The sequence below is a fragment of the Urocitellus parryii genome, chromosome 16, assembly GCF_045843805.1.
Source record: "Urocitellus parryii isolate mUroPar1 chromosome 16, mUroPar1.hap1, whole genome shotgun sequence".
In the NCBI taxonomy this organism is placed as follows: Eukaryota; Metazoa; Chordata; class Mammalia; order Rodentia; family Sciuridae; genus Urocitellus; species Urocitellus parryii.
The window spans coordinates 7,268,834-7,413,012 of record NC_135546.1 but is presented as its reverse complement, the minus strand read 5'-3'; positions in this window follow the sequence as shown (position 1 = coordinate 7,413,012).

Here is a 144,179-nt window from a genome sequence, read left to right as displayed (position 1 = left end):
GGAAGTTTCTGCATCTCACTGGCTGTGGCTTCTGAGCATGTTTTTTTTAAATGTCAAGGACCGACTTGTACCAATTTTTTTTTTTTTTTTCTTCTCAAGATGGAAAGTGAAATCAGGGCAGGCAAGATGTGTGTACTGTCCTAGAGAAAACACGTGTCTTTCTCAGTAGGTGGCAGTCTTTCCTTCTAGCTACAAATCTTACAGCAAAGCCCCTGACATCGGGTTGGGGAAGCTGTTCTTGGTACCATTTTCCCAGGGAAAATGTGAATGAGGCATGAGGGCTCCTGTTCAGGATTCGGAGTTCCCCCTTCCCTTTTCCCTGAAGAAGTGGCATGGTTAAAAATCTAAAAATGTACCCAATGGCCTCAGAAATATAGCCAAATGAACCTGCCTCCTCTCTAGTTTATGCCCTCAAAGAAAAGGCTTGACATATTCAAAGACCAAACAGCGATTGCAGTTAGCAAAGATGTCATTGCATATATGGGAAGCATATTGGGAGCATCCATGCCTCAAATGAGATCTGGACTATTTTCTCTCTGCTCTCTGCTAGGTTACGAATCCCTGAAAGGTCTACTCTTACTTTTGAGTTCCAGGGTTACTCAGGAATACTTTGGAAGAAGGCGATTATTACCAGTGAATACACGTGCTGTTCTGAACGGTCCAGACAGATGTTTCCTATGGAACATCTGTGTTGCATGAGAGCTTGCATGTCAGGGGACTTCCAAGGGCACACAGGTGTGGTCCTTTGACCAGCCTCAGTAGCTGTATCTACAAGCTCCTTAGAAGGGGAAAATTCGGGAATGCACTCCAGACTTGAATTTTGGTGGGAAGCTTAGAAATTTGGTAGGGAGCTTAGAAATCTCTCTTCACAAGCTTTCCAGCTAATTTGAAAGCACCAGAGGTGGAAAAACTCTGCAACTGGAGGATTTTCGTGAAGCCAATTAGCATTAATTGGTAAAACACACCAGGGTGGAAATGTACTTCTCTGTGGGAGGCTTTACCTTGACTTTCTCTGTTTTTCATTTGAAGGTGGAGACTACCTTGCAATGCTTACAGTACTGCAAAATTTACAATACTTGCTTACTTACTGCAATGCTTACAATACTGCTGCTACCCAGTTTGTTGGTAAATGAACACGTGAATTGCTTCCCTTTGACCACAACTCCTTAGTCAATCTGTGACCCTGAAATGCATGAAACAATAGATGTTAGCGTGCTGTGATTATCAGGAGTTTTCTTTTTTTGGTAATATTCCACCTTAAATCCCTTAAGATGTCCATATAGGATAAATTCAGAATACATCAACCATCCCCCAAAAGTAAACAAAGATGATCTAAACAGCTCTCCCTTCTCATTTCTGAGGGTAAAATTAATGGGTCCTATTCAACCTGACTAAGCAAGCCCATCGAAATCTAGTTTTACGGTGTGCGTTTGCTAACCGGAACAGCTTATGGTTGATTCTCAGTCTAATATAAAATTAATTTTGTAATAATCATCATCATAACAACAACAACAATGATAATAATATGTGGATAAATGTTCCTGTGCTTGGAATTCAATTGAGCCACCAGCTCTAGTTTATCGCTCACCTAATATGTCGACAGTACATTTTTTAGGTATTAAGGAGAGAGCCACTGGAGTTTAGTTCCCGTCCTGAAAGAGAGTTTCTTCCTTGTAACAGATTAGATAAGACTCTCAAATGTTTTGGTCCTTTCTACTTTGGAACAAATGATTGTGGAAGCTTCCCAGTGAGAGAAATAGGCTCATGGATAGGCAAAAACAGCACAAGGGATTGTTTGAGTGGTCACTGGAGGCTGGTGCGGTGTGGCTGGAGGAGGTGGGCATTGGGGGTGTGGCTTTGGGGTGAATATTTGTATCTGGCCAGTGGAGACCTCTCTTTGTCTCTGTCTCTGTCTCTCTCTCTCTCTGCTTCCGGACCACCATGTGAGCTGCTTCCCTCTGCCACCCTCTCCCACCATGATGTTCAGCCTCACCTCCAGTCCCAAGGAATGGAGCCGACCTTCTATGGACTAACACCTCTGAAACTATGAGCCCCCCGCCCCCAATAAACGTTTCCTCCTTTAAAATTATTCTGGTTAGATCTTTTAGCCACAGCAGTGAAATCGCTGACTAAGACAGTTTTAAAAATAAGTTTCCCCTTAAACTTGAGGGAATTATAAAAACCGACATGCATGAGTAGCCTGCATATCTTTTTTTTTTTTTTTTTTTTTTTTTGCTGCGACGGTTACTGACATTTTTACTTCAATTATTGTTCAGCATCTTTCATGTTACTCAGGTTTTTAATGCTGCCCGTCTCCCCACGTGTGATTCTGCTGTTGAGAGTCTCTGCTGATTGCTTTGGTTTGGTTGGTATTTTTTTTTTTTTAATCATCATTTTCTTTCTCTCCTTTTATTTCATTCTGCAATCTCATACTCAGTGGAACGTTGTACGGGGGACCTGTTTGAGGTCTGGATTTTTTAAAGGACCTTGCTTCCTCGTGTGAGTTTTCTCTAGTGACTAGCAACCCATAACCACATTATCTCAGTTCTCTGTTGAGGGTTTCCGGGTCACAGGAGGTGACGTGGATTTTAATGCCAAAAACTCATCTGGGTTTTCTTTTATTGTGAGACTTTAGGGAAAGACTCCCTCCTCCTCCTCCTCCTCTCAGACCAGGTTTCATGAGCAACTCAGTAGAAATGGGGCCATCTTCCTTTATCCCAGGGAATCTGGCCTTTGAGGATTTTCAGGTTTCTAATGGAATCCCTGACCCTCCTTTGTACTCTGTCTGGACTCAGGCTCCGGTCTCTAGTTCCCACGTTGGTGGCATTTAAGGAGTCATTTCAAAAGAGCGCCCTGGGGACCTCAGTGCCTGTCAACTCCCCTGGGCATCTCATTAAAACGCTGGATCTGATTCTGTGGGTGTCTAGAAGGTTCTGAGATTCTTTGATGCCTAACAAGGGGCCAGTTGATGCCATGCTGTTTGACTGCAGACCACACCTTGAGCAGCAGAGCCCTGGAGCACTGGGGATTGTCACATGTCACTAGCACAGTTGTGGGACAACTGAATGCTGGCCAGCCACTGCAGACCTGTGGCTCTGTGTTTTCAGATACTGAGTGTTTCTCTGTATTCTGACCAGCTCAGCTCATGCATGCACTTAAAAGATGGTTCAAAAATCTTCTAAAATCAAGCAGGTTTAAGTGTTTTGAAGTAAGAAGGTCTTTTTTTAAAAATTTATAATTGAACCCTAATAGTTAACGTGTTTTAATGCATTCATTACAAAACAAATTCGATGATCACATTTGATACAGAATAGGATAGAAAGTTAAGTTCTTCTAGAATAGTCTCTAAAGTCAAGTCCTTCTAGACTCTCAGGTTGTATTCAGTATCTATTTGCAGCTTGAAGTCCTCACTAGGGCATTTGTTAAGATACCTAACCAAGTATTCTGGAATGCAACTTTTTAAAAAAATGATTTTTTTTTCTTTTTAGTTATATGGAACCAAACAGTGCATTTTGACACATTATACAGACATGGAGTGTAACTTATTCTAATTAGGATCCCATTCTTGTGGTTGTGCATGCTGTACTGGTCATGTATTCATGTATGACGTAGGAAAGTTCTGTCCCATTCATTCCACTGTCTTTCCTATTCCCATTCCTCCTCTCTTCCCTGCATTCCCCTTTGTCTAATCCAATGGACTTCTATTCTCCATCTCCCCCCAATCCCTGGATTTATTGTGTGTCAGCAGCCATGTATCAGAGAGAACAATCGGCCTTTGGATTTTTTGAGACTAGCAACTACTATGAAAAGGAGTATGGACATTCCTCAGAAAACTGGGAATGGAATCATCATTTCACTCAGCTATTCCACTCCTTGGTTTATACCCAAAGGACTTAAAATCAGCGTACTCCAAGGACACAGCCACATTAGTGTTTATAGCAGTTCAATTTGCAATAGCAAAGCTATGGAACCAACCTAGGTGCCCTTCAACAGATGAATCGGTAAAGAAAATGTGGTATATCTACACAACGGAATATTACTCAGCCACAAAGAAGAATGAAATTATGGCATTTGTTGGTAAATGGATGGAACTGGATATTATTTCCTGCTAAGTGGAATTCATCTTCTTGACTGTTGTCTACTTGCTTGAGATACAGGTACTATTTAAATCAAAGGTGTTTATTCCCCTGAGATTTGTAAAGAATGAAATTCCAAGACATGTTTCATTTTTGGACTTAAGTGTATGAGGCTACCTGCTGTGTCTGTGCCTACACCTTTTGATGCATTTACTATAAGGGAGCCAAAGCTAGTGTTTATATGTTCCCTCACCATAGTGTCAGGGGAAGCTGATTTTAATTTATTTCTATTTCATTGATAGTCTAAAAAGAAAAGTCTGGGACATCAGAGGTAGTAAAATTGTTAGATTGGTGAAGATCTTACCGTGTAGAATGAGAAGCATATGGAGTCCAAAAAGGGTTCTCCTACGTTGCATGATTTTTTGGAAAACCACTTTCTCAAGCCAATATTTCCTTCGCTGTGCTAATGTTTATTAGACCCAAACTTACGAAAGGCCATTGAGTTAGACTAGACGGGGACAGTGCACTCTAACAGATGGAACTAAAAACCAAGATGGAGTCACTCATGCTAAAGTTCCACGTTTTTGCAGATGGAAACTCAGTTATATCTGTCCTTCCAAGAGACCAGAGGAGAGAAAGAGGAACCAAGTTTCCCAGACGGACTTCCAGTGGCTTGATACTGAAATTCCTTCTGCCTTACCCCTTGGGCAGAAATGACAGCCATCAATCAAGTATTTACCTAAGGTTCTGTCTCTCTCTCCCTACCTTCAAGGAAAGTCACTTTGATATGACCTCTTCTGCTTTTTGTTTCTGCTTTTTTAAAGTCTTTCTTCACAACACCCATCTCCTCTCCTCAGCTCATCAACACACTTACCCTATTTTATAGAATGAAGTGTGGCCCAATTCTAGAATCAATACGAAAGGCAACTTAGATATTGAAGTTGTTGAAGTTTGACCTTTTGACAAAGTGAAAGGACTACGTACTTTAGAGAGTTACTGTGAGAATTTAAGGACATAATCAAGATCTGATATTATAAATATAGGTGCTTTCACCCATTTTTTTTTCCAGGGGAGGGTACCAGGGATTGAACTCAGAAGCGCTGAACCCCTGAGCCCCATCCCCAGCCCTATTTTGTATTTTATTTAGAGACAGGGTCTCACTGAGCTGCTTAGGACCTTGCTTTTGCTGAGGCTGGCTTTGAACTTGTGATCCTCCTGCCTCAGCCTCCTTGTGCCAACACATATGGTGCTTCTATCCTTTTTAAAAGAAACACAGTAGCACTTAGAATCAAGGGAGTACTGCACTTATATGAAGGGTTATCGAGAGAATGCCCCTTCATAAAGAAAAACAGACTCCTGGAATCTATAATTTAGATGATGGTTTCAGATTTGCCCATTTTTAGGTCCACAATCTAAATCCGTGTTGCTCGATTCCCCGGCCAGTTGCATCATGAGACCATCTAAATTTAAACAGAATAAAAGCAAGGAAAATCAATAATTTATTTCCTCATGCACATGGGGGCCACATCTCAAGCCACATTTGCCCAGGGATGACTTCACTGAACTGTGAAAAATATAGAAACTTTCCATCAAAAAACCCCTCGACAGACAGAGAGCCATGCGTGGCCCCCTCTCTGGAACCCCTCGGGGCCTGGGGAAGCTTTCCTTACTTGTCTCTAATAAATGTGCTACTCACTTCTCACCCTCTATCATCGGGGAACTTCTTTCTCTGGGCGCACACAGGCCTCTATGTTAAAAGCGTTATAATATCCTGCACTATCATCTAGTTTCACTTTTCATCTAATTTCCTTTTTCTGAGTTGAAATCAGAGGCTTCAGGGGTGCCAGGGGTTTGCATCACTTAGCTATGGAACCGAGAAGCAAAGAGCGTATTTAGAACACAGCGCCAACAGGCTTGGAGGACCGTCCATACAGGCCCAACAGGAGAGTGATCGTACAGCCCACTGGGAACACCAGGGACCCCCAGACTGTGGGGGAAGAATTTCCCCGGGTATGCCATTCAGCATGAAGTTTCACGGACTCCAAGGAGGTGGGTTCTTAGACTGAGTTTTAGCAGAATACGTAATACATCCAGGGAGTCACCTTGTTAGCGATTCAGCCTCTCCTGAGCAAGCACGGGATGGGTCATGATTGGAATTCCTGAAGGAAAAGAGAGGGAAATGGGGGAGAAAAAAGCAATCAGCTTTGGAAATATCAAGGCAGTGAGGATTTCAGAGATTCAGATCCTTGAGGAGAAAGAACCAAGAATGGATCTTCTTCTCCCAGGAAAACAGCACACTTCATGATGATTTTTTTAAATCTATATTTTTAGTTGTGGATAGACCCTTTATGTTACTTATTTATTTATAATGTGGTGCTGAGAATCGAACCCAGTGCCTCATACACATGCTAAGCAAGTGCTCCACCACCATGGATCCGCCACAATCCCAGCCCATGGTGATGATTTGATTAAGGAGTTAAAATGGAATGAGGCTCCATGAGTCAAAGAGATCCTTCGTGGATCCTACCCACATTGGGACACAACATAACTTTGGGAAAACAGGAGAAAGACCCATTGCAGGATGTTAAGGGGGAAACACTGGAGAGTACCTAGATTTGGACATGGGGAAGTTCACCAGATCTCAGCATTGGGAGGGTTCAGCTGCCCGGTGGTCATCATCATCACCCCCAATTGATAGGAAAGAAACAATATCAATAATTTATTCAAATACTCCTCAGCCTCCTGCAGCAAACAGCTGCATTACTCGGCTTAATCTAATTCACACTCCTTCCCCCAAAAAAGTGGCTTTATCAAATGATAGGGCTTGCAATACCACAAGTATTAGGATGTATGATCCCAACAATCTCCCCCTCGATTCCAGTGGTCACTGACGTGAAGACAAGGAAGCTCTAGCCACCACCGCGGGATGTCCTCTTCCAGCTGCTGTATCGTTCATCTCAAGCAGTTCATTAGTGGTACAGAGATTCCAGGTGGCCAGGGACTTAATTGAAAAAAAGGGAAAAACCCGTGAATGTGGAACACAGTAGGTGCTCAATAACGGTGCGCTGAGCCAATCATCACCGCTGCTGTATCAACACCTCCGCTCCATATGTCATGGGGAAAACTGATGAGGCGAGAGGGAAGTGTGCAGATGTATGTCTTTGACAACGTCGTCTTCCTTCCAAGAAAGTGAGCTAAGGAGCCTCAGAGCTGGTGGGGTGCTCGGGGCCGATGGCTGAGCATTACCTGGCGCAGGACGGAAACCCAATTTGCATTTTGAAATTCTGTTTGATTAGGAGAAACTGACTTGGAAAACATCGCTCATCCTTCTTAGAACCGGCTCCTTTTGAAAAACCTTCTTTGTGCCAAAACCCCCTGTGCTAGGTCTTAATGCATTATTGGAGTTTTTCCTTCTTTCTGGCCCTACTTCTTATAGGATGCGACACAGAGGAAGTGATTTTTAATCATACGTGCTTGCTTCATTGAGAAGGTCACAATGCAGAAATACCCCCCCTAACAAAGTGACTCTGGACCAAGTCTGCCCTTTGAATCCGCTAATCCATTTGAAGTAGGGAAATCCATTGTGAAAAAAAAAAAAAGTCTCTGTGTGTCTTTGTAAAGGGGAAAGTATCTCGGTACTTAAATACAACGATGCACCAACGTCCCTTGACAAAATTATCTTTTCGTGATTAAATTCAATCAGAAGACCTTGCATGAAAGGGACACGGTGGAACAGAGGCCCCCGGTCAAAGTCTGACGTGTTTATTTTGTACGGTATGTACTTTTTGTCTGGGTGGATGGGAGAGCTGCGATGGAAATTTGAAAGCTTCTTTGACCGTTTTAATGAGCAGATACCTGAAGTGAATATTCTCATTTGAGAAAAGCCCTGAGTTTGGAAGACATTGCCTGATGCCTCAGCCTGTGGCCAAATGAAGATAGGCTGCTGATTTCACTGTTGCTTCAAGAGAAATTTCTTGTAACATTAGACAATCTGTTTTATGATCGGCTACAAATATTTATTGCTCCTCTAAATAGCACAGTCAAATCAAGGAAAGGTAATGGGGTTCATTTTCTGAGTCGCTTTTTTTTTTTTTTTCATTAACGGTGACATTATCTTGTATAAATGCAAAGATGAAGTGCTTGAAGATCCTACTTTACATTAAGAGCAATAATATTATCGTGGCGATGGAGACGTTTTCGTCAATGAAGAGGAAATTTGAATGCTTAATATACTGATTTTTAAAAAAAAAACACAAATGAAATATCCCATTAATATTCTGTCAAGTCTCAGAAAGAAATAGTCATAAATATTTGGCTGTCATTTTCTTGCAAGGGGTCGTTTTCTATGATAATATTACAGAGATCTCTTTTCTTCGGGTCTTAGACCATCAATTTTTCTAAGGGCCTTTCAATAATTGATTCCACTTGTCATTTTTTACTTTTCCTCTACCAAGATAACAAGAATATAGAAAAAGGGGATGGGGACTTTAAACCGCTTGAAAAATTACTGCGGAGTTTTCTGTGGGGAAAGTATTAGTTCTAGGAAGGTCTGAAGTGTCATGGGAAGGCGTTGGTATGCTAATGACCTGAGCTCTCAGTGGAATTCACATGGAATATTCCAGGTGTTCCCAATGGGGCACGGCTGTGGTCCACCCACCGTTGGTGATCAGGGGCCTTAGCGTCTACATTTCACGTTATTAACAAAGTGAATAAGTGATACATCTTCTGATGCTCCGTGCCCATCTACAATGTGTGGTTGGCAACTGATCAAATTGTTAGGGCCCATAAAGCGAATAAAAAAAAATGGCGAGCAGGTACTGCATGGTTGAGAACACATTAGTGGGAAATAATTGACCTGTGTTCTGGGAACAGCAGAGGAGGAATTAAATAATGTTTTCAACTTTTGTGTTCCTTTAATAGGCATGGAATGAATGAGCATTTCACTATCGTGAACGGCCAATTTTCCCACATTTTCAAGTCTCTGTGAAATGTGTCTCTTCCGTCTTACCAATTTTCCATATACCAGTGAGAACCTGGTAGGTACCACCTAATCTTTCATTCTATGGATCTTTGTTCTAAGATCTAATTTCTCCCTTTTATTAAAACCAAATTTCAACTTCGAAGCCCAGTTTTCCGCTTCTGTTACACTGACTAGCTTTCAAAGCAAGCTTTCCTACTAACAAGGGAGGGAAATGGAAAACTTGACACCGATTGACCAAATATTTCCATATTCAGAACATTTACACACACACACACACACACACACACACACACACACATGCTTGAAAATAAAATAGCAAAGATATCTCCTATTGTGATATATATTTTGTGTGTGTGGTACCAGGACCAGGGGTACTTATCCAATGAGCTACATCCCCAGCCTTTTTTTTTTATATATATATATCATATTTAGAGACAGGGTCTCACTGAGTTGCTTAGGTCCTTGCTAAGTTGCTGAGGCTGGCTTTGAACTTGGTGATTCCCCTGCCTCAGCCTCCTGAGCCACCTGGATTGCAGAGATGTACCATGGCCCCTGACGGTGCTCTATATTTTTAAATGGCTAGAAGAAGGATTTCTAATGCTTTCGCCACAAAGAAATGGCAAAAAATGTTTGAGGGTAAACGTCTTGATGAGAACATGACCCAATGGATACATGTATCAGAACACTGCATGGCCCACCCTAAATAAGCATTTTCGATGCATAATTTAAAAAAAAATGACACCATAAAAATTAACATAGAAACCAACAGCTTCCTTATGTAAAAATAATAACAACCAGTTTTAAGACCACGGACTAGGAAAAAATCCAATTTCTCTTCTATTCAAGTCTCTTCTATTCCAAAATAAATTGACTAGGGCTTGGGGTGTCCCTGAATGGTCCGCCCTATGATTCTCTCAATGCCAAAATAAAAAGGGGGGCAAAATGAAGACATTGGCATCCACAGCTTTGATTCCTACACTGACGGGAAGGTGTGTCGGTGCATGGCATGGCCCTCAACGTGGTCTGCGGGGATGCATGGATTTTCATTTTCTTCCTCTACTTGGTATGGGGCTACTTTTTTCCTGCATCTCTAAGTGCCCTTCTAACCCATGGTGAGGACCTGCAGGAGCCTTCTAGAAGCTGTGCTCCAAGGCTTGCCCATGAGTCTCCACAGACCCAGGATGGAGGGGAAATGCGGTTCTCTTGGCCAAGGTGGGGAGCATGGAGGGGAGTCTCTGGACATATTTCTCGTACTCTGTGATGAGCACTCAGCTCTGATTTCTGTCTTTGCTTCTTGTTCCAATTGTCCCTCAAGTGCGATATGTCTCCTGTCTGCTCATTTTGTTTTGTTTTGTTTTTGCTTTGCTTTTATCTTTGCTATTTTATTTTCAAGTACCACGGAGTCAAAAAATGCCTCCTCATTTTTAAAAAAATAGTTTAACAACACGTCAATAATAGATAAAGCTAATATACCAACCAAAGTCCCTTTACCAATGTCTCACTGATCTTTTGCTCCCCAGAGTCTGCATCCATTTCTACTCATGTATCTGAACATATTTTTGCAAAAATACTTTTTATTCTAAACATAAAATGAATGCTACGGTTTGGATAAATGTCCCAGAAGGGCCCATGTATGAAGGGCTGTGTTACCAGCCTATGATACTACTGGGAAGGAGGTGGAGCCTCACGGGAGGAAGTTAGGTAATTGGAGGCATGTCCTTGAACAGAATATTGGAAGCTTAGGCTCCTCTCTGTCTCTTTGCTTCTCAGCCACCAAGAGAGGAGCAGCTTCCTGTGCCCTGCCTTTCCTGTATGATCTCCCACAGGACTAAAGGCAATAGAGCCAAAAACTATGGACTGAAACTCTGAGATCATGAGCCAATATAAACCTTTCCTCTTTATAAATCAATTTCCTTGGGTATTGTGTGTCACGATAACAAATGTAAGATACTGGATGGTAACACAATCCATGAGAGCAGGGATTTTTGTTGATCCTCTAAAATATTCAGAAGAGAGAGCACTACTGGTTATATACTGTGCACTCCTTAAACATTCACTGGGCGAGCCAGGTGTGGTGGCACAACTTCGTAATTCCAACTACTCAGGGGGTTGAGGCAGGAGAATTGCAAGTTCAAAGCCAAACTCAGCAATTTAGTGAGGCCCTAACAATCTAGGGAGATTCTATCTCCAAATAAAAAATTAAAAGGGGCTGGGAATGTGGCTCAGTGGTTACCTACTCCTGAGTTCAATTCCTGGCACTACCAAAAAGAGAAAGCCAAGAAAGAGAAGAAAAACATCCACTGTGTGACTAGAACTTGCCTTTTTTAGCTTTATATGTTTTCATGACCATCCCAGGTCAGGTACCCCAGTTTTGGACCACCTCATTTTTTTTTCACAGATGTTCATAAGATTCTGGGATGTAGATTTAAGATGAAGTACGTCACCTCTCTAACCTCGTAGTAGTTTATAGTAAGGAGTTCAAGGCTCCACGTTAAATGAATCCTTGCCTGTGCTCAGCGACTTGGAGCTGAGGGGGGTGGTCCCTTTACCTTTCCTTCAGACTTTGACCTCCGTGTGCCCCACTCGGACACAGCTCCTCATACTGTGGACAGGAGCCACTGTGCAGAGAATATGGAAAAGATGAGAAACTATGACTCAATTAAATAAAAAATCAGAGGGCTTGTTAAAATTACTAAGTGAACTGCACTCATTAAACGTGTAGGGCACGGGGATGGAAAATGAGGATCGCCTCTTCAAATATTAATTAACACTCTCCAGGTTCCACCGGCTCATGGAAGAGACCTGTCAGGAAGATGCGAACTTCTTCATATGCTAACAGTGGGCCTGGAGTCTGTAACTTGCTTACTGGACATTTTTTTTAAGACACCCCCGAATGACGCTCAACCCTGTTAAAATATGCAGAAATCAGCATTTTCGTCTCAAGGTTTTCATCCAAATTAAACAGAGAGTAGGATGGAGACACTTGGAGAAAAGTGTGAACCTTCCCTTCAATGAACACAATAAGTGTTAAGCTAAGCAACTATTTCTTTTCTTTTCTTTTTTTTTTTTTTTAATTCCCAGATGAGCTTAAATAATGATCTGGCCACACACACAAAAAAAAAAAAAAAAAAAAAAAAAACCCACAATATTTTTATCCCCAGGTAAGAGATTGCTTCTGTCTAATAATCTCAAAATATTGCCTTGGTTGTAATTGTTTTTGTGACATAAAAATGATTGAGAACCAGCCCAATAAAATTTGTTGCTGAAAAAGGAAAAACATTGAATGAGGCCCCAACTTTCGGTAAAATAGAACCAGATGGTCCATTTAATTATAAGTTGAGGGGATATTTGAAGTTTTAATTTAAGTGTTTTCACTTATAACGTTAGTTTAAACTCTTCTGCCCAGATGTCGAACAGCAAGCCACAGAGGAAAATAATGCTAAGGATGAGATACAAAAACCAATGAGTCGTGCACATTGGTTTTGCTGTGTCCTAGGCCAAAAATAAATAGATAAATAATAAATGAATGAATGAATTAAAAAATATAAAAAAAGACCTCAAACTCAAAAAAGTTCATCAAACGGAGTTATCACTCCTGAAATCTGTACCCATGACATAGGTTAATGGTTTCCCTTTCTTCTTACATTTGGTTGACTTTGTTAGTCATAAAAGATGATGTGGTCCTATTGTGAGCTCAGAGCCCTGGGCATAAATGCTGGCTTTGCCACTCTATTCATCTATGTCTTTGCTAATTCATGAATCATTCCAAAAAATGTTAAATGCCTATTGTGTGCCAGGCACCGGGCTATACAGAATGGTGAGCCAACTTGGCGAAATATTTGTTGTCTTCTTTGGAGCTTAATGTTCAATAGCAAGGAACCATTTAGCCTTTGGCAAATTATTGATTATCTCTGACCCTCAGTTGATCTCTAAAATAGAAAACGTGGTATCTGCTTCAAAGATGAACTCCAGAATGATAAAGGTAAAGATATGGCTTTGTGCCTTTCACAAAGTACAACCGGCCCTGCCTGGGTGTCTGTGGGTTTGACACCTGCAAATTCAACCAACTGTGGGTGGATATTTTTTTGGAGAAAAATAGTATCGACAGTGAACATGCACAGACTTGCTCTCCTTTCCATGAGCTCCTAAACAGTACAGTTTCAAACAATACAATGTGCATTCTACTACGTAGTATAAGCCATCTAGAGAATATTTAAAGCATATAAGAGGAGTTGTACGCAAGTTACACGCAGATACTTCACCATGCCATATGAGAAACTGGAGCAACTGTGGATTTGAGTACCCCGGGGGGTTCCTGCAACCCATCCCTTAGATATTTAGGGATGATTGATTATAGATAATAAAAAGCACGCACCAACTGGCTGGTGGTGCACACCTGTAATCCCAGTGGCTTGGGAGGCGGAGGCAGGAGGATTGTGAGTTCAGAGCCAGCCTCAGCCATTGAGGGAAGCCCTAAGCAACTTAGCAAAAACCCTATCTCTAAATGAAATATTTTAAAAAGGGCTGGGGATGTGGCTTGGTGGTTAATCACTCCTGGTTGCAATCCCAGGTACCAAAAATAAAAATAAAAAAATAAATAAATAAATAAAAAGAAAGAAAGAAAGAAAGAAAGAAAAGCACCCACCACTCTCAGCTCATTCCTTGAAGGGGCAAAGAGTTCTCTCATCAATCACAGTGAGCTTGCCGGCTGGGGACGCACTAAGGTACTGTTCAGCTTGAGGGTGGCATGTGCTGTGGCAGGTGCCACCGTCTCACCTGCGCCATGGAGATTGATGAGTGGAGGAGGGGAGGCCCCACCCTGGGCCCCCTCATCCATCTGATGGATCCCATGATCCGTGCACCTCTCTTTCTATTGTCTCGGTTTCAGGCAAGATGCGTGCAGCCAGGAACAGCTGAGCAAACAAAGTCATCCGGATCCCACCGGCGGCGGTAAGGGTGACACCGTCTGGGACATCGCATCCATCATTTGGAGCAATGACTGTCTTCTCGGGGCTGCGTTCACCTGAACTGCAGGACGGACGGGGAGAGAAAAATCAGTCTCCCTTCCAGTCCTCTGAGTCAAAGCCCGGTGGCAGAGATGGCTTCATTGTTCTATGATTACTCACTCTATTTTGTCCCCAAGACTCACTCTTCTTGTTCCACCCTGACTTCCTGCATCGTAAACCTGACAGAGCGCCCCGGGGACACCTATTCATTGTGTGGCTGGTCCAGTGAATCACATTGACTCCAAATTCTGAAAGGGGCTTGGAAACCAACCCGAGAGGAGGCCGCCGTGGTCCCCCTTAGATGAGCCATCTGTGGGCACGGTGGGTATTATGGGACCAAAGCTCACCTGAGCAACCTGGGGAGCAACTCACCTCCAAATAATTCAACGACGATTTTATTTTCCTGCTTTCTTACTTCTAATGGCCAGTGGAGAAGGTTTGCCTTCTCTTCCTCCTCGCTGGCTGGCAGATATTCTGCTCATCTGGAACTGCTACCGCCCACCGACAGCTTTTTGCCTTGGTTTAACAACACTGGTAGCTTATTATCCACAGCATCGTCAATTAATTAATAAGACATTTGGTGGTGATATTAAGGAAGCTGGAACCATTTCAGTGTCGATCGACACTGCTGAAGACATTGGCACCATTGATGTTTGCTCAGAAATGGTAGGAGTATGGCAGGAGATCTGGAGAGAATAATAGAGGGGTAATTTGAACCTGACTAATTAGAATATCATCCTAATTTGGATGGGGAACAAGCTAGTGTTTACCTTTTTAATTTTTTATTTTTTAACAAGCATTTTAAAAAATGATTTCTGAAGCTGCACCACCAAGCAGCGATTCTCAGTGGGCAACAGAGAGGCTTCGGCAGAATCTGTCAGAAACCTGCCAGGTTGGAAGACCTCTCTCTCTGCCCTCTTACCTATGCCTTGTAGAAGCCCGAAAGTAAAGCCGGGCAAAACTTTTGTGACTAGCGGCGAGGGAATATATAGAATGCAGAGTGAGAAACCAATGTAGGAGGCGTGCAGCGTGGGAACAAGAAAAGAAAAAAAAAAGTCAGGAAATACTTTGAAAGTTGAAATTAAATACGTGCAAGAGTAGCTAAGTTATGCATGAGAACAGACTATTTTCAAGAACTCCGGCAGCATATATATTGCAGACTTTTTTAAAAAAAAGTCCTGGTGAGCATGGATTTTAATAGCCCTGTAGATCTCCTTTCCTACTCTGTAGGACTTTGAAGCCTAATTGGACAAGGCATGGCAGTGGAGCCGACGAAGCCATCCTGAGACGGCCAAACCGGCCTCGCTTCTTTACTGCGATAAAGTTTGCCATCATTTTGGGGAGCCTAAGAATTGGTGCCGTAGAAGCTCTGAGAGTTCACCCCTTCCTTGCACCTGTTTCGGGATGACTGTAAAGTCTCAGTCACTACTGCCTCTCCCAGGACACCCAGTCAGTGGCATGGAACACTTGTGGTGACATGCTCAGGGACGTCACAGGTCACTGGTCCAGGCAGAGCACACTACAGCAGGATGTTGCAAAGGCTGGTGGTTCAACTCACCGAGGATGGGACTCACCCAGAGGCCTCTTCCCCGACCTGTCTGGTTGCTGATTGATGATGCTGGCTCTCTGCTCGGCTCTTGGCTAGAATGCTCACAGGGGGACCCTCTCCACGGGCTAGTTTTGATTCCTTCCAAGAATAGTAGCTGGTTTCAGGAAGGAGTAACTCAAGAGCGTTGGGTGGAAACCAGTCAGGAAAAAAAAAAAAGTTTGTCAGACTTTTGGCACAGTCACCAATCCCCTGAGATTCACACGGAGGGAAGGAGACCCCATCTCCCTGTGGAGGGATGTCCAAGTCATCATACCGTAGCAGCAGTTTGGGACATGGGAGATGTTTTTTTTTTTTTTTTGTGAGCATCTTTGGTACATATAGCCCACCACGCCAAATTCCATTTTATAAAAGATTGCTGGTGACTTCCTGGAGAAAAAATTCGGCTTTTAAAAATACGAGAAGGAGAAGAATTGATGGTTTTCCAAAAAATGCAACATCGTGTAAAATGTTCTATTTTCTTCAGGAGCTACTTATTTTGATTCTCTCCTTCGCCCACAGTCAGAAAGTAACTGGCTTTGTTTGTTGAATAATTGGAGCATCTTGGGTCAGTGGCGTACAAGGTTGAAAGTTCAAATGGAATAACAAGGCTTCCCTTGGTAATTCCCTATCTTAGGAAGAAAGCAGACCGGGATGTGGATCCGGACTCTGGCACATCTTCCTGAAATGACCTTGGACAACTTTATCAGGTTTTCATGGCCTCAATTTCTCTGTCTATAAATCAGGAAATAGCAACTACCTGGTGGCATTGTTTCGAAACTCAAAAGCATAAGTGCGTGAAAGGGATTTGCACAGGAGCTGGAATGGATTAACCACTAAATAAATGATAACGCTTATTTAAGGAGGGTGGCTTATACTAACTGCACCTGTTTCTTTCACTGAGTTGTTAATAGGTGCTATTATTCAGGGGGAAAGAAAAGGACGTTTAGAGAAGCAATATGTTGTCGGAGGTAAAACGTAGAGGGCAGAGGAATACTTTGGAGGCAAAATGTTTGAGAGAATACTGTGATTCAGTACTGCCATACGGTGTTGGGACAGAGCTAATGTCCTCCCCCATCCACAGGTAGAATCTTCCTGTAGAATTTCTGCTTCCCATTCCCGTGCTTCACGGGTTGCATTTATCTTGGATCCAAAATAGAGGTGCTGCTTCGTGCTTTGAAGGGACAGAGAATGAGTCACAGGTCACGGCCAGAGATCTGTCTCATTTATATTCTGCTTAATTCCCTACAGTCCTTTCAGGGGCTAGAGAAGGTGAAAGAACAAGTGGCCCGGGATCTCTTACCTGTCTCAATCAAACCTACTGTGAGTTATTTTTTTTTTCTCACTCTTCATTCGTAGGCAGTGCAAGGAGTCCTTTGGTCGATTAGGATGAATATTTAAAAACTATTGAATTTCACTCCAAACTATTAGATTGCACCCGTTCTGGGAGTCTTGAAGAATCTCCCCGCGTACGCTCTGGAATATCGTGCCATTATCCTAGACAGCAGTCTTCTACAATTTGCCATTTTCAATTCCAACCCCCTTCTTTCTTGGAAGTGTACGGAGCTCGGAGGGAATCTGGCAGAAAACTCAAATTGTAGATTATTAACAGCACACGTCCTTCGTTATCCAAACAAAAGTTCACATCGACGTGGGAATTGCTCTCAGTAAAATGAGAGGAGAGAGGAAAGAAGATGGGAGGAACAGATCTTTTTTTAGGAAAACCAGATCCCCCCAAATACACACACTCACACACAACCGTGGCCACACAAAGGCTTAGCGGTATGGGTGCAAGTGATTTCCATGCTAGTTTCTTGTTGTTAGCTTTGATACATGGCTTTGGTTCTGCGTGAACTTCGCTAAACTAGACAGATATTCTGCAAACCCTTTTCCTTGTGTGGTTCCAGGTGGGAACAGAAAGCATTCCTGAGAGATCTGGGAATCCCAGGTGGAGCAGCAGCTGTTTTTACACCCAGAAGGCTGGTGGAGTGGGTCCCAGGGGCTGGTGACAGCTGCCTCCTCACCCTATTGTGTGGGGTGCACCCAGACCTGGGGCTTCCCAGCTCTTGCCTGGCTCCTCTGAATTCTATGCTCTGTGGCGATGATTCATGCAGCTGATGGGTCACCCACGTCAGCACAGGTAGAGGCCACGTGACACCAAGAGACTCCTAGCTGTCCCTCCTATCCCTACCTCAAACTCAACACCAGGCGCCAAGGTGGACGCCTCGTGTAGATTTCTTCACCATCTCCCGCGATTCCAAAAGGTCTGATCTGTTCTGTTACCCTCTCGTTTCATATCCTGATGGTGCCTCTTTGCTCCAACGGATGCACCCACCAGGTACATCTCACGTCATATTTCTTAGCTTTGGAAAACCCCACACCCATACCATCTTGTCTTGCTTGATCCTTTACATATGGTCAAGAGCTAAGAAGATCTGATGTAGCTAATGTCCGTCACAGGGTTTAAAATCAAGAAGCAGTAAGGGATCTGGTTTCTGCCCACCTTTCCATTTGACCTTCGATGGTCCTTCTACTCCCAAGCCACACTCCAAATGCCCTGACCTGGCTCCTCATGGACCCACAGAGCTCTCTGCTACTTCATCATGATCTTGGAAAATGGCAGTGACATTTCATCCTGTGATTCACATGGCTGGCTTCTTGCCCTGCAACTATTGAATTAAATAGCACCAAGCGTGAGCTCTTACCTTATTCTCCTTTCTATCACCGAACCGCCTCTGTGATATTCACCCCTTATGCGTGTTCGCATATGTGTATGTATGTATATGTATGTATGCAAATACGCATCTCTTTGTTCAATTTATTATTGCCCATCTCTGATCATGGCAAAGACTCAAGTTGTTTTTATTCTTAGTTGTGTTCACATTTCCCAACGCAGTATGTGAAAGACGGCAGGCTTCACTTGGTGCATAAATGAATTTACTAGCTGCACTGACACATACCAGTCGAGTGTGTATACTTAGAACCATTGGACTCCCTCACAGGACAACAAAGGAGCTCTTTAAGGTCACTGTGTGCCTCTGTGAGCTTGAACTTGACCTCTCCACCTATTAGAAGCTCTCAGGCACACATGCACCTTCTAAAGCACGCTAGAACTTTGCCTTTGGAAGTTTCATTCAGTCAAAAAGGACATATATTTCTCTTTTTCTCAAAACCTGTTTAGAAATAGGTTTCTTTGAATGGGGGTGGTAGTTAAAAATAAGAAGTCTCACTGATGGGAACAGTTATCAGAAACACTTAGAGATCTTAGATGTGATGGATGACCTATTATTCTAAAACAACCCGATGTCCTGGCACCAGAGTCATAATGCACAGGAAAAAAAATTGCTAACAAGCTTTTATTTCTTCCTGCATATTATTTATAGACATATACTTTTAAATAAGTACTGTGTCTAGTTGGAAAAGTTTTTTATACACACACACACATATATATCTATATATCTATATGTCTCTCTCTATATATATCTATATGTCTATATATATATATATATATATCACTTGATCACTTGTTTCTCTGGGTTCATGTAGAAACAGAAAAAGGGGCTTTCACATCAACTATGCTATTTATGATGTGCTCTAGAGTCATAGATCTTGAGTCAAAAGAGAAAAGGAAAAAAAAATCACACCTACACCTACTTGGATACATACTCATTCTCATTTTTTAAAAAGTTTTCATACCTATTTCTATTGTGGATCTGCAAAGAAGCGCATTGCTCTGGGGTTCTTGTTTCAGAACAGAGATGAGCAGGCTTTGCGGCCATTGCTGTGGGGGACATCACAGTGACACACCAACTATTTTAGCTGTGGAAATTCTCCTTGCATATTAAGGGACATGTCCCGGAGAGAATCAAAGGACAACGTGTCAGTCCAACGTCTACTTTTGTAAATTACCTTTTTCAAATAAATAAATAAAGATAAAAATAAAATTAAAAAATCTACTCATTTATTTGGGAAAAAAAAGGAAGTATCAATCAAAAGTAAAATATGTAGCCGCTGCCGTGGAGAAGCTAATCTAACCCCTACACTGAGTCACTTCTCTCCTATAAAGCACCTCAACATTGTATCTTGAAATTCTCTTTAGTATAGCTTGCCACATGATTATCAAAAGATACATAAAGCTAAAGCATGTCTTCCTTTGGTACTAGACTAGAAATTCCAGTGGGAATTCTAGTAAGAAAAGACTGATGTTTTTCTCCTTTGCTTCTGTGAAACCATAGCATGCATGCGCTCAGGAGATACTGAATGGATGAATTAATTTACATCTTTAACAAAATAATGCTGACAAAGTTCAAGTTCACCCATGTTTCTCTTTCTTCCACTTTCTGTTAATGAGAACGGAGAGATGTTAAGTCAGATGCTTGCAAGTTCTTGAGAGCCTTCTCAAAGATGTCACAAGAATCTGTATGAAGACATAATCTGCCAACCAGGTACCCCCATACTACACAGATGGGGGTACCGGGTTGGCAGTATTGTGTCTCCAAACCCAAGAAAACTATGTCTGCTAAATGCTTTATGATATCCAGAGCCCAAATCGGATGCATGTTCATTTTCCTTTTTGAAGGCTCAAATAATCAAAGACGTCAACTTCCTATCACCCTACCTCCTCCGCTGAAAGTAGAAACAAGAGCACACAAGACTTTCTCAGTCAAACGATTTTCCTTGAACGTTTCATGTCACTGAAATGATCTTGAACGTTTTCTCTGACCTCTTTCCAAACTTTCCCAGTCTTGAAAAGAAGCAGGATGCCTGCTAGACCGACTCAGAAAGGCGAGGTGAAGAAATAGGCCAAGTCAGGATACGGTCATTAATCATAGCCGTAATTAATCATACCACCTAGGGCACTGCTTCCAAATTTGGCTGAAGATAAGAATCGCTGGCACATTTGATAGAGCAAAGAAAGAAAAAGAAAGAAAGAAAGATTAGTGGCTCCGACGGAGACCTATTGAATAGAAAATGCCGGAGGGGTAATCTGGATACTTAATATGTACCCCCTAAGAATTCTCAGCACTGACACAGCTTCAGAAAGATGGCTCCAGTGGTTCAGACTTGGGGGCGAAAACCAGGAGCTGGTAATAGAAAGTTTAGAGATCTCCAAGGGCACAGCTTGCAGAGGAACACCAGGAGGGCAGATCCCTGCCACTGCAAGAAGCCAAGACAAGGCAGAACAGATGTGCAGGCGGTCCCTAGGACACAGCAGTTAGGAGGTACCGTATACTAGACAGTATGGGACCTGGTAGTCCAAGGTAGAGCCTTTCTAAAAATAATTGAGGTTTAACTTGCATCCAGCAAAGAGTAGAAGAAGCCTGAATTCCAGGACGTGAGAAATTTGACTTTGACTTTGACACACACACACACACACACACACACACACACACCCACAAGATTCCTACATCTCACCCAGGTGTAACGTGTGCTCTCTGCTCAAGAGAATGGCAATGGAGAATCTTTTTCAAAGAATGATCTTTGGCTTCGTTGCTTTTATTCACTACATGTATATACTTTTTTTTTTCTATTCCATGAGTCTATGCTCTTATATATGTTTAATTTTCCTTTTTTTTCTACTTTCTTTGGGTTTAGTACACACTTCTGGTTTTATGAGTTGGAATCAAAGATCCCTGAATTCGAATCCTTTTTCATTTTGCATATAAGTCTTCAGGGCTATGAATTCCCCCCCCCGTGTATTATTTTATATGCATACAACACAATTTGATAAATCATATTTTTCATGACCTTGTCAAAAAATTTATCAAGTTTTTATTGGACTTTTTTTTCCCCATGAGTCCTGGGTTATTTAGAAATGAGTTTCTTGGGCTGGGGATGTGGCTCAAGTGGTAGCGCGCTCGCCTGGCATGCGTGCGGCCCGGGTTCGATCCTCAGCACCACATACCAACAAAGATGTTGTGTCTGCCGAGAACTAAAAAAAATAAATAAATAAATATTAAAAAAAAAAGAAATGAGTTTCTTGATTTTCAAACATTACAAAGTTTTCACATGTCTTTGTCTTTCTGTTACTACCTTTAACATCAAGACACATTATTTTTAGACACACTATATGATTTATATATGTTTTCTATATTTTGAGTGTTCTTGAGCATTACCATATTTATAAGAATATGATTTATTTTGCTAAATGGCCTACGTGCTCTGGAAAATAATATGTATTCCACAGTTGCTGGATGCAGGGTTTCTATATAATTTAAACCTACATGGTTGGTGTTCTTTATCAGTCCATTTTGTATCCAAGGGTTTGGTCAACTATGGAAGGAAAATACTAGGAAAAATAAAATGTCATCTATATGGAATGTGTGCACATTATTCTGATATTATTCCCTAAACAATATGATATAATCCTTCACAGAGCATCAACATTGTTTTAGGTATTATCAATAATCTAGAGATGATTTAAACCACATGAGAAGATGTGCAAAGGTTCTATGCAAATCCTATATCATTTTTTATAAAACATTTGAGAGAATGTGCAGAATCTAGTAGTCCTGGAACCAAACCCCTATGCCCTAGATACTAAGGGGAAAACTGTACTAGGTCAGTTTTGTTAACCATGACGTCTCAGTCTTACCCATTTCTTTTATGTAATTGTTTGTATCAGTTGTTAAGAGAGGACATTTAAAGCTTTTAATATTATGGATTATTCTCTGTCTTTTCAGTTCTGCGAATTTGGCTTTGTATCTTTTTAAAAATTTTTCCTGCATGCATATCAGTTTTCAGATGACACAAATACACAATGACTTCATTGCTACTATCAGGTCCGTTCACATTAAGAATTGTGTCATCATCCTCTAAAATTGACCATTTTTCAAATAGGAAATAGTCCTCTTTATTTCTCAAAATCTTTTTTTTAAACATGTATTTATTTTAATGGACAGATAAAAATTTGTGTATATCTGTTTCTGTCATGTACATACTCTTCTGTAGTATTACGTAATGTAGATTAGAGACATGGAGCTAATTAACGTATACATCATCTCATATACTTAACATCTTTTTGTGGTAAGGAAATTTAAAATCTACTTTCTTAGAAATTTTCAAGAATATGCTACATTTTCATTAATAAATAGTTATTATGATGTGTGGCAGACATCTTGATAACTCTCATCTTTATATCATTACATCTGCAAATACAGATTATGTTCATGATTTTTCTTTTCTAATTCTTATGCTTTTCCTGGGTACTATTGCTACAGAAATGTTACAAAGAAGTGGACAGAATGGTCAGCTTTCTTAGTCCCTGGTCTTGGCGGAAAAGACTTTAGTGTTTTCTTATTAAATAAGGTGTTTAGTATTCATGTATATATTTGATTAGGCTGCAGGCATACCCAACCATACATGTTTCTCCAGAGGTTTTATTAATAAGGGGCAGTTGATGTTATAAAGATTTCCCAGGATCTGTGGAAATAAGCCTACATTTATCCAGGAGCTCTATTCATATGGTTGAATTGTATTAATAAATTCCCTGATACGGAACCATCTTGCATTTCTGACATCGAACCAAAGTAGCCACTGTGTACTAATTTCTTACTGTGTTAATGAAGACTGGATGCTGATATTTCATTTAGGATTCTGGCTTTGCTATCCATCCATGATTTTCATCGATAGTTTTCATTTTCAGTGCTTTTTAAAATCAAGTTTAGATATTAATATAATTGCTAAAAATACTAATTGCATAAGATCATAATTAATAAAGTCAATTGCCGTTTCAATTGCTATCATTAATATAATCGCATAAAAACAATTTGGATGTTTTACTTTATCTTCTCTCTTCTGCAAGAATTCATAGAGCACAGTGTAATCACTGTTTCTTTGTTCCTAAGAAAGTAGTTCTTTTTATTCTTTTGTTAAACTGCATTTTCGAAGATATAATGTGTTTCATGCAGGTGTTCAGGTGTATGTGCCCAAAGGTATGCACACTTTCTCTCCACCTGTAGTCCTCTGTGCTCTCTTCTTTTGAGTATTTCTGCCTCCTGCCCTGTTCTTAGTGTGTTAGGTCTCAGCTCTGCCACATGCCTTATATGATGGTGTCTACTACATTTGCTGTTTGCTATTGGCTTCACTTTCCGTCATTGCTAATTTAGTGGATTTCATTCTCCCTTGTCTTCCTTTTAAAATCTCTTTAGATGTTGAAGTCGGTTTTCCATGTCACTGCTAGTGATGACTTTTTTGTTAACATCTTCTATCGCAAGTGCTAGACTTTGTATCTCAGCCTCTGCCCACAGGATTGGCTGATACTCTGTGCTTTGACTCCCACTTACTGCCCATCCAGTCATGCCTGGGTCTTTTCATTTCCCATCTTCTTTCATTTCCCATTCTTCTCCTCCCAATGCTTGGCTGCCTTCTTTCTACTTTGCCAGCGTGTCTGATATTCCTTATAAGTTTTTATTCGTGACCATGGTCGTTTTTATCGACACCTTACAGTAAAATATATGAAACACATCTGTCTGTCTGTTCTCAGTGGGTTGTTTATTAGTGTGCGTAAGGGACCCCAGGAGGCTGCCATTGATTCTAGAATACACAGATGATCAAGTTCCTTGTATAAAATGACACTGGGTTTGTATATAACCCATATACACCCTCCCATAAACTTTAAATTATTTCTAGATTGCATTTACTATGCCAATACAACATAAATGCTACTTCAATAATTGCTAGATTTTGAAGAGAAAAGACAACTGTACTGTTCAGTACAGGTGAGATTTTTAAACCACTTTGAATCTGCAGTTGCTTACACCTGTGCAGATCCCAGACCTGGAAGACAGCCTGTCTTTAGTGAGCCAACCACCATTGTAGGGTGGTTGAAGACTATCAGCCTCTCACGTGGACTATTGCCATCATCACAAACCTGTTGCTTTACTAGTATTTTGTAAAAATTATTTTTTTTTTGCTTTGGGCTAGTGGCCATATTGCAACTTTTACCTACCAGGGACTTGAAAAATAACTTACGTGTGGACGGTACCGTACCGTTCCTCTTTGTCCATCTCGCCTTCCACTGTGAGAGGAAGTGGGGTGACCTTCTAGAGGATGAGAGCCCACGTAGGGCAGGCAGGTGCTGTTCTGGACAGTCCCCCTCCACACACCCTGGTGGTGAACATGCCTAGGGAGGTTGAGGCCCATCTATATCACAAAGGCCCCGCAACTTTCTCCTCCAGCTGCAGATAATGAAAGACCTCAGCAGATATCAGCTTAGGTGATATGCACTCCATGGTGAAACCAAAAATTTATAAACTCAGGGAATCGCTGCCTTAAGCCACGAAGGTGTGTGCAGCAAGAGTTATCTGACACATCCCCCCCCCCATCCAGTGTTTATCATGAGTCAATGTCATTTGCTATTTTTATCTCCTCTACGACCATGCTTATCAACATTTTTTTGTGTTTACCCTAGAAATGACAAACTAACATCTTTAACTTATTACATGCTCCTTGACGTGAGTGCCTTTGACATATGTCAAGCAATGCTGGAATAGGAAAGCAGTTTCATTCCATTTGCCCTCTCTCAAAGTTTTTTGTTTATTTTTCTTGCTATATTCATCACATATTTGGTCTCTACTTGTTATCAGCTCAGCAAAACATTATCATTGTCACCTGAAAGAAATATTGTTGGCCAATAACCATCTGCAGGAGGCCAGCCTGCATTCGCTAATGAGGTTTTGTTGGCACAGAGTTTCTGGGATGCAAATGTGTTCCCTGTCACTCTCAGGTACTGATGTTGAGATCACATTGAGAGGTGACAGCGCTCACAATGGGCTGACCCATGACATTCCATCATTATGCATAGAGGACTTCTATGAAAACCCTTTACAATTTTATAGGGACACCTATTAAATGGCTCAATGTAGGTTTTCACAGGGGTCCTAAATATAGTGTCACGGGTATAAAGGGTTAAGAAGGGATTAGCCCCGAGGGCCTAATGTGTCACATGCGGTTGCCTTCAGCCTTTGGCTACTGTGCCCTCCTACCTCTGTCACATAGGACACAGCACGTCTGCTCTGCAGAAGATGCAGCTGTCCCACCTGTTGGTACCTTGGTCTTAGAGTTCCTCGGCTCCAGAACTGTGAGAAGATAACCTTCTGTTCTTTATGAATTGCTCCATCTAGCCCCATAGACGAAGACACCGCCATGCCTGGTCACAGAGGTACTGCGTAGGGAGGCTTTCATGGGACGTCAGGGTTTCAGCAGCGTGACCGAGATTGTACGGTGGAAGGATCTAATCAACTGTTAAGAGAAACGTTGCTGAACTGGGTCCGGTGGCACACGCCTGTCGTCCCAACCATTTTAGGAGGCTGAGGCAGGAGGATCCCAGATTCAAGGTCAGCCTCGGCAACATAGCAAGCTCTGGTCTCAAAATAAAAAGTAAAAAGGGATGGGGTTGTGGCTCCAGGGGTAGAGCCTTTGCATAGGATGCCTAGGGCCCTGGGTTCCATGCTCAGCACCTAACAACACAAAACTTGGCTGAGCCCAGCTTGATGGATACTGACGGCTTTCACTGTCTTTAGAATAGTCTCAGCTATTATTTTCAAATGTCCATTCTATTCTCCTTTCATTCTCCTTTGGGATTATAATTACTGCTGTGGTTTAGATAGGAAGTATCCACCCAAAGGTGATGTGTAAGGTAACACAAGAAGTCTCAGAGGTGAAATGACTGGGTTATGAGAGCCTTAACCTAATCAGTGCATCGATCCACTTGTATGGACTAAGGAGGTGGTAACTATAGGCAGGTAGGGTGTGGCTGGAGGAGGTGGTCACTGGGGGGTGACTCTGGAGTTTATATTTTGTCCCTGGGGAGCAGAGAGCTCTCTCTCTCTCTCTCTCTCTCTCTCTCTCTCTCTCTCTCTCTCTCTCTCTCCTTCCTGGTGCCATGTCCTGAGCTGTTTCCTCCTCCACCACGCCCTTCCGCCATGATATTCTCCCACACTTTGGGCCCAGAGGTATGGAGTTGGCCATCTGTGGACGAAACCTCTGAAACCATGAACACCAAATAAATGTTTCTTCCTCTAATTGCTTTTGTTTGGTCTTTTGGTCAGAGTGAAGCAAAAGTTAACTCCCACAGGTGCATTTGACCCACTGAGTGTGTCCCACATCCTTCTCTTCTCAACGCGCACCCCACGTTTTCCTGATTGGGCCCTAATTGGTGCCTTTCCACTGACCTGTGGTGAAGTTTACCAATCTTCCTTTCGGCCATTGCTTGCCTGAAACCTATCCAATGACTCACGCTTCACTTAAATACAAAAACTTTAACATGCATTTTTTTTGAGGGGGGGGGAGTCACAAATCTTTCTAGAACCCTCCATGTTCACTTATACTTCTGCTATTGACCAGCCCAAAGGGAACCATTTTCTCCCTTTCCCCAGGAGCACCTCGCCCCGTGGGGCTAGTCATTTTAACATTCCTAATCTGTTTCCTTCACCCGCAGGACAACTTGTTGGTATTCTAGTCCTCTCATGCAAGGTTTCAGAAAATGTCATCCGAGTACATTCAGGTTTTTAATTTCATTCACCACGGGGTGATGAGTTTATCAAAGCCGGGCAGAAAGTCTCCAAGCCGGTTCTTGTTATCCAGCTGTTTGTGGCTAAAGGAGCAAATAATAGAGCCGGGTACAGTCTTAAAAACAAAGAAGACAAAACACAAAACAAAACCAAACAAAAGTTCTCAAAACCCCCAAAGAAAAAGTAAATACCTATTTCTAGGCAGGTTAGCACAACTATGATTCATGAATGGAAGACACACACACAAAAAAAATGACCCAATTTTTTGGAATTCCTTATAGGGAAGGGCTTTGGTCTGAGGAATGAGACCCAGTTATCTGAATTGGATGCACATCTGCTCTCTCTGTACGTTTCCATTGACTGCGGGTCATTCATGTATTCGACTGGAGGTTCTTAGATTCCCTTAAGGTCCCAGGATAAGCCTGGGGCCTGAATGATATTATTTCCACCGCCGAGAATCAAGTGGCATGAGTGTGGAATGAAAAAAGAAGGCACAAAATTGAAAAATCACAGGAAATTCATTTTTTTCCTTTATTATTATTATTATTTATTTTTTTTGGTGGTTGACATTAGGTAGCTTGGTTTGATTTAAAAAAAGAGGAGTATTTGAAGAGTCATGGCGTTGTGTAGTAACAGACAATCATTTTGCTGATCTGGAATTTACCGTAAGAAAACAGGGAAAGAGAATTCCCCTGCTCGTCCACATCAAAGATCCGCTCACGTTCACGAAAGGAAACCTCCGCGATGGAAGTGCCCTAATTAACATAACGCTTATTAATTAGAGACTTCAAAAAAGCTTTTATTTTTCCAAGTGTAGGAGAGGAGGCGCGTGACCTTAATATGTCTTATTATGCACATCTTTACCTCCCCTTGGCACTGGGGGAGAACACATCTTAACTCCTGATCTACCAGCGAAAGGTGGTGAATAAATGAACACTTTATGCTTGAGGTTCCTGGGCCATTTGTTAAAACAACAACAACAACAACAACAGAATCCTGTGTGTGGTGGAGAAAAACACAACTCAACAAAAAAGATGCAGTTTCTCAGATCGCTGGGCTCTTCCTAAAAATGGGGGATTGTGGGGCTTTGAGTCTTGCTGTGCACCCTGGTAAGGGTGAGGGGCAAAGCAGGTGTTGTAGTAGAAGTTATTCAATTTATAAGGCATCAAGACACGGGAGTGGGGCAGAGGGAAGCAGCTCACATAGTGATCAGGAAGCAGAGAGAGAGAGAGAGAGAGAGACTCCCCTCTCCAGATACAAATATCTACCCCAAAGCCACGCCCCCAGTGATGGGTAGCCAAGGTAGATACTGAATTTGGACATCAACTCTGGATGTGGGGAAAGATTTTGTATAACCTCCTTCTTCCCATCCCCTTCCCTCCAATACGGGCGTGGTTGCTGAAGGTGAGAACCACCACCAGGGAAAACTAGAAAATGCCCCCAAAATCTCTAGAACAGAGGTCTTTGCATTATTGAATTCTCACTCAGAGGCCAGTGGCCACCAACCATGAGGCCTGTTCTTTGAGAGGTCATTACCCAGAAATGCCTGAGCAATGGATGACCTTCCTTGCAGCTGAGATCCTTGCTAGATATCATCACTGGTAGCTATTTCCACTAGATGGGCAAAACCGTATCACAATGACATTCACGTGGGGAGGAAACGGAGCCCAGATTCAAGAGGAAGCTTCTGGTCCTTATGTGGAGAGAGAGAGACTTTGGAATTTGCACTGGGTTGCAGGTGGGGAAGCCTTTGGGAGCTTCTCTATAAAGATGGCATAAGATCCACAGAAGAAGACTGTGAATAAAACAGGTGTTTCAAATGTTATTTTCCATGATCAACGGTATTTTCCCTTTGGTGTGTCTTTCAGACACACTGTAGCAAAACTTCAGGTAGTTTTTACCTGCTGGTTGGGTCGTAAACTCTGGTTCACATTCTATTTATGGAAACATAAAAAAAAAAAAAATCCTTGGTGCACACCTGGCCTATTTGATGCACAGTAATAAATATTAGTCGTTGCGACGATTGTAACAGTGGTTAACGATTGAGCCTTTCCAGTATACAGCCAATCAATTAATTAAATTGAGAGTGTCTTTGTTTCAAATTTCCCTTACTCTTTGAATCACGAGATAGGCACAATTACCATGTCATATTCGGAGATGTATATGATCTTTGGTGGAATCCAAAGCATTAATAATTCAGTGAGCACTTAGTGAAGGCCTGGATGTGCAGAGATTTGTGAATTACAGCTTAGTGAAGGAGATGGATCACTTCCCTGAAGAAGCTTAGAACCAAGCCGGAGAGGGTGGACGCTCTATCTTTTAATGCTGTAATACTACAGTATGTGTTTTATAACCAAATCTACAACCCAATTCTATTTAACTTGTTATTAGGAAGACTTAAATGAAGGTAGAATGAATGCATTCTGAGACACAGGAAAAAAGTACGAACACTATGCTCAGGAATAGGAGTTCCGACAAGGGGCTGGGTGGGTTTGGTGCTGGGGTTGAGGTTGCATTGGGCACAACTAGATATCAGTAGGGCTGGGCTGGGGATGAATGGCCTTCTAGTTTGAACAAACAAGGTGCCCTGAAGGAAGGATGTTCTGCAAGAACTAATTGCTTGTCTGCACCCGGGTTGTTAATGCCTGGGAAGACGGACTCGATTGTGTTCTAGAAAAGAGCAGAATTCTGACCTCACTTTGGTATCAAAGTAGAATTCTTTTGGCCTCAGAGGAAAATAACCACATTAATCTTCAAGAGACAAACAAGCCACGCTCTCACGACGTGAGGAATGAGATGGCCGTGGGGATACGGATGGAGGGAACAACCTACTTGTGTCTATAACTGGCTTTGTTGAGGCAGGTGGCATTCTTAGGTGACATCGACAAGAGAGCCAGTGTGGAGGTCGCTTTGCTGATGAGAAGTCTGGGTCTCAGGGAACCTGAACCACTTCACTCAGATCACACAGGAAGGGAGATAGGAGCTAAGGCCGAGGACGAATGATAGGTTTGTGTTCTGGAGTTGATGGAGGATGTCAGTCGGGTAGCAGGAATCGTCCATGGGAACTGGAAAAGAAGTCTTGAAAAACTTTATGGGAATTGACAGGAGAGGACAAGAAAACGGACCCTGGTGGGGTTTCCGTTCTTGGTGGATTTAGTAAAACGTGCATGTTCTTCAAGGGGACCTACACTGGGTCCTTCCCTTGGCTCAGATGAGAGGTTATTGTAATATAGGAAAACAAGCCAAGAGCATGCAGTCGGAAGCAAGTGCAGAAGCTAGGGACGTAGCTCAGGGGCAAAGAGGTTGCCTAGCATGTGCAAAGCCATTCTAAGCACTGGTGCAAAAGATAATAAAATAGAAGATGAAATAAAAATACAATAAATGCCATTTTGAGGAAAAAAAGAAATATGTCATGCATGAGAGTAAGTTCAAGTAAGAGAGATGCAGAGCCGAGGAGAGAGCCCAGGAGTACAGAAGGGGACGGGAGCCCTGTGGAAATGCCTACAGAGAGCGGTCCCAGCGAACCAAGCAGAGCTTTAAAAAAATGTCACGGACTGGATCATTGTTTTTCTTTGCCTGTGACATTTCACGCATGACGAAGTCCACAGAGCCGTCTCCGTCCGATGCAGTTAGAAAAGCATTAAGCATAATCATTCGGATTCCTGATTCCTAGGTTTTTCTCATTATTTTCTCATCCATGTGTACTTTTTTCAATTAGCTTTCGGTGTAGCTCCTTTGAAAGTGACCCAATTTTTTCCAGTGAAAATCGCAGCCTGATTTTTTTTTCTATGTTCCCCCCCCCCCCTGGGGACATGGGGTTACCCATAAGGAAATTGTTCCAGAAGAAAAGGAAGGTCTATCTGCAATCAAACTCATCTGCTCAGGAAAACAAAGAAAAGCCAAATAATAATAATAAAAAAAAAAACCAAACAAATACAAATGAACTGTAGTTGTATACATTTCCTGGCTCGTCACCATGGGACTAGCAAGGAGAGGGAGCAGGTGTGTTGTCCTAACTCAGTCCATCAAGGTCATCGTGATGGAAAAGCCAGAGCACACGGAAAGCTGGGCCCCAGCCCCCCTCCCTGCCTCCCTGGATGCCCCCTTAGAGATAAACCTGAGGTCATTTCAGTGGCTTGGGTCCCTTCTTCCATTTCTATACCAGGCCCCGAGAATTTCTCCTGGCTCGGGTTTGAAGACTTAATTTCTGGACCCATCTGTTTCTCTTTAAGGAGTTAACTTTTCAAAGTGACCTCTCCGAGGATGAAAGGGAAGCCGAAAACATTTTCATTTTCTTGGAGAATCTCCTCTCTCTCTGCTCTCAGGAGACGATTGCTCCTGGGTGCTGTGTCTCTTGTTTCGCTTTTAATCGAGAGCTACTTGTTTCCTTGGGTTAAGAAAAAAAAAAATCAGGAAGAGGGAAAACAAGGTAGTTTGTAAGCAGAGACACAACCCAAGCAGATTTTCTTCTAATTTGGGCCAATTAGCCGACCGAGAGAGTCTGACGTTCTCGTTGGCTGCAAAGAAATATTTATCCTACTTAACCACCCACCAACCAGACTCTTTTTTTTTTTTTTTTGTAAGTCAACTTTCATGTTTATTTACCGCTTTTCTCTTTTGACGCTTGCTCATTTAGAATTACAGAGGAAGGGGAGCAATCACAGACGTGATTGTGCATCCGAGGACCCTGGATATGGTGCACAGTTAAGCCTCTGGGGTCAACCCCTTCCGTTATTGACGATGATAGGAACCAATTGATCTTCATGGAATGAGTAGATTCAAATCGGGTGACTTACGAGCTCACAGTATATTGGGTTATCACTTCCCCTCCCTCATTATTTCTGCTTTCACCTTACAGACCCACAAGGTAAAGAAGGGATTCCTGACCTGTAACCCCTCACTGGGAAGTGTCAGAGGAAAAACCCACTTATCACTAACACACCTTGTGCCCCTGAGAACTTTGACCTGTTAGTATAACTGGAAACATCAGTATCAATTTTTTGGTTTTAATCAATAATATTATTCCTGTTCTCCCTCCTCTTCCTCTGTCCCCCTTTCTGGGAGGCAGCTAGGTTTGGACCTGTGTGAGGAAGGAATTAGATGGGGGCAGTAGCCCTATATGTGTGTGTGTGTGTGTGTGTGTGTGTGTGTGTGTGTGTGTGTGCCCTGGGAGGGTCAGGTCCCAGCGATGGTCCAGGAGCAACGGCTCACCACATCTTGGCTCCTTAAAAACCACTGTGCACCAGAAAGGACCAGAGGTCTGGGATGGATGGCTGATTCCAGGGCCGCAGAAGGGAAAGAATGAAATGAACTTCCCTCTGTTCTGTGTCAAGAGAGTCAGGGACGCACCTCACCAATAAGGGAATGACCAGAGAGGCAGTTATCAAGAATACAAGTTACCATCAGTATTGGTGAGGATGTGGGGAAAAGGCACATTCACACAGTGCTGGTGGGACTGCCAATTGGCACAACCACTCTGGAAAGCCGTGTGGAGATTCTTCAAAAAACTAGGAAAGGAACCACCATTGGACCCAGCTCTACCACTCCTCAGTGTATATCCAAAGGACTTAAAATCAGCATACTCCAGGGACACAGTCCCATCATGTTGACAGCAGCTCAGTTCACAATAGCAAAGCGATGGAACCAACCTAGATGCTCCTCAACTGATGAATGAATAAAGAACATATGGTGTATATTCAGAATGGACTATTACTCAGCCATAACGAAGAACGAGATTATGGCATTGGCTGGTAGATGGATGGAACTGGAGACTATCATGTTAAGTGAAATAAGCCAGTCCTAAAAAAAAATGAAAGGCTGAATGTTTTCTCTGATATGTGGATGCTGACACACAATAAGGGGTGGAAGACATAGAAGATGGTTGGATGAGACAAAGGGGAATGAAGGGAAGGGCTCAGGATGGGAATAGGAAAGACCGTGGAATGAATCAGACACCTTTCTGGTGTGCACATATAAATGCATGACCAGTGAAACTCCACATCATGCTCAACCACAAGAATGGGACCCTAATAATTTATATTCCATGTAATGTAAAAATAGTCAAAACACACTCTGTTGTCATGCATAGCTAAGAAGAACAAATACAAAAATGACCAAAAAAAAAAAAAAAGAATAAGGACATTCAGAAAGGACACAGAAAGCTGATTCAGAGTGCTGCTGCAGCCCAGCCGTATCTGGCACAGTTTGAGCAACAACCACACCACCACCACCACAACAACAAAAAAAAAGTTAGCAATGGATCATATCAGTTGAATAAACATTTCTGTGTGACACTAATTATTTGATAGATAAACGGAATGGAAGGAAGTTCTTCCATAGGGTAGTATCTCAGTTAATAAAGGCACGAGGATTGACAGAATCGGAAGATCCCCATGTGAGGATCCCTCACAACTCACCATCCACGTTTTAATTCTGGACTGGGCTGTGAACCAGGTAGGGCTGTTAACATCAGTAAGAAAAAAAATAAACATTGGCACAAGGAATCGGATTTCAAACAATCCCCAAATTTCTACCCATAAAAATACTTCTTCCCTGTACATAGGCAAGGTACTCATAGAAAGATAAAGCTTGGAAATGGATCAAAGAGAACATCGCCACTCGTGGGACAAATCCACATCTCCATGTCCAAGAAGATCCAAGGAGAAGAAGAAGTTGGTATGGCTTTGGCAACATTTCAGCCGCCAAGCATGACCTGGGTGGGTGGGTATCTTACGGGATGGATTTGAAAGGACAGACATGGCTTACTGGTCCTCACAAAGAACACCTTCAAAATAATCAAAAGGAAGAATGTCCCAGACTGTAAGGAGATGATGGTAGCCCGATCAGTGTGTGCAACCTGTAATCTGGGACTGGACCCTCACAAGGGCACCCGTGGGATGACTGGTAAGACCGGAACGTGTTCTCTGAGGAAGATCATGCTGCCTGGGGAGGAAATCAGATCCTGAGCCTCAATCAGACTGAAGTCTGAGCAAAAGGCCTTCGCTTCCAAGTCCTGGGGTCTTCCGTGTGTCACTGGGAGGATGAGGGGGCTCACTCCCCAGGCTCCGAGTAGTTCCAAGGAACACAAACCTGGTTGGGTTCACAAAGTAGGAAGACCCTTCTCTGCTGGCTCTAAGGTGTGTGTGAGACACACAGGAAGTCGAAATCCCTGTGGTCCAGGAACCTGCAATGGAGAGATCTCCAACAAGGGAAACTCCCGTTACTAAGGATCGTCCATGAATTCACCGAGTCGGTACTTACCCAGTGTTAACTGAGTGTCCTTTGTATACCGGGCTCTGCTCTGAGCAGGCAAGTAAACGAGATCTCAAAAGACAGGTGGCTCCACACTGCAGCGTGCATAAAAATCACGGGCAGACGTCCTGACGCTTCAGAGGGAGCCCAAGAAAATGCTCTTGAAGCAAGAATTTCTGGATGCTCAGCCCTGCCGAGCCCTGTCATGGCCCCCTCACAGGCCTGGGGAGTCATTTAAAGGCACTTATTGGTTGTCATCTCATTCGCTCCTCAGACCAACCCCTTTGCAGCAGGTATTCTGATTGAAGCGTTTTTTAATATGCAACCCCTCCCGAGGCTTAGAGAAATGTAGATCTAGCTCTTGGTCCCAGAAAGCACAGCAGCCTGACAACTTCATTTTGGAAGGCAGAGGAAAAAGGTCCGAGGGAACATCAGGACACCGTGGCTGGGGTGCAGGGGCCCCTTTTCACCCGAGGACCCCATTCTAAAGTGGCACCGCCTTTGTCCACAGAAAAGTCTTACCTGGGCTTCTGCAGAAATCTTCACCATGGCTGATTTTAGGACTTTCAGCAAGAGTCTCTGCAAAAGAGTCCAATGTAGGTAAACTTCCCATTTTCATGTCGCCCTGTTTTACGTGGACACTGGCCGAGAAGGTACCAGCACTCCAGGTGCTGGACACCCCCTTACTAGTTTCTCACAAACATGTATCCTGTATAGTACTTTGTAGAAACGGGCAAACCAGGCCTCTGGCCTTGAGCTGGGCTTCACATAGGATGTCTACACTTTTAAGATAAGTTGCAAATGGGCTCCATGGTAACAGCTGGCAGGGGGAGGAGAGAGAGGGGAAAAGAAGCTCTCCCCTTCTCAGGTGTGGTCCTGGAAGGGTTAACGTGCCCAGAACAGTGAAAGAAAAAAAGCTGCTTTTTATGTGAACTTGTGCAGACTGGGAACTTCTGAGCCCCTCCCCTTATATGCTGGGTAGAAAACTCTGAAACTCCCTGAACTCGGGGTTCAGAGGGATTGATTGATGACAGCAAAAGCTGCGCCCACTGAACCTGGCTGCAGCCAAATAAAACTGTTTCCTGCTCTCTTCGGTGCCTTGCCTCGTCTGTCCCTACAACAATGCCAGGCTGCCTCTGGCTGGTGAGCATGCTCAGCTCAATGAAGGTACATTTAAAAGTCACTGATGGAGACCCCCCCCCCCAAAAAAAAACCAAATGTGGCAGGAAAGAATTATTAAATGACGAACAACCTTAGGTCACATTAAAAAAATAAATAAATAAGGAAAAGTGACCGAAAAGGTTTATCTGAACACTAGACGACGCCAACATATTTTAATCGCATGCAAACATGCGAATGATTTTCATGATCAACCCAGCATGGAGTGGGGGCGTGAACTTCTGCAAGACATGGGGGGGGGTCCACCCCACCTGACATTGTCTACTCCAAGAGGAACCGTGCCTTTTGCAATGGCAAAACCTCACTGCATTCGTGCCCAGTCGATTTGTATGGGGGATGCTTTGTCCCTCTTAGGTATTGTCCCCGAGAAACACGGGGACAAAGCTGGGTCGGCTGAAATTCATTGCTTTCGTCGTCTCTTGTTTGTTTTTCTTTAAAGAATTCCGCACAGATCTCTGTCCCTCCTGGCCTCCCTTCCAGTCCCTGTTTGTCAAAGAGACCCACCTTCTAATGAATCGGAGGCCTGGTTTTCAGAGAATTTCAGAAAGCTTTCAAGTCGGTCTATTTTGTGCTTCACTGGTGATAGCCACCAGCTTAAAATAAAAACAAAACAAACAAAAAAAAATATGTGCAAGAATTGCAGGAATGATCTAGATGAAGTTTCCGGAGTTAATGGTGAAGACGTCAATCACCATCCCACAAGCCAAACCCTTCATCTCAAAAACACTCTGAGTGGGGGGAGCTGGCTTTGAAAGGTTGAGGAAGGATGCAGGAAGTAGACTTGGCTATTTCCTCGTAGGCATTATGACTTAAAAAAAAAAAATCAGGCTCTCTTATAGTTAGAAATGAGGACGCTGAGGTTTCTGTGGAGACGTAAATTAAGATTTCTGGGAACTTTTGCATTAGAAAAAAATCTCTGCATTTTCTAATGCATGCTCCAGCTTGAACTCTCCTGTTCGAAATGGTGATGCATGTTGTGAATAATGCTTTTGTGGGCTGTTGAAGTCACCAGAATGCTGTCCCCCTGTGCCTCAAGATGCCAGATTAAAAGAACTGGAAGAGCAGCCGGCTGTAACAGTTTTTCTACCGCGTAATACCTGCCAGGTACACATGTCCATCAAATTTTTCGACCTATGAGGTTTTTCTCATTTTCTCAGGAGTAAATTGAGATTGACAAGGGTCTTGTGACCTAATCAATTCCTGGCATTGGGATCATGGAGTGTAAGACTCCTGAAGCCACCCATTTTTTTTTTTTTTTCTGGGAGGTGGGTACCAGGGATTGAGCTCAGGGGCACTCGACCACTGAGCTACATCCCCAGCCCGCTTTTGTATTTTATTTAGAGACAGGGTCTCACTGGGTTGCTGAGTGCCTTGCTGTTGCTGAGGGTGGCTTTGAACTCGTGATCCTCCTGTCTCAGCCTCCTGAGCTGCTGGGATTACAGGTGTGTGCCATCCTGCCTGGCTAAAGCCACACTCTTGAATGCTATAGTTCTTTTAAGCAATTTCTATCCTAAAAGACTCAGGAATGGATTGTGTAGGCATTACTAATTTAACTTGACAGAGACCTGTGTTCTCATAACCGGCTGGTGGTTTTGCACAGTCCAAATCCCTAGACGGCTGATATATCCCAGTCTCTGGAAGTTTATGTGTTTTAATCCCATACCTAGAGGGTAAAGAGCTTTTTCTTGCTGTCTTTACACCAGGTTGGGTTGTGCTTCACATTGAGGGAGAGGATGCTGAGAAGAGATGGTGGGACTCTTCGAAAGCATTTGGCATTGACAGCTTGGCCACATTGATTGGCAGGTGGGAAAACCTCATAAGGCCTTATTCAGGTTTAGAATTGGTGACACCTCACTTCTTTATCCTCCCAAGGAAAATAATGTCCCCGTTTCTTCTCTCGCTCTCTCTCTCTCCCCTCTCCTTTCTCTCTCCTCTCTCTCTCTGTCTCTCCCTGTTTTTGCACTGGGGATTAAACCTAGGGGCACTTTACCACTGAGCCACATCCCCAGCCCTTTTTTTGTATTTTATTTTGAGACAGGGTCTTGCTAAATTCCTGAGGACCTCACTTAGTTGCTGAGGCTGGCCTCAAATTTGTGATCCTTCTGCCTCGGCCTCCCAGCTCACGGAAATAATAGGCATGTATCACTGACCTTGGCATCTATTCCTTTTTTTTTTTTTTTTGAAAATGAAGCTTGTAACACTGATTTTGAAATCAAACTTCAGGGACAGCTTTGAAAGTTAATGCTTTCTTCTCAGCCAGCAGACACTGGTTATTTCACAGGGAATGTGCAACACCTACCCTGCCATTTGTAATAATTTTGCATTACCTAAAATATTTGAAAAAGGGTTTTACGATCACTTTAGCTCATTACTTCTCACTAGCCCTGGGGTAACTCCGCGTGGAAGTCATCAGGTAGATACCATTAGCGCCGTTAATACCAATGACAGCAATAAGTTTAATGCTATTGTCATTTTGGCAAATGGTCTGCACCCCGAGGAGCTAGAAATGATGACTGCCAATCTACAGATCTGAAAAAAAAAAAAAAAAAAAGATCTCAAATGGCGGTGCCTTAAGATGCTGGGAGAATTTTCTGCAGGATATTCATCTTTGCAATGCAAAGGGCCCTTGCCAGGTGCTCTAGACGGCTCCTTCCAAAACATGCCACCATCAATAAGCAAAAGATGATCTAATCCTCTGCAGGGACGGCATGGTCACAAGGTCACTGCTGGGTGTAGAGATGTAGATAGACCGACAACCGATCTACACAAGAGCCTACTTACTAGGAGATTTCCTGCCACAAGGAAATGTATTTACAAGTATTCAGATGCTAATCCGTACCTATAGCACTGGGCTTGCCCTGCCCTGGCTTGGAGTCTCTGAGGGTGTGGATACTGCTTATGTAGAATAGAATATAGATTATATGTATATCATATAATATAGAGAGATTATATACATATACGTACATACAATATATAATACACAATGTATAATATTGTGTGTATATGTATAATATATATACAGATTATACACATATATATAATACTGTATGTATATATATTATATATACATATTGTGTGTGTGGGTATATATATTCTACCTACCTTATATACATACACATGCAATGCACATATATAAATACATACTGGGTACTGCTGATATATAAACAGTATCCACATTCCTAGGGAAAGACTGGTTCATGCAGAGATACATAAGCCAGGGTTAGGGGATGCCCAGTAGAATCAGGCATGTATTTGCATCTGAATACCTGTAAATATGTTTTCCTTATAGAAGGAAAGCTTGTATTAAGTAGGATCTTGTACTATTGGCATGGATACTGACTATATATGTAATGTATACATATTGTGTGTATATATATTCTGTATCTATCCAGGATTTATTATATAATATATTATTACATAATATATATCTCATGTATACACACTGTATGTATTATATATGATTATATATATTATATAATACCATATGTATTTTTTATATAATCTATATATGTATGTATATATATATTATAGACATTTATATGTATGTATATATATATATATATATTATAGACAGATAGATAGACAGATAGTATCACTATAGCCACTTTTCTGATTCCTGGCCTCTGAGACTTGCTCTTGCTTTAACACTTTCTGCTATTCCCTTTTTCTGGTTGGCCTCTCCACCAGGTTTTTGTGTGACTGATGCCTTTTGGTCATGTTGAACTTAACTCCATTGTCACCTCTCGGGGAAACTTGAGCCGATCTCATTAGCTAGCACAGTGTTTCAGCACTACTGTGTGACTGTTTTATTTTTCCCTATCTGAAATTACCTGATGTGAGTTTCCGTGAATACCTGACTCCGAGCTCCATCAAAGCAAGCAGTTCATCTCTTTGCATCACCTTGTAGAGGAGCTTCTGCCACAAGTCAGGTGCTTGATCATTATAACAGCTCATGCCAAGAAGGATCCATGAACCACACACTGTGTATTTGATGTGTCATGGGTAACGACATGTTTGTTCCGCAGAACAACAAAATGCGCTAGGCCCAATTATTAAAGTATTATTACCTCCATTTTGCAGATGCGAAAACAGGTGTTTGTCTAAGGCTGCACAACTCATATGACAAAGCCAGTAGTTGGACCCAGGTCATCTGAGTCTTAATATACCAATATAATAATTGTGTGCTGAATAAGCCAATTCAATGACCTATGGGCACCTGTGAGTTTATGTTTGCATATGCATTGTCCAGTCTGCACACAGGTGACATTTCCACAAGTTACAGCAGATTTGTGCTGGTGCACCTATGCGGTGTGTACTTCTCAGACCATCTGACTGCAGTAAGGCACATTCACTAAAACCAGGAAAGAAAGTAGACCAAAGGACACCCTATCAGGATGCCCTATTTGTCACCAGGTCATGACATTCTGGTACAGTTGGCAAGACACTCCAGGATGCTCCAAAGATACCAAGATAGAGTTACTTGCAAAGAGCAAACTATCAGCTTCAAGTCATCATGAACTTGCTGAAAACAGTTGACTTATTTAAAAAGAAACGTCTCAGGATAGCAAGCTTCAAGAACATAAGGATTATAGAATCTGAGTTACTTACCTTAAAGTATTCTGATATAATGAAACACATACACATAAATGTTTGCATATATGAAACATAAATAGACTACATATGCACTATACAAAGTGTACATAAAAGCATATACACACTGTATATTTGCTACACTCAAGTATACACACACGCACACATTTCCACACTCACTGATTCCTACATCACAAAGAAAAACATGTAAAATTATTTTCATTTTACCAATCAACAAATTGAATGTCAGGAAAATGTGAGCAATTTGGCCAAGAGTCTACACCACATATGTGAATAATTTGTCTTAGTATGATTGGGGAGGGGAGGGAAATTTGGAAATAAAAGTGTTTCAATGCTTTCCGGGTATCTGCAAGCAACCCTTCCAGATGATTTTCCTACATTGTACAATCTTTGCGGTAATGATGAAGGTAGATCTCAATGGCTGTCGCCATTTGCAGGGCATTAATACAGGTTTAGAAAAAGAGAACCAATTGCCAACAGTAACAGCTAGTTAACGGAGAGTACGTGAGGAGTCGATCCTGACTCTTCTGACTCCTTTGCAATGAACAAGTGAAAGAAGAATTTAATATTCATATATATGTATTGTACTTTCTTACATATAAAAAAATCATACCCACTGGGGCAGTTGTTAATGGTGGATGTGTAAAATACTCTATTTGGAAAAAGAACTGTGTTTTAAATGGTTCTCACCACCGAAAGCTATCTACACTGATATGTTTTTGAACATCACCTGTAAATCTTATCTCTAAATATTTAAAGGGGAGAATTCATCTATCCAAACACCAATTGTGATTTGTAAAAACTCGTCAGCAAAAGAAAAGACAGAGTAAGAAAAGAAATCATTAACAGCTATTTGGTAGGAAGAGATTTTTCTAATAACTTCTTCATATGTAAATAATTTACAAGATTCTTGAGTAATTTGTCTATTGTAACTGAATGTACGATGAGAAAAAAAATTGCCAATTTAAACGTTAGACTCATGCAGTTTTGACTTTTTAATATGAAATCAAAAAGCATCGTGAAAAATTTGCATTTGACGGCTTTAGAGCTTCAGTTATTTGCTTAGGCATAACACAGTGTGAAATCATTTAGTTTAGAATTTAGCTATATCAACCATTTACATGTAATCATATAATTTCCTCATATCTCTTTCTTAGCACTTACTCATTGCTATATTCTAATGTCTGAGCTTGTAATATTTTGTGGTATTTGAGATACTGAATAAAATAATACTGCAATTCTTGTTATCATTTAATCAAAGCTTGCTTTCTTCTTAGGAAGATAGATCGATCTATCAAGAGGTGGATTAATATATAGAGAGAGATACAGGATAGAGGTCTTTCTATCTAAGAATTTGGCCATTTCTTTTGATAATACATTAAAATAAATTGTGATGCTATTTATATTTAGCCCTCTTCTTACCCATCGTAGTTCAGCATCCCATGAAATACACACCATTTAAAATAAAATTCTTTCATTAAAGAAGGGAAAAAAAAAGGATAAAAGGATATGATTTATTTGAGTGATATTTTGTTGTGATTGGAATATATGTATAATTCAAACTTTAGGCTATCACTCTTTTAGAACAGTGGGGAAAACATGGTAATTGTATAATTAACTAATATCCCTGTTTTGCTTCAAGTAAAATAGCTTGAATAATCATCATTGTCTTTCTTGAAGGTAGAGGCAAGAATATACCATCTTTTCCTTTTATATATACACACACATCCATGTTGCTAGGGAAATTCAGCAAGTCTTATCTACTAAAACAAAAGTTGGTTCTTATACTTGTGAGAAAATTCAATAATATCTTCCTCATTGGTTTACAAAACTTTTAAAAATTACTGTCCTTAAAATATACATCAGACTCTCATCTATGTTAAAACTCTCTTTGACCCCATCCATTACACCCTTCTCAACATGGACCGAGTGGTTTTCTAACATGCAGATCTCATACTCTGTAAGTATGCTTTGGGGAGTAAATGATTGGCATCTTATATTTTAGTCCGCTTTTTCGCTGCTGTGACTATAAGACCTGAGAAGAACAATTTTAGAGGAGGAAAAGTTTACTGGGGACTCAAGGTACAGAGATCTGAGTCTGTATACAGCGGGGTCCATTCCCCAGGGCTCAAGGTGAGGCAGAACAATATGGCAGAAGAGTGTGGTGGAGGGAAGCGGCTCACATGGTGATCAGGGAGCAGACAGAGAGACTCCACTCGCCAAATACAAAATATACCCCAAAGCCAGGTCTCCAATGCCCACCTCCTCCAGCCACCCCATACCCACATCCAGCTACCACTCTGTTAATCCCATCATGGGATGACTTCACTGATTGAGTTAAAGCTCTCATCACCCAATCCTCTCTCCTCTGAACCTTCTTGCACTGTCTCATGCATGAGCTTTTGGGGGACACCTCACTCCAAACCATAACATCTTCTGATGGAACTACCACGATTATCAAAGACCAAAGAAACAGACTATATAGAAAAATGAAAGAGAAACTCACAGGGGTTCAAAGAGGATTTCCTTGTAACAAGACATGTGGTGTAGACGCTGTAACAGTTTGAAGGAGAAGTTGGAATCATTTCCTTGGAAAATGATTAGAAACTGGAAAACTGTGAATCTCCGCGGGTCTTTCAGTGTCATTCTATTTCGTGGTGAGGCAGTGAACTTTATCCTTAAAAAAAAAAAAAACTTTAACATTTTGAGACAATAGAAATAAAGAAGCACCTATTGTAAAATAACAAATGAAGGGGTTGAGAAAATAAATCGAACTTGAAATCCTCCATCGGAGTATTGCTTTGAATATTGTAGTGAATACAGGTTTGTTCAGACACACATACATGCATGTGTATTGCTTATAAATGTTTATTAGGTAATTTCTGGGGATCGGTTTCTGTTCTAATCATAGGGGATAGTGAACAAAACAGAGAAGTTCACAGACTCATAGGGTTTTGTGTGTGTGTGTGTATGTGTGTGTGTGTGTGTGTTCTAGAATGAGAAGTCAGAAATGAATAAACAAGCAGAAAGCAAATTCAGAGTTTGTCCAATGGTGATAAGAACTTGGAAGAAAAAAAAAAATCAAGCACATGCCTGTAATGAGTCTTGCTCATTTCTGTAGAAGCCCTGGAGATTCCAACTTCTTGCAACTGACTTGATACTTTAGAGAAAGGAAAAACAGCAGAAATCGAGGTGACAGCCTCAGGTGTCCAGGGCCAGCAGGATTGCTCCCATCAGGGTCGGCTTGCAAAGACCTCAGAACACCTCGGTGTGAACTTCTCTGACTCTTTTCTATGAGAGTCTAAGCTTCTCCTGGCCGGCCTCTGTCTTTGATGGGCACCTAACAGTCTTCCTATCTCAGTGTTGTGAACACTGCAGGTTTGCAATCTGACACGTCAGATTCTAACTGTTCTGATAGAGGGTCACTGCGACATGTGATAAGCCACCTGAGCAAGAAATGCTCCTGATCCCATGCACCTCCTGCCCTGCACCCTACATTGCTATGTCAGCACTCTTCAGTTTGCATGAGGAAGCATAGTGCGGTTTTCCTGGCTGGTGTTAAAGGATACACATCGGTGACAGTCTTAAAGTTCTCCAGGGGACTTTTATGTGCTAGATAAGAATGAACCTTAATGTCTGCACTTAAAAGCACCTTCCTAACTGCTGAGCAAAATTCTCCCTGTTGCAATTCTTCTTCCTCATTCAAACAGAACACGGTTGATGGACAGATTGATGTATTTTATTGTTGTTTTATTTTTGCTGCTGGGGATTGAACCAGAGGCCCTTAACCGCTGAGCCACATCCCCACCTTATTTTGGTTTCTTATTTTGAGACAGGGTCTCCGTACCTTGCTTAGGGCCTTGCTTAGTTGCTGAGGCTGGCCTTGAACTTGCGATCCTCCTGCCTCAAGCCTCCAGAGTGGCTGGGTTTCCAGGTGAACATCACCACCCGTGGCTAGGAAGATGGACTTAGACACACGTATGGTTTGGATGGCTCTGATAGTCCATGGAGCAGTGAATTCGTTAGATATTTGTGTTTGTCCCAAACTGCTACGAATCTTTCTACCATGTTCATGGTTTTCATTGAATCAATCCACTTATATGATTTACAAGGAAAAAATTTGAATTTCTAGTGGTTTATAAGAGCAATGAGAAGATATCAGCCTAAAATAATGCTTTGTAAATTTTAATCAATTTTTCAATCCTTTTCAATTGACACATACAAAGCATAGATCTATCTATCTATCTATCTATCTATATATATATAGAGAGAGAGAGAGAGAGAGAGAGAGTTAGATATTGGGGTATGGTATGATAGCTCAATACATGTATACATTGGATGATCAGAAGGGGCTCAATGGCATACAGTCACCACCTTAAACCTTTATCACGGCTTTCAAGTGGGAACATTCAGGACGCGGTGGCACATGCCTGTAATCCCAGCAGGTCAAGAGGCTGAGGCAGGAGGATCGTGAGTTCAAAGCCAGCGTCAGCAACTTAGCAAGGCCCTCAGCAACTCAGTGAGACCCTGTCTCTAGATAAAATATTTTTAAAATAGTGGGGGTGGGGCTAGGACATAGCTCAGTGGTTAAGCACCCCTGGATTCAAAACCCCAGTACCAAAAATAAATAAATAAATAAATAAATAATTCTGTCTACCAGGTATTTTCAAATATGTAATTAATATTTGTTAACCGCAGCTACTGGGTTATATTTTACAACACAAGAAGCTTTTCTTACCATCTCACTGCAATACAGAAGACGGAGGAAATAAACAGCTCCTTTTACCTAAAGAAAAGTAAAAGAAGGAGCCGAATGAAGATCTTGATGGGATCTCGGGAGTGCATCTCATGCTGTGATCTGCCTTTCAAATCGTGTTCTGGGATCTGCCTTTGAATCTGAGGTTCGACACTTCCAGAGGTTTCTTATCCATTCTTTCCTGGGGTCAATCTCACACTCTCGAGCTAGGTCAAGCTCACTGGAAGGTGTGAGGTTCATTCTTAGCATGGTAGATCATTTCTGCTCCAGTTCACTTGGCTGCCAGGGATCTTCGATGACAGGGTCACCCACGGCCCATTCATTAAGCAAATGAAGTAATTGAGTGGAAGTAAAATTAAGTGATTCGACCCCCCTGAGTCACACACACATCTTCTATGAAAGAGACCGGGAGCAGAAGGAGGGGCTGTGTCCCCCGACACCAAGAAAGATCTCTAAGCCTTCTTCAAGTTTGGCCCATCCAGCATCAGGGGTAGAGGAACATCGACTTTGGATATTACATTTGCACAGAGGAGATTTCACATGAAGTGAAAAAGAGATGTAGCCCAGGAATCCTGTCCAATGTTTCCTTGGAGCTTGGATGATGGTGCTATCCCATTTCTTATCTTTCTGGGAATTTGGATATGACTGAAAAAAAAAATCAGTAGGTAACCTCCTTGTCTTCCAGGGTTACTGAGCATGCAATCTCCGAGGCTCCGGGCTGCAGACTTTCGCAGGGGGGTTTGGCCCCAGGGATGGGATGCAGTTTTAGCATCAGCCAAACTTGCAGGCAATGCACCTGCTGGTGTTTGGATACTGAATGCCCCTCTAAGGCACATCTGTGGAAGGCTGGGTTCCCAGCCTGGGACAGTGTTGGGAGATGATAAAACCTTTAGGATCTGAGGCCTGGTGGAAGGAAGTCAGGTGACTTGGGTCACGCCTTTGAAGCCGGTATCCATACCCATGGACTCCCTTTATCTCTCTTTGCTTTCTGAGGCCACGAGGAGATGGGCTTCCCCTGCCACATGTTGTACTGTCCCTCCACAGACCCAAAAGCAAATGACCAACCGACTGTAGACTGAAACCTCCAAAACTCGGAGCCCAAACAAACCTTTCTTCTTCTTAAGTTGTTGACTTCAGGTATTTTGTTCAAGTGATGCAAAATTGACTCAGCAGTTCTCTGACCAAAGAACATCCTGTTTCCCAGCTAACACACACCAACGTAACACACATCCAATATTGCCCTATGGAGTATTTCCTTATTACCTAACCTGATGTTCCTAAGTTTTCTAATACATAGGCTTTTCCAACACTGCTGGCTGTTTATTTCTAATATTCCCCTGATCAAAAGAACTTCCTGGTCTAGAAACTCTCTCTGATTTCAACCGGTATCTATTCTGACATCTTTGTACCTGGATAAAGTTTCTGCTACTTGTGAAAAAAAAAAAAAAAGAAAAGAAAAGGTTTTAATCATTTTTCACTGAAAATGTTTTAAGCCCCACATCACCCGGCTCGCAAGCTGAAACCAATTATAACATAAGCAGAAACAAGAAAAGCCTAAGAGCAAATAGAGGTGGCGAAAAAATGACATCATGTATCCGTGAATCACACGGGGAATTAATTTCACATTAGCTCACGCTTTAGGAGATCCACGTCTTCCCAGGGGCTCCTGCCCTTACATATTCCGTCTCTGCAGCTCTGAGATTCATGTGGACTGTTTTGGTTTAACATCTGACAAATGTCAAAACGTCACTTCTCGAGTTCCACTGGCGACCTGTCTCTGATTTTCAGATGATGTTCTCTTGTCTCTCTGCCAGTGTTTCAGATCCCATCTCAGTGGGAGTCAGAGAGATTCACCAGGGTGTTGCAAAATAATGAAATGGAAAAAAAACAAAAATCATAATGGCTAATGACGGTGCATGTCCCTGGTGCTGGGTTTTCTTGATGAATCCCCACATCACTGCCGTTTGGTGAGGGACACATAGAATCTCCTTGGGGTATAATGAAATCATGGATATCTGTTCCTTTCTCAATGCCCTCTTACTAATATGCCCCCTTTAAAATACTTTTTAACATTGTATAAGCTCCCCCGAAGGCCAAGAAATGACCTTGGACAATCCCCCAAGCTATAGGCTTCTTTTCTTTCCTTGTCTTTCTTCATGTTCAATGGCTTTACCAAAAGTGAGGGGGTAAAGTAGAGCAGACAAGGAAATTATCTGGCTGCTGAGAATCCACTCTTTACCTCTGGCATGAACTCGAGCTGATGGGGGCCAGCACATTGGGGTGCTTGAGTATCTGGGAACCAAGGTTTGGATACTTATTTTTTTTTTTACCAATTGATTACATTTGCATAACACTATGGATATCAGGAGATATGACTCCTATTTCTTGTGATGGTTTCTTTCAGTCACTACATACTTCATTCTAGTCAAATTTAACCACCGTTATCTTTAGCTCTAAGGATCCCATTTAAGTTTCCATGGCTCTTGAATTTTTACATAAATTGAATAAGTATGGAGTTCTTGTACTTTTATTCGATGTCTCCACAGCATGTTGGCAATAGAAGTCCAGGTAGGTATAAATGAATGCATTTTTCATTTTTATTTCTGCGTAATATTCCCAGGTTTAAATGTGCAAACGTACATTTATCAGCCTTTCTTTTTTAAAAAAAATTAATTTGTTGATTCTAATTAGGTATGTATGACAGCAGAGTGCATTTTGATTTGTTGTATACATTGCAGCACAATTTTATTGCACACAGGTTTTCTATGATTGTCCATCATGTAGCGTCACGCCGTATGTGCAGTCACACATGGACCTAGGGTCATGATGTACTTTTTGGCGGGCCTGGATCTGAACTCTCTATCTTGGGGAAATTCATCTTCTTGGGAATCTTCACAAAGCCAGTGATGGATTTTGTCTCTTGGCTACCAAGGCCTGAGCATGTTACATAGTTTGGGCAGACAGGTGCCTGCCCTCTAGAAGGGGCACATTGAGTTCTTCACTTGGGGATCTGTACGTGGCAGGGGACCCCTTGTAGTGGAAGTCTCTCAGCTGGACATCTCTCAGCTGGACACAGGAAGACATCCTGTGTGGTCTGGGAAGTTCAAGTTCAATGCAAATGCCTCTCGCTTAAAAGGCTTCATGTGAGGAACCACAGTTGTTGGTCCCAAGCGCTATCAACATTTTTGGTTCCTACCCAGATATTTTGTTTGAATGGCTGGGCGAATTGGTGCATTACCAAAAAATCCCTCCAATGCATTCATTATCTGCTTAAATCATCCAAGGTTGTGTTCTACTGCTTGGAACTTACAGGCCTGATTATTATTACTGTGTGGTTCAATACAGAGCAGTAGATAATGGTGCGTTTTGCCCACTGTTGCTAAATTAATTCCCCAGAAGTAATTTACAATTTTTACACGTTCCATAGAATCTTTTTTATTGGGGAGGAGGTACCAAGGATTGAACTCAGGGGCACTCCACCACTGAGCCACATCCCCAGCCCTGATTTGTATTTTATTTAGAGACAGAGTCTCACTGAGTGGCTTAGCACCTCACTGTTGCTGAGGCTGGCTTTGAACTCTCGATCCTCCTGCCTCAGCCTCCCAAGCCGCTGGGATGACAGGTGTGCACCACCGTGTCCAGCTCATTCCAAAGAACCTTTAGCAAATGAAAAATAAACACCACCATTCTCTTTGGTTATGAGATCCTATGGGTTTCCTTCCATTTGGATTCCATAGCCGGAGGGACTGCTCTGTAGATGGAGGGACGCAGGATGGTGGATTGAACTTGTATCCAAGAGGATCAAGTTTTAAAGGTTTATAGCTTGGTCTCATCTCCATCATGTCTTTGTTGACTGTGATAAGCAGCCAAATGAGCTGTGGAAGTTTAGTACCAGTCTCTGCCACGACCGAGATCAAATCATCTCAAATCTTGGTTTATAATGAAAAACGTCCTCCTGAGAAACCTTATGTAATCCAGGGAGAAAGAGCAGACCCGAGGCAAAGATTTAGCCTGGAGGGTTATATAACTTTATTCTGTGTTTAATGTAGGGCATAAAAGCTCATGCTGTTGGACAAGAGGTTTTTGACTTCTGAGCAGGCCTGTGCCGTAGTTTTTTGAAATGAAGAGGCAGGGAGAACACCATTCCCTCTCCGTCACATTAGCAGCCAGACTAGCTCTTCAAATGTTTCCCGCTGGCTCCCAGCGAGCACAGGAAGCAATGTTCTGGTGATTAAGCAGCAATATCATTATAAAAGCCAAATGAATAATCATTGTGTTAATGAACTTGATCTCAGAAAAGATGAGTTTTTTAATGTTAAGCCTCTTCCAAAATGAAAAGGAAAATGTATTTCCATTCCATTTAATCAACCGGAGAGGTTCATAATCTATATGATTTCATATCCTGCCTGTGCACAGCTCTCTCAATGTGTGTGCAACCACAGACTGAGATCCCACTAATCCTCCTCCTCCTCCTCCTCCTCCTCCTCTTCCTCCTCCTCCTCTTCCTCCTCCTCCTCTCCCTCCCTCTCTCTCTCTCTCACACACACATACATGAGCACAGACACATCTTCAGAAATACAGCCCCGACCCCATCTTTCATTCATGAGATTTTTGGGTCACAAGCCAAATGTAGTTTGCAACTTAGGAATAACCACTAAATTTCTGAGAAGCCAATTTTGCCACTTCAAAGAAATCTGCAGTGTCCCTTTAAGGAAAAAAAAATCACGAATTACTTTTTATAAGGTGCCTTTATGAGTTTTGGGTCCAGAGTTGGAATCATATGTTTTTTTTTTTTTTTTCAGACACAAAACACTGCCTCAAAAACAAACAAACAAAAATAGACAAGAAATCAGATAGGGTTGCTAACAGCTGAAGAACACTTAGCGTTGGATTATGATCCCCCAAACATCTGCATTTTTAATTAATTTCCGCATCCTGCACTGTTAGTGAATTTCCATGCACATAACAGGAATGCCGATCACGGCCACCTCCTTTATTTCTGTCTTTTGGTGGCACAGTACCAGGGGCTAATATGAAAGGAACCAGCCAGGCCCAGGTCCTGACAGACAGAAGCTCATAACTCAAAAAAAAAAAAAAAAAAAAAGGCACTTTCAATGCGGACAAAATCATTCAACAAGAAATGTGGCATTCTCCTGCCCCCAGCCCCCCGAGGGAAGCACACAGTGAAAAATGTGACAGATTTTTACCTGAACCATCCTCTTCCACCGTGGTGTCATGGGCCAGTGACAGCAAAACCTCGAATATTTCTTATCTACAGGACAGCACAGTGTCTGCAAAGCCCCGTCTGCAACCAGGTCTTAGGATAGGCGAGAAAAGAGTTCAAAATACCATTTTCAAATGTATTAGAAAAAAAAAAAAAACCTTAGTTCTGTTTGAGACTCCATAAGAAAGTGAATTGATTTTAAACTTGACTTACAAATGATGCTGTCAATCACAGTCAAATGCTAATCAGGAGATGAGAAAAAAAATCAGGATGTTTGTATGTGAATGAACAGAGACAGGAAAACGGTGTTTTAAATACAGTCAGTTACGACCATTTCTGATGGGAATCAATAGAGTTGAGAGACACTGTCCACGTGGGAGGGGATCCTGGCTCAAGCATTCTGGGGACACCAGGAGACCATGCAATGCAGAGCATACGGCAGAATTGTCCACTAAGGGACAGAGAAGCTTGCCCAGTATCCAGATCTCCCGCTGGTCACTGGCTGGGGGGCTACTTCTGGGGACATTAGTTCCATGACACCTCTGTTCTATCCTAAAGGCTGTGAATGACCTTTCTCAGAACATCCTGTCTTCAAGAAAACAGTTACAAGGAGCATTCGGTGGGGTAGGAAATGGGAGATGCCTGAATAGTATCTGCTACCAACTTTGCTCCAAAGGCCGGGGAACAGCTGGAAAAATGACTATTGAATGACCAGAGGAGAGTCATTTATTTTTTAGAATTAAAAAAAAAAAAAGTTTCGTATAGCATCCTGATTCTGGGAAGAATATTCACCCCCGTGCAGAATAAATGATGCCAATTTATTAACGAGGCTACCTATTCTACAAGTAAATGCAATCAACCAGAGTTGGATTCTGTTGATTGGTTTTGTACAGTCAACATGATCTAAAGGTTTGGCAGGTGATGCGTTGTTTACTCGTATGTCGGATAGGACTAGATCCGTATCTGAGGCTAACATTTAATTCTAGAGATCATGACCAAGAGACAAAAGAGAGATGTAGTAGGGAGGAAAGAAGAAAGAAAAATCCACAAAGGCACCTCTCCAATTGGTTCCCCAAGGGACTGTTAGGTCATCCCTTTTCAATTCCCTCTCACTACTGAATGCTTAATCTTTCCAGATCTTTCTTTTTCAACTCCACTAGAACTTACTTTCCTAATCCAAATCCCGATTCAGTATATACGAGCCATCTCTAAGCAACCAAAGCATTTAATTTCGGTCTCTGTGCTTCTTAGAACCTGCACCACCACCCCATTTTTTTTTTTCTCACCTGGTAGGTGAGAAAAATCTGCATTTTTAACCTTTCAGGAAAACGAACACCGAACAAAAGTTGTGCTTCAAAGAAGCTTTAACTTTGTAAGAGATCTAAATGCAAACTGGGACAAAGGGACACCTCTGGGATCCTCAGGTGAGAGCACGACAGCATCACTGCACCCTGGAGCTTTTCAACTCATCGACTTTAGTGGGTCAGGAGCAGGCACCCAAAGTCAGGAAAGGCCCAGGGGATACTGCCCTGTCCCTCTAAAACATGCCCTTATTTTGCACAGTCTGCAACAAGCTCTCACCAGGAGCAATGGCTGGAGAGAAAAAGAAGTGTGTTTCTATAAAACGGTTCCCCGTCTCCTTAGCCACGTTCAGCAGGGCTCTCCACTACTGATCAGAAATGGAATCGTCCTCTTTCATCTCAGACTGAAAATTGATGGGGGCTCCTGCATAGTCCTGCAGCCAACTCCAACTCAGAATTTGCAATCCAGGGGCAGCCGCCTCCTCTGAGACTCGGGCACGGACGGACGTTCGTTCTGGGAACATCTCTTCCTCCCATGTCCAAAGGACTATCGTTTGTGCCATCGGTCAATGTGGAGGGGATTCATTAGGATGCCCCGGGAGACTGCTGTGTACACATAGGTCCCCCAGGAATCATCTCCCTCCTTAACCGAAGGCACACAGTGGTTCAAACCCACAGGGAGTACAGGGAAGGAAATTGGGTCACCGTGGTCGGTCCACTATTTCCATAGCCCTGACTCCTTCATTTTGAATTTGTCAACAAGGAACAATGTTCGTTAGATTCATCAACCACAAGGAAAAAAAAAATCATTGCCCATAAATACTAAGTAGCAATTGTCTTGTGGTCTGAACTCATTTTTCCCCCCTCTGGGATGAACTAGAATTTGCTTGCTTTATGGACAGGCATAATCCCAGCTGCCTCTTCCCTGTTAGGATTACACTTTGGTTCTGTCTGGTTTGTACTGTGATGTGGATCTGAAAGGAGGAAAGCAGAAAGAATTATTAACCAGTCAAAGGAGTAAGTTCTTATGTTTTGTTTTGTTTTGTTCTGTTACAAGGGATTGAACCCAGGAGTGGGTGTACTACCACGGAGCCACATCCTCAACCTTTTTAATTTTTTTATTTCCAGGGTGTCACTAGGTTGCTGAGGATCTCCTTAAGTTACTGAGGCCAGCCTCGAACTTGAGATCCTCCTGCCTCAGCCTCCTGAGCTGCTGGGATTACAGGTGTGCACCACTGCGACCAGCTCAGAATAAGTTCTGAGGAACTAGTTCTCAGGCTTCCTATCGGGAAGCTTAACACGGTCCATACATTTACGAGTCAAGCCAAGTCCTCCCTCAAAGTACTTTTTTTTTTTTTCTGTTGAAATCACTCCAAATGGCTTATTGTCGCTTGAGTAAATATTATGTACTTACCAGGTTGGCTTGAAAATAGTCTGGGAATTAGCTCCTGATCCATCAACGGGCAACAGGAAACTGTAGCTACTGAAAGGTCTGTTAACATTCTCCCCCACAGCAGTCCCTGAAGTCAGAATCATTTTCTACTGTAATAGTTGATTAATGGGAAAAGAACTCTCCCACTGAAATAAAATGTCAACGGTGCAGACACAGAACAGAGGAGCTAGACCGGTTTAAAAAGGCTTGTGCCGGGTACATTACCTCCATTCATCCCAGTCACTTTCCAGCCTGTGGGCTCCAAGATCAGGACTGGAAATATGAAATTGTTCTACAACCCTCCCCACCCTGCAGGAGATGATAATGTGAACAGATAAATGATGCTATGCGAGATGTATTGAGTAAATACTTTGCAACAGGACGGACGCCATTGAAAACACTTTGGATGGATTCTTCTGTCTGTCCAGCATCTTTCCAAGGTGGTACGCTACTCATTCCTTTTGCAGATGAGAAAAGGATGCTTAGAATGTGGGAAAAGGATTCCCCTATTTGTAGAAAGCTATGCAAATCCAGAACACAGGGGTTCATTTCTTCTGAGTTGCAGAAGACATACTCCCATGGATATGATAGTATTTAAATTTAATTTCAGGAGACAAATCACCCTCTATCTGTACTCCCTTGGAGTCTCAAACACAACTCCATGGCTTACTGAGAGTGCTGGATTTTATTTAATCGTGTGCATAGATGTATTCTCCGCAGATTGACAATTCAACGCGTCCCATTCTGCATGCTCAGTACCATGGACTGGGATCCGTTCTCACCTTTTCAATAAATGAAATTTGAATCTATAATCGAGGAAGATTTCATTAGATGCAGTAAAGTGAACTTTCTAGGAAAAATAGATAAGCATTAGATTGGGCACCTAAGTACGAACCTAAAGGTGATGTTTGAACAAATCATGGGTGTTTTCCCAGTTAAATAAAAGAGCAAAGATCAGCAGAGGGGTCCTTGATGGTCCAGCAGAGGTTCCCAACATGCACCTCTTTCTCCACCCAGAACTGAAGGGACAGGTTTGTAACAGTTGATTTATTTTATTTCATTAATTTTTTTTTTTTTTTTTTTTTTTGGTATTGGGAATTGAACTCAGGGGCACTTGACCATTGAGCCACATACCCAGCCCTATTTTTTATTTTCTTTAGAGACAGGGTCTCATTGAGTTGCTTAGCGCCTCACTGTTGCTGAGGCTGGCTTTGAACTCAGGATCCTCCTGCCTCAGCCTCCCAGCCTCTGGGATTACAAGTGTACACCACCATGCCCAGCATTTTTTAAAAAAATTAGCATTAATTAGTCAAATTAATTAGCACATGTGAGGCACTGGGTTTGATCCTCAACACCACATAAAAATAAATAAATGGAGGTATTATGTCTGCCTACAACTAAAAACAATAAAAAAAATAGTGGAAGATTTACTAGTATCCCATTCCCATAATCCCAGTGGCCAGGAGGCTGAGACAGGAGGATTACAAGTCCAAAGCCAGCCTCAGCAATTTGGTGAGGCCTTCAGCAACTTAGCAAGACCCTGTCTCAAATTTAAAAAAAAAATAAAAAATAAAAAGAAGGGCTGGGGATGATAATTTTATGTTAATCATCCCTGGGTTCCATCTATGCCAGCAAAAAAATTACTAGTATCAGGTAATCTAATCACATTAACTAGTTTCCTCTTTATTTTTATGTGGGAAAAAAAAATAAGTTTTCACGAATAGTAAAATTAGCTTTGGGGCAAAGCAAAGGTTCAACTTAGAGCAAATAAAATACATAATTTTAAGGCCAATCGTGAAGTTTATTTTCCCTTCCTGAAGTGAGAGGTGTTTTTTTTTTTTTAGATTCTTTTTTTTTTCAAAATTCATATTTTCTACCGTACCATAACCACAAAATACAGGAACAAGGGTATGTTCTCTACTTGGGAAGTGGCTTTGAAGGTGCATATATCTTAAAATAAATCAAGCTAAGATATAACTTTTGTTATTAGTTTTTAGTTGTATGGTAGTAAATTGCCGGGAATGCGGCTGGATTTATTTCTCCTTTTAGGGATTTATTGGTCTTTTCTTTATGGCTTGATATATGAGCAATCATTTTAAATGTTCCATGGGCTCTTGAAAAGAAGGACCGGTGCTTACATGGGATTGAGGATTTGAAATACAGTTATACATAAAATAAGCCCTATTAATATATTACCCAGGTCCGTTTTTGTTTACTTGGCGCTATGAAAAAGTAGGTGAGCATTTTTCCATCACACTTCGTGTTTCTCGCTCTCTTTCTAGGTTTGCATTCTAGATATTTGAAGCCTAGTTTAATGCTTAAATGTTTACTTTTTTCCCTACGTTTTTTTTGCAATGTGGCTTATGGTTTAGTATACATATATATGGCTATATATATATTAAATTCACATATATTCTATTTTTGTTTATTTCCTCTGAAATTCCTTGCCTACTAGCCTTTCAAGGTAGAGAAACAGGATCCTACCTGCTGCCTAAAGATACCCATTTTCTCTCATCTTTGCTATGCTAAAAAGTTCTCTGATCATGGTTGTATTTTGGGAAATATGTATGTGTGTGTTTATATGTATATTTAATTTATGTATTTAGATATGCTCTCAAGTACCTAATATCTCACTACAGTTTTCTATTTGCTGTGAATTGTATCTTATAACAAAGAATATCTTTGGTTATTTGGGATTTATTGAGCTATAATTGATATTAAGGAAGCCCTTTATTTTTAGAGTATTTTTTGTATATATTTTCCCATCTTTTCTCCTCATGGATTCGCTAGGTGACTTTGTTTTCTCCATGTGTCTTGTGAACAGAAGATATTTAATTATAAGTGTATTTAGGCGTAAATGCCTAAACACTTATTTTAGACTACACCTAAGTATTTTTTTAAATTCAGAAATGTATTGAAGGTGTGGATGCCTCATTTAGAAACAGGGAAACACACCGTTAAGGATGCAGTTTGAAGAGTGTGATGTGGAATCGATATGCCGATGAAGACAGAGAACGCGTGAACACAGAAAATAAGATATGTGTACTCAGTGGAATAGTATTCAGCCAGGTAAAGGACACAATCCTATAATTTTCAACAACATGGATGGAACTGGAGATCCATCCACGAAGAGCCAGGCCCAGGAAGACAAGTGTCCCATGATCTCACTCATGTGCATAATTCAACAAAGTCTGTCTCAAGGACATGGAGAAGGGGCGGGAGGCTCCCAGAAACTGGGGGACAGAGGAAGGCAGGTCATCAGGGACAAAGTCACAATCTGGAGAAATCAGTCCTGGTGTTCTGTTGCGCAATAGGGTGACAACAGGTGACCTCCACTGACAATGTATTTCCAAAAGCTAGAAGAAAGGATTTCCAATTTTTCACCACCGGGTGATGAGACATATTCAAAGAGCAAGAGATATTGATCCTGATTTGAACACTGGACCCCAAAACACCAGATGGTACCCTGTACACATGCACAGTTTTCATGTCTCGTTTTTCATTATAACAGATGCAACTTTACTCCATAAATACTATTGGGCTTTGCTCGAAAGCTCAAAGTCTCACACCACACCACGCCACGCCACAGAGCTGACAGCTCCAACGTGCACAGTCCCAACCTTTATCTCCCTATTTGTGTGACAGATGTGCAATGAATACTCACCCTAACCGCAACTCCTGTGATCAAATAGAATCCGTTTTCCAAAGACTGTAAAAGTGATAACACGTTTGTTTGAAGGATGGACGTTTGTGCTGCCATGGAAACTTCCGTCTCAGGTCTTTTCCCAGGCAACCCATTTCCCAGAACGTCCACCGTTTGGATTTCATAAACGAAGATGAATGCTTCCTCTTATCAATGCTTCTAGAAAGACGATTGTTCCTAACACACCCGGGTGTCGTCTGGCTTGTTTCATTCAAAAGTGAGATTCCAAGATTTATTCATTGTGGCTTCTGTCCATGATCCACTTTGTTGAAGTTCCGGAAGCACTGATTTCTAGAAATAGACTATCAGTTGAAGCTTACTCCACTGATGGACATTTAGGTTGGTTTCCATTTACTAAAGGCTCCTGGGCATATGCTTGGCCAAATCTTTTCTGGGCATATGACCTCATTTCTCTTGGATATGTGGCTTGGAGTGGGAACTGATGGAGTCCTAAGGTGGGCAGTACCTTAGAAGTGGTCGCTGTACACCAGCCTATACTAACATGGAACATCTGGGTTTTTGAAGGTGACCAAAACCCTGTTAAGGATTCAGGAAGGTCAGAACTATTTTCGTAATAATACAAAGATACTGTCTTCTCTTACACCTTGATATTTGCATGGAGGCATCAAAAGTAATGGTAGGTAAGAAAAAAATGATCTGCTGGCCAGGGGTAGTTGGCACACGCCTGTAATCCCAGTGGCTCGGGAGGCTGAGGCAGGAGGATTGCAAATTCAAAGCCAGCCTCAGCAACAGCGAGGCCCTAAGTAACTCAGTGAGACCCTGTCTCTAAATAAAATACAAAATAGGGCTGGGGATGGGGCTGAGTGTTCGAGTGCCCCTGAGTTCAATCCCCTGAAAAATAAAAATAAATCTTAGCATCACTAATGCAGTGGCAGTAAGCTATAAGGGTTGTCACTAGTCTCTCCCTAGCCGTGTATTCAAAGAAAGAAAAAAAAAATGACAAAACAAACCTATCAGCATCCCACAAGAGCAACTTTGATGAAGGAGTACACAAAAACGATAATTTCACTGAGTTGCAAAACTGTGATACATTAATCGAAACAGTCTCTCTGTGACAGACGGGGATATACATACCGCTGCTGCCTCATTTTGCAGCACAATGCGCCAAGTGACTGTTTTTTTTTTTTTTTTTTTTTTTTTTTTTTTTCATGGAACATCATTTTTACTTCAAAAGCTGACTGTTCTCTGGTTATCGAAAATGAGGACTTGTTAAGACATTTTTCAAGGATTAACTCAGCGTCTCAGTCACGTCCCAGAAAAAAACAATGACTGTGTCTGGGTTACAAGTGATAAAAAAGATGAGCTTCGAAGCAAAAAAAAACCCTGCAGCTTAAAAAGATCTCGGATCCACCCGCCTCCCAATATGTGAAGACGTGTCCGTCTGTCTTATAAGATTTGGGGATGATAACGGGAGAGGTAGGTGGCTTTTGATATTGCACAAGGAAACATGTCAACTCGGGAAGAACTCAACCAAAGGATCTTTTTTTTTTTTTTTTTTTTTTTTTTTTTTTGCAAATAAATAACATGAGACAGGACAGACTCCTCCCTGCATGAAAGATCTATTCAAAGTGCAAGACAGACAAACTGGCTTTCACGGAACAGAATGTGGAAAGTTCACTGACCTGTATATTTGGGTCACCCAGGGCTGTTGCAACAAAGTAACAACAAAGTCTGTGTCTTAGGAAAAGTGGAAATAGATACTGTCTCTCTTCTCTATTTATTTTCCTTCATTCTTATTTTCTGGGCTTGCTTGCTAATGACCTCTCTGTAACTTCATAGAACCCTTCTTCTTTTTTTTTTTTTTTTTTTTTTTAATGTGGTCAAGGTCTGGAAAATCCATCCCAGGATTTTTCTTTTCTTTTTTTTAAAATATTGCATTTATTTTTCATCTAGAAGGTTCGTTTGGTTTTGGAATCGTATCCTTTCTCTTCGGTTCTCATGTTTAAAACCAAGTCTCTTCTCTTATAAAATTCTCAAGATATTTAGAGTGGGCTGCTCAATTCTAAGCCTGGGGTATTTATCCATTTTCTTCTACTATATTCTTTATTCTTAATTTTTTTCTCATGCATTGTGTGTGTGTATATATATATATATATATATATATATATATATATATATATATAGGAACTTATTCTTGCACACTGGGCATGCACATAATATGTCGTAGAGTCTTATCTGACTCTAAATATCTATAATACTTTTATTTTTTTTTCTTGCAGCTAAATTGTGGCTAGATCACCTTGGTCCAACAGAGACTTGCTTTGGGGGCTCAGATATAATGGGTGTGCTCAGTTTTGCTCTTCATTATAAGATGCATAGCTCTCAGTCCTGGCTGACCTGTAAGACTGAGTCCTGCTGAATTGTCAAGGGAAACTTGACACAGTGTTCACCAAGGTACCACAACTTTGACAGAACTCCTACCTAAGGACTGACCTTGTCACATCAGGAAATGTCGAAATCTCTGCTCCGTAGCTACATCTCATCTTCCAGGATTGTTGAATCCTTCTTGTGTGGATAGATGTTCTAATTCCATCCCAGGTTTTGAAAGAAATGCATGCACAACTGGGGGTGGGGGGTGTTGCTCCTATGTGGCTTCCTATTTTTTTTCAGAAGATTTCCTTGCTGGGAACCCCAAACTCTGCATTTTTATCTCTTAACTCCAGAGAGTTACTTTCTGTTTGAACCCCCTCATCTCTTTTTGTGGCAGAAAACCAGGGAATGTCTGTAAGGCAAAAAACAAAAAACAAAAAACAAAAAACAAAAAAACTGGTAACAGGTGCCAGTCTTTCAAGAATTGTATTCTTTCTAGTCTCTGGGCTGCTTCTGTTTGTTTGTCCGTCGCCTTAGGCAGTTCATTTTAATATTTTGTGCAGAACAGATTCATGTTAATGGACACTGAATTAATAAAAATACAATCTTCTCTATTCTTTCCAGAGACGGGAAGCTCCCCTGCTGATGGAAATAATTTTCTTTTAATAAGAATGTTTATCTCATTACCAACGAAAGTAGCAGAAATATTTGATCTGTCATCTTACTTTGTGATTTCTCTTTTATAAGGTTGCTTGGTGTTTGTAAGATTTTCAATATAATTTGATTTTGTTTTCCCTCTCTAAAAAAAAAAGAAAAAAAGAAAAAAAAAGAGTTCTCTCCAACTTAGGAAAAAAATCATAGATGTTTTGGTAGTCATGGTCCAGGGAGGAGCAGAGTCAGTTTTAAATCACTGATCCCCTGATGAATGACATCTGTATGCCTATCAGTGACGGATTCTTTAAAGTAAACAGCAGGCAATTAGGAGGAGACACAGTGCAATACAGATGTCCTCCAGGGATGAGCCTGGCAAGCCACCTCACCCAAGTATCTGCTTTTATACAGATGACCCAGGGTTCCTCTTGGAGAGCGGAGGCATGGGATGTGGGTTCTACGTTGTACATTTATTTATCTCCTTTATGGTATGCAAATATGATGTTTTTCTCATTGGATGATGGCAAGATCTACTTTAGGTATATACTCCCTGAAATCATGCACTTCTGATTTTGTCTTTGAGTGTTTGCAATTTTTTCTATCTTTACTTTTGTTGCTCAGTCTCTATCTGTGCATTCTTTATTTTATTTTATCTTTTAAGACTTGAAATTTGCCCTGGGGTGATTTTTTTTTTCTTTCCAAGAGGGCCACCTACTTTATTTCCTTGATTTCTGTAGTTCCAAGATTGGGTTTTCCTGTGCCCTCGGATTTGGAGATTTGGAGATAGCATGCTTGGGTCGAGTATTTTTGGATCACAACCTCACTCACTTCAGGTTGCAAAACTGGACTCTTATTGTATAGTTTTCCTGGTGCTGGGGTGTAGGAGGAACACGGTAACTCCATTCTTTTTTCTTTACTTGGTCAGCAACCTTAGTTTTTATTTTTCCCCCTGCCTGATGCTTTGCAGACAGTTTTTAAAACTGGTGAAATAAGATCATGTCATGAGGTTGCTTGAGATTTCCAACTCTTCACTCATTTTCTTTTGACCAGGTCCAAGGAAATCTTTACCTACCTGAGCGGAAGTTCTTTCTCCTTCATATGACACCACTTCTTCTCTTTAAATGATCACTTTATTTTCCACTTGATTTATTCCTTTCTGGTTCATTTAGGAAATGAGAAAAAACTATGTTTCAAGGAACACAAAGCTTTTCAAGATTTACTCACTCTCTTCTTTCCTTTCCTTTTCTGAGCGGGAGTTTATTAGGTCTTTGTAGTCCAACAGAACAACAGGATTCATTTTGACATAAAAGCATGGGATAGACTTTGTACTAATCTAGTTCTCAGCATTTTCTCTTTCCATCTCCTCCTCCCTCCCTCTCCCTTCTCTCTACCAATCTTTCTGTTATTTACGTATATTTTTTTTAATAGTGTCTGTGGATATATATGAACATGAGAGTCACTGTGGTATATTCGTATCAGGATATAGGAAAGTTAGGTCAGATTCATTCCACTCTCTTCCCCTAACCCAACTCCCCTCCCTTCCCTTCATTTCCCTTTTTCTTTTCCACTGATCTTTCTTTTATTTATTTAAAATCCCACCTCCTATTTCAGTCTCATTGTCTGCATATCAGAGAAAACACTGAACCTATAACTTTTTGAGTCTGGCTCATTTTACTTAAGCCCATCCATTTACTAACAAATGCCATGATATAATTATTTTTTGTGGCTGAGTAATATTCCATTGTGCATTTAAACCACATTTTCTTTGTCTGTTGGCTTACAGTAGGGCACCCAGGCTGGCTCCCTAGCTTACCTATTGTGAATTGTGCTGCTATCAACACTGATGGGGCTCCATCTCTTTCTTTACATGTATCTTTTACTGATATCTTGGCTCTCCCTGCTCATGCCCAGAGACAGAAAACTCCCCACTTACCATTTATGACCAAGAGTCACATCTAGTGCCAGACCTTTCTACAACTCCCAGATGCAACTCATTGCTGTTTACATTACTAGGTCACTACCATCCCTACATATTTGATCAGAACACATAAAAACTATCGCCGCCCCATTCTTCCCCAATATTATGGCAACTGTGAGAGGGTAAGTGAGCCGATTTTTCCTGGTGCCATCTGCATGTAGCCCAGAGCCCGGGATAAAGGAGTGCTGTTGAATAATGAACAGTTAAAAATGAAGGGACAGACAAGCAGCTGACACCGTCTTGGAAACCTTGACCAGAAAGAAGTGGAACTGGGGTCCAAACCAGCCTGGACCCTTACCACTCACTGCCCTTCCCAACTCTGTGCCCTTGTGCTCCCCGTCGCACGACGGCGAGCTTCTGATAAGTGTGCTCTCTTCCCACGATGACCTGCCGCGCTTCTTCCAATTTATTTCTCCAATTGCCAATATCTCTCCTAGGTCCAAAAAGAAAGTGAGTTCAGATTTCCGTCCACTGCCTTCCCTATCATCTCCCCCCACCCTTCCATTCATCGACTCCACCAACTTTCCTGTACAGAATTTCAAAACACAATTAAATCTTTTAGAAAAAAAAAAAAAACATAGCTTATACTGTTTGTAAGACATGCCATGGATCTCATTTAGTGTCCATACCAATCTAATATGGAGATAACATCATTATCCTCATTTTATATAGAAACCAATGGAGGTGTGCAGAGATGAAGCAACTGCCCAAGTTCATGTAGCGTCTGCACATGATGAAGATGGTATTTAAAACTTGGACGACTGACTAGTGTTTTGTGCATCTGACCAGCATGCTGTGTGGAGTCCTGTTGCTCTAGATGGCTACTGTACCGCTTCAGTATAAATGTTTTCAAGCAAATGGTCATTAGCACTTGCTCTGAGCGGTGCTCACGATCTACACTTTTGCCTGACTGCATAAATCTTCATGGTGACCTGAGAAGGGGTTGCAAAGGTTAGCAAAGACCGAGGCAAGCACTCTGAAAATACAACAGAACTTTAATTCGTAATATATGACAGCAGAATGCATTACAATTGATATTATACACATAGAGCACAGTTTTTCATATCTCTGGTTGTACACACAGTATATTCACACCAATTTGTGTCTTCATACATGTACTTAGGGATAATGACATCCATCTCTTCCCATCATCTTCCCTCCCCCCATTCCCCTTCCCTCCCCTTTGCCCTATCTAGAGTTCATCTATCCCCCCATACCCCCCCACAACCCCATTATGAATCAGCAGCCTTAAATCAGACAAAACATTTGGCACTTGATTTTTTGGGGATTGGCTAACTTCACTTAGAATGATATTCTCCAGCTCTACCCATTTACCTGCAAATGCCATTTATTCTCTTTTATTGCTGAGTAATATTCCATTGTGTATATACCACATTTTCTTTATCCATTCATTTACTGAAGGGCATCTAGGTTGGTTCCACAGTTTAGCTATTGTGAATTGTGCTGCTATAAACATTGATGTGGCTGTGTCCCTGTAGTGTGCTGTTTCTAAGTCCTTTGGGTATAGACCGAGGAGAGGGATAGCTGGGTCAAATGGTGGTTCCATTCCCAGTTTTCCCAGGAATCTCCATATTGCTTTCCATATTGACTGCACCAATTTGCAGTCCCACCAGCAATGTATGAGTGTGCCTTTCCCCCCACATCCTCACCAACACTTATTGTTGTTTGTATGCATAATAGCTGCCATTCTGATTGGAATGAAATGAAATCTTAGAGTAGTTTTGATTTGCATTTCTCTAATTGCTATCAATGATGAACATTTTTCATGTACTTGTTGATTGATTGTATATCATCTTCTGAGAAGTGTCAGTTCAGGTCCTTGGCCCATTTATTGATTGGGTTATTTGGTTTTTTTTTTAATGTTAAGATTTTTGAGTTCTTTATATATCCTAAAGATTAGTTCTGTATCTGATGTGTGAGGGGTAAAGATTTGCTCCCAAATTGTAGGCTCTCTATTCACCTCACTGTTTTTTTTTTTTCTGAGAAGAAGCTTTTCAGTTTGATTCCATCCCATTTATGGATCCTTGGTTTTGATTCTTGTGCTATAGGAGTCTTATTAAGGAAGTTGGGGCCTAATCCCACATGATAAAGATGAGGGCCTATTTTTTTCTTCTATTAGAGGCAGGATCTCTGCTTTTATTCCTAAGTCCTTGATCCACTTTGAATTGAGTTTTGTGCAGGGTGAGAGAGAGAGGGTTCAATTTCATTTTGCTGCAGATGGATTTCCAGTTTTCCCAGCACCCTGTGTTGATGTCTTTTCCTCCAAGACGGATGCGATGACTTTCAGAGACGGGGCTGAACGGGTGGGCCTTACACTGGCTATGGGATGCCTGCTCCAAGATGCATCTGCTTCTAGGCCCTGTCTGTCGTCCCAAGATAGAGGCTAATGCATGGGGAGGGCTATGGAGATGGCTGCAGTGTCTCAACATGGAAGTGGATTAGACCTGGCCTCCCAGGGGGTGGTGGTGGGGCGGACCCTAGCTTACCCTGGATCCTGGCTCTCCCGCAGGTCAGTGAGGTGGATCTGGGCTGGGCCTGAGCTCTGGCGGGCCTCTGCCAGTGGCTGCATGGACCTGGGCCAACCTTAGCTCCAGCGCAGGTCAGCGAGGCCTCCCTCCCCCTCTTGAAGGACACCCTACCCATTGCAGAGTTCCCACCGAGTATTTTTGGAATCCTTACCACTCACTTAGCTTCCCACTTAAAATACTCTCTGTCCCAAGCCCACTTGCTACAGTGCTGACAGGAGATTTTCATGAGCACAAAATGGTGGTGTGTTGGCAATTTCTTAGGGTGGAAACGAGTATATTCTCGCTTGCAGAAAGGAATCGAGAAAGCAAAGTGGATTTCCCAGCACCTTGTAGGCCCTCTGATTCTATTTTGGTCTGCTTTGGTTTAGGGTCTCTCTGACCCAGCCAGATGGACATCTCCATGAGTGGCTAAGGAAGTTCCACCATGATGGACCAGAGCCCAGACTGTCAGTCCCAGAGGAAAACATGGAGTTCAGAATGGGAAAAGAAAATGTCTTCCCACCTCTGCAGGGAACTCAGCTACACGAGGGAGCTCTTGGCGCTCAAGGATGCTCTCACACCGCACGGCTGACAAGTCCTAGCTGTAATGGCGGACGCCATCCCTATCAGACTCTGCAGGATGTCCTCTTCTTGACAGCAAGATGGCCTCTCTGTTGTGTGGTTCTTGCAATTTTTCTAATTGAAAGAAGCACTGAGCTTCATCTTGAGGTCTGCCGGTATTCATGCATGCTAAATACTGGTGAAATGGATTTCCACTCTCGGGAATGGCCTTGTACTCGCTTCCTCCTACCCCATGGCTCGTCATTTTTTCTACGTTCCTTTATTGACTGGTTTTCTTTCCTTCTCCTGAACAAGAGGTCAGGAAGATAGAAAGCACTAACCACGGGAGGAAGTTCGAGCCTGGTAGGGAATGCCCCGGAACAAAATATATTTCTGTGGTTGCTGATCAAGCCATGTGTCCAGGATTTGTATCAGAGGAGCTACCCAGATGAAGAATGAAAGTTCCCCAATTTCACTCCCTTGGAGACATAAGATATAATTGGAGCCTTCTATTAAAAAGAGTTAACAATTAGATCTCTTGGGTTGCAGATCAAGGGCCTGGCTTTTGTCTATAAATCAAAGACAGCAGGATTTTTATCTTCCAGAGAGAGAGAGAGTAGAGGACAAATTGACACTGTCAATTCACAATTATCTGGGTGCTGATTCTTTAGTTCTATGCCTCTGTATTTTCTTCTGTGAGGTCCCATAGCCCTTTTGAAATCCTTAGTACTCTCAAAGTGAAAGACTAGAAATAGGAAAGAGATAGTTAGGACAGATATATCTTAAGTCTCGTAATTTTTCAGCTTGTTAGTAGCTGGTGAATCGTTCCGAGGTATGGGAATTAAAAATAACCATGTCCATATAAGCAGACCGCATGGGTCTTCCCTATAGGTGCCTCAGTTTAGTTGTCCACAATCCAAGATGGCAGACACTGTGCTTTGCTGGCCGAGTGGCCTTACATCAAATACGTAGCCTGACAACCTTCCAAGGTTTGGGTGAGGATCAGAAATGCATTTGCGTTTTACAAAGAGGAACAAGTGTTCTTATCATCATTATAAAATCATCGGAACAATGTTTCCTCACAAATTATAAAAGTTCAGAGAGAAGGATTCCCACTTCCGTCCATCATTATCCATTTACAGTTCATATAACCAGCTCACTGTGCAAGTGTGAACCTCACCTAGAGATGGTCATGATCAGAGAGAAATGTCCGTCAAACGACTTTCAATATAGAGCCATTTTAAAAAGAATTCATCCATGTGGACCGATCACTTTGTAAACACCCCCATTTAATTCCTAGAGAAAATGACATAAAAAGAAAACAATAGACAAAAATAGAAATTCTAATAATTTTGTCTTTAAATTTGGTAGATAAAAAAAAAATCAGTGTGTCCAGTTGTTATAAAAGTTTCTAAGACTTTCCTCCTGATGACTGAACTTAATTCACTGTATGTTGGTTATGGACATTTCGGTTGCCATACTTTGAGTATCACTGGCCTGGGGAGCCCACATGGTCCTTAGCAGGATTTCAAGACCTGGTGTCTGCTTGTGGCGCTCCTGAGTTCTCTGAGGGCATTAACGCCATCCCATACCAAGGCCACCAAGATATTAGCATGCTCCTCTATCTGTCTCACACGGTTGGACCACACCTCTTCCACCAGGATAATACTTTCCATCTTGTAAATTCCAACTTGAACTTTGGTTCCTTTGGGAAAGACTTTCTTGAACTCTTGGACTCAGTCTTGGTTATAGTCAGTTTTTATATATTTTTTTTCCTCCTGCTGTGATTAAAAGATCCAACCAGAATAATTTTAGGGGAGGAAAAGTTTATCTAGGGGCTACAAACCAAGATGGCAGACAGTGTCATTTGGTGGCAGAGTTCTCGGTCTGTAGAAGGCTGGCTCCACTTCTCGGGGCTCCAGGTGAGTCGGAGCATTGTGGTCCAGAGTGGGGTGGATGGAAGCAGCTCACATGATGATCAGGGAGTGGAGAGGTTCCACTCTCCAGATACAAAATACAGACCCCAAAGCCACATCCCCAATGACCCACTTCCTCCAGCCACACCCACCCACTTCAGCTGCCACCCAGTTAATCCCATCAAGAGGATTGATTCCCTGATTAGGTCAAGGCCTTCATGACCCAATCATTTCTCCTCGGAACCTTCTTGCATTGTCTCACATGTGAGCTTTTGGGGGACACCTCACCTCCAAACCATCGCAGTCCATGCTGACTTCTTGCGAGTTCTCATTCCACCCTGAGCTTCTCCTTCACCACATTTCCGTCACCTATCATTGCCATTTGTGATAAATTGATGTCCATCACCAAACCCACACTGAAATCTCTTCCAGGACAAGAACGGTGTGTACTCCTACCCATTTTAGATTCCCCAACACTAGCCACTGCTTGCTAAGGCAGTGAGATTTCAACAGACGCAAGGTGCACATGGATCACTTTTCTGATCCAGGTCAGTTTATGAGTCCCTTACACCAAATAATTCCTTTTAATAAAAGTTACTATTTCACCCCTTCCATTTAAATCCTAGGATGGCATGTCATTTTTAGCATGCCAACAATGAAAGAAAAAAAAAATCTATCCAAGTTAGTGCAGTAAATAACGTAGAATAGGCATAGTTCTTTTTAATATAGTCATGACAACTATTCATTGATGTACAACTTTAAAGAAATCAATTGGCCAAAGATTTTATGTCATTTCCCTACAAGCAGTCGAAATTTTCTTGACAGGGCAATATATTGTGGCAAAGACCTTTACTACTACTTAGTATCTACCTTATTTCGATGTGGTGTTAACGGTCAGCATCCGAGAGGCTCAAGTTTTGCAAAGGTACTGGTATTTATATCGTTTTGGTCAACCTTAGAAACCCTATTTTATTGCTCTTAAATACATATCCCCAAACTGTTCACATAGGATAGTTGTACATTTATTCACATATGCAAGGATTTCCACTCTGGACTTGCAATTTACACACAAAATCATACATGTTTGACTTCAACCCATTCAGCTGGTAGATGTCCCCAGCTTGGGGGGTCAGTTTAGAGCATCAGCTAATTATCAGGTTTGTATTTATTAAAAATCTCCTTATTTACCTAAAGGATTATTTATTTATTAATGGGTCCATACATTTCTACAGCCAAATTTTTTTCCCACTATTTATTCATGTACTACTCTTTACACTGATATCGAAATAAAAATTTGGTTTGAAATATGCTAAGCGTTGGGCAGGATTTTCCATCTCCTGAAGTCGAGTTTCAAAGTAGGACATTTGTTGGATCGCTAATGAGGGAGTGACGGCTTTCTGCTTTCTCTGAGTCACAATTCAGCAGTAAGAGAGCTTTGCTCCATGGTAAATACCAGCAGCTCAACAAATCACTCACATTGGAAAATATATATATATTTTTTTCAAGCACCGGGGAGCTGAATCCGGAAGGAGTACTTCCTTTAGCAAGGACCACTAAATAAAATAAACAAATTTGTGACTTTCTTATTGTTGGTAACAAATTACTATATTACAAGTGGCTTCAAATAGCACAGACTTGTAAGGGTGTAGCCCCTGTTGTTCAGAAACCTATAGCTGACATGGTGCAATTCTTTGCTTGGGGTCTTACAAGATTGCAATCAGGTTGTCAGCTGACAGGAAAAAAAAAAAGGCCAATCTACTCTTTAAATAATTATCCATCAAAATTAATATAGACTTGACCGGACAGATATGGAGGAGCTCTGTCTCCAGCTATCCCCATTACCACAACACAAAGGCAAAATCAGTCGCCCAGGATAGAAGAGACAGGATCAATCAAAGAACCAATTGGCAGTAGTTTGGTTTCCCCACCTAAACTCAGGACATAATAGAGTCCTATTATGGACCTAGGAGGAATTCAATTAAAAAAAATAATAATAATAATGAAAAATGGATTTAAAAATATTCTAACAGTGTAATTCACCGAACCAGGCAGAACAAAAGAAAGCGTCCTTGTGCGAATCTGCAAGGATCCCCACAGATTAATTTTTTAGTAGATGCAGTTCAGTGACTATTTGAAAGCAAAGCTCTGAGCACAAAGTTAAGTCCGGGGTGATCTTTCTCTGGCAAGCAGCAGGTAGGTATAATAAGGCTATATTTATCATTGCACATCAGAGAAAGATGATTAATTGCCCCCTGAAGTCAGAGACTACATAAAGATGACCTTCAGTATCTTCTGTTCAACATGATATATCCCCAGGTGCCAACAAAGATTCTGTAACTGAAGCCAAACAGCCCTTTGCAGGGATGACATTATATTTATAGAAAATCCAGACTTTCTAAACACCGTATAAGTTATTAAGAATGAATGCATTGGGATTCTGCCATTTTGCTGACCACTACTCAGTTAACAAGTGAAGAATGAACTATTAAACTATTATCCGGAAATAGAAATAACTGGGAAAATTTCCATTTGAAACTCCAACCATGAAACCACTCAAAGCATCAAATGCCAAAGAACAAATCTAAAATTTTTTTTTTAAAAAAAATGGGAAAGATGTCCGCATTGGAAAATGCAAACTACTACAGACCGAAATTAATCTACCCAACTGCAGGTTTTAGAAAGAGACAGTATTATTCCAGATGCCATGAGAAACTTGATCTGAGATGTAATCCTAATCAAAATCCCAGCAGCGTTTTTCCGTGCGTATTAACAGCACAAATCTGTGGGTCATGTAGAAGTGCAAATGATATTTTACAGTCGAGACAGTTTTGAAGAAGAATGAGACTGGGGAGGCCACCATCTACCTGATGTAAGAGTTACTCTTGAGGCCGGCATGGTTGCCCACCTATAACACGAGTAGCTGGGGAGGCTGAGGCAGGAGGGTGGCCAGTTCAAAGCCAGCCTCAGCAACTCAGCGTGGCCCTGATTAACTCAGTGAGACCTTATTTAAAAAATGAAACAATAAAAGAGGGCTGGGGATGTGGTTTAGTGGTTACGCGCCCCATGGGTTCAAGCCCTGGTTTAAAAAATAAGTAAATAAAAGTTACTAGTGAGCCACAATAATCTGGAATTGCTTATTAGAACAGGGACAGAGGGGGAAAATGTAGGCAAGTAGACATACATGTATGCTACTTCAATTGCTTATTTAATATTGAATTTTTTGGGGGGAGGAATGTACTGGGGATTAAACTCAGGAGCACTCGACCACTGAGCCCCATTCCCAGCCCCGTTTTGTATTTTATTTAGAGACAGGGTCTCACTGAGTTGCTTAGCACCTCGCCATTGCTGAGTCTGGCTTTGAACTCACCATCCTCCTGTCTCAGCCTCCAGAGCAGCTGCAGTCACAGGCATGAACCATCTCATATGGACCTTTAACTGCAATTCACTGGGGAAATTTGTGGACTTGGTAATAAATGGTACTGGGGCACTTGGATTTATCTGTGGATACAGATCAATCTTGAAACCTATCTCAAAGTCTATATAGAAATAAAATCTAAATGTATTATAGACCCAGATGTTAAACCAAAAGTGAACCAGCTTTTTAAAATCTATTTATTTCTCCCAAAAGAAATTTCAATGCAAGCCATGAATGCAAGATGCATACAAAGGTTAAATATTTAGAGTAGCATCATAAAAAATATTTATGCTATTTTAATCATGTATTTCATTTAACCCAACATAAAATATTATTTTTCTATTACATGTTTTCACTGAGACATAATATATGCACATCTTTATGGGGTATGAAATGAGAATTTGATGTATGTATACAGCAGGTAATGACTGAATTGGGCAATAAGTACTTCTGTCTTCTCAAACATTAATTATGTGTTGGGGACTTTCATACTCTTCTGGTTATTTTAAAATTGGTCACAGATTATTCTACCCCCACAGTTATAATACTATGCAATAGAAAATTAACATTAATTCTTCCCATCTAATTGGTGTTCTGTCTACCCTTCTTATCTAACATCTTTCTGCCCATCCTTCTAGTGAGCCCCCTTTTCACTGTTCTTCTATGCACAAACTTTTATTTTCCCCAAGTGAGTGAGAACATGTGGTATTTATCTTTTTGCTTCTGGCTTATTTTACTTAATACAAGGATCTTCAGTCCCATCTAGATTGCTGCAAATGATAGGATTTCATTCCTTTTTTATGGCTAAATAATATTCCATTGTGCATATATACCACATTTTCCTTATCCTTTCATCTGTTGATGGCCACTCTGGGTGATACTGTACCTGGGCTCTTGTGCTGCAATAAACAGGGTCATGCAGTACAAATGAAGTATAAATCCTTTGATAAAAGAATCTCATTCCCCTTTTGTATAACCAGGATTGGGATTGCTAGACCATATTGATAGTACTATTCTTGGTTTGTCAAGGAAAATTCCAACTGGTTCTCTACTATGGTTGTGCTAGTTTACATTACCACCAATAAAGTGTAAGGGCTCCTTTTTCTCTGCATCCTTATTTGATTTGTTACTTTTGTCTTTTTGATAATAGCCATTCTAACTAGAGCGGGGTGGTATCTCAGAGTAGGGTTGATTTGCGTTTCTCTGAGGGATGGTGACTTTGAGCCTGTTTTCATATACGTCACAGCCATTTGTACATCTCCACAGGTGACAGAACTATTCAAGATGTTAAAGCCCATTTTTAAATGGTATTATCATTTGCTTTGGGTATTAAGTTTTTGGGGTTCTTTATGTATTCTGGACATCACTCCCTTATGGGAGGAATGGTTCTCTGATGGGGTGGGCTGTCTCTTAACTCTGGTGACAGGGTCTCTCCTGGGCAGAAGGTTCTTAGTGGGTCATAATCTCTGTTGTCTTGTTATACTTTCATTGCCTGGGGGCCCTGTCCAAACATCTCTGCCTACACTAACATTTCGAAGTGCTTCTCTTAGGTTTCCTGGTACTCAGTTTATAGTTTCAGATCTTACTTTGAGGTCTTTTGATCTATCTTGAACTTTTTTTCTTTTTTGGGTGCGGTGAGAGGTAGGAATCTAACCTCATCCAGCACCTTTTAATAACCCAACTATTCATGCCCCAATGTATGTTCCTGGAGATTTTGTCAAATATCAGTTGACTGTGTTTATATGGATTAAATACTGGTTGCTCTCTATTGATCCACTGTTATATATGTCAGATTTCTAAAAATTTGTTTTTCTTTCTTTCTTTCTTTCTTTCTTTCTTTCTTTCTTTCTTTCTTTCTTTCTTTCTTTCTTTCTTTCTTTCTTTCTTTCTTCTTTTTCTTTTTTCCCCACTACCATATTGTTTTGACTACAGAGCTTTAGAGTATGTTTGAAAGCAGATATTGTGATCCCTCCAGGTTTCTGTCCCCACCCCCGGACACCTTTGAAATCACATTGGCTATTCTGGGACTTTTCAAATTCCATATGAATTTTAGAATTCTTTTTCTATTTCTGTTTAGAGTACCATTGGTAGTTTGATAGGAAGAGCTTTGACTCTCCAGGTCACTTCAGGCAGTAATGGACATTTTAACAATATGGAATTCTTCCAATCCATGAACATGGGATGTTTTTTCTTTTTTCTTTTTTTTTTTTGTTTTGTAATTTTCACCTCTTGAGTTCTACTTATACTTATTTTATTTTATTTTTAGCTGTTATAAATGGTACTGCATTCTTGGTTTCTCTTTCAATAAGTTCATTATTGGTGTATAAAATCGCTGTTGTATTTTTACGTTGCTTTGGTACCCTGCTGTTCTATAGAATTTGTTTATCTGTTCTAACAAGTTTTCATGGAGCATTCAGGTTTTTCCACGTATTAAATCACATCATCCACATACACACGTGGATAATTTGAATTTCTTTTTATTCAAATTCGATGTGCTTCATTTCTTTCTCTTGCTAAGACTTCTAGTGGTGAAAGATCTCAGGAAATTCTTTCAGCTTTTCTCTGCTTGGTATGATATTGACTGCATGTTTTGCATAGACAGCTTTTTAGCATTTTGAGGTATGTTCCTCCTATACCTAATTTATTAAAAGTTTTTTTTTTATCAAAAAAGGAACATTGAATCTTACTGGAGTTTTAAAAATTTTTCCCAATAGCTACTGAGATGTCATGTGGTTTTTATTCTTCATCCTGTTGATCTGATTTATTATGTTTATTGCTTTGTAAATGTCAATCTGTCCCTGCCTCTGTAGGATGAACCCCACTTCATGATGGTGAATGATCTTTTTGAGGGGTTGCTAGATTCCATTTGCTAATATTTTGTTGATAATTTCCACATCTGCTCATCAGGAATATAAGTCTCTAGTTTCCTTTATTTACTATTATTACCTTTGTCTGGTTTAGACATCAGAGTAATACTGAACTCATAAAAAGAGTTTGGCAGAGTACCTTCCTTTTCCATGTTCTTGGAATATTTTAAGAATAACTGGAATCAATCATTTTTAAAATGCCACTTAAAATTCAGATGTAAAGGCACCTGCTCCCACACTCTTAAATTTTTTTTTGATCTGAGATTTTAATTACTGCTCCATCTATTCACTTATTATTGGTTCATTTAGATTTTCTATGTACTCTTGTTTCAATCATCGTGGGTTGTGTCTGTCTAGGAATTCATACTTTTTTTCAAGTTTCTGACTTGTTAATATAATAGTTTCTTCTGATCCCTTGTGGTTTGTTGTATTATTTGATTAGATTTTTTTCTTTGATTTTATTTATTGGTCCTCCACTCCTTTATTTTTTAATATTCTAGTTAAAGTTTCCATCAATTTTAGGGCTGGGGATCTAGCTCACTTGGTAGAGTGCTTGCCTAGCATGCACAAGGCCCTGAGTTCAATCCCCAGCACCACACACACTCACATACACACACACACACACACACACACACACACACACACAGTTTCGTCAATTTTGCTTATCTTCTCAAAAAATCCAACACTTTGTTCCATTGATATTTTATTTTATTTTTTTTGTTTCAATTTTATTTTTTTTCAACTCTCCTCTTTGTTTTTTTCTTTCCTTCTACTAGTTATAGATTGGTTTATTCTGCTTTTCTATGTCTTTGGCCTGCACTGTTAGATGGTTTATTTAAAATTTCTCTTTTGATGTATGCATTCATTGTTATAAAATTCCTTTTTAATGTTGCTTTTGCTTTGTCCCACGAATTTTGACATGCTGTGTTGAACTTTTTTTTCCCTTGGTACTGGGGATTGAACCCAGGGCCTCATGCAAGTTAGGCAGACACTCTAAACACTGAGCTAGACCCCCAGGCCCTATTGTGTTGTCTATATTATGTATCTCAAGATGTTTTTAGTTACCCTTTTACTCTTTCTATTATGTATTGCTCATTTAGAAGCATAGCATTCCAGTTCCATGAATTTCTATACCTTCCTTTGTTGTTTTGTTGATTTTTAGTTTTACTCTGTGGCAGTCTGATTTCAGTTTTCCCCATATGCCGAAGAGGAGAATCCATATTCTGTGGATTTTGGATGAAAAGTTGATTTTTATTTTTTTTCTTTGTTTGTAGTGCTTGAGATTGAACCTAGATCCTAGAACGTGCTAGGTAAGTGCTGTATCTCTGGGCTACATCCCGAGGCCCTGAAATAGTCTTCAAATGTCTCATAGGTCCATTGGCTCTATAGTATGGTTGAACTTAAATGTGTGTATTGATTTTGAACCGTATGATCACTCCATTGATGAAAATGTACATTGAAGTCCCTTTTATTGTACTGAAGTCTACCTTTCCCTTTAGGTCTCATGATATTTTCTTTGTGTATTCGAGTAGTCCATGTTTGTATGAATATATATTTACAATGGATTTAAATTCTTGTGGATCTGATTCTCCCATCAATTTACCCTATTGGTCTGTGGTTACAGTTTTTCATTTCCAATCTCTTTTATCTGGCGTAAGTATAGGTCACCCTGCTTGGTTTTGGCTTACTTGTATGGGACTTCCCAATCCTTTTCTTTCGGTCCGTTTGTACCTTCACCAGTGAAGTGTGTTTCTTGTAGACAGCGCAAAGTTAGCTCTTGTTGCCCATTCAGCCAGTCTATGTCTTTTGATTGGTGATTTTAATCCGTTTACATTCATGGTTAGTATAGATAGGTACATTATTTTTTTTTCTCCTTTGGTGAGTTCCTTTCCGCTTGTTTTGTATGTTCTTTGTTGATTTCGCCCTCTCCTATTTATCTTGCGGTTTTGTGGTTTCCTATCATGGTAAAGTTTGGTTCTCTTTGTTTTCTGTATATATCAGCTCTGCTCTTGAGTTTTGTTCATTCGTGTTTTCTCATGACGGAGGCTGTCATTCTTTTGTTTCTAGCGTAGAACTCTCCTAAACATTTCATGGAGGGTTGATCTGATGGTGGTATAGAATTCCCTCATTTTTTTCCTTATCATGGAAATATTTCATTTTTGCTTTCAGTTCTGAAGAGTATGTTTTTTTTTCCCCCTAGATATAGTATTTTTGATTGGCAGTGGTTTTTGTTTGTTTGTTGTTAGTACTTTAAATATATTATTTAAAAATTTCTTCTAATTTTTAAAGTTTTTCCAGAGAAATATGCTGTTAGTCTAAACAGGATTCCTTGATATGTGACTTGATGCTTCCTTCTACAGGTTTTAAGAAATCATTTTCTTGTATATCTGACATATTATATATATATATATCTTAGAGAAAGTCTTTCGGTTAAGTCTGGTATGAGTCATTTGAGCTTCTTAGGTCTGAATTCCCACAATTCTTTGCAGGAAGTTTTCAACTTTACCCTGCTAGACAGGGTTCCTATGTCTATCCCTTTTTGTTCTCCTAAAATTCCAATAATGTGATGAATTGTTCACTTACTGGTGTTCTATATGTCTCATATGTCTTATAGATATGTTTCATGGAATTTATTTTTTTTTAATTTTTTTGTTTCACTGCACTTTTCCCAAAAGACTTGTCTTCAAATTCCAAAATTCTTCTGCTTGTTTTAGTCTGCTTTGGAAGCTCTTGAATGCAAGTTTAATCTTGTTGAATTTTTTAGCTCCAAAATTTCTAGTTGATTAGTTGTTTTTTTTTTTTTTTTTTTTCAGAGACAGAGACATACTTACTTAGGAAAGCAGATACACAACCAAGGGAGAATTTGGGGTATCTCAAGACAGAGAGACCTCTTTGGGGATAAAGAAATACATATATAAGGGACAATACCAACCATCTTGAATGTGAGAAGCTTTGAGAGGTAACGCTAGAAATACCTGCTCAAGGAAGAATATGGGTCATCTCCAGAGGGATATGCAGCTTTTAATGGATTCATTTATATGATTACTGTGTCTTCTTTGAATTTTTTATTCATGTCATACATTTTTTCCCTCATCTCATTGTATTGTCTATTTGTCTTCTCTTGCATCTTGCTGAGTTTCCTTAGCATCCTTATTCTGTCTTGTTTTTCTGCCATGTCATAGATTCATTTCAATCAGGATGTCTCTTTCTTCCTTCCTGGGTGCTCAGGATTGAACCCACACCTTGCCATGTGGTGGGATTTCTGGCAGCAGCAGCTCCTGGCTCCTGCCCAATGCTGAGTGGGTTGTTCTCCACGCTGCACCTTGAGCTCTCAGTGTTGGGAGGCAGGGACACCTGAGTTCCTTCTTTGGAAGAAAGCGCTTACTCAGACCCCAGCCAGCCTTCCAAGCTGGGTCTGAAGCTTAGGGAGAGCACAGAATTCTGTGGTTAGGACTGTCAGTCCATTTTTATAAAGGAGGTGGCTGGTCCTTGGCCAATGACCTTTCCTAGCAATAGTCCCCTCTCATCCATGGATCTTAAGTTGAAATTGCAATTTGCTTTCATTCTTTTCTTTAGGTTGCCTTTCTGAGTCTCTGTGCCACTTTCTGTGTTTGGGTGCCTTTATGTCCTTGATGACTTCCAGGGCTCTCCATTAGCCAACTCTGCTTGAAATAGAGTCCTCCCTTTGTTGATCTAGTTCTTCTCTGTGACAGATGAGCCTCTGCTCAGCCACCTTGGGTCCAATATTATTATTATTATTTTTAAATTTATATATGACAGCATGCCCCTCCCACCCCTCTGCCCTATCTAGAGTTCATCTATTCCTCCCATGCTCCCGCTCCCTACCCCACTATGAATCAGCCTCCTTATATCAGAGAAAACATTCGGCATTTGTTTTTTGGGGGGATTGGCTAACTTCACTTAGCATTATCTTCTCTAACTGCATCCGTTTGCCTGAAAATGCCATGATTTGATTCTCTTTTATTGCTGAGTAATATTCCATTGTGTATATATGCCTCATTTTTTTTTTATCCATTCATCTACTGAAGGGCATCTAGGTTGGCTCCACAGTTTAGCTGTTGTGAATTGTGCTGCTATGAACATTGATGTGGCTGTGTCCCTGTTGTATGCTGTTTTTAAGTCCTTTGGGGATAGACTGAGGAGAGGCCAATATTATCTTTATCTTTAATGAATATAGAACTTTTCTGAGATAGTTTAAATCCTTATTTGTTACTAAATTTTCAAAATCCAGTGTGTATTTGACAATTAGCCCTTACACCAATTTGCACTAGCCATTGCTCATGTTCTTTATGTGCCGGGGATAACCCCATTCTCTTTTTTTCTTTTTTTTCTTTGTTTCTTTTTTTATTTTTTGGTACCCAGGATTGAACTCAGGAACACTTGACCACTGAGCCCCATCCCCAGCCCTATTTTGTATTTTATTTAGAGACAGGTTCTCCCTAAGCAGCTTAGCACCCTGCTTTTGCTGAGGCTGGCTTTGAACTAGTGATCCTCCTGCCTCAGCCTCTCTGGCCACTGGGATTATGGATATGTGCCACTGTCCCAGGGGGATAGCACCATTCTGAACAAAAACAGTGAGTATTGTAGGAAAAGTCTCTTAAACAGGGCTCCAAAAGCATAATCATGATGAGACAGATATATCAGAGTTCATCCAATTAAGAATGATTCATTAAACCTATCTCTGAAAAAGTGAAAATGCAAACCACAAAGTTGGACATATTGCTTCTAATACTTAAGCACTGTATTCAGAATCTGTGAGGTATTTGTAGGGGTCATTGAGAAACAGAAAAGTCCATGAAAAAAATTGGTCAACTTTGGGATCACAGGCAACGTTGAAAATTCTTGCATTAAGTGTAACTTTGGCTTAAGCTCCACTTCACAAATATTTATGTTATTAATTTATGAGTATTTCTTCCAGGAAAATAGTTTTAGAATTATTATGATTTTTAAAATTGTGCATGTTATTTATTTGATTGAACCACACAAACAATTTTCCAGACATTATTTTTGTTCTTTGATACTTCTGTGTTATATATAAAGACAAACTCATACCCATTTATTTATTTGTAGTTTATCCTTTGTGTATTTTTCATAAGCTTTGTAAAATGACACTATCTTATAAAATCATGACAATACTTTCATATGAGATTATTTTCAACCAAACTAGATTATTTAATGAGAGTATAGATTTCATATTCATTTTCATTCAGGAAATTTTTTTTTTCAATCTTTCCATCTAGTTTATTCACTTTCAAAGGGAAATTGTTTTTTTTTAAATCTTTGGATAGTACCAGACCCTAACATAAACAGTCAGTTGAAATTGAAAAAAATAATCACACGAATGGAGAGTTCCAATGGGAATTTTTCTATTTGTATTTTAAAAATACATTTGCACAACACACACACACACACAATACAAAGTTTCCCTGTGAATAATAAAAATAACAAGATTCATGTGACGCTGAGTTTCAAGTTGGTGTCTTGGCAATATCGAATCAAATATAGACAACGGCACTTTATTCTGTAATAACATTGTTCCTTAAAGGTACTGCCTTCTCAGACATGGAAGTTTTATAAAGCTCTATAAACTTGTATAAAAACACTCCAAGGGAAAATGAAATGCTCTGAACTGCGAACAGAATGGGTTATGTTAATTGCAAGACGAATCCAGCAACCCGTGTTTGAAATGCGTTTTGATATCCCAAAGTCTCACATATGGTCAAGCGCGCCACGATGGCCATTTTCAGGATTAACTCATTAATCTGGGGCTCCGGTACCTGGTACAGTGGAGCTGGAATGCTGTGTTGGGCACCATCAATCAGGTAAGATTTTTATGGTAAGAGGAAGAGTTGGAGCTCTGTACCTAATTAGCTGTAGCAACCTGAGGAAGCCATAAACTTTTTATTTATGGAGGTAAACTCTGAAATCATATGCATGCAGGTGATAAAAAATTTTATATATTTCTCCTCCTATGGAAATCGCATCCGGAATGTGTCTTATTATTTTTTACTTTTTTATTATTGGTTGTTCAAAACATTACAAAGCTCTTGACATATCATATTTCATACATTTGATTCAAGTGGGTTATGAACTCCCATTTTTACCCCGTATACAGACTGCAGAATCACATCGGTGTGTCTCATTATACCGAATAACCATCTTTCCAGTGCATCTCTAAACCCAGGAACACTTGTGGGCTCCATTCAGCCTAATGCTGGTGAAGCATTTTATATTTTTACAGTTCGTGGACGTCGCCTCTGAACTAGATTATCCTAACAACCCAGGGATTTAGGAAAGCATGAGGTCATTAATACGTGATGCGTGTTTTACAGGCAACAGGATCCAAGTTACATGATAACCAGACCCAACCTATGTTGGAGAATTACACTTTAAAAAGGAAATTTTGTGACTTGGGTTAGAATTGAGTTTTAAAAAAAAAGAAAGAAAAGAAAAGCTATATTCATATCATATAGCCTCATCTGTATTCAAACTAACCTTTTCCAGTTCACAAATATCAGCAGGGATAAATGTGTAAGAATGGTTCCAGGAGTAATGGAATTATGCCGTGCTGTTTCACACTGTTGGAAACTCCATGCGTAGGGCAGGCTCTGGGCGAGGAGGTAGGAAGCTTTTGCACATGGGGAGAATCATGATAATTGGGGAAGGAGTTTCTGATGACTTCCCACCGACTTGGCACAACTTGAGTTTCACTCAAGTGAACAATGAACCTGCTTCCATTTCCATGGCAGCTGGATCCCCTGACCTACTTGCTACAGGGCTGGTATCAAGAAGAACTTCCAAAGCCTCAAAGGGAGTGGGAAAATGAGAGACGGTTTTCCTTACCAGACATCTTTCCTGCTGTGTGGGACCAAGGTCCTGCTCTGCCACTCATGGATGAACCTGTGAACAAAGGCTAGACCACCTTGAACCAGACTGAACCCTGAAAGAGGTCGGAATTCACCCTTATTGGGCAGTTTCTAATTCTCATGTGGAAAATTCAGGAGTTTTCTTTTCTCATGCCCTCAACCTGTAAGGAGCCTCTCCTACTCTATTTCTATCTGTTAAAAATTCTATCTTTTTAAATTTCATTTATTTATTTATTTATTTGTTTTGGGGTCTCGGGAATTCAACCCAGGGATGCTCTAGCGCTGAAAAATATCCCCAGCCCTTTCTTAAACTTTGTAAAAATTCTGAGACAGGGTCTCTCTAAGTTGGCTGAGGCTGGCCTTGAACTTGAGATCCTCCTGCCTCAGCCTCCTGAGTCATTGGGATTCAGGAATGTGTCATCGTGCCTGGGAAAATTCTTTTTAATTACACAGCATCAGACACCTCTTAGAAAAGCCTAACCAGATTCCCCAGGATAATTTGTAGTCCCCGTCACCAATCACATAGCACTGTTTTTAGATTTCTTCTAACACTTCTCTTCCTCTTTGTTTTAAATACCCTCCCTATTCCCTTACCTGACCTCTTTGAACACTGGGATTATGTCTTATCCATATTTCCTCAAGAGAGGATTTTTTTTTCCTTTAGTACAAAGTGGGTATTTGGCATATATCTCCTACTCAGAACCTATTCTCTGAGCACCCACATTGGGCCTATTAACATGAAGAAAAGGATTAAAGATAAAAAGACGTTCTCTTTTTTGGGAATTAACTCTTTCTCCCATGTTTTCTATAGAACATGAAAACTTAAAAAAAAATATACAGCTCTAGCACTGGATTCCTCTTCAATTAAAATAAAAACCAAAATAATAGTGTTTTTCAAACCATTTCCTAATATTCTCTTTTAGCTTATTTAATAGACTGGATGGAATTTAATAATACATGAGTCGGCTCTTCCTTTCTGCAGCTAAAAATCTATAGCTCACTAAGCAATTCCAAGTGTGGAAAGGCCATATCATGAGGACCCCACACCAGACAGAAAAGAATTGGTGGTAACTAGAATAAATCATCAACCTACATCGGACCCTGAGTTCCTTATGAATAGCCATCCCGCTATCCTGAAGATTGTAGTTGCAAAACACAACCAAGCTAATAAATAGGATAGAACTTCATCCAGTGTAAATGGGGTTGTTTGAATCAGCTTCTTCATCACTCTACCCCAAAGACCAAACAATAACAAGGTATTTGGATCAGGGAGACTTGGACGACTCCCATTGCTGAATTTGAATTTAATTTGGCTAATAATTGTCATCATCATAAGAGTTATTGATGGAGTCTCTAGTACGGTAGGGGTTTTTTTTAAATGCAATATCTCATCTTGCTAGTTCTAAGAACCTGGGGTCAGAACTGGTTTACACTGGCTCCTGAGACCTGATTCTGCACACCCCTACCCAAGTCTATGTTCATTGAGGTTACAGTGGTATCTTGAAAATGTCCCCCTTGGGGTCCTGCACCCTGAACACGGAACAAGCTACCAATCACAGCTTTATAAATTGTTGACTTCATAGCACCTGATGCATTGGAAGTCAATCTTACCTTTTTTTTTTTTTTTTTTTTTAACCAATGAGGTCATTAAAGCTCAAAGAACCCACCACAGTCATACAGTCAGTATGAAAATTCCAGGCCCAAATCTGAGTCTTATCCCATCACCCTCCACCCACGCGGGTCCCAGCGTGGGTAAGTGGGTGAGTCCAGAAGTTGCTTTCCTGGTTGCTCACAGGGCCTCAGCCACCGTGGACACCCAAGAGCTCTCCAGTGGAGTCACTCCAGATGTCACCTTCCCTAATGATGGGTTGTATTGAAGTCTTAGTAGACGTTTTGCATAACTCATTTGTTCTCAATAAAGTGTGATTTTTTTTTTAATGGGGATGGTAGATGTTAGAATGATGTGTTGTTACCTTTTTCTGTCAATCTTACTGCCACATCAAGATGGATAATTTCACCTTTGCATTCGACCAAGTTAGCAGGGAGCACAAGAAGGGGGTATGGCAAGGAGCCAGAGGGGTAGGAAAGGAATGTTTAAATGTATCAAGACAAAAGAAACCATTTTTTTTTTTAGCATGGTGAGATTATATCTGGAAGTCTCAATGGTTTTCCCTTAAAGAAGTAATCAACAGTATTAAAAAAAAAAAAAAAAAAAAGATGGGCTTTTCTCCCCTCCATAAGCAAAGCACAGTTCCGTGGCTCCTTTCAGAGTGATGCAGCAACCGGGTTCTTGCATTCAAAGCGTCTGACTTGTTTGATGGCTTGTCTTGTTTCTGTAATCTGTTGTTATGGAAATGACTCAGATGTCAAAACATCCTTCAGTAGGTTCCCACAGGGGATTGAGGAGGTTTTAGGAAGAAAACTCTGAAAAAATATTTAGAGAGAAAACGAAAAAAAAAAAAAAAAACAAAACTATTTAGACCTTGCACTTAAAAAAAAATCAAAACACATTTTGTGCTTGGCTGTGCTTGGATTCTCAAACCACTTCTCCCATTTGGATGCTTAATTCTCTACTTGGTGAAAGGGTCAGGGAGCCCATTTGTTTTTTGGATTGTTTACCCTACCCTTGTGAACCGGAATAAGTCAATGACTCTATTTCTTATTTGTACACCAGGAAGAATTGAACCGTTTTGACTGAAATAATCAGCCTCATAAAAAAAAAAAAATGAGATGAATCCAACCAGTTATTTGGAATAATAAAGAGGCTAAATCTAAATGGTAGGCTGGGAAATTCCTGAACTCTGTTCATCATCCTTGTATTCTTTTGCAAATATAGGCTGGTATTTACTATAAAAGGTATTATAACTCTTGATCAAGTGTACATCTAGGGACCTCAAAGGCTTACATCCCAAACCCCGAAATGATTTGCTACCCTTTTAATCTCCACTTTCAAGTGAACAACATGAGCTCCCAACACCGAGATAAATAATATCCTCCCGTAAATAAATGCATTTATTCTCCTTCGTCTCAAGGTTGAGGGAGGTGATGGCAGCCTATTTTCAACCTGCCACGGTCTGCATTTTCTAAAACATTTGTCACGCCCGCCGCTCCTTTGCAAATAATAAATCTGAATCGCCGACCAGAAATTAAAATCTTCCAGAATAAAAATTTTTAAAGTACAGAAGGAGAAATGGACCACGTTTCTAAATATTTGAGAAATCTGGGTGGTTTGGTCCATGTTTACGTAGGAGAAAAACAGAAAGAGATTAAAAAAAAAAAAAAAGGATTTTTTGTTGTGGTGGTTGTGGTTGTTCAAACTGCATTTTAATTTCCAGGATGCTTCAAAATGAAGAGAGAATAAAGGAGAGTAAATGTGAGAAATAATTTGACTCTGCATTCTTTGGAAGGGCAACTGCTGACATGCCCAAGACTTTGGGAAGAGATTCCTCTCCTGGAAACCAGGTCACCCTATCTAGCCTCTGTGCATGGTCAGCTAATAATGAAATGAAGATGTCTAGATCCATATTTCCCAGTAGGGGGCGCCATATCATGGTTATTTAGCCATTTAAACCTGACACCCACACACTGCAAGGCTCTGGGCACTTTTGCAACAGAGACTTTGGAATGCGGCTCCTTGGATCCTAAATTTTCCCAGGGTGCAAATCACTTACCTATAAGACAGAAATGGAGACAAAGAGGACATTAACGTGTTTGTTGAGAAGAGACTGAGACTTGCTATAGAAGTTTCTAAAACTTAACTGTCTACTCCTGAATGTGATGCGTTCGTCACTTTATGGTAGTTTTACTTCTTTTGTTATTTATGACAGCCAGGCGTAAGATACATATGCAATTACTCAAAGCAGATGTTAGGAAAAAAAATTCACATTATAATTGCTGAGTACAAACAGCCAACTTTTTTTTAATTTCCAACTCTGAATTTTCATCATGCAAATCTGGTGCTTTATCTTTTTAAAAAATAAAATTATTCCAGCACTGGTATGAACTTGTAGGCCAGATTACCTTGGGCAGTTCAAAATTATTTCTAGCAAATTAAAGTATTCTATTATTTAACTATACCATGTTATTGCTCTCTTTGCTGAAACACAATATCCCATGATCCTATACACTGGAATTCTCTAGTGTAATTCTTAAAATTATACCTCTTTATCTTATGCTGAAGCCGTCTGTATAAATGTTGGGTCCCCGTGTAAATTCCCTGTTATCTTTCTTGGCTTTAGTCAACTCTAAATAGGTCCCTAAATCTTTCTGCTCCAATCCCCCAATAAAGGAATTGACCACAGGATTAATGCTGATGGCCTCATTTGATAGTTTGGAACTTGATCTACACACAATTAACAGGTCTATATTATACGATGGGAAGGTGCTCAGAAAACAAGAGAGACTTGTACTTGATCCTGAAGTCATTGATGCTATTTGTGATTTTTTTTTTTTTTAGCAATTTCTGAAAACTACTTTCAAATTGTGACACCATATTAAATGCTTGTATTGGGAAGACGGATTTTTATTAAAATACCAACGATCTCACACAACCTGTCCTGAAGGAAGGTGGAGAAAAGGGAAAAAAAAAGAACTTGTGTTAACATCTACTATGTGCCAAGCACCGTGTTAGGGAATCGACACGCATTACAATCCTCAGAGGCAGGTTTGAGATTTTCCCTCTTAACAAACCAAGAAAATGGTAAGCGAAGAATTGAAAGTAACAGGAGTACATTAATAAGCCCCACCACGTCTGTTTTTAAAATAAGCTTTACATTTTGAAGAGTTTCCCATTTGTAGTAAAGTAGTGAAGGTGGTACAGAGAATTCCCATATTCCCCACACCCAGGCTTCCCCATAAGTGTGTCTAGCAAATTAATAATGGTGCCCCCGGAAAACATGATCTCCTACATTTTTTTTTTTCCCGATTAATCTTTCTTCTCTCTTACATGAGTATGGTCCATTTGTCAGGACTAATGAACCAATATGGGGACATTATTATGTAAAGTCTATACTGTATTCTGCTTTTCCTCTTTGGGGCCAAATGTCTCTTTTCTACCCAGGAACCATATTAGGACCAACGACCATGTATCAGACTCCTCTTGGCTGTGACAGGTTCTCTGACCTGTCTTTAGTTCTGAGGACCTGAGCAATTATGAGGACATCTGGCCAGAACTCACTTCGGATTGTCTCAGAGTTAGTCCGAGGTTGTCGGTTTTCAGAGAAATCCTACCCAGGTAAAGTGCCGTCTTTACATTATCTTAGGGTCTGTACCACCCCCAGACCTGTCATTAGTGATGGTCAGGTTCACTACCCACATGAAGGTGACCACCTGGTTGAGGCAGTGTGGTTAGTTTCCTCCACACTAAACTCATCCTTTCCTCTCTCTTCCCCTATTGGAGTCTTTGGAAGGATGTCACTCTACTCAGGCTGTCCCTAAGGGGAGGGAAGCCACTCACCCTCCTCTTGAGAGGGACAGAAAGTATCTAGACTTCTCCTACGTGGGAGATTTCACCATTCGTCACCAAAGATATATCTGTATGCAACCATTTCTGTAGGTAAGGGCGTATCAAGATGAATTTTAGACTTTGGGCTTTAAAACAATGCTCCATTATTTATTCCAACGCTCAAATTATGCCACTTTGGGCTACTGGTATGTCCTCTAGTTGGCTCCTGGGAATCTCTGATGTTATCATTTTCACTGTGTGTGTGTGTGTGTGTGTGTTCCTTCTCTACCTATATTGAGTTAATGTGAATCCATCCTGATGTCTCAGACTCTGTTCTAGACCACCTGGACCAAACGTTCCCCTTTTCTCGGTCACCAGACCCTCCAATAGTGGGACACCTGCTGCCCCTTAGTTCACTTAATTATTGACCATCAGCCTACTTCAGTGTTCCATTCCATGTACATGGAGAGCCATTTCAGAAGTGTCCACCAGTACCCTCATGGGAAACGCTCTTGTCACCTGGAGTACCCGGCCCATGCACAGTTCTTTCTGTTTTCACTCCTCTAGATGCCATTTATGTCCAGCACCTTCTTCTCTCCCGCGTCAGTGAAGTCGCCATATGTATTTTGAATACCGTTAGATTTTTGGAGGGGAGCGTCTATAGACCTCGAGATTAGTCCCTTCCCAATATGCCTGCATGTCACCACAGTTGTCCTGTTCACTATCCTATGGAAGGGCATCTTGGTTTCGTCTAGCTTATGGTGATTAGAAATAAAGCTGCTATAAATACTGCATTCAAGATTTTATTTTTGCTTTTGGTATAACTGAGTTTTCACATCATTTGGGTGAATGCTACCGAGTGAGATGATTGGATGGTGCGGGAAGGCAAATTTAGCTTTGTAAGAAAATGTCAAACCGTCTTGAGAATTTCCGTGGCTCTGAACCGCTGCCAACAATCCGCAATGTCACTTTTTTTTTTTTTTTTTTTTTTTTTTGGATTCCAGCCATTCTAATAGGTATGGAGTGCTATTTCATTGTGGTCTTAATTTGCATTCCCCCAATGACAAGTGATAATAAGCATATTTCTATTTCATTCCTAACACCACCTCCCTCCACCCACCCACCCACCCACCCCACATTGTTTTTAACTGTTGAGTTTTATAATATTTCTTTTTTTATATTTTGGGTATAAGTTTTTTTTTTTTTTTATCAGATACGTGACTTTTAAATATTCCTCACAGTTTTTCCGACTTGCCTTTTAGTTGCTTTAACGTTGTTCTCCGGGGATTAAAAAGTTTGAATTCTAGTGAAGTGTGATCAAGACAGTCCCTGGGTCTGGTCTAGGGAGCTCGGATCAGTTCACAGGTCCCCAGACCTCAGCATGGTATTGCTGCCGCAGCAGGGTCTGGGGGCTAGGGGTCCAGGGGCATCATCTCACTAGGTGGAACCTAGGACAGATCATCACCTTTTGGAAGCCTTTTCCTCCAATGCAGTCAAGTTCTACTCATGCCTACGGCAGGCCTGGCACAGATCCAAACTGCTATCCAGATGTTACACACAAAACCTCATTTACCTGAACACAGAAAGAGCAAGAGTCAAATAGCAAGGGCTTTGCAAGAGAGCTCCTGCTACTGCCTAGGCCTAGGAATGGGCATGCAGGAGGTGGGATGGGACACTGGCCTTACACCCTGTGAGGCAGAAGGCCCTGCCCAGGTGCTAGGAGAAGGAGACTGGCCACCTGCAGATGGAGATTCCTCTTTGCTTGTGACCTCTGACCCTGGAGCTGGTGTGTCCTCCTGTGGGACATGCAGTCAGCAGCCTGTTCTGCTGGGGGGAGCAGGGGACACACATCCGGAGACCTGGCTCTCTCCAGAGCACTTTCACCGGAGCATGGATGGACCATCATGGACAACAGATCAACCAACGCAGCTGAGCTACCCAAGTGGACACGGAGGAAATTTAAAAACATCCTGTCGACTGGGAAAAGTAAGACACAGCACCATGGAGAAAATACATTCCAGGCTAGAAACATTCAGGATCGTGCAGTGTGCTCCTGGTGGTTACGAATAGCGCAGGGAACTAATGGGTGGAAAGGATACCCATGCTTCCCAGGTAGTGGGTCACAGGAGGGGTGGCCCAAGGGGAAAGTGGAATCAGGAAGAGGTACAGGACAAGAGCCTGGGACAGCCAGGTAGCTGCTGGGATTTGCTCAGGCAGTGTGACTGCAGAAACTCCCGTGTGGGCAAAGGTACGTACGGGCACCCCCTTGGCAGTACCACTCGTGAGAGACAAGAAACAACGTGTCTCTCAAGTCATGATGGAGCTCTCTACGCGATGATGTGAAAACATGCCCACGTCGTACATCGAGTGGAAAAAAAGCATGTTGCACATAAGTAAGTAAACACCAGGTCTCATCAAGCGTTTCTTTCAGGGATCATGACTTTTCTATTCATCGAAATAGTCGTCACCCAGCCAAAACTCATTGAGGCTTTATACACCTTCTCTTGCTGAAGTTTCACAAATTCCACTTTGTTTATTTATTTTTTATTTATATATGACACCGGAATGCATTATTATTCTTATTACACATATGGAACACAATTTGCTATGGCTAGCAATAACTAACCATAACTAGTTATAACTAACCATAACTAGCTATAACTAAATATGACTAGTGATGACTAACCATAACTCCATAAAACTAACCACAACTAACTACAACTAACCCTAACTATATAAAACTAACCCTAACTATGTACAACTAACCATAACTATGTACAATTAATCACAACTAGCTATGACTAACCATAACGAACTATACCTAACCACAACCAGCTATAACCAGCCATAACTAAGCTATAACCACCTGTGACCACATATAACCAGCTATGGCCAGCTATGACCATGTATAACCAGCTATGACCACTTATAACCACCTATGACCCACTTATAACCAACTATAATCAGCTATAAGCACCTATGACCCAGCTATAAACAACTATTAAACAGCTATAACCAACTATATCCAACCCCGTATGACTACGTTTAAAACTTGATTTAACCACATACAGCTGCATTCAGCTACCTTCAACCCCGGATAACTATGCATAACTACGTTTATAACCATATAACTACATATAGAAGTTGGGCTGAGGTTGTGGCTCAGTGGTAGAGAGCTTGCCTGGCATGTGTGAGGTACTGGGGTCGAATCTCAGCACCACATATAAGTAAATGAATGAAATAAAGGTTCACCAACAACTTAAAAAAATATTTTTTAAAAAAGTGAAAAGTCATGCAATAAAATGATATTTGAAAAAGATAGGGAAAACAAGTTAAAATTTTAAAAGAGTTAAAAAAAAATAGCTATGCGAGCAGCGTGGGGACAGATCTCTGTGCCCAGGAACCTTTTTGTCACCTGCTAGTGTGTTCTGTGCTTGCAGAGAGCTCTGCCCATCATGCCACATTGGGCTCGCTCCCCTCCTAAGGTTTATTATTATTATTATTATTATTATTATTTATTTTTCAGTTTTCGGTGGACACAACATCTTTATTTTATTTTTATGTGGTGCTGAGGACGGAACCCAGTGCCTCGTGCATGCCAGGCTGGTGCTCCACCACTTGAGCCACATCCCCAGCCCCCTCCTAAGGTTTTGCCCCTTGGACCACTTTGGGTCTGTGGTCTCTTGCTTCCCCATAAACTCCAGGTCCGTGGACATCAGACTTCCTCTGTGGACCCCAGATTTCCCCAGGTTGATCTTTGTGTCCGTTTTCACTTCTTTCCGGCTTCTCTCAGCTCTCTTGGTGGCTGGATCTGGTGGCTCTGAGGGGTTATTTCTGATGTTCAAGTGACCAACTCTCTGTCGCTCTTTGATGTTTTTTTTTTTTTTGCAACCATTCAGTGCTATGGTTGAGTGAAGTTCCTTGGTCTCTTACCTGGTGGACACACAGTCTTCCTACTTTGCAAGGTTGGTGTTGAGGAACTGCTGGGTGAACTCACTTTCTCCTTCGCCATCTTGTCTCTGATTCGCTTTGAATTAAGTTTCTGTAAAAGGTGTGAGCTCTGTGTCTAAGGTCACTGCTTTTTTTTAAAATTCATTTATCTATCTATTTATTTCAATGTTTCTTATTTATTTTTAAACATGCAGTAGTTTTAGCAACATTTGTTAAAAAAAATACCTCCATCCAATTCCCTGTGTGCCTTGGTCCAACAACCATTTGCTGTTTTATGTGGGTGTGTTTCTGGGCTCTCCTGACTCTCTCACCTTTATCTATTTATTCCTTCACTAACAGCATCATGTGGCTATTAATGCAGCTTTATGTTAGAGGATGAAATAAGGTACAGTGAATCTTCTGTCTTTCTTGTTCCTCAGGACTGTGCGGTACTGTGTGTCCTAAATTCTTTGTCTTTCCAGATATATTCTAGTCATCAGGATACTGGAAACGGGAAGGATTTTTTTTTTTTTTTTGAACAAGACAGCAAAAGCAAAAAATAGACAAAGGAAATTGTATGAAACTAAAAATCATCTGCACAGCGATAGAAATAATCAGTAAAGAGACGACTTACAGAATGGGACAAGGTGAACATACATCTGAAAAGGGGTTGCTATCTAGCATATGTAAGAAATTCCAAATAATCAATAGGGGAAAAAAAAGCAAACAAGAACAAGAACAAAAAACACCCAATAACCCAACTAAGCAATGGACAATGGATTTAAATAGACCCCTTTTCAAAGAAAGACATTAAAAAAAAGGCTAAAACATGAAAAAAAGTTGGATAAAATTAATTATCAGGGAAATGCCAATCAAAACCACAGTGAGGCCTGACCTCACCCGGGTAAGAATGGCTACTATCAAAAGACCTAAAGCAACTAATAGGGTAAGGAAGTGGAGAAAAAAATGGAAATCTTGTATTCTGTGGAAACAACTGAAAATTAGCTCAGCAATTATGGAAAAGGACATGGAGCTTCCTCAAAATTTCAAACAAGATCTACCGTAAGGTCTAGTGATCCCGCTATGGAGTACCTATCCAGAGGAAATGAGATGAGTATGTCACAGAGAGGGACATTCTCCTTGCCACAGGATTCACAGGAGCCAAGAGATGTGACCAACTGAGGTGTCCGTCAACCAGTGAGGGGATAACGGAAATGCGGGACAGACACACAAAGGATGATATTTAGTCGTGAGAAGAATGAAGTCCTGTCATCTTTGGCAATGAGGACGGAACTGGAATTCATTAGGGACAGTGAACTAAGCCAGGCAGAGAACCCCAAGGTCCAGACAATCTGGACACAAGAAGATGGTGTCACACAAGCTCTGAGAGTTGCATGTGTGGTCCCCAGAAAAACAGGGAGGTCAAGGGTGGGAAGGATGGGGAAAGGCAGATCCACAGGTACCGAGTTACAGTGTGCCATTAACACAGGTAGTTGCCTACAGGGGACACATTATTATGTGTCCTACAGTTTGAAAAGCTAGAAGAAAGGGTTTTAAAAGTTTGGGTGTTTTTGTTGTTGTTGTTGTTTTTTAACCATAAAGTACAATAATGAGAAATATGAGAAGACAAATTTTTCACTTGATTTAAACACTGGGAGATATATATACATATATATACATATATATTTATATATATATATATAATGTGTATACATTTATTTATATATTTATATTCATATTCATATTTATAAATATAGATGCGTGTGTATATGTATGAAGCATTTCTGCTATTCCACTCTGATGTTTGATTTTTTTTTATCATTTCTTTTGTCAACGTGCAAAATAAATTTAAAAAGAGAGAAAAAAATCAGAACCAGTTTTTCTTGCATGTTTGTAGATACATTTTTTTTCCTACCTGGATCACCATGCTCTCTGCAAATAGAGAATTTTTTTTTATATCTTCCCAATTTGTGTGACATAGGTTATTTTTTTCCTTTTGTATGAGTCCGTCTAGGATGGATCAGTGTGATGCTGGTTAAAATGGGTGAGAGAGAAGAGTTACCTTGTTCCCAGTCACGGAAAACCTGTTCCAGAAGTGTTCATTGTGTCCACCCTTGGAGGATGATGCCATCGTTTTTGTTTTGTTTTGCTTTGTTCTGGTACGAGGGATTGAAGTCGGAGGCACTTGACCCCTGAGCCCCATCCCCAGCCCTATTTTGTATTTTTATTTAGAGACAGAGTCTCTTGAGTGGCTTAGCGCCTTGCTTTTGCTGAGGCTGACTTTGAACTCAAGATCCTCCTGCCTCAGCCTCCCGAGGCGCTGGGATGACAGGCAGGTGCACCACTGCACCCAGCTCCCTCGGGTTTTCATAGCTAGCCTTGGCTCGTTTAAAGACATTCTCTTTGTGTTCATCAGTGAGAGAAATCAAACCACTTTTATTGGGGGTGGGTAAGAAGAGTGTAATACAGATACTTATTTTAAGGAATCGGTTCAGGCAATTCTGGGGAGTTAATACAAACTCAGCAGGTTGAGTGACAGACTGGAGACTCAGGGAAAAACTCGTGGTTCAAGTCCAAGGACCTTCCGTGGCTAGAATCCCTGCCCGCCTCGGGGAGTTCAGTCTTTATTCTATCAAGGCCTTCAACAGTAGATGAGGCTCAGATCCCTGATGGAGGACAATCTGCTTTCCTCTAACTCTTCACATCTCAATTTCACCCAATAAACACCTCCATGGAAAACATCTAGAAGAAGGTCTAACTAAATATCGGGGCACCATGGTCCTGTCCAGCCATGAATGGGTTTTACTTTGGTCATGGATTGTTTAGACCTACACTTACAATCGGAATGACGTGAAGATGCATTCTACTGTGAAATAAATTAATTCAGAAAATAATAAAAAAGAAAGTATGTGATGAATTGAAATGACACGATGCATTGTATCAGCTGATTTTAAATGTTGAACTCACCTCACACGACTGCACTCAGTTGTTTTATTTTATGTTATTTGGGGGGGCTTGATTTGATCATATTTTGTTCAGGATTTTTTGTCAATTTTCAGTACAGATATTAATCCAAAGAAGCTGTCTTGTAATTTTATATTTTATTATTGGGGAGAAGGCTGGACTCATAAATTAAACGGAGATGTATTGTTTTGGGTTCTACTACATGACAGAGGTCCCCTCTCCTAGTTGCAAATGTAAACATGCTTATCTCATCCTGCCTCTGACTGATTCTCTGACCCTGATGGATTCATATCCTCTCTCAAGTGACTTCTCCTGCTCTGGACTAAAAGGTTAACTCCAGGGGAACAAAAATAACCCTGTCAGTCCCAGAAAAAAAAAGAGAGAGAGAGAGAGAGAGAGAGAGAGAGAGAGTGAGCGATCCCTTTCTACATGGAGCAACACAACCTCAAATGAATCAACTGCTGTCAATGCGTCATCCAACGCTAACATGGACCATGGCGTGAGTCCGTCTGCCCACCCCTGTGGCTGCTGGCCAACAGGCAGGCCTTTCTGTATCCATACAGGAAGTTCCCAAAGCTCATAAGCATTATTTAAGTTCTCCAAGATCATACCATCCCTATGGTATGATACCATTCCAAACCTTTGACCCAGCAGGCTAAATATTTTATTTTATTTTATTTTATTTTTGCAAAAACATAGGTTTCTCATGTTAATCAAAACTTCATTCTCCTGACTCACTCTTTCAAAGATTGATCTTCCCCTGGCTTAGAAATTTGCTCTGTATGTAGAAGCCAAAACAGAAGAGAAGTTCCCAGCATTTCAGTTTTACGGAAAAAAAAAAAAAAGAGGATTTTCTCAGAAACATGTTGCTTTCATTTGGATCTTAAAATTTCCCCCCAAAGTCTATGTGCTAAAAATTAAATAGCCTTAGTCCCCAGACTGGTGCTATTGGGGTGGGAGTGGAGCCTTAAATGGTGGCACCTATGTCATTAAAAGCATGGTTTTTTTTTTTTTTAAGTCAGAATGATGAAATACAGTCCCTTCCTCTTTCTCTTTTCTTCCCTGGCCATGACGTGAGGGGCTTCACTTTTCCATGCACTCCTGCCTAGAAGTGCAGCCAGAGGCAGAAAAGCAATGAGGTTAACTGATTCTGGAATGAAACCTTCAAAAACCGTAAGCTGGCATAAACCTTTTTTCTTTATAAGCTGATTACCTCAGGATTTGTTACAGTAACAGAAAGCTGACACATTTACTTGTGCTTGTGTTCTTATTTCTTATTTCTTTTTGTGTGTGTGTGCTGTGGTTATTAAAGCTCAACTTTCTATCATAAGTATTAATGAAATGATTCCATGTAGCTATATATTCAAAATATAACCTGATCTATCCAGCAAAAGTATAATTGTTCTTCTGCACAAATTGCGAAATCTGTGTGAGACAGATGTAACTAAGTAGTAGGGTTAAGAACAAGCTCTCCCAACCTCTGTCCCAAGGGATCGGAGAGTGAGTACACTCCCTGCATTGGCCATCACAATGATATCTTCTATCTCTTGTTAGCTGCAAAGAGTCTGCTCATCACTGCACTCCACAGTAATAACTGATTTATAATATATGGGTCATGTCCTGGGGCTGTCTGTAAGAGTTTGTTAATATGATTTTAAAAAGGAAGTCAGGTTGAAAGAGTCTCTAACTCCTCATGGAAATGTCATCTGACTTTTCCATCATGAAAATTCCCCATCCTGATCAAAGACGCAAGAGATGGAGAGTCTGCCATTTGTGTATCCATAGGGGGGAATCAGACCTTTTGCCCTGGATGGGTGTATTTGGTGTAACATTGCGAGGGCCCTGGTTACTGATTGTGGTCTGGACAATTGTAAAAAATGGAAGAAAGACATCAGAATTTTCGTGTTCATGAAGGAGTGTGGGTGGAAACACACTGAGAAGCCGTGGCTTTTGGCCACTCCTAGATCTGATCCTCAGAGTGAAGTGTGGGCTCTTTCTCAGGAATCAGGACTGGAAGGTATCATGGGAAAGGTATTAATGGAAAATGTTAACCAGCTTATGGGCCCACGAAGGGTGGACATGGAGGTTCATGGAACGTGAACCAATTGGCATGTCCTGAATTGATTTCCCCTGCTATTCCCTTCCACCATGAGGTGCTACCTCTCCTCTGGCCCATAGCAATGGAGTCTGCCAACCGTGGACAGAAATTCTGACCCCATGAGCCAAAATAAACTCCTGCTTCTCTAAATTATGCTCATTGGGTTCTTTTGTTATAGCAATGAACAGTTGACTGAGACGCACTATTGAGTGCCATAGCTAAGATTTCTAGGAATTTAATAATGCCTTCCTTCTCCCTCCAACTCCATGAAACAACTCTGTATATTATCCTGATTGCACCTATAAGAAAAGCCAGGTTTAGAAAATGTAAATGAAATTGCCCACCAACGTATACATGGTAAGTGGAGGAGCCAGCTCTGCCACATTTCAAAAGCTTCTGGGTGAGCCCTAACACTCCTTATTCTACCCATCTATCTTTTCCAATGCCTAACGTCTGAATAGTGACGCAGCATTGCTTGGAACCCATACATGCTTCATTTTGTGTATCAAGTCAGACCCAGCCTGGTGAAGTGGAAAAACAAGACAAAATAAATAGATGAAAAAAACTAAATACAGAAAGAGAGAAAAAAGAAAAAAAAAAAGAAAGGCAGATTGGAATCTGAAAGAATAAAAAAAAAATCTATCTAGAAAATAGAAACTTCCTCAAAGAGAAAATCTGAAGGACCATGTTCTCAGAGTAGAATAACAACACAGTTGTTATTGACACAGTTTTGGCGTAAAGATTAGCTTTCCATCTCAAAGGCAGCCAATCGGTGCATTCTCAGGGACTTACCACAGCACAATGTTATCTTAGGGTTCTGTATTTCAAAGGGCGATAGAGGTCTCACTGGGGTAAAACCAAGATGGCCCCGGGAAAGTTCATTTGGGGAGTTCCTGGGAGAAAAATCCACTCCCTGACTGGGTCACCTCCTAGAGACCTTCAAAATTCCTTGGATTGTGGCCAGCTCTCAACCCCCACCTTCAAAAACAGGAGTTCCTTTTTACCACCCCCCCAGAATCATATTTCCCTTTGACCTCTGTGATTTTTAAAGACTCATGAGAGGATGTTAGACCCAAATGGATAATCCTGGACTATGTCCCCCTATCAAGCTCATTAACCACATCACGTCTTCTAGGTCCTTCCTGCAAGTTAGCATAACCCATTCCTAGATTCTGGCCTTCGGGCCTGGGCATCTCTGGGGATCATTATTCTTCCTCCCACAGCGCCTAAAGCGAGGTTCCTAGTCAACACAGCCTGAGATCAAGTACGGGAGTGGATGATAAATACAAGAAAACATGCTAAAGGTCAATGTCACCGCAAGATGATTTTCTAAACATGAAAGGGATGGGTTTTCACACCAGCCCATCTTTCTCATCTTCCAGCTGTGAAATATTCCTCTCCCCTGGAGCTTGATCAGATCTTCTTTTCTATTGTCTCCTGTGAGGCACCGGCCATGTTAGAAGTTGGAACAGAGGAGGGACTCAAAGACACACCGTGGGACGCGTTTTTCCCAGATCCTGAACAATTCTCTCTTTGGGCTGTGAAGGTAGTTGGTCCCCGAGGGATCAAAGTCCTCGTCGACTGATCTTTCCTGGGAATCAATGGCCTTTCAGAGTTTCGAGGGAGCAAGAGATTCTATGGATGATTTTTGTCTGTGCAGATCAGTCGTAGGCATCATAGTCTTCTTCAAAGAATGCCTCTTCCAGTTTACCTCTGCATTCCCACAGAAGAGAGGAAAGAAGCATCAATTTAACTTTGGGAGAAAAAAAAAAAAAAGAAAAAGAAGAGAAACAGAAGAAAAAGAGTATTATCATTACAAAAGGCTCCTATGATCTACCTGGCTCCCCCTTTCTTTTTTAAGCTACAACTAAATAACAACAACCACCACCCAAGGAGCTCACAGATGCCACCCTGACATCCGGTTCAGAATGTCCTCTGAGGGATCTACGGGGACGAGGCACTGTGAAGAGCACACCCCTGTGTTCCGAGCCACCTTCCATTCCAAAAAAAGAATCCCTAACCTTTACATTTCAGGGGTTTGGGTGTGGAATACGAATGGACCTCTTCAATTTATCATCCCAGAATAAACTTGTCACACGGCTGGTCACCGCCGCAGAGAAGAAGCCAATTGCTCATATCAAAAGCTGCAAAAATGGGTCCAGCATCGAGCTCCCAGGGAGTGACCCATTTCTGCAGCAGGAGGCCGAGCAAATTATGCTAGAACAATGTCCCTGGGATATCGAACCGAGCAGTCCTACCTGGAGGAGGGAAAGAGAAAACCTGTGAACGTCTGTTGGCTGAAAGATCCTTCAGTGTCTCCAGAGGGTTTTGAAATCTTCACGGCACGGGTCACTGTGTGTCCCCCCAGGAGGCCCCTGACCCCCTCCGAATGTGATAATCTTCAGCTTGGACAAGCTAACTCAATTGCTGAGAATGTAATGAAGTGGTCAAGGATTAAAGTTTTCCTAATACCTTCCTCTTATTTTGGATTAGCCTCTGATTTCTATGTATTTTTCCAAAAAAAAAAAAAAAAGGGAAAGAGAAAAGAGAAATTTGTGGTACCTATATTCTCTGAACTCTGTGAAAATAATATGGTTCACTTGGGAAGGACAGAAATAGCTTGAACTGTGGACCACCTCTAGGCATTTTCCCCTTTATTTATTTATTTGCTTCACTCGGAATGCTTTTAAGTAAGTTGGCTCTGAGCTCACACACACACACCATGGAAGGACTTAGTTGAAATAAAAAGTGATGAACGACATAACCGGTCAATCACTGGTCATCCCTGGGCAAAGTCAATAACTGTTAGCATTTCTGAAAAACCTACCCAGTGGATTAAAGATACAAAGAAATTCCTTGGCAGAATCTCACAGTCCCTGGCCCACCGTGGAACACAGAGGTTTCTGGACAAAGACCTTGTTTCAGAATGATGTTATTTTCCCCTCTAGACGCTCACTTTCCGAAGGCATTTTCTCTATTTTTTTTTTTTCTTTTGTAAGAACTTATTAAAACGGAAGCCCCGTGTCGTCACACATGTTGGATCAGTCACACAAAACCTCAGAAAAGCTGTCCGGTAAAATATGACAACTTCAGGATTTGACGTGCGATAGAAAAATAAAAGATTCTCCTTAAGCTGTTTCAGCAGAAAGAAGAAAAAGGATATTTACGAATACGAAGCGATTTTGAGCAGGTTTTCTTTATTTTCTCGACATCTGCAGGGCTTTCTGCACCACACCTTGAGATGGCCATTTGCATTTTGATTTTTAATGAGGTACTGCTATTTCTTATTTGTTCACGGTAAGTAGGAGAAGGTGGTTAGCATTGTCCGTAACGAAGCTCAGAGTCAAGTGCTTCTGCGAATCTCCCATTAGGGTTTTATGATCAGTGTTTTGAATGTCGAATTCACTATGGGATAGGTATGCTTCTCTAAACCCAAAGGCTAAAGAATCCTCAGAGGATCTAGATTGGGATCCAATCAGTCTGGGGTGACATCTGGGAGCTTGATGACAACCTTCTGGTTGGATTGCTGATGCTGATGGTCGGTAGATCAGCTTGAGTGGCAGGGGACTGCCTAGATCTATCAGGATGAGGCTCCTTAGGCAAGGCTGCACCATTGCAAACAGGTGTGTGACGGCAGCTGACGTCACTACCTGTTGTCCACCAAGAGTTCCCATCCAGGCACTGCCCACGACACAGTGCAAGCCATCACACACTCTCCGAGTATGCTGGTCCTCTGCCGAGACCATCTAGGTTTTATCACGGATGCAGCAGGTTCTCTCTGGTTTTAGGTATTTCCATCATCTTCCAATTATCTGCCTGCTCGGAAAAAATTTCCAATTGCAGTTTACCTTCTTGCGCAGGATGATGAGGAAGGAGCGAACAAGGTCAATGGAGCCTGAGTCACTGGGGTGAGAGTCTCTCAGGGGGAAATAAATATGTGACTTATAATGGGGAGAGCATGCACTGGTTGAAGGGTATGGGATAGTATCTCGGAATGTAAATTTTTGGAAAAATGGCATTTGAGTCATTTCCGGGTCTTGGTGGATGTGGGATCCTAAGAAAGAGAGTCACCCAAGGGGACTCCATACTACACAGCCACAAAGGTTGAGGACTGACCATAGGCCAAAACAGCAATAGAGTTGATGTAGAAAACAACAATTAGGATGAAAGACTTTCATTCAAAGGAAGAGAGAAATGAGATTTTTCTCTCCTAAAACACTTGCTAAAATAAAAATAACACTTCATTATCTCTGTCACTATAAGCAAGAGTAGAAAATGGACAGAGGAGGCTAAATTTTCTTGACAATAAAATGTGAAACATGAAGCCAGGGGAGAAAGACGGGATTAAAATAGCAGCGTGAACCAAATGGTGGATCATTTGGAAAGAAACACAGGGATCTCCTGCCTCTCGATTTATACCAACGTAACTAAGTTAGACAAAGAAACCACAAAAACAACAGAAGAGAATACAGGTGAGTACACTCCTGATGTTGTTAACCACGAAGGTCTTTCTGAGGATGCCATCAAGACAAAGCACTCATTGTAAGATTAGGATTAGGTGCCGAGTACAGGGGTACATGCCTGTTACGTAGTGGCTCAGCTTGGGAGGCTGAGACAGGAGGATCATGAATTCAAAGCCAGCCTCAGCAACTTAGCAGGCGCTAAGCAACTGCGTGAGACCCTGTCTCTAAATAAAATACAAAACAGGGCTGGGGATGTGGCTCGGTGGTCAAGTGCCCCTGAGTTCAATCCCTGGTATGCCCCCCCAAAAAATAAGATTAGCATTAGGACCCAAAAGTCAAAGTTCCATTGTTTTGTTTTGTTTTTTTTCTTATATGCAGAAACTAATCCCAAACAAGAGGAAGGTATTAAAAAATAGAAGAATGATCAGTGGAGCAGACCAAGGGGATTAAAGAGGAGGGTAAAGAAGTGAGACAGGGAAAGACAGTGGAATGGATGGACCTAAATTTCCTATGTACCCGTATGAATAGGCCACACTGAACCTCACCATCCTGTGATGCAGAAGACACTAATGTAAAATATATATATATATATATATAGAAGTTAATAGCTTAAAAATCAACAGAGGGAAGGGACGTGGGGGGGGGATGTTCTCGGGACTGGATTCAAATAAAGTATACTCCTTGCTTTTATAAGTCTATCAAAATGAATCCTGTTGTTATGTATAACTTAAAAGGACCAAAAAAAAAAAGAAAAAAAAATGAGAAAAAACAAACGATTAGGACATCCAACCACCCTGAATGTACTCGTAGGACAACACCCTCATTCCTATGTCTACGATTATTATCAAATTACCCGATGATGAACACATGTGGGGCAATTAGTAATGATTGTAAGGAACTATCATAAAAAGGGAGTCACCCCTGTAGGAAAATGACCAGGCACCAGGAATCACAAACAGAAAGAATAAAACCCAAAGGGGATTAGAACATACATATTAAAATATGTCCACTGTCTGATAACAAGTCAGTTAAATGATTTGGGAGAAAAGTATCAAATCTCTAAAAACTAAATTAAAAAAAAACCATGCATGAACTTACATGGCTTAATTCTAGTACAAGTGTTTAGGGATGTTAACTGAATTTTAAGAGCTGAGTTAAAATTTTTTAAAAAAAGGTTTGAAAGAATATAACAAATGCCTGTTAATATATAATGAATTATTTCATGTTTTTTCAGTCTCTATGAAGGTATCAGCTTGGGGATGCCTGTAGAAGGACAGATGGAAAACAATCATCGTCAACTTTAGCATATTGTAGATTTTGCTAGGATTTTCACCATCATCTATGTTGCCTATCTTTCATATATTCTAGCAAAAAAAATACAATAAGTATTCATAATGTTTTTTGAAGCTGTGTGGGAATACAGATCATTTTCAACTTTGTATGTTAGATGTTCTCAGCTATTTTTGGTCCATAAGTAGGTAATAGCTTTATTATAAAAATCAGTAAGGTGATTTCCATATTTAAGGATAACAGGAAATGGTGCCAGCTCTTTATGGATTTGGGGAGAGATTTTTCTGAGTAGCGCTACGTTGGTATCATGGCCATGGTATTGGAAGAGTATTTATTTAAAATTCTATAGACAGCGGTACCGGTTCTGGTTGGATTATGGCAGGTAGTTTAAATTCAGACCACATGTCTCTGGTCCTAATATTAGGGCATCTTGCCATGGCTTCTTGTCTTTGCCACATGGACATGTCAGCACTAGACCTTAATGATAAGAGCAAGAATAATGATTTTTTTTTTTTTTTGTACCAGGGATTGAACTCAGGGGCGCTCGAATACTGAGCCACCTCCCGAGCCCTGTTTTGTATTTTATTTAGAGACAGGGTCTCGCTGAGTTGCTTAGCTCCTTGCCATTACTGAGGCTGGCTTTGAACTCACGATCCTCCTGCCTCAGCCTCCTGAGTCGCTAAGATTACAGGTGTGCTCCACTTCGCCCAACAAGAATAATGAAGATTTGGTGTCATCTTAGCATCACGGTTTTGATTTCTGAGATTCTGATGTCATTTTTTTTTTTTATTCTAAATACTCTAAATGTCTCATATTTCAAATACAGGTGTCTGCCTCTCCTCCAGTTCAGTAAAGCGGAACCTAGATTCCACAGGTATGATGAGCTTAGGGAGAAAGATGACCTGTGATTGGGTGAAAGAAGGATGATTTTCGTGGGACGATACTACTTGATCAAGACCACGCAGGGACGATTTCAGTATAAGGATAGTAGAAATGCACCACTCTAGGAAGTAGGAGAGAAAAAAATTAGCCTACAAACATTAGGAGAATACGCAGACTCCAAATGGATTGGAGGAAACTCGTTGTGTGTAACTGAACCATGGGACATGGAAATCGTAAGGGAAAAAAAAAATCCAAAGGCATTCATCCTAGAGGGTCCTGACTGAAAGTCCAGACATTTATTCCGAAGGTTAGGGAAAGCAGTTGAGGGCTTTCGAGAAAGCCAGCAAAAAAATTATCCAATTGCAATTTAATGTGAAAAAGAGCCTGGATTTGACTGGATAAATGAGCAATTTCAGACAGAAGAGCCACTTGGGAAATTACTATATTAATGAAGATGAAATTGGGGTAGATAATGAGAATGGATTCTCGAGTTACTGAAATACAGAACCACAACTATAACAGATGAATGGATGTGGCAGAGAGGAGCCACAGTCCCCTCAACTATGGGGTTTAGCCAGCTTTTATTTTTTATCACTGTGACCAAAAGACCTAAGAAGAACAACCTAGAGATGGAAAAGTGTATTTTGGTTCATGGCTTCAAAGGTCTCGGTCCATAGACAACCCATCTCATTGCTGTGGGCCCATCATGGAAAATGGAGGAGGAAATCAGCTCAGGACATGGTACTCAGGAAGGAAAGGGGTTGGGGGAAGGTGGAGGAGACACAGACAGAGACAGAGAGAGAGCACTTAGGTCACCAGGGACATATTATAAATCCCAAAGGCACATTCCCAATGACCTACCTCCTCCAGCCACTTGAACTAGTTACCACCCAGTTAATCCATATCAATGGATTAATCCACTCATTAGATTGCAATTCTCACAATCCATCCATTTCATCTGGAGACCATTCTTGCATTTTCTCATGCAGGAGCTCATGAGGGACATCTCAGGTCTCAATCATATAACTCATGGGTCCTGAAGAGATAATGCAAATGGAAGGTTTCCAGGAAGCTTAGCCCAGGATCATATGGTCTCCAATTGGTGCTACAGAAGTACAGATGTATCCGAACAGTGGCATCACTTGGTGGAGAAATGATGGGCAGAGAACTACTCTGGGTGTGTCCACCCCAAAAAAAAACATCTCAAGACAAAGAGTGCACGAGTAGAGGTGGTCAAATTGTCAGAGAGCTCTGTGTGAAAATAAGCAGCCAAGGTAGAAGAATTGAGGAGCAAGAATGCAGAGAGGGTGGAAGGAACAGCCCTGGGTAAGGGGACAGGGAGATTTAGAGCTGTTTTCTCCCTAACTCTGTTCCCAAGTCCTGCCTGAGATTGTGCCCACCAAACGGGATGTCCCAATACATATCACTGCACAAAATAATGTGTAAGAGCGAGGGCATCAAGGGAAAGGGGTTACACCGTTCATGACTGCCTAGAAGGAGGAGAGAATGTGATGTGAAGAAGGTTCAGTGTTTACAAGGTCATTGCTGATCTTGGAGAGGCCAGCTTCAGAAGAGAGACGATACAGATCTCAGAACACTGGGGGAAGTAGCATCTTAGTTCCAAACTCGTGTCCTGTTTCTTCTCTCATTCCACACCAGAACCTTTTCTGGTCTAATAATACCCAGGCTGCCAAATAGATACGAGGGTATTTTATTTTTGTCAGCAATCAATTCTTCCCAGAAGTTTGCACTTTACTAGGGAAAAAAAAAAAATATATATATATATATATATATATATATATATATATATATATACTATAATTAATTAAATCCAAGGAATAGAGCATTAGTGTAACACGCTATTTAACATACTGATTCAGTCCTTGGATAAAGTGGGCTTCATCCCAGGTCTGCTTAAATACCGATTTCCCAAAGAATAATAAACAGCCACCCTGAGTCATCGACAGAGGTCATTATTTTTAGCTAGCTTCCTAAGCATGAAATGATGAGGCTCACCAAGGTTTGTGCAATGGTGTGTGTAGGTGGGTACCTGTGAATATCTGAGAGGCACCGCGGGGGTCATGGGTGTGTCTATGTGCCAGGTGACTGGTAAAGTTTATGTGTGGATGAAACTAATCTGTTTGCATGGAAGAGCAAGTTTTGGTGAAAATGCTTCGTGTTTGAGGGAAGCTAATTGCATTGGAGTATATAAGAAATTGGAGGTGTACCAGTTGGGAGGATGATTTGCATTTCTTGTTTCCTTCTACCTCTTTGGCTAGAACCACTGCATTAAAGGGAGACCTTTGGGTTCACCAGAGAAAAGTAACAAAGGAATAGCAGTAAGAAAAACATCAATTTGCTCCACAGGTACCAGCCGTGTGTTTACTTCGTAGCCTAAAATGAATGGTTACGCGGTACTCATTTTAAAGCATATTTTATTACAAGGCCATGGGATAGATTTTGTTAGATTGGATGTTTTTGTCCGTGCAAAAGAGATGAAAAATAGGTGTAGATCTCTGAGATGTACACTCACCATTAGAGGATGTCGTTGGCGGATGACCCATTGCAAATATGTAACACTGAAAAAATAATATAAAACCGTAGCAGAGGAAAGGCGAACATGAATAAAATAAAAAGTTCTGCATGAAGACCTGAAATCAGCTTTCAGACCTGAACCCCTGTGTGTTCCTAGGCAAGTCCCATAACTTCTCTGATTTCTGTTTCTTCGTCTGGATAGAAAGTCGATGTGATCAGTATGTGCAGCTATCACACATCAATAAAAAAAAAAGTAGGGAAAAAAAGTCAGAGTGTCAAATGAGAGAAGATCCTATCAAATGTAGGTATTTAGAAACACATTCAGGAAGAATTTCAGTATACAGGGTAAATGCACCAGGCAGATGTATCATTTGGGGGTTTGGGGTTGGAGACTATGGACTATCTGACGTCGAATGGAACAATAAAGATAATAATTCTTGCAGTTGCTATGGTTTACAGGTTTTGTATCTTCCCAGAATTCTTTTGCTGAGATGTAATCCCCAATAGAGTAGTAATAAAAAGGAGAGTTTTTTTTTTGGAGGTCACTAGACATAGCGCCCCATGTGGGATCAGCGTCCTGACCAAGGGGCTCTAAGGCATCCTCCTAATTTCTTTCACCTTGTGAGGACAGTGCCAGACATCAAGAGTGAGCCCTCACTGGACCCTACTCCACTGCTCCCTTGATTTTGAACTTTCCAGCTACCAAAACGGTGAGCAAAAGAAATTTTCTCTTGTTCATAAATTGCCCTGAGATATACCATGATACATACAGGCATTATGAAAAGCATTCTTTTTTTTTTTTCATTTACCTTATCATTATTTGAAAAGAAAAAAAAATTTATTATAGTTTCCATTTTACTTATAAGGAAACTGAGGTCCAGGGATGGAATGTCTTATCCAAGTCATACACATAAATTGGTGTTCAAAGTAGGACCGTCTGTGTCTGTGCTGCTAACTAGGATGCAACCCTGCTTTTCAAGTTCAATGGCACCTGGTTAGGGACCAATGACAGGTAAAGAGATGGACCTAATCAGCAAAGTCAGCAAGTGAAGACAGAGTTGGACGATCAGTAAGTTTGGACATAATTTCAGGCTTATGGTGAACCATGCACTACTCTACAATTGTTCAGTATTTATTCCTTGAAGACACAGGATCACAGACTTGGCATTAGCATCCTTCCTTGTAACTAGGCCACCTGCCTGACATGGAGAGATTTTTCTCTCAAAGGCTCAGATGGAATGCTCTGAGAAGCTCAGCGTTATGAAGGTCTGCAATGTAGGGTCATTTCCCCCCCAGAGAGAATGTTCTTGTGGTTACAAGACAAGTAGCTCAATTAATGTTGCTTGGGTCTTATTTCAAAGGAGCTAACACGCAACAACAACAACAAAAACTGTAAGTAAGTAGCAGAAAGATCAGTAGAGCAGAAGAAAGGGAATGGAGGGAGGGATACAGGGAAGTACTGGGCCCCAAAATAGAGCCAATTCTATTCCACACCTTTACAACTATGTCAAAATGAATCCTAAGGTTGTATGTGACTATTATGAACCAATTTAAAAAAAAAAGCCATCTTGCTTTTGCATGGTGCAGAAAAATTTAGGAAAAGCAATAGAGGATACTATTTTGTTGTTGTTGTTGTTGTTTGTTTTGTTTTGTTTTTGTATCACTGGGGGATTGGACCCGCAGATGCTCTACCATTAGGCTGCATCCCTAGTCTTAGGGCTTCACTAAGCTGTCTGGGTGAACATCCAATTTGTGACCCTCCTGCCTTCGCCTCCCAAGTAACTAGGATGACAGATATGTTTTGTCACCCATAAAGTCTACATTTAAAAAAAATATATACATTAAAAAAATTTACGCCAGGATACAAGAACTATTTTTCACCTGATTGGCAAGATCTTCTAAAAATCTGAGATTGTTGGTTTGAGGCTGGGGGAAAACAGGTATTCGTGTACATTGTTACTTGTAGTAAAAAATGGGCCTATTTAGGGCAATTTAATTAGTAGAAGTTAGAAAAAAATTCTGATGCAGAAAAAAAAAAAAAACACCAAAATTTACGCCAGGCGAAGTGCCGCATACCTATAATTCCCGCGGCTCCGGAGACTGAGGCAGGAGGATCTAGAGTTCAAAGCCAGCCTCAACAAAAACAAGGCACTAAGCAACTCAGTGAGATCCTGTCTCTAAATAAAATACAAAATAGTGCTGGGGATGTGGCTCAGTGGTCAGTGCCCCTGAGTTCAATCCCCTATACCCCAAATAAATAAATAAATAATAAAGTGCTCTCCTTTGAACTTACTAAGGTCAATTATCTCTTTTGGCTTTAAAGCTCCATTCATTCACTCATCCATGTGTTCACTGAGCTAATCTCTAGGAATATTAAACCAAATAGGTCTCTTTGTTTCAAGTCTTCTTTAGGTCCTTATTTTGAAATGATTCGTTTTGCTTCTGTTTTCTCATTTACTCTTTTGTTTAAATGCTATGATCATTTGGTGATGGGGTTTTTACAATCTATATAAATTGATGGACTTTGAGACCTGTTGTCTGCCATCCATCCATCCATCCACCCACCCACCCACCTACCCATCCACCCATCTTTACTTCCCTTCCTTTTATCTTCCACCCATGATTTTTTCTAGGTGGGGATTGCCAATGGATTCTGTTCTGGTTTCCTTCAAAGAAAGTGGAGGTACTTCCTTCCTCATTTTCGGTGATCCTTGAAACTGTTCTTGCATGATCTCACCCTGAATTCTTTTTAATTCTCTTTGTAATAGATTAACATCCAGTAGGTTTGGGAATTGGTCATTTCTTCCCTGCTAAGAACAAAGAGGAAGGCTCCTCTTTTCAAGCAGTCTTGCTCCTTTCTGGTGATAACAAAGAGCCTATAAAATTGATTGGGCAGAAAAGAAATGAAACACCTGGAATATTGTACATCTCCAAAAACCTGATCCTACTTCGAGCTGCCCTTTCTCAATGTTATACAATTGTTCTCTCATTAAACTCGTTAGCATTTGAATTCTGAGCAGTGTGAAATCATTGGCAGTGAATGGGACTGAGAGATTCTTGTTCTCCTTTCAGGGCAGGGAGAATCATCAGGGGTTGAACCAAGCATGTGCCAGCTCAGGAGGCACACAGTGGTGAGCCTAAGAGAATCCTTTCTACTCCAGTGCTCAGGGATTGTAAAATCCATATCTTCCATGACAATTTTTTAGGTAGCAGAACTAAAGAGCATCTGCAGAATTTGCCGGGATGCACAGAGCTTTGAAAGCTCATGCTTCACAAACTAATCACTTCTGGAGGTACACATTTTCCTTTCCCCAACACAAACCAATCAAGGGAGATTTTTGCATTTCGAGAGCCTCTGTCTTGCTGTTCTCCTTTTCAGCACATGAAAGAATAATTGCCCCGCGATGCACTAATGGGGCTGGTGACCCAGTTCTGTTCTTCGGGTGGAGATATTGGTGCTTCTTTTAAATGGCCTGTAGATACAATGTTTGCCAAACTAATTTAGAAGTTAACTTGACCTTTGAGACAGCTGTCTCCCCTAGCAAGCGGTGGGGAAAAAAATGAACAGAAAGCCCGGGGTTTCTCTAATGTTGGTTTACCTGTTACATTAAAAAAAGCAAATGCGGTAATTAGTAAAGATGCAAGGTACTGATTATGTCCTAAAAGAAGGTCAAATTAAAGGATGTGTTAGCAAAGGTTTAAAGGGGACTGCAAGAGCCCACAGATAAAAAAAAAAAATCACAAAGGCAAAGAGCAATAGAGCAATAAATATATCTATTTGTGGATATATTGTAATTTATATATATATATATATTTGCAACATATTTATTGTTGCAATATATTGCAATATGTGTATATTTTGCAATATATATTGCTAAATATTTTTATATATTTTTAGCTAAAAAAAAATAAGAACAACATAAAAAAAAAGCAACTTCAACTTACTTTATGGAAACAGACAGTGTTGGTAACAGAACAGGCAGCCCAGGGACCACTGGAAATAAACTTAGGAGAGAAAATGAGTCCCCAGGGTTGGAAGCCCTGTCCTCCCTAACCAGTTGGGAAATAGAAGCCAAGACTGTGTTGGCAGGTTTATGTCTCTTCCCTGCTAATACATTTGTAACTCCAAGATTATGAACCCTGCAATGAACATCTTGCAGAGGTTGAAATGACCCTGCTTGGTTATTTATAAAATCATAACCACGATGACCACCTCTCTTGATAGACAGGCGATTATGAAATGATTACCAGCCAACCTTGTCAGCTTTGGGTATTAACATTCCTGGGGTTTGTAGTCACAAAAGTCCATTCGTGTGCATGGGAACTCCAAGTGCATCCAGGAAGCTTTGAGGAGGAGGAGAGGAGAGAGCCTTTGCGTATTTCATTCTGTCCCCCCCCCCAGGGAAGGCTGAACACTGGATGCTAATAAGCGTGGACCTCCTGCCTGTTCATATATTGCTTCCTTTCTGTGGCTCATCTGGGACTTCTCTGGAGTTCACAGAATGGGTAAAGCACCCCAGACTGTATTCAATTATTTTCAGTGCTGCTGTTAACATAGGGAAAGATAGCTGCAATTAAGTTAACCTAACTCACTCCAAGGTAGGCGTGTTATAATGAACTCTAGGACTTATCTGGAATTGGCTAAATTCAGTACCATGAGCTCTACATTCAAGAGAAAATGTGTTTCTCCCCAGGTCATGGAGAAATGAATATTGCACTAATGAAAAACAGTGAAATTCTGGCCTCGATGTGAAGCATTCAGTCAGAATATTGGGTGATTGTCAAGTTTCATCGGTGTCTTGTTAACTACCTTGTGAAATAATTGCGAGAGTTACCTCCACAGTTGGGGACGAAAATGTCCATTTTATGAGCTTTAAAGTTAGGGAGGAAAGAAGAGGAAATCTCCCAGATCCCACATAATCCAACAGGTGCCCAGTTTATGACTTGATGTAGAAGTGATCATAACCAAAGGATCATGTAACTAGCATACAAGAAGGAAAACTTAGGGCCTAATAGGTGGGAGGTGTAAGTTTCAGGTAAAATCCAAGCAAATAAAGCAATCATGAAAACAAATCCACCTTCTTTGTGCGAAATAATGGGGGAGGGGGTTCCACAAAAGAAATCCATGTGCTTCATTGCCTGCAAACCTAATAACTCTTTAAAGCCTTGTCTATTTGGTTTATTCTTAGCCCAAACAAAAGAACTATTCTGCTTTCCAACCTAGGTGAATTATCTTGCTCAGATAAATACAAATCTGGTAAAATACCTATTAACCGAAGAACTCTGCAAACTCACACTGACATATTTCTAAAATTGTCTTATTAAGGACATTATTTCGGTTTCGTCTCTTCTTCACGAGGAAAGCATATACTTCAAGATGGATGTGCCCATTATCCTTTTTATAAAGCCTCTTTATCTAATATTTGCTAGCACTGAGAGTTCAAATTAGTCAGACACATCTATTAAAACATGATTGTTTCTTAGAACTTCATACATAATGAAGGCAAGAGAGATTATTGACAAAATTCAAGCTTTGTTTTCTGACAAGATAATCTTTTAGTTAAGGTAGCTGCATCCATCCTTAAACTCTTCTTAAGAGGAGGCTCAATAAGAAAGACAAGAAAAATACTACTTAGGAAATACATCTGAATACCTAAGTACCTATCTAAATACTGCATATCTCACACATATCTAAGAACCACAATAGATCATATCATTGTTTTTTTTTTTCTTTCCCTAGGATATAAATGAAAATCTTCATGCCTTTCTCTCAGACACTGAAACTTTCATTAAAGATCATGGACACCTACTATGTGCACAGAGGTCTGTTAGAATGAGAGGGAACAAAGATAAACGTATTAAATTATTTAGGGTTTACTGACAGCACCAAGGTAAAATTTTTAGTGAAATGACAAAACCAACTGTATTCTACTTACCATGGAAGGCCCCACCTTAGCATGATATGCAAATTAGGGATTGCCTATTATGCAACATATGCAAATACGCAGTGGTGTGGACAGACTTGCAGGGTGCAGTCAACCACATGAAAGCAACTTAAAGAAGTTGTCCCTGTTTGAATAGGGGAAGATTCTTTTAGGAAAGGAAAACTGCATGAGATATGAAAAAGGAACTCAGCTGGACAGGTGTAGGAGACTCATAAATGGTATTTTAAAAGGAGAAATTGGGTGGGATAGGACCCAGGACAGAAGGAGTCCAGCTTCAACAGAATTTAAAGACAACCTGTGTTGTAGCTGTATCACAGTAGGGACCCAAGTAGGTGCTGGACCACAAATGGCCAGGTAGGTAATGTGAGGGATTGCAGTGTATGTCCTAAGATGAATGGGGATCCTGCACATTTTTAAACAGGGGGTGAGCAGATGTGAGTTTTTGTCTAGTAGTAGGTTGTGTTTATGCAAAAACCAAGAGTGAAAAAGTAGGGAGTCCAAGAAGTGACCACTGTGGTAGTCCAGGTAATTAGCAAAGAAAATGGCAAGCAATGAGATTTGTGGATGGAATAGATAGATAGGGGGGCGGGAGAGAAACACCCTAGGCAATCCAGGTCTCCTCTCACTTGATTCCCCAAATCCCTAGTATCCAAAGGCTGGGCATCTGGATCCTGTCCCCAGTTCCTCAAGTTCACGGCCGTTCAATCTACTTTTAACATCTTTTTATTTTATGGAATCCCAGATCATTAACTCATTTAATTTTGGGGTTTTTCTTAAGGTTTGATCAGGTCTTTCCATTTTGCTTATGCAATTTCAGCAGTAGATACAAGTGGGCTTCCAAGAATCTCTTTCCTTGAACCGGTAAGGACAACAAAAGTCTCATTCTCCCATAACACATAGCCACCACCTCCTGGGCACCCACCTCCAATGCTGAACTTCACACAGTTAGATTGCCCTGTAGGCAAGCTCCTGTCCAAAATAAACAAGACATGGACACACTGAGTTGAAGAAATACACCTGATCAGAAAGTGGTGCCTCCATTGTCCTCTGGGCCCAATTACCTCTTTTCATAGTACCACTAAAAATTGTTCCATGAACACCTTTATAAAAACGATAATCATCAAAATGCATCAAATCGAGCTGGGCACAGTGGAATATGCCTGTAATCCTAGAGGCTCAGGAGACTGAGGCAGGAGGAAGGGTGAGTTCAAAGTCAGCTTCAGCAACTTTGTGAGGCCCTAAGTAACTCAGTGAGACCCTATCTTTAAATAAAATATTTAAAAAATGGCCTGGAGGTACGGCTCAATGGTTAAGCCCTTCTGGGTTCAATCCCTGGTGCAAAAAAAAAAAAAAAAAAAAAAATCATCATCAAATCTTCAGCAAGTAGTGGTTCATGTAAAATAGCATTTAAGTCACCATTTTTTAAAAAATGTGTTGGTTTTGAATAAGTTAGAACAATCACTGCTCATAGATAGTGGCTAGAGTATTCACCTGAATCTCCTGGAGCTTGGTTTTATTCAGTTGGACTGATTATGTCTGACTTGGACATTGCTGTTCTGACTCTACAATGAACAATTAATTTTCACTACAACCTACTTTGGGTGGGTTTCAAAACACATCGCTGGGTAGAAAGGAGACCTGGAGAACCACATATGGCCCCGTAAAATCTATCAGGTTCTATGTAGATTAAGCATGCATGCCTGTCTGAATGCATGCTTCAAAAACCACAAGAGGAAAAAAATAAAAGCATTAGATGTTAGATCAAGAACATCCACAGAGGATGAGTTCTTTCTCTTCTTCTCGTTTTTATAGCTCCCAGTCAAACACTAACCTGTGTGAGGTTAAATGCTTCTATGTTGTACTTTATAACATGGTTATAACAACAACACAGAGTCTGCCTACCCTTTGGTCTGCTATTCAGTTCATAATATAATTTGCAAAGTATTAGAGAACCTCATCGGTTCTCTTTCCCCTCTGCATGAGTCTTTGCAGGGTGCAATAACAAATTACCACTAACAGGGTGCTTTCCAAAAAAGGATGGTATCTCTCACAGCTCTGGAGACTGAAAGTTCAAGGTCAAGGTATTTACAGATTGGGTTTTTCCTGTTGGCTTTCTCCTTGGCTGGATGATCACTCTTCTACTATGCCTCCCTATGTCTCTGAACATGTGTGGACTGTCTTTCTCCTGTTTATAATGACACTAGTCCTATTGAGTCAGGGCCACACCTTGTGACTTCATTTCTCATGAATTACCTCTTTAAAGGCCATATATCTGGGTAAAGTTTTCAACATACGAATTTCAACAATTCCTTCCATAAGGCCAATTTAAATTTTTCACTATACATTCAGGTATACCATATTACATATTTTCCCCATGAATTGAACATAAGCAAGTCTCAATGTCTATCTACCGACAAATGAAGGCTGAGATATAGCCAAGTTTTTTTTTTTTTCTTTTGTCTCTTTGAAGTAAGAAGTAGGTGGTCGAAATCCAAGATTGAATCACAATACAGTTGCTCATTTAGTCCCAGGCCAGGACCAAACACACTAGGAAGCCCTATTTCTATGTATTTCTGAGAAATGAAGCAGGTGTGTAACAATTAAATGTCTCAGAAAAAAAAAATACTAAGAACCACTCAGCAAGGGTGCTTGGCTAAAACCTTGCCAATGAATTGCCTTTTTTCTTCATGTTTAATCAGTTGCATATTTGGAGTAGGCCAATATGAAGTTCTATATTTAGTCATGGGACACACAATGCAATAAACCTAGAATTATTCTTTTTGATCTAGGGTAATTTCAGTATAGTGGTACATTATAATTACAGGCAACCTATAGTGTTGTTATAGTTTAGCACTCATTATTTTTTTTAAAAAAATAATAATTGTACAGTTTTATTTTAGAGAAGGAAAATTGCTTTCCCTTCGCTTCAACCAAAGAACATGTGTAGGTATTCTAATTTCATGTGGGCTTCTTCCAGATGGTTCCTAAATTTTCACATTTCCACTCACCGAAGAAACTCCAAAGAATTGCACAGTCTTAGAAATCTCCATTACAAACGTCTAAGACACTGGGTGATCTAATGTCAGGAAATAGGTGTACAGGGGTTGCTCCTGGCACCGAGTAGCAAAGCCAAGTTTCAACAGTCACCGTGGACAGTCATCGTGGCGAGGATGTGACTGATTCCTATAACTAACCTGAGTCCAGAAGATTCCGGTGGTTTCTCAGGATAACTGAAACATCGCAAGGTCCCCAAAGGGCAATGGTGGAAGGGAAATCAGAAAATAAAGCGAAGACAAGAACTCACACTGAGAATAAGAAAGTGGCACGCCGTGCTGAGTATTCTATTTGCAAAATCTGCATGCACGCTTGGGCTAAGCGCCCAGCCTCCCAACTGAACGGTAAACCATGTCACCCACATATTCTGTCCCTTCCTCAATTCCAAGCCAGCAACTCATGGCTCAGGAGAAGTTCAATGCCTTTAGGTCCTAAAATCAGACACTTCTGCCTGGGGCATCTGAAAGAGGAGCTGGTGTATGATCTGGCAACATTTTGTTAACAATTTAGGAAACATCTCTCATTCTAGCTACAGTGTTTCAAACCACAGAAGAAAGGAGTGGTGTGTGTGTGTGTGTGTGTGTGTGTGTGTGTGTGTGTCTGCCCCCAGGGAGTCTGGGATATTTTGTTGTTGTTGTTGCTGTTAGATATTTGACCTGTTTGATACCTGTTGTCCCACCGCAGTTATTAATAGTGCCAAATAGACTCTTGAAAAATGCCCTAGTGAGGATAATAGACGATGATAGGCTTACTCTCGTTAAAAATGAAGTGTTTTCATTTATAGTGGCAAGATGTATGTGGCGCCAGCCAAGTTGCTTAACTTTTGAGGACCTCAGACTCCTCACCTCCATTATGGATGGTGACCAGGACTAGTATCATTATTTGTTTTTTTTTTTTTTTTTCAAATATGGCCCATCATATTCATTTGCTTAGGACTACCATGACAGAGGAGCCCAGGCGGTGTGGCACAAAAGGCAGAAATCTATTTTCTTACGATTATGGAGCTGGAGGTAGGAGATCAAGGTGCCGGCAGGCTTGGCTTCTTCTGATGTCTCTCTGCCCAGCATGCAGATGGCTGACCTGTCATGGTCTCTGTGTGGTCTGGCCTCTGGGTATTTGTGTCCTAATTGCCTTTTATAAGGACACCCGGCATGTTGGATGAGGACCTACCTTTATGACCTCATTTGACTCCATATGCCTTAGAGACACTCTCTCCAAATATAGTCACACCCTGAACAAGTGGGGTCTGCCTTTACCATAAGAATTTGGGGGAGCACCCAGTTCACCCCACAATATGCAGTATTAGAACACTCCCTAGATTTAAAAATTCCCCACTGTACAGATATATAGAGGGAAACAAGGCTTTGCTCCCACAGAAACAAAGATGGCCACATGATTGAGACTTAGGTGTCTGCCATGGTGGCTGACTCACCTGAATACTGGGGTCCTTCCTGGGTTTTTCCAGCAATGTTTGGGGGGATTTATGTCTCAGCCGCTCCATAACTGAGGTCCCCATGTTCTTGCAGGCACAGATCTGGGTTCTGACTTTAGGTTCTCACTATAGGGGTCACACAGGCAACTTGAGAATTCTTGGGGTCCCAGCTCGTCATAGTACCTCTCTCTTCTCTCTCCCGAGTGGGCTAAAAGGGAATAACATCAGGCAATCACAGAAAGGACTCTGCCATCATCATTTGCCATATAATGGGACATAATCCCATGCAAGAGTGCTTGCTCCCTTCCTATTCCCAAATTGGAGGCACCCTCAAGGGAAGAGAACTAGATACACGGACTGTCATGGAGAGGGGGACTCTCCGGGACTCTATCAGAATCCTGCCCATACTGATAGCAGTTTAATTTGCTTCAGCTTAATAGGTGGATTGGAGTATTTACAGAGAAGATGCACACTCTCCACTTGGGAAATACAGTCATTAAGGAGTCCCCTAGAAACACCACATCTTCACGGGCTGAAAATTCAGAAGACTGAATGCACCACTGGTCAGAGCTCTTGCCAGCTCACCTCTGAGTATCGGAGCAATAGCAAGAGTGAAGGGTCACCCCTGCCACCCAGACCACTGGTCTTTGGTGGTCTTCAAGCAAACCCTATGTTCCGAATTGGATTCTATTTAGGAAATAATAAATGAGCACTGGATCTGTTTTTAATTTTAAAAGCCATAAAACACAAAGGATGCAGCTCCAAAGCATTGTCTACGTAGCCCACATATTCTTACACCTAGGGTCTGATCTACAATATACCACCTACCCCATGCCTGCTTCATTATCGCGAAGCTGGGCTTTTGTTACCCTTTGATTTGAATATTTCCCTACTATGAAAGAGATCTTCCCAGACGCTTCCCTGGTTCAACCCTTCATACTTGGTTGACCCTTCACCTGCCTTGTGCTATAGTTAGCTGAGGTTTTAGAAGACACGTTTTTAGATAGCAATTGCATGGAGAGAAAGTGGACGTCTTTTGAAATTTCACATCTTTTGTCTTAGATCTGCCTCTTCCCCCCCACTCCCCTTTCCTCCTTGACCCTGAGTCACTATCACAGAGTCGAATGCCCAGCTTCATGTCCAATTTATGACTTTGAGGAACTCCAGGTGACAAGAGATATCTGCATGACCCCAGGAGGAGCATCATCACCTCCATGAGCCATGATGGCCTTTTTGCACATTACCGGATGATTCAATATTCACATTCATTTTCAGGACCTGTGGGTTTTTAATTTGCTCAAGCCGAAATGCATCCTTCCAAGTCCCCCAACTTTGAATTCGTGTCTCAGTTCTATTGTCAGACAGTGGATTTCCCTGCTCAGCCTGGTGACAATAGTTGACCTAATTGAGTAGCATGCTTCTTTCCACAGTGCTCAGGACTGCTCACGTTCACTTATACTTACTTCATTCCTTTGAATTTATGCATCAACCCATAAGCTCAGAGAGGGTGGGAAATTGTCTATCTATTTGTCCCTACGTGTCTAACTTTGTGATCCTCCTGCCTCAGCCTCTCAAGTCATTGGGATAATAGGTGTGTAGTACCAAGCTTGGCAAAGAACTCAAAAATATGTGATGTAGAAATGAAAAAAAAAATCTTTCATTGCATGTCAAATATATGTTAGAGGAAGGGAATGTTTCCTCTAATATTTAATTCATTTTGAAAAATTATATGTGATTTAACAATGATACCATACCTGGTTTTAATGAAAACCAGGCCCATTCAAGCAAAATGACTAATTAACCTTCTCTCAATAGACAACATGATAATCTGAAAAACTATCCAATGGATATAGAATTAGTGACTAATTGGTGACTAATTTGTCCCATTTGTATGTGCGTGGTATGGAGGTGGTTAAAAAACACTAGTGTGGGCTTCAGGTGAAGCTCAGGGGTGGAGCACTTGTCTAGCATCTGCAAGGCCCTGGATTTGATTCCAAGAACAAAAAGCAAATGCTCAACAAAATTAAACACACACATATCCTCCCCAAAACAATGAAATGGAAGCATATACAACAAGAGGAAGAATATATAAATCAGACATTATCTAGATCTTCAATTTTTGTGCATTGAAAGACATTATCAAAAAAAATATTTAAAAACATTCAGAGTGGGAGAAATATTTGCAAATCATCTATCTGATCAAGGTCCAGCATAAAAAAAGAATACATACAATTAAACAACAACAACAACAAAGGCAAGTAGCCCGGTTGAAAGCCAGGCAACACTCTCAATTTTTTTCCAAAGTAGATAGAAAAAAGCTGAAAAAAATATATGTAGGGGTGTCTCACTAGTCATCAGGAAAATGCAAATAAAACCTCAAGAAGTTACCATATCTTCCCCACTGGAATGGCACTAATAATTAATAACAGCCATCATAATAACCATATGGTAAAGCAGATCATACCAATTGTTGGCAGGGGTGTAGACAGATTGGAACCCTTGTATACTGTTGGTGGAATGTTAATTGGTTGTCATGTGGTAAACACTCTGACACTCCCTCAAAAATCTAAACACAGAGTTATCGTATGACCTCATGACTGTACTCTTCAGTATTCATGGAAAAAGAACTGGAAAGAGGTATGCAAACAAGTCCATGCAGACTCCTATAATAGGACACTTGTTCCAGTATGGGTTGAGAATCCCTATTTGAAAATCCCCAATCCACACCTCTCCAAAATGTGAAACTTTTTGAATGGTAACCTGATGCTATTGGTGAAAAACTTCACAAATAACCTTGTGTGATGGGCCATGGTCAAATGGCAGGTGCATGATAAATATGGTACAAAATTACCTTTTTAGGTATAAAGTGTATATGGAACACAAATACATTTTGTATTTAGACTTGTTCCCATTCCCAAGATATTTCATTCCATAGATGCGAATTTTCCACAAATCCCTTTTTAAAAAAAATCTAGATTCTAAAATGCTTCTGTTCCAAACATTTCAAAACATTTCAGATCAGGGTTACCCAACTTGTGGTAAAAAGTTGGAAAGCGCACAAACATCATTCATGGATGAATTTCAAAACCATTTTGCTATGTGAAAGAAGCCAGGCACCAAAGGTCACAGATTGTATAATTCTATTTGTTTGACAGATCCCGAATAAATCGATACAGACAGAATGTAATTGGTGGTTGCCAAGGTGTGGTGGAAGACAGGGTAGACAAGAGAATGCTCTGTGGATAGAGGATTTTACTCTGGAGTGATGGGAATATTTTGGAACTAGATAGAGGTGGTGTTTGCACAACACCATGAATAGACTAAATGCCAAACACCTTTCACTTTGAGATATTATTTTGCTTCATAAATTATTTAAAAAATCTATCATTCTGATTCTACCAGATAGCAATATTTAAATTACTCCATATATACATTGACGAGGTCTCCTTATTTTATAAACACACCTACACACACACACACACACACAAATATTTTACTTAAACTCTATACCACCACTTAATGCCAGTCTCTGGCTTTGATAGAGTGAAGATGTTCACTTCTTTTTAGGCCGAGAAGATTTCCTGTATTACAAAGAGATTTGATGATGCTAGTTCTTATCTCAGCCTCCAGTGACCACAAAATTCCCTTTTGGACAATATTGAGAACTCGTAATGGGCACATCAGGATATTCAACATGGTTTTCTTGGTTGGTATTGAAAGGAGGCATTTACAATTAATTATTGTATTCTGTTCACTAGGTATTCTTTGGATCATTAAAGAAGCAGTCCCAAATGGTTGGAATGTATCTTCTTGAACCGTGCGGAGGTGTCTCAGGATGCACCATGGAACTAGAACACATTGAAGTCAGATATCAGGGAGGTATAAAGCCTGGGAGAGCAGATTCAGAATGAATTCATGGGCTGCAGCCATCCTAGACTTTTGCTCCAAACTATCCATCATTTTGCATGTTCTGTCTGTAAATAAAATACAAAACAAGGCTGGGGATGTGGCTCAGGGGTCAAATGCCCTGAGTTCAAGCCCCAGTACCAAAAAAAAAAAAAAAAAAGACCTCTATCAAACTGGTTTTATTTATAGGAGTTCATGTTATCTCAGGAGACCCCTATGTGGAAGAAAAAAAAATCAAACAACATTGAGTGAAAATAAAACTTCCTGATTTTTAAATGCCTCAACCCCGGGCATTCTTTGCCGTTTATATAGATGAGAAATAGCTCGGGAAAGGGCTGAAGTTTTATCTTAAATAACTCGCCTAGAACTGATGTGTATGTTAATTGAATATGATCACATAGTTACAATGACATATTTTTCGTTTATTAAGAGCTATGAAAAAAATCTTTTCAAGTGACTTCAGGCTTAATGGCTGACCTTGTAGGATCCCCCCTACCACCACCACACCCCACCCCTTGGTCTCCAACAAAGACCATAAGATACTGTTAAAAGTCCACACCTGAGGGTGGTTTTCCCCTAAGTAAAGAATATTTTCAGGAGATGGTAGAAATCCCCTGTGGTTTGACTGGTCAATCTTTTAGTCATCTTTTTAGCCACAAGCCACAGGACTATCGGCAAATATTGTTCCATTTCAAAAAAAAAATAGTAATGATCTTTATAAGAATATCTGTACATGACGAAGCCAGTAGGGTCTGACGAATCCTAAAGTGACGGTGAACGTTGGTCTCCTGGGTGAATAGCTGGAAACCAAAGGCTGTGGGAAGTCCAGCAGTTGAAGTCTGATAAGAAACCGTCTTTGTTCCTCTGCCTACAACACTTAAGATAAACCTGGAGTGGACTTTAGAGTGTGTCCAAGTCTAACTTGGGGGAATGTTGGAAAAAAAAAACAGCAGGGAAATATTTTTTTTTAAAGATTTTCCCCACTAAGCTAAATATTTATAGTTCACGAATGCATTCTTTTCTGGTCATTTTAGATGACTGGGTTTCGAACTCTCATTCCCAGAGCAGAGCAACTGCTGCCTGTGTCCTAAAACGGTCACACAGAGCACCCCCAAATGACAAATACCTGTAAGCACCTCTTAGCTGCAAAGAGAGACGGACACTTTTAGGGCCAAATTCCTACCTGAATGTGCCTTCTTTGTTTCAAGGGAAACATTCTGAAGAACCATTCATGATCTCCAAGGCCCCTGAGCCACGCAGTTTTATTTGAGGCTCCCAGAGAAAACTTGCCTCATGGTCATACGGATTCCCAGCACCCTGATGGCATCCCTGGCCACCATCTTTGTGACCCTGACCTGAGCAGGCACAAAAGAGTTCCTGGGAGCCACCTGTTGAGTGTCCATCATTTTGACCTTCTACCCCCTGCTGAATGACCTTGAGTTGAGCATGCCCAGAAGTATATCTGCCTTCTTACTTTCTTGACCTGGGATGCTGAACTGAGCAATGTCAGAAGTGTATATTCCAAACTGAGAGGGCGGAGGGATGCACCTACCCCTAAAATAGATATGTGTACATTTCCAGAATAAACCCCCATACTTCCTTTCTCCTGATAAGAACATGCTTCCCAAATACCTCCACACGCCGTGTGTTCCCAGTATGGTGGGTAATTGTTAGTCTGTAAACAAGTCAGGATGGCGCCTGGCATTTTGCCAGGGGGAGTGGTTTGTGAGGTGGCGCCAGCGAGCCATGAAGTGTGGAGATTCCTTATTGGTTGACTGCTGTATCTAGTTTATGTTAATGAAGATAAGCTGTGGGGAATGTATATATACCCCTCCTGTCCCACAATAAACGGCTCCCACTCCTGCTGTATCATGTACAAAAGTTGCTCGTCACCACCTCCCCGGGTTATTTTGATGCAGCCAGACTGCAGCAGGTAATAAATATCTCTCTAGTCTTTTCCCTTTTGATCATGCTTATTGGCTCCCACTCACTAAGAAGTGAACCCTTTGCATTCAGTCACATATTCATTAAGCACAACTCTGAGAATTAATTGCTGGGTGGAACAGGCTGTGCATATGAATGAACAGGTTAATAGATATGTTCTCTTTTCTATTTCAGTCATTTCAACTATACACCCAACCAGTGCTGATGCCCTGGATGGAACCATTGTTAACAAAATCACATGTGCATTGATTTATGTTATTTATTTAACTGTATGCAGTTTGACATGCACTGTCGAGTTTTTTTTTTTTTTTTTTTTTTTTTTTTACAAACAATATTGTAGTTTATGTCTTTGGAAATAAATGAAGACCAGCCCTCTTTGAGAAACCGTAGACTATTGATCTTGCCTATATACAAAAAGGTCTGGCCACTGTCCATTTATGTATTCCGTCTCTCCTAGATAACTCAATTATTTGTTATTTTCACCTCAAGATAAATCATCGCCAGACCTTGAAATCATGCTTTCTTTATCCTTTATATGTCATAGTAAAAAAATGGGCCAAAAGGCGTTCAATAATTTTGAAGGAAGTCCAAATGGTTTCCAGTATTTTTTTCTTTTTGTATTTCAAATAATAATGCAATAAATGTCCTTAACTAATCATCTTAACGTAATGGCATCATTAAAGATACTGGTCAAATTCCCAGAAGTGAAATTGCTGAGTCCAAAGTTCTATTTATTTTAAATTTTAATGCATACACATGCTTCATTCCAAGGGCCTTAAACAAAAAAACCTTGGAAAATCCATCACTAGGAAGAGCCGAGACCCCAGGTGCTCTTGCGTTCGACCTCTAGAAATCGATAGAGATGACAGGAGAGATTTTCATTTCAAGGTAACAAAATAGTCCCACATGGCAGCTCCCTGGCAACCAGACTCAGAAATAAGGCTCATTTAAAAAAATGAACACAATTTTGAGTAATTATCGGCAGATGGAGATGGTGAAGAATCATGGTCAAGTGGAAATGGAAGAGAGAGAGAAAAAAAAATAACCTGTGGCCCCCAAAGAAATTCAGGAGTGTTTTGACTCTAGAAGGAAATCAGCTATGGGATGGGAAACGCTGGGGAGGTCCGGACACAAGGTGCTGGGTTGCTGGGGCAGCCTTGGAGTTCAGTCTCTGGGAACAAACCTTGGGGGGAGGCAGCAGGGTGCACAGATCTGCTCCCAGGATGGAGGAACTAATATGTGAGTTTTTATCAGAGAGATGCGACACCTGGGGTTGGAGTCAGCTTGTCACTGCTGTGACTGAAGGGACCCGAGCAGAACAACTGGAGAGAAGGAAAGGTTTATTTGGGAGCTCACAATGATGTTAGAGGTCTCAATGCACAGACAGTAGGCTGAATTCCTCGGGACAGCATGGAAGAAGAGTGTGGCAGAGGGAAACAGCTCCCATGGTGATCAGGAAGCACAGAGAGAGACTCCACTTGCCAGATATGAATATATGCCTCAAAGCCACACCCCCAATGCCCACCTCCTCTAGCCACGTGCCACCTGCTTCCAGTGGCCACTCAGTGAATCCCTATCAGGGGATTAATTCACTGCTTGGGTTAGGACAGTCACAACCCAATCCTTTGTCCTCTGAACCTTCTTACACTGTCTCACATGTGAGCTTTTGGGGGACACCTTACCTCCAGACCACAGCACCTTGTGAAACTGGCTAGGAATGTCTGGAAAGAACAGATAGGATTACAGAACCCTGGGTGTCTGGTCAGTGGCCACTTGTACACTACCCAACCTCAGAACCAATAGCAGAGGCTGTGGCCATGGCAGGTGGGACTATGGAGTCTGCTAGTGACTTGTGCCAAGCCTTAAAGAGGCTCACAGGAAATCTCAACATGAGCAAGCAGTTAATTTCTTCTTGGCATTTGTAGACTGTTGATGCCACAGAGAAAAGCCACACATGATAGAAATATGGAGTCAAAGATAAGATGTTAAAACCAGTTTAAAAAATAATGTGTTCATTTTTTTTTCCCAATAGCAAGAATAGGTGGATATAGAGAAAAGCTACCCAGAACCATAAAAAAATGAGAGAATAATAAAAATATTTATTGGCCACAGGGGAGAAAAAAAAGGACATCATAGTTGAATGAATTAGAAAGAAAACAAAAGGAGAGAGAAATAATAGGTAGAAATAACAGGAAGAAAGGGAACCAGATCCCTAAGTTCCAGTAAATCACCTAACTGCAATTTCAAAATAGTAACATACTAAGGAATATTCAATATTTAATGAGGAAAGCAAAAGATATTCGTCGATGCAAGAGAAAGATGTGAGATTTTATAAAAGGGTCCACCAGCCAGGTGAGGTGGAGCCTAACTCTAATCCCAGTGGCTTGGACGCTGAGGTAGGAGGATTGCAAGTTCAAGGACAGCCTCAGTAACTTAGCAAGACCCCATCTCAAAAAATAAAAAATAAAAAGGGCTGGGGATGTGGCTCAGCAACTAAGCATCCCTACATTCAATCCCCAGTACTAAAATATAAAGGGGGGGGAATTATACCTGTGTTCAGCAAGAGTTACAAAAACCACAGCAAGTCAAACAAAAAATATTAAAAACTTAAAGCAATGTGTGTGGAGATACATACATATCTATAAGATCATTAAGATTAGGGTGAAAATGCTAACAGTCACCTGAGAAATTAAACCCTAAAACCAGGACAACTGTCTGTAATGAACTTGGAATTAACTCATGCAACATGTATGCGTCCTGGGAGGCTACCCTAAGGTGCTGGGGAGCATGGCATATGTGCAACTCAGCCCAAGGGACCCCTGCATGGGTCTCTTGCTGTCTCTGCTCTGTGCAGGTGATTCAAACTCTCTGGCAACCTGTCTCTCTCAGTTCCTTCCCAAGGTGTGCTTGGCTGCTCTTCTGACCTTTAACTCAGTGCCCTAGTTTCTAACTTCCCTGCAAATACCATCTCTAGGTAAAATGGACTATTAATTAATACCGCTTTCCTGGGTTGGCCTTATGAACTATGCCCGCAGTAACCCTGTGCCCACAGCATCCCTGTGCCCACAGCAACCCTGCAGGCATGGAAGGGCTCTGCTGAAAATCATCTGTCCCCTGCCTCTGGCCTTCTGTAAGTATGCTGTCAAGAACATTGAGTCCTGAAATCCAGGAGCAACTTAAATATATACAAAGTTAGCCTATACGGGCAGCTCATATTTAAAATACAAATTGTTTTTTCAATCTTTAACATTTTTATGGTGTCCTAAAATGTATAAAAATACTTGTGTTGTAGGTGAACATATTTTTAAGGACACAAATTATATACTCATATATTTTTCTTGAATAAATTAAAATATTACAGAGAAGGTAAAAATCTCTCCTTCCTACCATCCTCAATGTCAGTTAACTTTCCTAACCCCAGAGTTACTACCCATCTGAGTTTAGCAGGCATCGTAAGTTTTAAAATCAATTTTATATCGTGTCACATTTTTCTATAAAATTAATGACATCTATTAATAAATGTATTTGAGTGTGTTTTAAAATATAAATAGTATCTGTGCACCGTTATCTTGGAATTTGCTTTATTCACACACATAGCTTTCCCCGTGAGGTTAAATAGGTTTTTGTTATTTTAAAAAAGTGATAGTTTTAAACAGTCATATAACTGTAAAGTAAAAATACTTTGTTACTTTTTAAAAATGATAGTTACTTTTAAATGGTGCTATATCTGTAAAGTACAAAACACTTTGTTGCTTTTAAATAGTGATAGATCTGCATTATATCACTATTTAACCACCACTCTTTACATGAACATTTGAATTCTTTGAGAAGGTTTTTTTTATACATTATTCAGCCCTGCACATCAGTGCAGGTCCTTGTAATTCAGGCCTGATGCGCAGTACAAATGTTCTGTCCCAGGACCTGCATGTTTGAAATGTTAATAGGCAGCAGGAAATTCCCCTCCAGGATGATGGTGTAGATTGACATTTGCTCCCAGCAGTGAAAGACAAACACTAGTTTTCTCAACCTTTAAAATATATGCTGATCCACTGAGTGAGCAATGAAATCTCATTGTGTTAATTTCCCTCTTACTGTTTTATCACAGATTCCTTTGTATCCACATATGTCTACAAAAGATTGTGCCTGAAGTCAGGAAAGTATGCTTGAATACAGTCACCCCTCAGTACCAGTGACTGACGAATCCCAGGATTCCCACTGTATACCATATTCATGGAAACTCAAGTCCCTTAGATAAAATGGTGCAGTGTCTACACATAAGCTCTGCACAGATCATCTCTGCCATCTTTATCCCAAGAGATTCCCCCCCCACACACACTAGATAACATATAATACCTACTACCATGTAAATGCTGAGTCAAGAGTTATTGCACTGTATTGCTTAGAGAATTACGATAAGAAAAAAAAAGTATGTACATGTTTGACATAGATGCACTTAAAAAAAAAAGTAACTATTTAATCCACATTGGTTAAATCCATGAACACAGAACCCACAGATAAGAAGGGCCAATAGTATATCTATATATACTACAGACCATGAAAGCCATCAATGTGTTCTAGGTATTTGGAAGTAATTAAATTTGCTTATGAAATTTTCCATCAAGAATCTTTGGGGATAGAAGATGGAGGAGAGCATCTAGGCAGCGACTCTCAAACCGTCCAGAGCAAAAGAAGGAAACAGTAAATACAACTCATGAGTCAGCAGCTTGAGACTCGTGGGGGTTGGTCTCTGGATCAGAAAATAAAGACAGAATTCCCTGACCCTAACCCCTCGTCAAGGTGGGAATAGGGGGGTAATAAAGAAGGAAAAAATATTGAGGAAAAGTATAAAAACTTACTTGCTCAACAACAGCTGGAAGTCAAAGCAGATCAAATTAAAATGGGACAGGATCAGCCAAGACAGTGAAGGAGATCACACAGATGATCCCAAATCCTGAGCTGGAGGCTGTGCCCAGCAGGGCAGTTATTTTATAAAGTCCACAGCCAGCCAGCCTTCCTAGAAAAACATTGAACCAATACAGCTTCTCGTCTCCATCAGATAGTAGCAAATAAAAGGAGAGAGAGAGAGAGAGAGAGAGAGAGAATCCTTTTGAAATGGGTCAGCTCAGCAACCCATCTAGAAGAAATTCATTTCTTCATGTAGAAAACATGAAGAGTACATATCAGGGATGAATCTCACTGGAAGAATAGTTGATTAAAGAAAACATCAGATTTGAATGAAGCATTAGAAATAAATCAAAATGGGAGGAAGTAAAAACCCTGTCTCTATAACACTGGATGTAAATGGCCCAAATTCTCCAATCAAAAATACATAGATTGGCAGAAAGAATTGAAACACAAGACCCAACCAGAACAAAAGCAAGCAGTAGCAGCTACCCTTATATCAGACAACGTACACTTCAAGCCAAACCTAATGAGAAGCAAAAAAGAAAGTAACTTCATACTGGTTAAGGGAATAATGTAACAACAAAAACAATGACTTTCTCCTCCCACATTCATCAATTCACCTACAAACATAAAACAAACCCTGCTTAATACAAAGAATCAAATAGACCTCAATACAATATAATCGTGGGTGATTTCAACACCTCTCTTACCCATGAGTAGATAAGGTATCCAGACCTAAACTAAAGACTCTTCAGAGCTATAAAATACTATTATAAATGGACTTAACAGACATCTATAGAATATTTTCCCTCTTCACACTGAATTTACTTTATTCAGTGGCACAGAGAATTTTCTCTAAAATAGATTATATTTTAGAACAAAGAGCATGTCTGCAAAAACAAAAAATAGAGATTATTTTTGCATTATAATGAAATGAAATTAGAAATGAATAAGAGTTTTTTTTTTTTTAAGGATCCATTTTACCCTTTGGAGATAAAATCAGACATTAAGAGAGATATTTAAAAAAAATTTTAAATGAGAACAAAGATATAACATATCAAAATCTGTGGAACAGATTCTAAGAGGAAAGCTCATAGCACTGAGTGCCTACACTCTAAAAAAAAAGTTCCAAATAAATAGTGTTACACCTCAAAATACTAGGAAAAAAATTAATTCTCAAATCAGTAGAAGGCAGGACATAGTTAAGATCAATGCAAAAATTAATGAGGTATAAACGTACCTCACTTCTAGGTAGTAAATGTTTAAAACAAATAAACAAACAAACAACAACAAAAAACCAGCTTTTGTTTTTGAAAATAAATACAAAATGTTTTGTTGTTTTTTAAAAAATCCCCTGTTCCGTTCATGGTTCCACCGGTGAACTGGAGCATTGTGATTTGGGATATTTTGGCCCATCTCTCCTGACCTGCTAATGTGCTATTGGCCTCCCTAGGTTTGCAAGATTCAGCGTTGGGCTCCTATGTCTTAAAATCGTTGGTTGTTGTTGGTAACATGTTGGTAACAGGGCCCCTTATTTTCTTCCAGCTGGCTAACCTGGGCTTTCTTTTGAAAGGTTCCAAGCAGAAGAACACAGCACAAGCTACAGTGCAAAGCACTTTTAAAATCCATTTGCATATGTCACCATTTTCCACGGGTCAAAGCAAAATTTTTTTTTTAGATATACATGACAGCAGAATGCTCTTCGATTCATTATTCACAAACAAAGCACCATTTTTCACTTCTCTGGTTGTACACGAAGTAGGGTCACACCATTTGTGCAGTCATACATGTACCTAGGGTAATGAGGTCCATGTCATTCCATCATCTTTCCTGCCCCCAGACTCCTTCCCCTCCCTCCTCTTTGCCCTATCCAAAGTTCTTTCCCTCATCCCATGCCCTCCCCAGCATTATGAATTAGCATCCACTTATCATTTGGCCTTTGGTTTTGGGGAATTGGCTTACTTCACTTAGCATGATATTCTCCAACTCCATTCATTTACTTGCAAATGCCATGATTTTGTTCTCTTTTATTGCTGAGTAATATTCCACTAAGTATACATACCACAGTTTCTTTATCCATTCAACTATCGAAGGGCATCTAGGTTGGTTCCATAGTTTGGCTATTGTGAATTGAGATGCTATAAACATTGACATGGCTGTGTCCCTGTATTATGCTGTCCTTTGGGTATAGACCGAGGAGAGGGATCGCAGGGTCAAATGGCGGCTCCATTCCCAGTTTTTAAGGAATCTCCATACTGTTTTCCATAGTGGTTGCACCAATTATCAGCAAAGTATTAGTGTACCTTTCCCCCACCTCCTCACCAGCACTTAGTATTGTGTGTATTCCTGATAAACTGTCAAGGCAAATCTTGAAACTAAACTCAGAGTCCAGTGGGAGTTGGATCATAAATGATGTGGCTATGGGGAAAGAAAGAATTTGTGGTCATGGAACCATTTACCAAGGTCACAAGCAAGTTCCAAGGAATAAACCATCACCGTGTAGTTTCCTGGACTTCACACTTCAAAATGCATCCAACGATGATGTCTAGTATCTTATTTATTTCTCACAAATGTCTCATGTTGCTTGGTGGGAAGCAATAATTGCCCCCTCTTAATATGCAAGATAATGAATCCACGGCTAGTCCAAATATAACTAACTGATGTTAACTGTCCCACAAATAAACAGATGGATAAATATTGGATGTCTACCCCATCCGGGTCGCTTCCTGGCTGTGTGTATATGTTAGGTTGAACGTAAGAGCTGTTGTTCTTCTCCTTTGATATCTCTTCTAAGTTCTGATGGGTGTCTAAGAGTTCTTTCATCCTAGGTTTTGTTGGAAAAAGTTCACATCTATCATCATCGCATCTTTGAAGACTTCATAAATGATGAATGCATCCTCCCTTGTAGATGAGAAGAATTTTTACTTGTAACCTATTTTTACATGAGTGCTGTTAAGTTTCTTGATCACATTTATTTCTTGGTGCAAAAAAAACCAAAAAAAAAAACAACAACAAAAAAAACATTCTAGCTTTCAGGATGTCTTTTAAAAGGGATGTTTATAACAATGAAAACTCCCAGGTTTAACATTTGCCATGATTGACTGGGAAGTTTAGGAGACTGTTATCTTTGACGGTTGTTTTGGTACTGTTGTGATGATCAAGAGCAGACGCCTGGATGCTTTCTGTCTTTGGGAATCATTGTTTGGATAATTTCGAATTCCGGAAATCACCTGAGCTCTCTTCCAAAGTGAAAGTCGAAAGCTTAGCCTTGTTTCATAAGCACTGTTTAGATTTTTTTTTTTTTTCCTTAAATAGGCCACTTGTCAGCCACCTAGCAGAGCAGACAGGCTGTGTCTGAGCTCCGTCTCAGAGCTTGAGATCTTCCTGCAACTTCTCTTTGCAGGCAGCCAATACTCAGAAGAGGGGAGGTCACCTGCCAACTTGCACATTTAGTTTCACACGCCCTCTTTAAGACCCATTATGAGGCGAGAAGCTAGATTCCTTTATCAAACTGGGAAACAAGACTAGACACACCACATTATTCCCAGGTACTCTACTTCAAAGCCATTCTTCATGCATAAAATGTGATCATCTATCTTCTCTCTGTTTTTTACTCCCTGACATCAATGTGTATCCATGAAAATTCGTGACCTCTAACAGCTGGTTCTGGAGAAGAGGAAAATAGTGTTTGCTCAAGGTACAAGATACTTTAATACATTTGCTCACAGAACTCTGTAAATAACAGCCATCCTTTTTCTTGCTTGACCATACATTTATTTATCCTATTGGAGAACTCTGCCGTGGGAAGATTTATACTATTTATCCTTAGAATATCAATGGGCCGTGCTTCTCAACCTCCTTCTCCCCCGTGTAGGTGATGCTTCTTTAAGTGTGCAATGAACTGCTCAAAGTTATATATTGCACCAATCTTGTAGATATGCAAGGGAGAGGTCCTGGTCTGAAATTCTAAGGCTTCCTACTGTGTTTTTTTTTTTTTTTTAATGGATGGTGTCTAAGCAAAGGCAAATTCAAAATAAATAAAACCACCACTCTCATTTGCAATGTTAGGGCTCAGGACACAACATGCAAAAATATACCGGAAAATTCCAACACAGTCTGTCTGAATCCTGAGCATCACTGATATTTAGCAGCAACAGATTAGCCACACCCCACCAGCAAATTGAAACAGAACGTGGAAGAAGCTTCCTTTTTGGGTGGATCTCCAGTTCTCTGGAATCTTTAGTTTTGTTCTAGTGGTTCTCACCTCGTGTTGATTTTTGCCTTCTTCAGAACCTCTGGCAACATCTGGAGATTTTTTTTTACATCGGGTAGCATTCCTATCATCTAGTGACTTGGGGCCAGGGAGGCTACTAAACACCCTACATGGAACACAGTAGTCCCCCACAGCAAGTTATCTGGCTCCAATGTCAGCAATGCCAAGACTGAGAATCATCAGTTTACACCATTTTCTTTTGCATATGTTTCCTTATTTGGCTACCAGGATCTGTGTGCAATTGCCAAATGTTCCCCGTAATCATGAACACTGACATTTTTTTTTTTTTTTGGTTGGGGGCATACCAGGGATTGAACTCAGGGGCATTTAACCACTGAACCACAACCCCAGCCCTATTTTGTATTTTATTTAGAGACAGGGTCTTCCTGGGTTACTTAGCATCTCTCTCAGTTCCTCCTGCCTCAGCCTGGGATTTCAGGCGTGTGCCACCGTACCCAGCTGATATCTCTTTTAATAAGTACCCTTATAATTAACATATCCTTAATATACACGATTTTGCTTCTAATTTCAATCTGATTTTTGTTCCTTTAACAAGCATCGCCCTGTTGCATATTATCTTTGGACAATTTCCACACGTTTCATTAGTATTTTTACTGACCCCTGGAGTCCCTTTGAAGTTAAAATTTTTCTCATGGCAATTAAAACAAATATAGCACTTGTTCAGAGTGGTATGACTATCTACCACCAGGATACATCTGATTCTAAAATGATTCCCAGGAACTCTTTATTTTGTCTTTTTTGACCAGGGGCATTACATTTGGAATCCGAGGTGCTCAGCTTTTTTAGCTAAACACAACACCGAGGAGACAGATCCAACCAGAATATCAGAGTTTCCAAGCAAATCATCAGTGATTTCTTCAAACACCGGACCCAAGTTAAAGTAATTGAGAGGTAGAAATGGTCCCATGCTTTAATTCATTCAGACTACATTTAAATCCTTTCAAGCTGGGTCACCTGCGGAAATGCAGATTTGAATGGGTGCTTTAGCTCCAGGATTGATTAAGACTCTTATCATTCATTGTAATGTTAAAAAGAGACTTTTTTTTCCCCCCTTTTGGAAGCTGGTGAGTAGGAATGAGAAGCTGAATGATCCCACCTCCTTTTTCTCTGTGTGATGGACAGAGCAAGAATCAGTAGGACAAAATTAGCCCTTCCAGTGACCCTGGGCTACATCAGATACCCCGTGTCAGATCCTTCCAGCTTGATTCAGCAGGTGCGTTTTTCTACGTAAGGGTTTTGACTTTACACTCTCCATAGGTTTAATCCCCATGCATTTCTGTGTGCTCAGGCCCCTCACCTCACCGGAGGCATGTGGGCTAGAAAAGAGAGCGCCAGGTGTGCTCAGAATTGGAAGGATTCGGTGTTGGAAGGAAATTTTAAGATGACGTCCTCTCAACATTTTCACTTCTCAGAGTAGAAACTGAGTCACATGATGAATGTCGAACTGAGAATGAACGTATCAGGCCTGGAACTTGCTCTTTGCTCACTGCTACAAACCCTGGGTGTGACCATTTTGCTTCGATTAATATGACTTTAAAATGAAGTGCAGAAATTTAGGTCATGAGTGTCTCACCAAGAACATTCCATAATCATTTTGTATGACAGATTATAGTCGGTAGCTATAGAAATTAGTAACTACTGCTAGGAAATAAGAGGTGAAATGAAAGATTTTTTAAAAATAATGGAGTATTTATACAAATTGTTGTTTACTATCAACATACCTTAGGAAAAATGACGACCTTTCTTTCTTTCTTTCTCTTTTTCTTTTCTTTCTTTCTTTCCCTCCCTCCCTCCCTCCCTCCCTTCCTTCCTTCCTTCCTTCCTTCCTTTCTTTTTCTTTCTTTCTTTCCAGAGATTCAACACAAGGGCACTTAACCACTGAGCCATATCCCCTGCCCTTTTATATTTTATTTAGAGACAGGGTCTTGCTGAATTGCTTACGGCCTCGCTAAGTTGCTGAAGTTGACTTTGAACTCCTGATCCTCCTGCCTCAGCCTCTTGAACTGCTGGGATTACAGGCGTGTACCACCACCATGCCTGGCAAGCAGGTCAGTGTTTTAAATTTTATCATTTATCTTCTCCCTGCTCTCTCATGTGGTAGTAGAATAATGAACATATTGTAGGATTTTTTTTTTAATTTCTTGCATACATCTCAGTAGAGGAGTGCATTACATTCATAATTTTTTTTTGTATTATCATTCTTAATACACCTTTATACCACAATTTATCAAATCTCTGTTTAGGATTTTTATTATATTACTTATGGTTGTGCATTTTGGACAAACCCCTGAGCCTCAGTATCCCCTCCTCCAAGAGGATAAACGTTGGATTCTATAGGCACCTTATCCATAGTTTTAATACAGGAGTTTAATTCACTGATTGGGATAAAACTCTACCAACCCAATCATGTCTCCTCTGAACCTTCTTGCACTGTCTCACATGTGAGCTTTTGGGGATACCTCACCTCCAAACCATAATAGGCATTTTGGTCTTCAAATTGGCCAAAGAATTTTGCATTCCCTCCAACAATGAATGAAAAGAACTATTGGTCCTTGTGGACATTTGTTTTTATCAGCATTTTGGATTTTGAGTATTCTAACAGGCATTTAGTATTATGTCGCTGATGTTTCTGCTTAAAGTTCTCTGATGGCATAGGATGTTGAACATCTTTTCATAGAACCTCTGTGTCATCTGCGTGTCTTCTTTTGTGAGGTGTCCGTTCAGGACCATGGCCCACTGTTAAACTGGGTTTATCTAAGACCATTGGTGCTGATGTAATAAAATATCATCCACCGGGTAGTTAATATATAATAGAGATTTATCTCTCACAGTTCTGGACATTGGACATCCCAAGACCATGATGAAAGCGGGTTTGATGTCCAGGGAAGGGCCACTTCCTGGCTCATAGAACCGACCTTCTCAACTGGTGATCAATGGAGAAAGGGGCGAGGGGGCTCTTTGGGGTCCCTTTCATGAGGGTACCAACCTAGATTTTGTGCTTCTGCCCACATGACCCAGTCTCTTCCCAAATACACCATCTCCTAATATTACTACAATGGTGATTAGTTTTTCAACATGAATTTCAGAGACACACAGATAAATGCTGAGACCATGAGTTTATTCATTTTCTTATAGTTGTGTTGTAAAAGTTCATTATATATATATAAAATGATACATATATTTTTTTTTCAAAAGTCCTTTACCATATGTGTCTTTTGAAAATGTTTTCCCCCCAATCTCTGGATTGTCTCTCCTTCTCTTCAAAGTATCTTCCACAGAGAACTTTTTGATTGCAACGAAGTCCTGCTTATCCATTTGTTTCATGGGCTGTGTTTTGACGTTATACCAAGCAAGTCACTGCTTCAACCAATGTCACCTATGTGTTATTTCATGTTAACTTTTGAAGCTTTTATTTTTATTTTTTAATCTTTGATGGTCCTGGGGATTGAACCCAGGGCCTCACACATGCGAGACAAATGTCCGACCTCGGAGCTATATCCCCAATCCTTCCTTCCAGGAGTTGGACATTTTTACACTCTATTATTTCCATTTGAGTTCATCTTAGTGTTTAATTACTAGGTCTAACTTGTTATTTCACCTGTTGATCATTAGGTGTTCCAAAATTATTTTCGTCTATTCAATTTCATTGATTTATCAATTGACTGTGCCACGTTGTTTGGGTTGCTATAGATTTATAGTGACTCTTGAAGTCAGGTAGTCTCAGTTTCCTAACCTCATTCTTCTCCAATATTGTGTTATTCTGGGTCTTTTTCTCTCCTTATGAACTATAGAATAAATGTCTGATGTGCTAAAATAGCTCTAGTATGAGTAGGACTTTGTCGAATATTTAACTTAAGTTAGAACTGTAACAACAATATTAGTCTTCCTGTCTATGAACATGGGCTACCTTTTCATTCGTTAGTTCTTTAGTGTTTTCCATCATTTTTTTTGTGTTTCTTTTCATTTAAATTTTGTTACATTTATTCTTCAGACTTTTATCGGAGGTGGGCTATTAGTATAAATAATATTATTGTTAATTTTCAAATTCCTATTTTTTTTGTTGATGGTGTACAGTAAAATGATTGAGTTTTGTATATTAATGTCGTATCCTGCAACCTTTTTGCTATTGCTTATTAGTTTGCAGGGTTTTATGTTAAGATTCCTTTAGATTTTATACTTGGACGTTTGTGCCACTTGTCAATGAAGACAATGTCCTCCTTCCTTCATAGTCTGTGTATATTTTATCTCTTCTCTTATTGCACTAGCTAGGACTGCCAGTATGATCATGAATGGTAAGGAAGCACACCCTGCCTTGTTCCTGATCTTAGCAGACAAACATTTCTTCCATAGTAGGATTTTTGAAGGTCATCTTTATTGAGTTGACATTCAATTTTTAGTTTGCCCAGCATTTTATTTTTTTAATCATGAGTAAGTGAAGGATTATAAATGCTTTTTCTTCAACTAGTGATATGATCATAAGATTTTTCCTTAGCATATCCATGTGATGGATAATGTTACTTGATTTTCAAATGATGAACCAGCCTTGCCCACGTTGAAATATACTCTACTTGATCTGATGCCTCATTTCTTTCAGAGATTTTTCATTTAAATTTACTATTATTGTGTAAGCAACTTTTGCTTTTATATATCCATGAGTGGTATTCGTCTGTAGTTTTCTTTTCTTGAAATGTCTGCTTGGTTTGATGTGAGGGTAAAACAGGCTTCATAGAATTAATTGGGTTGTATTCCTTATGCTTCCACATTCCAGAACAGAGTTTTGGCAAGGATTCACCAGGGAATCTATCTACTTTTGAGGCTTTCTTTTTCAAAAATTGCAAATGAGTGATTCCATTTCCCTAACCAATATGGGTTCATTAAGATTGTCTATTTATTTTGTGTGAGTTTTAGCTGATTTTATTTTCAAATAAGCTCACATAATTGTTCATAATATGCCTTTATTTTCATTTTTTAATGTCCATAGGATCCACAGTGGCTTTCTTCTTTTACTTCTAGTATTAGTGATTTATCTCTCCTATGTTTTTATTTTCTTGGTCAACCTGTCTAGAGGATCATCATTTTTATTGATCTTTTCCATGAATCATCTTTTGGTTTCATTGTTTTTTTTTTTTCTCTATCGACATCATGTTTTGAATGTTATTGATGTTTGCTTCCATTTTTCTTATTTCCTTTCTTCTGCGAACTTTGGATTTTATTTGCTCTTCTCTCTGTAGTTTCTTGAGATTTCTCCTTTGACCCTTGTGTTATTTAGCAGTATTTTATTTAATCCTCAAGTATTTGTGGAGTTTACGGACCCTTTTTGTTATTCATTTCTAGCTTAATTTTATTGAGATTCAAGAACCTAGATTACATTATTCCTATTCTTTTTAGGTCTGTCAAGGTGTGTGTGATGGTCCAGAGTGTGAGCTATCATATGCTCCTTGTGATCTTGAGGCAGATGTGTATTCTGCTCTTATGGGAAGAAGCATTCTATAGACATCAGTGATACCCAGGGATTGTTGGTGTTATTTAGATTGACTATGTTCTTTATGGTTTTCTGAGAAAACTCTCCAATTTCATAGGGGTGCTAAATGTCTCCGGCTGAAATAATGTATTCTACTCTTTCTGATCAAAATGTATCAGCTTGCCCTTCACATATTTTTATGTTCTACTGACGGACACATACACATTACAGATTATAAGGTTTTCTCAGAATATTGACATTTTAATATTACATGATGTCCTTTAGTCCTGATAACTTTTCAGGTTCCAAGTTTATTTCTGTCTAAAAATTAACATAGCTACTCCCAGTTTCTCTTGATTAATGGCAATGTAACTTTCTATATGTTTTAATCTGTATGTGTCATATTTTAAGAGGGGGTTCTTGTAAAAATTATGTGGTTTGGTTTCATTTTTAATCCTCTCTGTGACAATGTCTGGTTTTTAATTGCTATATTTAAACCAGTGACAGTGAAAGTGATTGCTTTACAGTGTTGTATTGATTACCTTTCACAATTATTACTCGTTTTGATTTGTTGTACTTGTATTCGTTCTTAATTTTGTCTTCCTTTCTCTATTTTCTGTGGTTTTAATTAAGCATTATATACTATTCCTTTATCTCTTCACATTTTAATCATTCTTTCTTTTAAAAAAAATTTAAAGTTATCTTACTACATGGAGCTTACAAAATACATTCATAAATAAACCCATTTTTGAATAACATTAAACTACTCATAGGCTTTTTTTTTCAAGTTTTTTTCCTACTTATCTTGGATTTTCCTAAGTTTGAATTAATGTGCTTAGATGTTGGTTTTTGACACGCATTCTGCCTGGTGTTCTTTAAGATACCTTGCTCTGTGACTGCACATCTGATCAAAAAATCAGAAAAATTCACAGTCATTTTTTATGTTTGTTTATTTATTTTTCTGTGGTGCTGAGGATCATTTACTGTCTTTACTGTCTTCTCTTCTTTGCTTTCCCCCCTCTCCTTCCCTTCCCTCTTATATTCCACTATATGGAATTTTATCTTCTATCGCTGTCTCATAACTTGCTTCAATTATTCACTCTTTTTGTTTTTCTTTAATTACCAGCATTATGATTATCTATTGACCATCAAACTCAGACATATTATCCTCCACCCTATAAGGTCAACTCATGAAAACATCAAGAGGATTCTTAGTTTCAGTTACAGGGATTTTGATATCTAGCATTTCTCTTCTGCTCTGTCTTCTAATTTCCAGCTCTTTGTTACATACTTGTTTGCTCTTCAATGTTGTCTACTTTTTCCCCCATTCAAGCCCTTAGCATCGTAGGCACAGTTTTTTGATGCTTGATCTGTGTCTGCAAGCTGTATTTTATGAATTGCATGCTTATGGAATTTTGTGGAAAGTAAATGTGAAGAATAAAAGAAACAGTAATAAATAGGTTTTTAAGAGAAACTGTAGTTAAAAAAAATGAGTGGCAGAACGGATTTTTTAAAAAAGGACATGTGGCTTAGAAGAAGCTCACTTTACCTCTAGAGACAAACATAGGCTAAAAATGAGGTCTATAATAAGATATTCCACACAAATGGTATTGAACAGGAAGCAGAAGTCACCACATTCATGTCAAATAGATATTAAATCAAAAGCGGTAAAAAGAGAAAGGGAACATCATTATATCATGATAATGTGGGTCAGTTAAGCAAGAGGAAATAACAATTCTAAATATATATGCACCTAATATTGTAGCAATGCATATATATATATATTAATAACTTAAAATATATATATATATATATATTTAAGTTATTTACAAGAAGGAACTGAATTGACTTAAGGAAATCTTTGCCATTTTTCCTGAATTACTTAATTATTAGCTTTAAACTTGAGTCTTTTTATGATACAGAACTTCTATAATCAGAGATCATATTGATTTCCTTTAGTTCCTGTATACCTAAAGCTAAAGTATACCAAGGATTAGGGCCACCTCTTACAGCTCCATCTGGTTTTCCCAGAAAACCTCAAAGTAAAAAAATTGGCAAAAATTATTCCTGCAATTTTCTTTCTGTTACAGAGAGAAAGATGTTGGAATGAGATGGACATCATTACCCTAGGTACATGCATGATTGAGCACAGGGTGCAACACTACATCGTGTACAAGCAGAGAAATGAAAAGTTGTGCTGCAATTGTGTACAATGAATCAAAATGCATTCTGCTATCATATAGACCTAATCAAAATAAATAAATGAAGAGAGAGAGAGAGAGAGAGAGAGAGAGAGAGAGAGAGAGAGAGATCAGAAGGCAAATTTCCTATCTAATTTCCAGGTTAGTGGAAGTCTAACAATCTGCATTTGAGTGATGTCATACATAAGAATTAAACACGTATGTTTTATTTCTGCTCGAGAAACTGTGTAGGGCTTGTCAAGATGAATCTGTAGCTATAAGTACAAATGAGTTTTGACAGAAAGTAACTGTTATTAACATTTTACTACAGATATTAAATTTGACTCTTTCAAAATGTTGTTCATTCTTGTGTAGGTGAGACAAATCCAGCATTTAGAAAAGTGATAACTAAAATAATTTGCATAAAACTGCTGTTAAAAAGGATAACTATGGCATTTGCCAGTAAATGGATGGAGCTGGAGAATATCATGCTAAGCAGAATAAGCTATTCCCATAAAAACAAAGGCCGAGTGTTTTCTCTGATATGCAGATGCTAACTCACAATAAAGAGCAGGGAGTTAGGAAAGAGTAGAGTTACTTTAGATTAGGCAGAGGGGAGTGAAGGGAGAGGAGGTGGTCTGGGGGTGGGAAAGATCATGGAATGCATTAGACATTATCACCCTCTGTGCAAATATGACTGTACGACTCATGTGATTCTACGTCATGTACAACCAGAAGAATGAGAAGTTATACTCCATTTATGTATGATGTGTCAAAATGCATTCTACTGTCATGTAAAATAAAAAATGCAAGAAAAGCATAATCATGCTTCGGCAGACTCAAAGCAATTCTAAATTGTTTATAAACCTACATCGGTTTAGTTTTGCCCACTCCGTGAAGAACCTTAATGGTACAGGGAATTCTAGCACTATTTTTTTTCTAGCAGAAATATTTTTTTCAATCAGATTTAGTTTCTACTGTGTTTCTTTGTCCTATTATGTAACAGTTTGTTGACCTATTTATAGGACAAATTGTTTGAATTGTTGTAGAGAAAACACCTGAGACAGGACTGGAGGCTAAGATTTAGGAAGAGCATTGTTGAAAGGGCGATGAACTTCAGTACAATGCATAGTTAACTGAGCGGCTTCTGTAATCATGCAGACCCTACAGTCAAGTTGCACCTCTAATTTTGGCTCTCTGAATAATCTTCTATAAGTCACATAAACTCTGAGTCTCAGAGGGCTTTAACTTATGCCTTGGAGACAATTAAAAACACCTAATTTATCACATTGTGATAAATGAAGAAAGATATACCAACAAGTATACACTTATTTACAAGGTAGCACATCACTAGAGAAACAGTTCTAATTTGTTCTTGTTATTTTTCCCTGGACAAAGAGAAGACACAAAACCTCGTCCTGAAATGATGAAAATTGAAGATATTTAGCAATTCAGAGGAGATAGGAGAACTGTCTTCAGACATTCCAAAGGGTACTTTAAAGAAGAGGAATTAGGCCTACTCTCTGTACAGGACTGAGTTCAATTTAACTTGGAGTAATGTTAGATTAACATCTAGGATAGTACAGAAGATACAAATTTTGAAGGTAGGTAAAGATCTTTGCAAAGATTTCCATAGCTCAATTCCCAAATATGTAATGGTAAAAGGCTGAGAATGGGATGGTACCTGGCTAGGCATTTGGATAACAGATGCACTTACAGTTGCCGAGGAGCTGACTCTAAAGCAAACACCCAGGAGTATCCGGAAGGACCTATATCCCCACAAGGGTCCTGGTAGGTGGAGAGGGCGGCATAAGCATCAGACTGAAAGTCACGTCTCTGGAGTAGACGCCAATGATCATTGCAGACTGTGAAGATGGACAGCCACCTCAAGCCAAGGAGGCCAATGTAGAATCAGGAACAATGTAGAAAATAAATGTTCCTCTAGGATCTCCAAAGGGAACGCACCCCAGTCTGCACACTAATGTTTACCCCCCGGAGACTGATTTCAGACTTTTTACCACCAGGAATATAGGATGACAAACTCATCTCATTTTAAATCACTGAGGATTTGTGGAAAGAGGTTATAGCAGCCACGAGAAGCTAATAGAAAGGGTAACATAAAACTCCACAAAAGTAGAATGATTTCCCCCAAAGAGAGTGGGTATTCACTTTTTTTTGGGGGGGGGGAATTCTAAAACAGGATGCATGTAAGACATAATTTCATTATATGAATCTGAGGTTTGTTCAACAGAAAGTATGATAAGAAAGTCAGAGTGATTCATCCTTTGATGAATGGTTTCATTGGCTATTTTTTTTTCTTGGTATTTCAAGGGAAGCTATTATTGTTGATATGCAATGTACCAGAGACATAAAAAAAAATCAGAATGTCTCTCAAGGTCTCATATTCATGCTTACCCTTAACCTTTTCAATGGAGATAAATGCATCCTTCTCAAGATAAAGAACCTGTTTTTCACTGACAGGTTAAAATCTATTCCACTCCATTTTTTCCTCCCTCCCTCCCTTGAATTCCAAGTCTGTCTCTTCTACAACAATACTAACCACAGGGATGCTGGTCACCTCACATGGTTCCCGAATAAGTAACCAACAGAGCAAGGGCAGTCACAGCTCTCCCTTCTCCTTCCCAAGCCCTCTCTCCGAAAGATGGATGTCACACCTCTGTTTTTTAAAAGGGAACAGATAAGTCTCTACTTAGTCCAGAAGCATCCAACCCATTTACAACAATACTTTCTATTCTCGTGATGAAACAGACACATAAAGTTAAAGCCAAGGACAATTCGCTGATGAGTATATTTTTAGTTCATTGCAGAAGTAAAAAAAAAAAGATCCACACATGCAATGTGGCACAAGATACCCAAAGTGATATGTTTGTTAAATTTAAAAAGAAAGAAAATAGGAAAGACTGTGACATCTGCCTCACAGGAGAAAGTCAGCAAAATCAATTCTTCTGTTCATTGGTGATCGAAAAGAAAAAGAGAGGTATTTGAAAATCAAGCACTGAATATACAGAGAATCAATTTATTGTTTTTCATGATTCTGTTGAATAGTCAATGGATAGTGTTAAATTAGCATCTGTCATCTGTATACACCAAGTCTGCCTGTGGTCCAGGCAAAATCAGAATTATGCTTCTTGTTGATACCATTTCCATTTTAGTCAGCATTGTGTCAACTGTGATAAAATGACCTGAGAAGGACAATAGAGAGGAGGAAATGTTTGGTTGGGGCTCAGGGTCTCAGAGGCTCAGTGCATGGTTGGCCAAACCCATACCTCTGGTCCAGAGGTGGGACAGAACAGGATGGTGGACGGGTGTGGAAGAGGTGATCAACTCAGGACATGACAATCAGAAAACAGAGCTCTGCTCACCAGAGACAAAAAAATAGAAATCCCATAAGCATGCCCCAGTGAGCCACCTCCTCCAGCCACACACCCCTGCCTACAGTCACCACCCAGGTAATCCCTGTCAGTGCATGAATGCACTGATTAGGTCAAGGCTCTTATAACCCAATCACTTCACTTCTAAACTTTCTTGCATTGTCTCACACATGAGCTTTGGGGGGACAGCTCCTATCTATACCATAACAAGTTGTGACATAGTCGTGACAGAGGACAGGTTCTGGTCTCCAGGGGGCTGGCCAGCAGCAGCAGCAGTAGGCATCAACAGCGCTGGCTTTCCTGAGGTCCTGGCTCCTGCAAGACCATGTCTTTAATGTGACTGTCCCTTCTCTGGAGCAGAGGAATCTAGCCGCCCTGAAGCTTGTGCCTTTCATTGGTGACTTTCCTAGGCAGTTTTCACTGGATTGCTCCTCCTTGAGTTCTGGATCCTAAAACCACAGCACCAAAGCCTTTGCCTGCATCCTGAAACAAACCCTTCTGCTTTCCTTCCTCCTGCAGCTATTGTTACTGCAAAGACCACTGTCACCTGTCCTTGAGGATTTAAGACGTGCAAGCACTTCACGGAAGGGCTTTACATGTCCCATCGATCTTTGTGAACTATGGCTGTTATCTCCAATGTACAGATGAGGACGATGAGGCTCAGAGAATTCAAATAACTTGTCCATAGTCACACAGCTATAAAATGATGTATCCAATATTCAAAGTAAGGCGATGTGACTTCACAGCCCATGTACCTTCCCCGAAAGTTATTCTGTATTTCTATACTTATCAACCCTATAACTTCTGGCGATATCTACTCTTTTTTAATGAATTGTTTCTCCAGAACAAAATTAGGTAACTCTCTTTCTTTTTCTTTCTTTCTTTTGATACCAGGGATTTATTCAAATAATGCATACAACTTAGAATGATTAAATTATATATATATTATAGTATACTATTACTATAAAATGCAATTATTTAATCATGATTTATTTTAAGCAATCATTCCATTATGGATAGATGATTTTTTTTTCTTTTCTGCTATCAGAGATTGAACTCAGGGGCACTCCACCACTGAGCCACCTCCCCTGCCCTATTTTGTGTTTTATTTACAGACAGGGTCTCATTGAGTTAATTGACACCTCATTTTTGCTGAGGCTGGCTTTGAACTCACGATCCTCCTGCCCCAGCCTCCTGAGCTGCTGGGATTACAGGTGTGCACCACCACACCTGGCTAAAATTAGGTAATTCTGAGAATGATTTAGAAGGGTTTAGTATGATCCACGACTCCACCATATGTTATTATATCCCTTATGGAATGAAGGTGCTATCATACTTCCTCAACCTGAATTGGTCTTCTACACTTTCTGTATAAAGAATATACAAGAACAAAAGATTCTGGTTCCGTTTATATTTCAGACATAAATAAGGAGACCGATGGATATAGGGGAATGATATGATTAAGAAAAGAAAGCAAAAAAGAATTCTGAAAGGAACAAGGAATTCTGTGGATGGTTTTGTTCATCTTTCCTGGTTCCTACCCATTCATCTTTAACCAGTGTGTCCTAGGATGAGCTCATCTTGTGTACCTGCTGAAGCCACCGCACACACCTCCCATTTGCCTAGCTCTTCTGGTCACTGGGTATAAAACCCATCTCTGGGGTCCCCTGCCTGGGTGCAGTCTGTGATAAATAGCTCTCAGTGGCTTCTCTTCGTGCTTTGCAACAGAATCTAGGACAGAGGACTGATTTTCTCATCTTCAGCTGGTTTTATTTGGTCACTTTCAAAAGGAACTTATTTTTAATCTCTTTCTCAGAGCCTATCAGGAGAACCTCCTTGCACATAATTATTAGATAATTGCCATTGGTGTATTGTGTCATTAATGCCCTTTGGCTAGCTCTCCAGGAGCAAGCTGAATACTGTATGGCTCTATCATCTTGCTTGTGGGGAGATATTATCAAAAGTCTAAGTCACTGGGCAAAGAGAATTATAATCCCAAGAAGGATGGAGGTGAGTAGAATCCCTGAATACACTTATGTCCCTATGTATTTCATTATCACTGGTATTCTAAAGCAAATACAGTGTATTCCGCTTTTTTTTGAAAATTTCCTTTATAATTCTGCTCCCTGCTCTACAGTTCCTCAAATCAAAGAGATTTATATGGAAAATTCATCACATTTATTGCCGGTTTCGGTTATCCTCTCTCTCTGTATTTTGATTTCATTCCTATTACTTTTGCTTTCTTGTTAGCATATAGAACACACAATATACTGTTTTGCAGAATTAAACTTGAGGAGAATATGCCTGTCAATATGCCTGGCTGGAAAATCTATGATTAAAAGTTATGTTACTCATTACTATGGAAAAATCAAATTGGGAACCATGCTTACTGACCGTTTTTGGAAACCGTTTCTTGCTCATTACTTTCTGTGTGCTCTTAAAAAAAACAAAAAACAAAGCTGTAAATTGCCACATTTCACTGAGATGGCAACCTACAGAGCAATTTGTATTTATGCAAAAATATCCCATTACTCATCTTTTTTTTTTTTTTCTCTTTCAGATGAGTTTCTAAGAGTTTCTACCTGAAGGAGCGCCAACACCGGTAATTATTTTTTAAGATGGGTTAGCTAGTGTTTGACAGAGCAAAACCTCCACATTCTGGGGTTGACAGATAAGTATCAATGCTGTTCATTTTTTTTTCCCAAGGATAATGGTCAGAATGTGTGAGCCACCAAATCGATAACATGAATGATTATTTGCTGGTGAAATCAATGGATGTAATTCTATTTGAGTGTGTCCATCACGAGTGGAAAACATTATGATAAAGTTCTGGAAAGGAGGAAAATAGGTTTGCAATGTAAACATACCTCCAGGAGGGCAAAGAGGTGTCACACAACTGCTGGTGAGAGCCGGGCAACCCATCCTCCTCCCTGACAAAAGATATCGACAGGTAACTATGTGATCATCCGTGGATGATGAGGGAAATTAGATGTTATTGAATTTTCCTCTTCTATCTGATACTTATTTCTTCTGTTGTGATTCACCCAGTATTGAACAATTCCTCCAGCGATAGGGTATTTTTTCCAGGTATCCCATAAATTCCAAAGGCAGAACTTCATCAACAGCACCAGAGTCAAAAGCCTTCTACAAAAGCTCACCCAACGTCCACTTCACAATGGAATTGGGAGGCTTTAAGAAGGACTTGCCCAGGAGCCACATTTTGATGTGCAATTTGTAAAAGAAGTGTTTGATATTTTCAAATCATGCTTTGTGTTAGGGAATTTTTTTTTTTTACCATATTCATCTGCTTCTGGCTTGTGGAGAAGGTAGACAGGAAGCCTAGCTATGTTGGTCTTGAAAGCAAAATCAGGGCTTGTTATCACAAAGCATCTGCTTGACTGTTTTGAGGGGAGTGAAAGAGACATTGTGTTTAGGAACCAGCAAGATGGTATCAGATCTCTCAGGATGGGGATCAAGAGGGCAGGAAAAGACAAGATGAGAAACGTCCTTTCCCGGTGTACTATCCTGAGCAGGGTTGACCTGCCAACAGTTTAGCCCTGATGTCCTTGGCATCCAACGCTCCTGGACCCATAATGGGGACACTTGGGAGCAACCTGTAAAGGATTGCAGTGCAACATGACCCAGACATAACCCAGAGTGACTGCTTCACATGGCAAACTGCCTGCTTCTGAAACAGCGCCCACTCCACCCTGAGTCCAGACGAGTAATGGCCACAGAGAACGGGTAGTACAGATAGCGGAACCTCACCCTGGGTGGGTGAGGGCTTCTCAGCTCAGGACTCCAGAGCAGGATTTCTGTAAATCCAAATGGCAGACCTTCCCCTGACTCGTGGAGAACTCAATGTCAAGTCTCATAGGGGGTATCCTTCTAGTTAACGAAACTGTTAAGAAACAAGGTGGGCCATTTTTTGGACAGGACTTTGTGTTTTCTGGACATGTTTTTCAAAAACGAATTGAGATTTGGTATGGTTTTTCAACAATCCCCAGTAGGCTTTTCCAATTCTGGAAACCGGTCATTTATTCTTGCGTGTCCATTGGACAAAGTGCGATCCGCTTATTAGGAAACAGAATGACCTTCCTACTGTATGTGTTTAAGCTGGGCAAAATAAATATCGTGAAAATGTTAACAAATCTAGGAAGTGACGTGCATAGGAGATCCCAGTCTCACGTTCTGATGTGCAGAAACTCATAGCAATTCTTTCATTCAATGGATCTGCAAAATATTAATTTTAAAAAATAATTGGCTGTCATAGGTATAATCCATTAAGCTGACCGGAGGTAATTTACAA